The following is a 142,392-nucleotide window of genomic DNA, read 5'->3' as shown; positions in this document are numbered from 1 at the left end:
CGCCCCGGCCCCGCTCTCCCTGCTGGAGCTGCCCCCCGAGCTCCTGGTGCAGATCTTCGGCTCCCTGCCCGGCACCGACCTGCCCAGCCTGGCCCGGGTCTGCAGCACCTTCCGCCGCATCCTCCGCACCGACACCATCTGGCGGCGGCGCTGCCGGGAAGGTACCGCTGGGGCGCTGGGGGCGAGGGGTCCCCATGGGGGCACTAGACGTGGGGATGTGGGATCTCCAGAGGGGCCAGGCCCGGGGAGGGGGCGCTGGGGGCGAGGGGTCCCCATGGGGGCACTAGACGTGGGGATGTGGGATCTCCAGAGGGGCCAGGCCCGGGGAGGGGGCGCTGGGGGCGAGGGGTCCCCATGGGGGCACTAGACGTGGGGATGTGGGATCTCTAGGGGGGCCAGGCCCGGGGAACGGGCGCTGGGGGCGAGGGGTCCCCGTGGGCGCACTAGACGTGGGGATGTGGGATCCCCAGAGGGGCCAGGCCTGGAAAGGGGGCGCTGGGCACGAGGGGTCCCCATAGGTACACTGCACAGGGCTGACTCTGCAGGTGTGAGGCTCTGGAAAGGCCTCTGGGGGTGGACAGCTGAGAAGGGTAGTGGGCTGGGGGTAAAGTAGGGGCATCCTGGGATGAAGTGTGTAGGGGGGGGAGGGTGTTGACACGAGCTGCTGGGATTGGGCTGGGTTGGTTGCCAGCCCTGTAGCAAGGGGAATGGTACCGGCTTCTGGTTGGTGCTGGTGAGTGGGTCACAGCCTGGGTGAGAGCTCTCCCATCTTCCTAGGGCATCTCCGTACCACTTCCCCTGTAGAGACACCCTGCTGCATATTTAGTGACATGTCCATCTTCAGAGCCCCAGTCCTCTCTTACCAAAATGTAATGCATGCTTTTTACTCCTTGCCCTTTGCTTTGCAGGCACCCCACTGCCTGTCCCTTGTCTGCTAACCCAGCTGCCCTGATACCCTCCAAGTTGCCTAACTTGCTTCTGCTTCTCCCAGCATGGTACTCATCACATCTCTTGCTATGTGGTGCATTTGTGGCCAGCTATGATGTCATATACATATAAACATTTTGGACCTGCCAGCAAGCGCATCTAGTTGGAGTGTCTGAGCACGCTAGGCAGCTGCACTCTGTGCCATCAAACAGAAAGGCAGTGCTCAGATGCATTAAGGATAGGGGATGGATGGTTCCTTATCTGCACATGAGGGCAGCTTAGGGTGCTTGTCAGAACTGATGAGAACCCATGGATCTCACAAAGCAGTGAAGACTGTTCCCAAGAAGTTGCAGGCTGTTTTCTCAGCCCAGCATGATCCTTCTTGCCCAGGGATATCATTCTGGGGAGTAGAAGGTAAATTTCACACACAAATTGCTTCTAGGTCATAAGGGTTTAGTTTTTGTGAGTTGTGGCCTTGGCAAAGTTCTCACATATGAGTATAACTGGTGTTCCTTTTATACAATGCCATTTGCTCTTTCTTATAATACAAAGAGACACTCAATAATATTAAAAGAAACCAGATTTAAAACTGATACAAGGAAGTATATCTCTTTAGACAACTCATAAATGACTTGTGAATCTCATTGTCACTATGTATCATTGAGACCAAGAACTTAGTCTCATTTTCCTTTGAATGCGACTATGTATGATAAGAGCATCCACAGTTGCATTAGATAGGATTGAAAACTTTTGTATATAACAACACCTCCCTTCAGGGCATAAACCAAACAGTATCTGGCAAGGTGTAGAAAGAAACTACTTCTGCTGACACATTACGTAACTCTCCATTACATTTCCTTGTTTTCTCTTAAGCATCTGATTCCGGCCACTGTCAGAGAGAGGATGCTGAATTAGATCAACACCATGTCTGATCCACTGGAGCACTTCCTATACCAAAACCATAATCTTGAATTTTCAGACTGCACAAGTATAAAATCTCATTGATAACTTTGTGTTAGGGTAATTACTTCACCATCTCTTGGTCTCTTAGTAGTACCATTGCATATATTCAAATAATGCTCTCTTTGTATATGAGAATATACATTCAAATAAATACATGATCTGGGTTTAATTGAATTCCTGATCATAGGAATAAATCAACTGCTTGGAAATGTGTGGAGTTCCATGCAGTGTTGTAGCCATGTCAGACTCATGTTCATATATGTGTATATTTGGAGCTCTGTGTTCATATGCTGTCTCCATGTAGTAGTGAGTATAAGGTTGCATGACTTTCAAACATCTATAAGGGAAGACAGAGTTCTAGGTAGGTGTGATATATAAAAATAAGCATCAGTTTGGGCTGAGAGCTAGCATATGACAATTTAGGCAGAAAAGTATAATTTTTGTAAAATTATAAGGGCCTAGTAATAGAGCAAAGGGGTGAATTCAATTCAATAACATGCTCCTATTCCCAACAATAACATATTAACTCTGAGCGCATCACAGACCTGTACTTCCTGATGTCAGTTGTGCAAGTCTGCCTTCTTGGTTGCTTGTGTGGTTATCCACTTGTGCATGCACAAATGGCCAGTTAAACAAGGGACAGATGGTTATGCAAGTGCTTTAAACAACACCTCTGCTAAAAGAACAGGAGTATTTGTGGCACCTTAGAGACTAACACATTTATTTGAGCATAAGCTTTCTGTATTTTACTGTATTTTCCACTCCATGCATCCGATGAAGTGGGCAGTAGCCCACAAAAGCTTATGCTCAAATAAATTCCTTAGTCTCTAAGGTGCCACAAGTACTCCTGTTCTTTTTGAGGATAGAGACTAACACAGCTGCTACTCTGACATCTTTCTCTGCTAAGAATACAGTGCTACATAATTGTCTTGTTTTACCCTTGATTTTTGTGCATACCTGCTTTTGTCATGAGATCACTGCTGTGGATCAAGGGTTATAAACGGCCCTAACTTTGTAGCCATAGACTATAATTAAAAATGTAAATCAGCCCGCTCAACCAAATGAGTTTTGACACCTTGGTTTAGTGTGATTGCAGGCAGACTCAATTTTATTGCAGTCCCTGGAGCAGTATTTTGGGTAGGGGGGATCCCCCCTTCAGGCTACACACAGTTGCTTTTGGCTGTGGCTTTGAAACTGGAGAATGATGTGGGGAAACATTAGCTAGTTATGCAACATTTGTAGCCAGATACTTTTGGGATGATGCCCTTTTATCATTGTGACTGTTTGGGATAAACTGTTTTTCTGACCTGCTTGTTTGGCAAGAGGAGTGTTGCAATCACTTTTCTACACACTCTGGCTTTTGACTTGACTTTAACCCATGACCATGTATGCTTGTAGTTTAAGTGGTCACCAGTTTTATACTGAAATAACACACCACATCAGGGCACTTGTCTAGGAAATTTCACTGATAGTTCATAGTAACCAGATCTAGAATTCACAAATTAAAAACACCCTAATGTTTTGTTTTTGTTTAAACGGGGTTGGGGAGAAAATATAAGCTGTTAAATAGTCATCATGGGGCAGGCTTTGTGTTACATTTAGCGCCTGTAGATTAGTCTTTTGTAGATCTCAGAATAGTTTACAAAGGTGGGTGTCTGTTCTACAGATGTGGAAGCTGAGTCGCATGCGGGGAAGAGTGGGGGAGTGATCTAGAGCTGTGAATAGAAGCCAGGTCTCCCCATTCCCAGTGCAAATGTTGGGCTGCTAATGTTGTGCTTATGTAGGTATAGAATTAAAAGACTTAGTTGCCATTAACAGTTAGCCTTAGTGTGGCATAAAAGTGGAGAATGAAGTTTGCTGTCCTTGGTTCTTTAGGTTCACAAATATGTTTTTTTGTGTAAAGACATTACCTTACCTGCTCCAGTGTCTGTTTCCTTGCTCTCTACTAAAGATTTGCTTGAAAAGCACTTCCAAAGCCTTCATGACTTTTCAGGAGGGTAATGGCAGTACCCTCCTGTAGGAAAAAGTTACCGGTAGTTGTTGTGGGGAGGGTAGAGAACATAAGGTGCAGAAAGGAATATAATTGGGGGGGAGGAGAAGTGCAAACATAAAATTGCAGAATAAGATGTGCCATGATCTATTATAGAAGGAGAAGGAAGAGTAAAACCAGAAAGGGGCTAGAGCATTATATAAAAGCAAAAGATATAGTACACTGCACTTACAAATGTGCAAACTAGGAAGCTGACGATCTTACGCTTAAGTGCAGGCCATAATAAACAGTGTGCTGTTTAAATTCCACAGGGCATGGCAACGCTGGTGTATTTATCACGTGTTGAGTAAATCTTCTGAGTCCTGCCTGTTAACTAAGAGAACAACCTTCCCAGCTAGTAGAATGAGAATTTCATAACCAAGTTCTATCTTTCCTTTTGAAGTAGGATTATGAGCAACCACTCTCACTGTGGTTGTGAATTTTCATCCATATTAACGAGTTAGAACATTTTCAATATTTACCGGTAATTTCCTTGGTGAACTGGCGCATTGAGAATTTCCCTTAAAAGAGCCTTAATTGCAGTGAAGCAGGATTTACCGGAAACCTCCCATTTGATTGTCAGGGAAAGCAAAACAATATTTTTTTTCCTGTAGCTGAATTGCAGCATTACATAGCTCTTAACCTCCCCTTTATCCTTTCCAGCATCAAGAATAAATAGTGCTGTCCATGCATTGGTGAGCTTTCTTGCCTTTAATAATAGTTGGGATTTGGATCTGGGAGTGGTAGGGGAGTTCAGTCTTCACAATCTATAATTTTGTACCTTTCATCACCATGACAGCCCTTCAAGAAAAAACTGAAGTGTTCTATCCATCCACAGTTAAGCAAAGCCAGTATGGGCTTTTGGTTGTAGTTTAGATCACTGAGTAGACCAGGATTATGACTTGTAGGAATTTCACCAGCTAAGATTACATTCTTGCTAGCAAACAAGACGAGATTATTGCAGGACTTGCATGGCTAATGTCAGATGGCAATGAAAATCGCACTGGAATTGTTTTTAGGAAGTTGCTAATGTTTGAGCAGATGCTGACTCTTTTGGGGAAGATCCAATAAACCCAAACTGTGAAGCATGTAAAATACACCAGACCTAGTGATAGTTCTGCTTTTAGGTAGTCTCTCTGTCTCCTACTAGTTAATAAGGCCACTTGTTGGAAACCAGGATCTTTGTTCCATTGGATGATTTTTCCCAACTGACGTGATTTCTGTGTATGATCTGTGTTTCCACGAATTCAGACTGGATTGGCACCTCTTAGATACTACAATGAGGAACATTTGAGAATTTTGGGGCATCAGGAGCAGGTGACCTAGAGGAAGAGAGAATGTTATCCTACAAATGGTCAGAATTGTCTTGATGATTTGGGGAACCTATGTAGAACTTAGGCATTCTGATAGATTCTATGGAGTTATTACTGGGGTTCACGGAAATGGCGAGTTTAAGCTACAGGGATGGTCTGAGGGGTCAGCACTGGTTCTGAGGGCTGGGCAGCGGGCCATGTGATTACAGTTGTTGGGGGGAGGGTGCCAAAGAGAAGATCTGCACCTTAAGAGTGCACCTAGAGATCTTAAGACAGTGGTAGTACCTGGACTCTGTTCAGACTGTAGGGGCTTAAAACTGCAGGATTCGGTGGTGGCATCCCCACATAGCAGTCTGGTGAGTGGCCAAAAGAGGTGCTCAGCTGGACCTGTGACATCCCTTCGTGGTTTTTTTTCCCAATGCAGTCTCTGACTTCAGATGACAGTATCCAGTTTAATCTAGCTGCATTGCTTGCTGCAGAAAGTGTGCAGCCTGACATTAGCGGGCCCCTTGCTGGCTCTGTGGGCAGGTGAAGTTCTTTAGTATAAGAACCAGCTGTTCTCCAAACTACAGGCTGTGACAACATTGCTTCTCGCCTCTCCTGAAGACCTGTAATTTCCTGAATCACAGATCAGCTGCAAAAGCCTATTGCTTTTAACATGTCCCTGATATTATTATCAAACAAGACACAGGCTAGCATTAAAAGTGGTATAATGTCTGATAGACTTGCGGGAGGGACGTTGGATCATTTGTGAGGTGGGTCCAAATTTCCAGCTTTGAATACAGCTTTGATTTCACAAATCTGCAGAATTGCTGCGTACATTCGGTTGGCTCTAGCCCAGCACTAAATAGCTTGTTTTGTGCTAGGCTGGAAGTGCATTCCTGGAGGCTTTGCTGTCTGCTCACTAGCTAATTGTACTCCCTCATATCTCACATCCTAAACTAGGGCTTCATCCTGCTCTCACTGATGTCAGTGGCAAGCTTCCACTCACATCAATAGAAGTTTTTAGGGAGGGGAAACTGTGTTTTCCCTCTTGTCCCCTTCCTGTCTTTATTCAACTCGCTTCTCATAGCAAGAGACTGTTCGCATTCATTCCTGCGGTATGTCAACCTTACAAAACACATGTGGTCTTGTGTATGCTCTGTCAAGCTACATTGCATACCCGAGTAAAACATGTATGTACATAGAGCATATGTATAGTAAGAACATAACTGAGTTGAGCTAGGCAGGTGTCTGCTTTCTCTCATTTGGCCTATAATTGAAATCCGAGTACAGAGCAAGTTATTAGGAATAGATACCGGTAACAGGCAGCAATAGTTAATCATAAATTCAAGGAAGCTTGATCGACACCATCCCTTGTGTGAGGGTGGGTTTCAGATCAGATGGCTTCCCTGAGGTTCTTTAAGGACATACCCTGTATCAGATATCTAGCAGGTGCGGGGAGCTATCAGGTGCTTTAATCTTCTGCTAAAGGAATCTGGTGTCTGATTTTTAGCAGGTGCATTTGAGGTTTTCAGAGTGTGGATTTTCCCTGCTGAGGACTATAAGGGTCTCTGCAGCTGATTTGCTTTTGGCACTGAGCTCTATTTTTATTGCTGTTTGATATGTTTTTCCCTCTTCCCTTGGTGTTACAGGATTTCTTTCATTGAATTGTTTGTTAGTAATTGTGTGTATTTTTAGGAATTCAGGTTTAATGCCTTCTGAACCTGCACTGAAGTCTCTCATTTCCGGCTTTAAAGTTGCTTTTAAAATTTTGAAGACTTTTATGATCCCTGCATCACTAACAGAATGTATTGAAAACAAAACAGTCAAAGGCATCTGCAAAGAATGGACCAATTTCAGTCTGATTTGTTTGCAAGTATATTTGTACATGCAGATATGTTACATTCTCTTAACAATTTGGGGCTATGAAACATACTTATTCTTTTAAAATAATCTTAGCTGTAGATCTTTCAGGACTCTGAAATGTGGCCATTTTCTGTGAGTCTTAATAAACACTTTTGCTTGGACAAATTAGTGGGAGTAAATAACTCCTAGTTGCAATGATAGTTTGCTCTACTGACAAAGATTCCGAGTTTGGATGGGTCATTTTCCCCACTTCATGCCACCATCTATTCTATGTGCAAGTGTCTGTAATTTATCAGCAAGGAGTTGTCACAATATATTGCAAGCAGCCATCACTTGTAAAATGTACTAGGGAATCTGAGAATCTAGTCTGGAATGAAATACCATCCAGCTTTCCTCTAGTGCTTCTGGAGAACAGCAACAAGAATATTTGCTAACTAATACAGCAATTTGCAAGATTGTTCTTTAAATAAAATACATCAGATTGAATTTAAAGCTGCCTAAATTCTTGCTGCAGTTGTAGGTATCCTGGAGCTCTGTGGACAGGCCAAAACCTTTTCACACAGTCACTCATTTTATTACCTCTTAACCCTTTTCTGTCTGTCACTACAGAGTATGGTGTCTGCGAGAACTTACGGAAACTGGAGATCACAGGAGTGTCCTGTCGAGATGTCTATGCCAAACGTAAGTGATGAAGTCAGTGCAGGTCTGTATGCTCCTGTTCTTGTTTAATTCCATTTTTAAAAGTGAATTTGCACTGAATCTTTATCCTGGGCATTTGAAACACAGACTCTGTATTTCGTGGCAGAGATTTCATCTCTAAAGCTGTAACGAGTTTGACTACCACAGCATTTTAATGCCAGACAGATATCAAGAATCGCTGTTGCCTCTCAATACCCCTTTGATTGGAAGAAACCACAGAGTCTGAGGGTTTCTGGAAATAGCTATTAGTTTGTGGCTAGCAACTGGTAACCACTCACTCAAATCTGAGGACAGTTTTTAATCTGTCAGTAGGATTTAAAAAATACTTTCAACTGTTTGGCTCCCAATCACCACCTAGGTCCCGTTCAGTGAGAAGTTATTTAAAATAACTCTGCTCACATATACAAAATGTTCTTCTGACCCCAAAGGGTCAGCCATGTTACCAGGTCAGTATAGGTTTGGATCTTATCCAAAATACCACTCTGCCAGTCAGTCCTTTAGTGTCAAAAACTAAAGGTTTATCATAAAGAAAAAAGAGAGATGTTAAATGGTAAAACAGTCACATACATCCAAAGACTTCAAAGTCCATATATCAAGTTCCTACCAGTATTGGTGACTTTGCTGGCTTGCAAGTCCCTCTGGAACACATCCACAGCTTGGATGGGTCATTCAGTCCTTTGTTCGGAGCTTCAGTTTGTAGCAAAGTTCCTCTAGAGGTAAGAAACACAATTGAAGACATGGAGAAGATGCAGCTGCCAATTAGTTGTTTGTCATGTGGCCTGTGCTTTCTTTGTTTCAAACACAAGCTGCCCAGCACATGGCTTAAAAGCTTTAGAGTTCTGTCCATAGGCATGTCCCTGTGTGCCTTGCTGAGTCATAAGGTGTGTCTGCCTTCTCTCAATGGGTCAGTGGTATAGCTGATGGTCCTTAATGGGCCATCAAGCAGGCTAGGCAGTGCTGATGCCAAACTGACTGGGGGGTGTCACCCAAAGCGTAGCACAAATCTGAAATACAGACAGACATATTTATCTAATAACTCATAATACAAACACATAAATGAGATGATCATATCTGGCAAATTATAACATTTTTGCAGATACCTTACATGGCCTAACTCATTACACTTTTACAATATTGATATTCATAATATCCTCAAGTGTCCCCCAGATTCCATAGAGCGTCACAACTTATTTCCAGGACACATCTCCAAATAAGCAGCCACAGCCCATGTGTTATGATGAATGTTGCCACTTGCACGTGAGTGCTTTACAAACACAAACTCCTTGGTCAGCACAAGCCCCCTGGGAGGTAGGTGAGTTTCATCCCCATTTTACAGGGGGTGGGAGAGAAACAGGCAGATTAGGGACTTGACCCCAAACTGGCATTTGAACATAGGAGTCCCCTGCTTAGCCAGATCAAGCTGCCTCTCGTGCCAAGGGGTCAGAGGCTACATTGGCTGTTTATCACAGGAGCTGGTTCAGCCGCAGGTACCACCTGGGAGAGCGCTTGCGACAACCCCAGCAGCAGCCTGGATGACACAAGCCCCGCAGTAGTGAATTGATCTGTCCTTGCCACCAAAATCAAGGGACCCAGGCGTTTCGTGGGTCCCAAAGGCTGATGCTGAATTGGTCTAGCAGGGGATGGAACAACCCAGGATCTTTAGGAAATCAGCAATGACAAACCATTGGCTCCAGTAGTTAGTCTGCGGTTCCATGGCCCTTTACAAGAAGCAGGGCTCAGCTTGTTAAAAATGAAAGCATTTGTCTTTGTAGGTCACCAGAGTGAGAGTCCTTTGCTGGCCCCAGGATGTCTGGCTCCTTTCAAATGGACCTTGTGCTTTATCTGACTGTCAGAGGCGGTGGTGGCCTGGTGCATTGAACCTCGTGTTGGGAGCCAGGAATCTTGAATTCTGATCCCAGCTCTGAGACCATTGTTGTGTGGCCTTGACCCAAGTAACTTCACCTCCCCATGCCTTAGTTTCCCTATCTGTAAAATGGGAATGGTACCACTTACCTCCCTGGGAGACCATGCAGGGAACTCGAGTGTATGCAATGCTTTGAAAATGTGTAAGGAAACCTCAGTCACTTCAGACCCTTCTTTGCTGTGCAGTGTGACTTTCATCATAGCCAGAATGGTGGTATAGTTACAAATTATCTATTAATTATGTACCTGATATGGTCCTGTTTTTGCAACTTTTCCCACTGATTCTTTACACTTCAAAGTACCTCTTAATATGATTGACATCTTTAGTCTCTTTCCACTGCAATAGGTCCTTGGTGAGCATTTAGTACCGTAGAACATAGTGTTTTACCTGTAGAAAGCATGCCATACATTCTATTCCATTTGTAAATAAAGAATCTCTTACCACACATGTGAATCCTGACCTGTGCATATCTCCAGACTTCTGCAGAGTCAGAACACTTGTCAGCTCATTCCTCCTTTCCTGAACCGTACCCTGTTTTGCAGGGATATGAAATCCTTGGCTTGCGGTCAATTTAGATTCAACAAACATCTCTGTTTACAAACCTCCTGGTACTTTCCTGCTCAGCTTTCCTGAAAGCATTGCCTGGTGGTGTGTCCTCCGTCTCTAGTGTCATGTAGAACTCTTGGCAGAATTCAGGCTTGAAGGTGCAAACAATGAAAGTTTGTTCTATTCTACATGCTACACTAGGGGCTTGGCTACACTTACAAGTTGCAGCGCTGGTGGAGGCTTTCCAGCGCTGCAACAACACCCCGTCCACACTTGCAGGGCACAACCAGCGCTGCAACTCCCTGGTTGCAGCGCTGGCTGAAAACCCATCCCGGCAGGGGTATAAGGAGTGCAGCGCTGGTGATCCAGCGCTGCCCAGCAGGTGTGGACACTCACCAGCGCTTTACCTGTCCTCCAGGGAATAAGGAGGTATCCCAGAATTCCTGTTCAGCCACTCTGCACATCAGTTTGCACTCTACTGCTCTTGGCTCAGGTGACCCGCCCTGTAAATGCCCCGGGAAATTTAAAAATCTCCTTCCTGTTTGCTGCAGCCAGGTGTGGAGTGCAATCAGTTTTAATCAGTTACAGGTGACCATGCCTCCACGCGGCAAACGAGCCCCAGCATGGAGCACTGGTGAATTGCAGGACCTCATCAGTGTTTGGGGTGAGGCATCTGTTCAGGCACAGCTGCGCTCCGGCCGTAGGAATTACGATATCTTTGAGCAGATATCAAGGGCCATGCTGGATCGGGGCCATGATCGGGACGCAGTACAATGCAGGGTGAAAATTAAAGAGCTGCGGAGTGCCTATTACAAAGCCCGAGAGGGGAATCGACGATCCGGAGCTGCTCCCACGAGTTTTTACAGGGAGATGGATGAGATACTTGGGGGTGACCCCACTGCCAACAGGATAACGATGGACACTTCTGAGCAGGCTGGGGGACAGGAGGAGGAGGCGGAGGAGGCGGCGGAGGCGGAGGCGTGTGGGGGGGAGGAAACCGCGAGTGAAGCTCCTGGCATGGGGGAAGAAACCGCAGATTCCCTGGAGGCATGCAGCCAGGAGCTCTTCTCAAGCCAGGAGGAAAGCACCCAATCGCAGCAGCCAGCAGTTGCAGAAGGACAAGCAGAGGAGCGTGTTACCGGTAAGCGGCTTTTATTTTCTGGGTGAAATGTTTCTGGAGAGGAAGGGGGGTTAAGGCTGCATGCATGCCAGCCTCTAGATGTGGAATAGCCCGTTGATGTGGTCTATCACGTCGCGGTAATCTGCCTCAGTTATCTCAGCAAAAGCTTCATCCAGAGCGTGGGCAATATGCCTGCGCAGGTTTATAGGCAGAGCCACTGTGTCCCTTGTCCCAGTGACGGTGACGCGTCCGCGCCACTCTTCTGCCAGTGGTGGGGGGACCATTTCTGAACACAGGCAAGCCGCATAGGGTCCCGGGCGGAATCCACATTGCTCTAAAAGAGCCCCCCGCTGTTCCCTAGTGACTCGCAGTAGGGAAACATCTTCCAGGATTAAGTCCTGTGAAAAATGTTGGGAGACTCTTTAGTGAAGAGATAGGGAGATAAGATCACCCCTGCATCTGCATTTCACTCAACCCCTCTAGCACTCCAGATTACCCGAAGCAACCAGCTCCCCTCTTACACCCAAGCCCAACTTCTCCCATTATAAGCACTGCTCACTCACCATGTCGTGGCTTCTGTAGTGTTATGCGTGTGGGTAAAAGAATGCTTAAATAAGAACTCACTCCCTCAGTGTAACAATTCATGTCTGGAGATAGTGGATACAATGCTGCCCGTGTTAAATGTTGTCATTTCTGTTTCTACAGTGACCTTGACTACTGGACTGCCCAGATGTTCAACATCACAGAGGCTTCAAAATTTGAGAAAAAATCCCCGAAAGAGCAAAGAAGACATGCTGAAAACTGTTCTTAATCAGTCTGCTCGAGAGAGTAAGGACTTGAAGGATTGGCGAGAGAAAGAAAGCAGGACACGCAAGAGAAATGCAGTGGCCAAGAGGAAAACCACGGAGCGGCTGCTAAGCATCCTGGAGCGCCAAGCGGAGTCTATAGAGTCACTCGTTGCCATGCAAGCAGAGCACTACCGTGCACCCTTACTCTGCATTCTGCAGGATTCATTAAACAGCAATCCAGACAGGGCATATGCAAACTTGTGACTGTACAGTTCACCAACCCACACCCCTGCCCTCTTGTGTTCATGAAATGTTGTGTGTCTGTCTGTCTGTCAAGGAAGTTTTTTTCTTTTCAATAAAACAATTCTTGGCTTTGAAAACAGTCTTTATTATAGCAGATAGTGAAAGATACCTTAGCCCAGTAAAGAAAGAGGCACTACAAATCATATTATTATTATGGATAATAGAATAACAGTGTAAGCAGTGCAATTCACTCCCATGCAAGGCAGCAAACATTATTGTTGGCTTTCAGCCTCAAATTCTTCCCTCAAGGCATCCCTAATCCTTGTAGCCCTGTGCTGGGCCTCTCTATTAGCCCTGCTCTCTGGCTGTGCATATTCAGCCTCCAGGACTTGAACCTCGGTGGTCCATGCCTCACTGAATGTTTCACCCTTCCCTTCACAAATATTATGGAGGGTACAGCAAGCGCATATAACCGCGGGGATGCTGCTTTCCCCCAAGTCTAGCTTCCCATACAAGCAACGCCAGCGGGCTTTTAAACGCCCAAAAGCACACTCCACAGTCATTCTGCACCGGCTCAGCCTGTAGTTGAACCGGTCCTTGCTCCTGTCAAGCTTCCCTGTATAGGGTTTCATGAGCCAAGGCAGTAACGGGTACGCGGGGTCTCCAAGGATCACAGTGGGCATTTCGACATCCCCTACTGTGATCTTCCTGTCTGGGAAAAAAGTCCCTGCCTGCATCTTCCTGAACAGGCCACTGTTCCGAAAGATGCGTGCATCATGCACCTTTCCAGGCCAGCCTGTGTAAATGTCAATGAAACGCCCGCGGTGATCCACAAGCGCCTGGAGAACCATAGAGAAATACCCCTTCCGATTAACGTACTCTGATGCCAGGTGGGGGGGGGCCAGAATAGGAATATGCGTCCCATCTATCGCCCCTCCACAGTTAGGGAAACCCATGTGTGCAAAGCCATCCACAATGTCCTGCACGCTCCCCAGAGTCACGGTCTTTCTTAGCAGGATGCGATTAATTGCCTTGCAAACTTGCATCAAAACGATTCCCACGGTCGACTTTCCCACACCAAACTGGTTCCCGACCGACCTGGAGTTGCCAGCTTCCAGATTGCAATAGCCACTCGCTTTTCCACCGTCAGGGCAGCTCTCAATCTTGTGTCCTTGCGCCGCAGAGTGGGGGCGAGCTCAGCACACAGTCCCATGAAAGTGGCTTTTCTCATACGAAAGTTCTGCAGCCACTCCGAGCCCAAACGCGGCGTTCAACGGTGCTGAGCATTTCCGTAAATGCCGCAAGCACTTTAGTGTCACACGCGGCAGGCAAATCCATATTGATATCATCGTCGGAATCCTCACTGTCACTTTGGAGCTGAAGGAATAGCTGGACTGCCAAACGTGTTGTGCTGGTGACACTCATCAGCAGAGTCCTCAGCAGATCGGGCTCCATTTGCCACAGAAATCGCGATTCACACAGAGAGTAACAGAAAGACACTCACAATGGCGCCAAACGCTGCTGGAAAGAGTGAATGCTGGGATGTGAAGCGATGCACCACGGGGCGCTGGCAAACAGGAAGCGGAATGACCCGCACACTTCCTTCCCCTTCCCACAATACTCAGCGCCAAAACGGCGCCAAAACGGGACGAGGTGCTCTGTGGGATAGCTGCCCACAATGCACCTCTCAATACAGCGCTGGAAAGTGCTGCAAGTGTGGCCACACTGCAGCGCTGGTAGCTGTCAGTGTGGCCACACTCCAGCGCTGGCCCTTCCACAGCTGCATGACCAGCGCTGTAACTCCCAGCGCTGCAACTTGTAAGTGTAGCCAAGCCCTAAGACAATAGGGAATAAAGCCAAACCCAAGATCTTAGAGGGAATAATGAAACAGATGCTTGATGGTGTTTTGAAAACAATTAGCTGGATTGAAGAATGAAAAGAGCAAAAAGCCTTTGGTTGCTCTTGTCCTGCGTAGACTGAGAAGCTCGGACTTCACTCGAATTTGTTTGGTGACATCAATAACTTATGAGGGAATCATAAAATGTGCCGAATTCTTCTGAGTGGCTGATCTGGGCTGGGGGCTGAAGAAGTGCGCCTTAAGTCAACAAGGGACTTGACCTTCCTGTCTGGTTCACATTAATGTTATGTCATGTTCAGAGGGGAATCAACTTCTCTGGTACTTACCCTGCTGTGTCTGTCCAGGTATAAATCCACGAGTGAAGTCGGGGCGTTTTATGAAAATCCTTCCCGACTACGAACACATGGAGTACAGAGATGTTTACACCTGCCGTACGTACCTCCCATTAGCAAACGCTTTCTGCACTGAGCACACATGTGGCACTGCATGGCGTGTGAAGTTACTGCAAGCAGCTACCTCGGGGGCAGAATAAGAGCTGTCACCCAGGCTTTCCCGTGACTTGGTTCTCATGCACTTTGTTCTGACCCTCTAAGGTGACACTTTAGGTAGTTGTAACATAGGGATAACAGTACTCACCCCTCTGGTGAAATGCTTGGTGTTAGAGAGCATCCTATCCAGGGTTGGCACTGGTGGAAACTAACTAGGCACAGGTAGCAGATGCTTTCCAGGTCAGTGGATATGAGTGTACTGTGGAGATAACACATTCCAGCTTGCCATTAGGGGAAGGAGGAGGGCTGCTTGCATTGCTCTTGGGACCAACTCCACCCAGCCCCAGAAATGACACTAATAGGCTCTAGATCTGTGGTTCTCAACCTATTTATCATTGTGGGCCACATCCAAAACTACCTATATGGCCCTGAGGATGTCACATGGGCCACAGCTGTGTGCTGACTAGTCTGCAAGCTGAAAACCACTTCCCTAGATAGACAAAACTAGGAATATGGGTGTTAATCAGCTTTTTCTTCGGTGTGGGCAGAGACATCCCCTTTATTTGTCCCTCTGGATGAGTCTAAGTGTTGTCAGTTCTGAAAGTTTCCCATAGATCTCTCTGAACTGTAGTCCCCCTCTCTCTCTCTGATATCTAGAGGGGAGATCACTGGACTTCAGCAGCCCAGGAATCATTGCTGGAGGCATGTCATTTACAGAGGGGAATTCCTTCTTGCGCCCTCCCCCCAATAAAATAAAAAGCACTCTGGACTTCAGGATTTTTATTTAATCCTAACAAAGGGAAGTTTCATAATAACGGCTATATTGGGTCATGCAGTGACACTATCTAGCCCAGTCTTTGGACAGTGCCCAGTGCCAAATGCTTCAGAGGGAATGAATGGAACAGAGCAATTACTGAGTGCTCCATCCTCTGTCATCCAGTCCCAGCGTCTGGCAGTCTGAGGTTTAGGGACTCAGAGCATGGATTTGCATCCCAGACCATCTTGGCTGATAGCCACTGCTAGACCTACCCTCCTTCTGTAGGGAGAGATCCTGAAATGTAACCTTGATAGAATGTGAACTCTGCTGGTGTCTGAATGAGCACTGGGGGTCTCCACTTATGTACACACTGAAAATCTGAACCTGTTTAGGAATCAAAATTATGCTAGAAAGCCCCATGGTTCCGCTGCTCATGGGACCTTTAAACTCGAGTTTCCTTGGGTGCATGTAGCTTAGTGAAAATATTGAAAAAACGAGGAGTTCTTGTGACACCTTGGAGACTAACAAATTTATTTGGGCATAAGCTTTTGTGGGCTAAAACCCACTTCATCAGATGCATGGAGTGGAAAATACAGTAGGCATTGGGAATGGATGGGTCACCATAGAAACTAAATACTAATTTCCCCCAACTGTTACTCTCGCTTTCTTGTCAACTATTTGAAATTAGCCACCCTGATTTCCACTATAAAAGTGATTTTTTCCTCCTGTTGATGATAGCCAACTTCCACTTTAGTTGAATTGTCTTGTTAGAACTGACCCCCCACTTGGTAAGGCAACTCCCATCTTTTCATGTACTGTGTATATATTTGTTCCTACTGTATTTTCCACTCCATGCATCTGATGAAGTGGGTTTTAGCCCACGAAAGCTTATGCCCAAATAAATGTGTTGGTCTCTAAGGTGCCACTCCTCGTTGTTTTTGCTGATACAGACTAACACGGCTACCACTCTGAAACCTGAAAATACTGAGTGATCCTGGAGTAATCAGCTGTGGTTGGCTCACAGGCACTATGTTAGAGATCACCTTTACCTTGGTGCCTTCTAGTGCAGCCTGCAGTCCAAACATAACCCCAAGTTCTGTGCTGTAGTTAGGCTTGGAAAGGTTAGTGTTTTATCGGTAAATGATCTACCATACGCATGCAAGCCAATGAAAAAATATTTCCAATGATGCTGATAGAAATTTACAGATAGGCAAAGTAAGAAAAAAGGCTTGAGAATTTCTTAGAGTTTGACTGAAGGATATTTACTCTGTATATTTTGATATGTGATGTTGACATTTTGTGTGTTAACTTGCAATGTAGCTTTTTGAATCTCAACATCTATTCAAGTATCAGAGGAGTAGCCATGTTAGTCTGGATCTGTAAAAAGCGACAGAGTCCTGTGGCACCTTATAGACTAATAGACATATTGGAGCATAAGCTTTCGTGGGTGAACACCCACTTCATCAGACCCACGAAAGCTTATGCTTCAATATGTCTGTTAGTCTATAAGGTGCCACAGGACTCTTTGTTGCCTTAAACATCTATTGTCATCTATTGTTGTTAAATAAAGATTGTCCGACCCTCCCCATAAATTTTCACTGTCACAGGAAATTAACTCGATTGAAAAATGCTTAAAACCCAAAACTTTGCACGGTTGTGAAATTTTAAACGGATACAAATCAAAAGAAGCTTTAAAAATATTAACAGTCAAAATTGTAAAAAAGACAAACAAAAAAAGAAAACTAACCCCACCCTCCGGTATTTTGCTAAGCCTAGTTAGTCCATGGCCATCTTTGCTTTTAATGGAGAGAGTGTTCCGATACCATGGTGAGGGATGCAGTATAAGAACCTGAATAGATGTACAGAGATTGTAGGCTCCTGCTTGCCATACTCAGACTTGATCTGAATGATCTGATCTATGTCACTTTATCCAAATCAAGTGCCATCCGTGTGCTATTGGAAAACTACAAATTCAGCCTTTATTGTTGCAAAATTTGAGTCCCAGTACCATCATCTGCTCTTTTAGCACACGTCCCAGTATGCCAGAATACCTTTCCGTGCCATGTGCTGCAAACAGCTCCAAAGAAAGCAGGTCTCCGTAGTAGTTCAGAGCCTGTGATGTACATCTCCCATGGAGCAGCTACGCCCAACAAACAGTCCTTTCTCCATGAGTGTACATAACTCTCACCATTGTTAATGTATCAAGGGAAGAATAGCAAGGCCCAAGGGTCTAATGGTCTGGAACATGGTGGGACTTGGATCTAATGCAGGGGTAGGCAACCTATGGCACACATGCTGAAGGCGGCACACGAGCTGATTTTCAGTGGCACTCACACCGCCCTGGTCCTGGCCACCAGGCCGTGGGGCTCTGCATTTTAATTTAATTTTAAATGAAGCTTCTTAAACATTTTAAAAACCTTATTTACTTTACGTACAACAATAGTTTAGTTCAGGGGTTGGCAACCTTTCAGAAGTGCTGTGCCAAGTCTTCATTTATTCACTCTAATTTAAGGTTTCGTGTGCCAGTAATACATTTTAATGTTTTTAGAAGGTCTCTTTCTAAAAGTCTATAATATATAACTAAACTATTGTTGTATGTAAAGTGTATACGGTTTTTGAAATGTTTAAGAAGCTTCATTTAAAATTAAACTAAAATGCAGAGGCCCCTGGACCGGAGGCCAGGACCTGGGCAGTGAGAGTGCCACTGAAAATCAGCTTGTGTGCCGACTTCGGCACGTGTGCCATAGGTTGCCTACCCTTGTTATATTATAGACTTATAGAAAGAGATCTTCTCAAAACATTAAAATGTATTACTGGCACACAAAACCTTAAATTAGAGTGAATAAATGAAGACTCAGCACACCACTTCTGAAAGGTTGCCGACCCCCGATCTAATGAATGAAATCGAGTGAGAAAAACCAGTTTTGCTTTGTCCTTGGGAGTATGTATAAAGCCACCTCTGCTATCAGTGGGATGATAGCATGGTTATTTTGTAGAGGAGGGTAAAGCAGGATGGAGTTACTAACTCACTGGCGCTTGGGAGTGCGGTTTCATGGCATGTGCTAACATGTGGTGTGGATGCTATGGACTCACCTGCACTAAAGCTTTAAAGGCAGCCATTGGGTTTCAGCCTACGAGGGTTTGAAGCAGCCCTGGAGCTGGTGACTTCACCATGAGCTAGGATGAGTGAAGTAGCTTGGCAAAGCAGTGACTGTTTCATAACAGGAACCGGTGGCCATCATGTCTGAGTTGGACCCTCTGATGCACCCACCAGCCCAGTTCTCCACCTGGAATGAAATGAAACGGGGTTGCCACGCTGCACAGCAGGAATCAGAATTGCTTTACTGATTTAGTGAATAACTGATATAGCGAGTTTGTTGTTTTCAGCAGCTCTGAACTTGCATTTCAGGCTGTTTCCCTAATGGCGAACTTCTTGGTTGTTTCCCCATCCTCCCAAATTACTGACGTCTGATGCCTGTTTCCTCTGTAGGTGAGCCTCAAAGCAGTGGTTCTCAAAGCCGGTCCGCCGCTTGTTCAGGGAAAGCCACTGGCAGGCCGGGCCGGTTTGTTTACCTGCCGTGTCCGCAGGTTCGGCCGATCGTGGCTCCCGCTGGCTGCGGTTCGCCGCTCCAGGCCAATGGGGGCTGCAGGAAGCGGTGCGGGCCAAGGGATGTGCTGGCTGCCTCTTCCCGCAGCCCCCATTGGCCTGGAGCGGTGAACTGCAGCCACTAGGAGCCGCGATTGGCCAAACCTGCAGATGCAGCAGGTAAACAAACCGGCCCGGCCCGCCAGGGGCTTTCCCTAAACAAGCGGCAGACTGTCTTTGAGAACCACTGCTTTAAAGAATTGCAGACACAGCTGTGACGGGTCATTGATTTAGCTTTCTTTCATTCATTCCCAACTCCCCTTGCTCTGGAGATTGCAGATTTCACAGAAAACTCAAGTACCTAGTATTTGTGTTTTAAAGTCACCAGGTGGTAGAAGCCAGATGCTGGTGATAAGAGAATATTTACTTAACATTCATGGCGTTTGAAGTGGTCCCCATCCCGTTCTGAAGAATATCTCTAGGGCTATAACAGCATCGCTGTGCTGTTCTCTGTGGCGTGTCCCAGCTGCGTAGATCTCGCTTGGTTGAATTGCATGGGATGGACTCGGTAGCGTTCTCTATATTTCTCTTATCTCACCATAGCTGGATAACACTGATATTGGAACTTGCCAAAGCAAACTCCCTCCTAAGGGAGTTGGGGGAATGTGCCTCCTCCTGCCCCTTCCCTGACTGAATACAATCCCTTTTTCAAATGGCCTCCGATCTGATGGCTGCCTGGTGGCCCTGTGAATGGTGGGTCATAGTCAGTTTCCAGCAGATGCATCTTTGGGTTTGTCTACATGAGGGAATAGCTACCCTGCTTTAAACTCACTCCAGCTTACTTCACAATAGTGTCCCTGCGTAGACAAGCCCTCTGTTGCAGACATTGCCATAGTTGATGCTAATTGGCCATCCGTTGTTGTCTACCTGAATGATGCTGGACACATCAATCACACTACTGGAGGTAACCTCTCCTGACCAGGGGCAGCATGCATTGGAGCCAGAAAAGCTGACCCTGGGCCAGGACAACCAGAAGGAAATCCCTACACACATCCCCTTGATGGGGAGAGGGGCCTATATCCCAAAGGGACCACTTCTTAGGGACCATCTCTATCTCCCCCACCTCTTTGAAGGCACAAAGAGAGGAGGGGAGTCCATTGGAAAGGAGAGGTATGGTGCTTCCATCCAGAATTGGGAGAGAGCTGCCAGGCTTATCCCTAATCTCCCTCATTTTTCGGAGTCAGAACTGTAACTAACCAGGTCTTGATTGCAGGGAATGTACCTGCTGAGCTGACAGGCTCAGGCATTGCAGTGCTGCTCACAATCTGAAATGAAGCCCCAAGGTTACTATTTTCCTGGAGACTTCCTTTTAAAAAATACAAAGCCCCCTGCCCCAAGATGCACACCATCTGCTGTCCACCTGAGACACTTTGCCTGCCTCCGAAAGGGGTTGTTGGAAAGTTCCAGGGAGAGGGTGGGGAGACTGCAGTTAGTTTTCAATGCTGCTCAGGTTGCAGGTTCTGTCTGGGAACAGTCTATTCCCATTCAGCTGATTAGGGAGTTTTCTGGCTCTGAACAGCTGTTAAAAAGCCCTTCACATTACTGGCGAGAGAAGGGCATCTAAGCCTCTGACTGCTCGGTTAGATTCGCCTGCCATTGGAAGGCTGAACAGCTTTTAATCCAAGTTCAAGGGTGATTGTGTCAGACTCACTGATCTGGATGTTGCTATGACTCAGCCATTTTCCCTAAGAAAACATGGCCTTCCTTGAACTAATCTGTAGCTGGCTGATTACCCAGAAACTGAGTTTATGAACCCTGTTCAGTACAGTCTCTCCTCTTTTGAACAGGCACTTTCTTGTGTTTAAAAGTCTGGCATTAAGACAAGACTGTTATTTGTAGCATTAGCCCTGAAGATGGTTCTAATGGAAGAGCTTTTCTTCCTCCAGTTCAGTGCTGTCTGCGTTCAACAGCTGTCAGGTTTTCAATTCTAATCTTAAAAGCCACTGGCATTTATCAGCTGTGTACACAAACAGGGTGGAGGAGGCAGGTATCAGTGAGTGGGGTTTCTTGTGTATTAAATGGAATGTGCATAGTAACTGCACTTAGACTATTTTAAATCTGATCCACTTTGTATCCTTCATGCAGTTTGCTATTTGCGCTTGACTCCATGGGCTGAGTGACATTGGACCAATCATTCCTACTTCTCGTTTCTCCTGTGTTGCTTTCCAGTTCTTCCCTAGCATGGGGCTGTTTGGGATTTAAACAGCCCTCAGCAGTGTCCTTGATCCCAGATACGGCTCTTTGCTTTGGCATTTAAATAATGAAAATATTCCTGTTTAGTTCTGTACAATTACTTTTTAAGACGTCCACTTAGGGCTTAAACTCTTCCAGTAACAGGATTCACTCCAGCTCAGTCTGGCCTACTTAAATTAAAAACTTCCAGTCTGAATTTGTCTAGCTTCAGCTTCCAGCCATTGGATCGTGTTAGATCTTTCTCTGCTAGGCTGAAGAGCCCATTATAAAATATTTGTTTCCCGTGTAGATACTTACAGCTCAGGTCACCCCTTAACCTTCTCTTTGCTAAGCTACACAGGTTGAGCTCCTTGAGTTTATCACTATCAGGCAGGTTTTCTAATCCCTTAATCATTCTCATGGCTCTTCTCTGAACTGTCTCCAGTTTATCAACATCCTTCAATTGTGAACACCAGAACTTGATGCAAAGATTCCAGCTGTGGCCATTCCAGTGCCAAATAGAGGTAAAATAACCTCTCTACTCCTACGATGGCTCGGCTGCCTGTGATGGAGAGGGCTGGACGTGGTAACCCAGGAGGTCCCTTCCAGTCCTGTGTCCTTTGTTCACGTCAGGCCGTTAAATGTACTCATATTATGGGTCAGCTGATGCTTATCTTTAGAATCTGAGATGAACAGCCTCTGTATTTTTCATGGAAGGCAGGCATATGATGTAGTAGATACCTTCAGTTCCTTATGACTCCTGTCTGCAGCAGGCTGTATGTATCAGTGTTCAAAGAATCACTTGTGTTTGCAGTTTGTGGAAAACTTTCCTACTTCTGTCCCCTTTTTCGGTAGGCTTTAAATCTTAACTAGCTCCGAGAAGAGGATCCAAAGTACAAGATATGCTCCAGTCCACGATGCTTGGGAGTAGCTTTGAGGAAATGTTGAAATGCAGTAACCTATTTGAGATTTCTCCAAGGTCTTCTGTATGTGTTGAATCTGTAATGACACCCAGTCTTCTGGATGCTGTGCTCAGGAACTATGGGGCATGTGTGCTGCCATCTTAATGGCTGAATCCGATGAGGATCAGGTGCTTAAGTGGAGTCAGGGGGGTGCATCTGTCTGGTAAGACAAGAAGGGGATGATCTCTTAAAACAAACGCTGTTTGCTTTCCCTGCTCTCCCCTACTTGTAAGTTTCAAATCCCCCCGCATTCACACCTCTATGAAATCAGAGGTGTCTGGTGTCGAGAACATCTTACTTGTGGTCAGGAAGGTGGATAGCCTGCACTTGTAATCTCCAAGCAGAGCATGTGATGCCTATCGACAGATCTCAATGAGAGGATTTTCTGATGGAAAGTTACTTGCTAGTTGGGTCCTTGGATCTCTGCCTTCGTAAATCCTTGAAAAGCTAGCTCTTGCCACTGCTCCTGGCCGGGCGTGCAGCTGTGCAGGAGGATAGTGTGCGTTTGCTGTAGGCTTCATGTAACAGCTTTTTGAAAGTCTTCAGAATTAGCCCCTCTCTTTGGGTTTGGGAGAACTGGGATTCTCTCTCCCAGTCCCAGTAAGAACCCTGTTTGTTAACTGACACCCCCTCAATCTGTGCAATTTTATGGTAGCCTCCTCCTCTCCCCTCAAATCCCTCTTGCTGCGTTCATTGTGAAATGTCTTGCTTTGTCTCCTATTCCCTAGTGCTTCACCGATACCGACACATCTTGGGACTGTGGCAGCCAGACATTGGGCCATACGGGGGACTGCTGAACGTGGTGGTGAGTACAGAGATGTCCCAGAGGTTTGTTGCATCAGCTTCTGGCAAGAATTTCATACAAGCTCCTTTAAAACTTTTATGCTTCCGCCTTTGGCATAAGTTGGCATCCGCTGCGTTGCATTAGGAAGAGTTTGGTAAAGACGCTCCATATGCAGTTCACTTGGCTGCCTCATAGCCTCGTTGCCACAGTATGTGATATGTTTACTTGCATAGTGACTAGTCCCAGAAGAGCAGTACATCAGACATGATACTGACAGAGGGTCTGAGCCAAAGTCACTGAATTCAATGGGAATGTTTCCACTGACTTCAATGAGCTTTGAGTTAGGACCACAGTGAGACCAAGTCTAGAGAAGCAGAAGAGCTGCTGAATGTCATTTTGCCTCTCTGGATTTAGGATTATTGGGATTACTCTGAGAGGCTGAGGATAGAGGCTTGCCTGATGCCCTCTGATATCCTCTGGCACCTCTGCACCAAGGATCATGGCTTGGCTGGTTTAACATACTAAACTCATTGAGTTTGTTAATCTTTGAACCCAAGGCTGTCTTGTAGAAATGTGTGTTCCAGAGCCTGATATCAAGGGCATCTGGCTGCAGCAGTGTGACCGTACCAGAGCTCCATGGGGAGTGTACAGGGGGAGGGCAGTTACGGCGTGATCCACCCTGTCTCTCACTCATGGCTTCTGGCAGCCTGATGTTTAGGGTCACCCCAAACATGGGGTTGCATCCCTGGCCATCTTGGCTAATAGCCCTCAATGGACCTATCCCCCATGAACTTATCTAGTTCTTTTTTTTTTTTTTGAGCCCCTGGCAAGGAGTTCCACCGGTTTAGTTGTTCACTACTGTTAGCTTGTGAAGAGAGACCGCAGTGCCGATCTCTCCTTGTGTCTTCGGGAGAAATTTCCATTACAGAATACTTGCTCTTCAAAGCCGCTTTCCCTTTGTGGGGTGAGGATTCGATGAGGTTTTTGCAGGAAGAGAGGTGGGAAGAAAGGCCGGCTCTTTCACACATCTTAGCAAGTGAAGGGGATTGTTGCTTTCCTTACTGGCAGTGAGAAATAGTGCACAACAATTCATCATCCAAAAGCCAGACATAATTATGGAGACTAGAAGTCCTTCCTGTAAGAGGCTCACTGGCAGCATGATCTCGTCACAAACCAATTAGCACTTGACTAGCCTCAGCATAATCTCGCTCTCCAGAGCCCAATGCGTATCTGGCACCAAGCTGCTTGCAGTAATGATGTGAATGCTTATCCCGTGAAACAAAGCCCTATAAAGGGTGGTTCTTCCCCCTCACAGAGGCTGCACTGTGTCTATTTGGGCGGGGATCCTGGCACTGGAAAGCAGCTATCTAGCACTGGAAATGCATCTGATTGTTGAGAACAGCTCCTCAGTGCCTTGGGGGAGAGCCACCTTACTCCCTAACTGGAGAGGTTCTGGGGCTGAGGCAACAGCTGCTGCCCAATGAATGAAGGACCGGGGAGCATTAACTCCATTTGCTTCTCCCACCTCTTCACAGGTAGATGGCTTTTTTATCATTGGCTGGATGTACTTGCCCCCTCATGACCCTCACGTGGATGACCCAATGAGGTTCAAGCCCCTTTTCCGGATTCACTTAATGGAGAGGAAAAGTGCGACTGTTGAGTGTATGTACGGCCACAAGGGGCCCCACAATGGCCATATCCAGGTGAGCTCCAGCCTGTGCCTCCCTCCCCTCCCCTCACACAGGTGAGTCTGGCTGCTTAACCAGGGCACCAGGCGCTGAGGAAGAGTTTGTATTCCCCGGGCCTGTAAACAAAAGTACCCAGTGGTAGGGAATGTGACATCACTACTGTGTGGGTCACGCGCAAGGCTTTTCTCTGTCCATCTCTCAATCGGCTTTCCTTTAGTGACCACAAGGGATCGTTTAGGCCAGTGGTTCTCAACCAGGGGTACGTGTATCCCAGGGGATACTTCAACTCTTCTAGTCTTACAAAAAGCTACATAAAAAGCACTAGCAAAGTCAGCACAAACTAAAATTTCATACCGACAAGGACTTTTTTATACTGCTCTATATACTATACACTGAAATGTAACTACAATATGTACATTCCAATTGATTTCTGATTATATGGTAAAAATGAGCAGGTCAGCAATAGTGCGCTGGGAGACTTTTTTTGCACTTTTATGATTGCTTTTGTAAGCATGGAGTTTTTTAGTAAGGTGAAACTTGGGGGTACGCAAGACAAATCAGACTCCTGAACGGGGCCCAGTAGTCTGGAAAAGTTGAGAGCCGCTGATTTAGGCCATATCCTGGTCAGTTCTGATCTCTAGGCTGATCGCACATTGAGGCCTTGCTTTCGGTTGCTGCCCCTGCATTGGTGAGGATGGATCAGCCGGCTTGGGGGCACCAGTTATAAAGCAGGCTGGGGGAGTCAAGGGAAGGGGTGTATAAAAATGGTCCCATGCACTGACGTGTCCAAGTATGCACAGTGACCTGTCATCCCCTGGAGGGGCCTTGGGGAGGGTACGTGGGATAAGCCATGGGGTAGGTGGGATGTTTAAGGAACAAACTCCAGGGAGATCCTGCTCCTTGAAACAAGAGGCTCAATTGCAGAAGGCAGCTTGACATTGGGATTCTCCCTTGGAATGATGCCCACTCGCTCCCTTTCCTCAGAGCATGGAGCTGCTGCATTAAGAGGCTGAAGCACTTGGCCTCTGTTATCTCTAGCGGTCACCTGTTGAGTCCCGCTGCCTCGTCAGTGCAGCTAGGGGGGGCTGGCAAACTACGTAAATCTTGCCATCCAGCGTGTCGCATTAGGATTCCGTTTGAGGCAGTCTTTGTTACATTGCTACATCGGCCTGCTGCTAACTTGAGCTCACCGACTCTCCTCCCCAATAACTGCAGATCGTAAAGAAGGACGAATTCTCCACAAAGTGCAACCAGACAGATCACCATCGAATGTCAGGAGGAAGGCAGGAGGTAACAGCGTCCCTTCCAGCCTGGCTGGAAAGAGTCTGTCACTTGCATGTCCATCTAAATGCACTGGGGTTAACTGCGTTTGTGAGGCACAGCAGGGTGTGGCGTTACTGTCCAGTCCCAAATCTTTGTGATCTGTGTGGTCATGATGGGAGCTGGGATACGACCCCTAAGGTGCCCACTTGTGTATAATTTTACAGGTATTGGAAAAAAACAAAGCTGCTGATCAGTGGCAGTTTCTGTCCTTGGGGCTTTTCTAATGGATAGAAATAACTTGTGATTTGAATTTGCTGGTGGTAAAACTTGTAGCGGACCAAATTTATCCTCCTCCTGCTGATGCAGGGAGACCGTCAGGTACAGGCTGCACTTGGCCCTTGGGCTGCCCCTTGAAAATCATCACACGCAGATTTGTGTTGTGCATCGCACAATCCAAAGGAACCTCTTCTGCCACTGGGTAAGGCCTGGCTTCAGACTCCAGTTCACCGGACCGGCTCAGTAGTCAGACTATTCAACCACCTTGTTGAGAGACCTCTGTAATACTGGAGCACTATTGGTTGCTTTGCCGCACCATATGTGCAGCAAAGCCAAACACAACGGAGTGCGTGAAGAACCATTTCTGACTGTGTACCAAGGTTACGAGACAATGAACAACCCTCAGCTCCCCGCTCCTTAGCACGTGGCAAGATTTAAGCCACTATGTCCTTGTTCTTCCTATGCCATGTCTGACCCCTCAGGTTGCATTTCAACGGCCCAGTCTGGAATAAGACAAGCAGCCTTTGCGTTCTTCACAGCTCTCACAGGGTGCTGAGACCTGTGTGAAGTTGGGCCTGTCACAAACAGGCACGATATTAAATATCAGCCATGCTTGCGTGCCTCGTTTTCTTGTAATTATGGCAAGAGGGGCTCTTTTTACTGCCTGTCTGCCGAGATGAGGGATTAAAACCTTCGTTAGCAGTGCAGGAGTAATATAATTAAATACAGCAGCTCTGCCTGTCAAGAGGAAAAAGCAGATGTATCATGAGAGAGCTTCTCTGTTAACTACTGCACAGTGTAGGGATGCTCATTGCTGAGAAGTTCAGTTAGGAGTCCATCTAGTTAAAATCTGGCTCTCTGAGTTTTCATACTTCAAACTGTTCCATCTGTGAAGCTAAAAAATCAACCCTTTCCCCCAGTGGTTTCCCGGTAGAGGGCTAATGTATTGCAGAGGTAAGTTTTTGGTCAGTTCCGTAGCAGATGAATAATGTGTGCACAGTCCTTTGGAAACAGTGTGTTGGGTAAGAGTGAGAGCGTGGTAACTGGAGGTTCTGTATTTAGAAGGTAAAGAATGCAGGTTCAGAAGATCACTTGAGAGGCTGATATCTTTAGTGGGGATGCTGTTGTCATGAAATTGTAACTCACCACAGGGCTTGGCTACACTTGACAGTTGCAGCGCTGGGAGTTACAGCGCTGGTCGTGCAGCTGTGCAGGGCCAGCGCTGGTGTGTGGCCACACTCACAGCTACCAGCGCTGGTGTGTGGCCACATTTGCAGCATTTACAGCGCTGTTGGGAGTGCTGCATTATGGGCAGCTATCCCAGCATTCAAGTGGCAACAACGTGCTTTTCAAAAGAGGGGGGTGGAGGGTGGTGTACTGTGACAGGGAGCGGGGAAGATAGAGAGAGTGGATTTTTGGAGCCAACACTGTGTGTTAGCTTCCCTGGATTGAAAAATCACAAAATGTTCGCGAACCCTTAGTCTTAATTGCAAACAGCCTGCATCCAACGCTGTTTCTCTGTCAAGCAAACTGCTTGCCTCTCATTTGATCGTTCACAGCCAGGTACAGATAGCTCCTGTTTGCTGTGATCAGTGTTTGTTTTTTAGATAAGCAGTTCAACGGAGCTCCGATCGGAGTTCACAACAAAACAAAGAGAGGCTGCATAACAAAACAAAGAAAGTAATTTAGTTAAAAGCATTCTGGGATATCTCCTTATTCCCTGGAGGCCAATAAAAGCGCTGGTGTGTGTCCACACTTGATGAGCAGCGCTGGATCACCAGCGCTGCAATCGCTACACCCCAACCTGGCCAGGTGTACAGCCAGCGCTGCAGCCAGGGAGTTGCAGCGCTGGATGTGCCTTGCAGGTGTGGACGGTTACTAATTGCAGCGCTGGAAAGCCTCTACCAGCGCTGCAACTTGCAAGTGTAGCCAAGCCCTTAGAGTAGTAGCTTTTCAGAGATTGCTCAGAGCTGCTGTTGAGACACTTTGGGGAGGTTTCTCAGAGCTCATGAAGGATTTAGGAGCACAAATACTACAAGTAAATAGAATTTATTTTCCTCAATCTTTTAGTGTTTTTGCCTCTTTCTCCTTTCTGATGATCAATACGCCATGTAGCATGATCCAGGGGATGGGGTGCAGGACCAAGACAACAAGGACTTGGGTCCCATTCCCAGTCTGACAAGTCACTTCCACTCTGTGCCCTAGTTTCTTTGTCATTAACATGGGGTTAGTGGTCCTGCTCCCCTCTCATGAAGTGCCGTGAGGGCAGGGGATGGGAAGGGCTGTATAAAGTAATAGGTATTTTTGTTTCTGTAACCAGCTGGGCACTTGGGCTTTTTCCTCGCTGACTGTCTACGTGAATTCTGTTGCATGGCCAAGAGTGATGCTGTGCAGCTAAGGCACCATTATAATTATAAAGTGTCTGCGAGTGGCTCATTGGTTTTCCGTGTCTCTGTGTGCGCTGCAGGAATTCCGGACGTGGCTGAGGGAAGAATGGGGCCGGACTCTGGAGGATATCTTCCATGAGCATATGCAAGAGCTCATCCTGATGAAGTTCATCTACACCAGCCAATATGAGTAAGGGGAGCAGCTCTTTTCTAAACATTGGGGTTGGGGGCATCTGAACTTGGCCCAGGACACTGCTGTTTTGTTGGTTCAGTCTTCCTGGTTAACTGATAACGTTGCTGCAACACCTGTGAATGGATCTTTTTCCTTCCACAGACTCCTGTTTTAGGGGCCTCTGCTGTGTTTGTAGAGAGGGTGGTATTGTCTGCACAGAAAATGAACGTATGTAATAGTCCTCATCAGGTCCATTATCAGGATTACGATAGTGCCCCAGGACCTTAATTTGGATTGGGCCCTGTTTCACTGAGCAGTGTACAAACACGTGGTAAACCAGTCTCTTCCTGTAAGCGTAGTGAAAGGTAAGATGCAGCAGGGGGACACGGTGATAGGCCGTACGGTCACTCGGAATAGCTGTGTGCCCAGTAGATGGCTTTGGGTCATTTGATTTTGTGTAATCTTAAAATTGTACAAGCCTTCCCACCACAGCAAGGTGCAGTCCCCAGTGCAGGATTCTGTGAATGGCTTTGAAAGACATTCATTAAAACAGCAGACAGAGAGATCTCCCTTGTGATTGAGGACCTGGATGTGAAAGTTGGAGCTGTAAGCTCTCATAAAGAAGTAGTGAGAAACAATGGTCTGGGTTTACAAAAGGAGTGAGGAAGGGGTTTAGTTGAGTTCTGCTGCTGTAGTCAACTGGTCCTTACAAACACCATCTTCACCCAACGCACTAGACGCTTATGCACATGGATGTCGCCTGACGGTATAGCCAGGAACCAAATTGACTAGGTAACGATGCAGCAATGAAGGGGATTCAGTGTCTGTGTCAGGGAACTCTTGGTGCTGACTACCAGAGGACACTGGGTGCGTAAGGCTTCCAGAAATCCCCTGGGTCTGGGATCTATGTACTAGTTCATCACAGTGTTGTGTAAGGTCTCTACTGAAAGCCTGTGTCACACTGGTCATCACTGTCATTGTGAAATGTATGTACAGATAATATGTAAGGGGTGTGTGTACGCATAAGCTGGAAATCATCTTTATAAGGTCTGTGAGTTGGGGCCAGCCCCAGAAGTGGTAAACAAGTTTCTTTCAGGCAGAAGTGTATCTGTGTAGACAGACTATTGTATACTTCATTGTGAAGTATTTACAGGGGATATTTACACTCTGAGCAAAATGCTAATCAAGTGATCACAAAGTCTCCAGGGGAAATTACAAACAGGAAAACACAAGCAGGGTTATCCTGTTTGCAAGTGAAAACAATGGATTTTTTCGGACTATAACTGCAGCTAAAGAGACTCAATCTGAATCTTTCACCTAGGAGGTGAGTTGTTTCATTAAAAAAGGACCACAGCCAGGAGAAATGCTGGGAGAAGAATTTGGGTAAGATAGATTTCATTAGTGTGACATCCTGCTCAGGACATCCAGGACTGTGAACCACTTGTTACCCCTCTGCCTCAGCAAGTGAGAGCTTTGCTGCCACTAAGCTGTATCGGCTCCCTGACACACCAGCCTGTCTGCCTTGCCAGCAAACTCTTCAAGATGCTGCTTGCCTTGCAGGTAACAATCTGAGTTCCCCCTGAGATGTCTCTGCAGTGTCCAGACCCTCTCGCGGGACACATGGAAATTATTAGATTTGTTGCTTCCAAAGAGGGAGAGCACCCATCAGCCTGTTAGGTTAGCCTGGAGACTCAGACTTTGCTTTAATACACAGCACTGAGATGGTTTTGTAATAAAACAAGAATAAGTTTATTAACAAAGGACAGAGATTTAAGTGATACTAAGCAAGAGAAAAAGAGGTATGGTTACAGACAAAACAAAATAAAGCACGTTTTCTAGTGACTAAAGCTTAATCCTGGCAAGTTTTAGTCTTGGCCTAAGCAGTTTTCTCATTCACATCAAGTTACCAGCATAATAAATGGTGCTGTTCCCCAAGTGATAGAGAACTCAAATGTCTAATTGTTCCCTTTATATTACCCAAAATCCATTGTCTGTGCCTCAAGAGCCAGGAAGTTGCCCTGGGGTGCAGACTTTGTCCCCCGTTGTTCTTATTAAACTGCTGTTTGTTTGGCTTTGTTTACCGTATATGTAAAGAAACGTTCATTGTCCTTTGCCTCCAGTCAGACAGGAGAATCCACATTCCTTTGTCTAGATGAGCTCCATGTATGCACTGCCTCCCAAAGGCATTTTAAGAACCTATTTCCAGCTCTCTCATATTGCTCTTCGTGCACTACTCATACATACATCACACAATGATTTTTGTGACCAGCATGTCACCAGTGTATGTGTGGGTATCTTACATGACACCTTTTAGACACACTACGACTTCAATGTGTTGAGGGTAATGAGTGTGTCAGGCCTGATGTGAGTTGCAGTACAGTGGGCTCTCTACCAGTGGCTCTTAGGGTCACAGTTAGACAGCCGGGCATCTTGTGAGTTAAGTTTAGGCTCTAGGATGCAAGTTATGATTGTATTTTATATGTAACCTTTTGTTTCCAGTACATTTGAATCTCTGTTCTTTGTTAAACTTGCTTTCGCTACCAACAAATCGAAATGCTATGTGCTAGGCAGAGCTGAGTTCTGCAGTGTATCTGGTAAGCTGAGGTGTCCTGTTCCTCTTGGGAACAGAGGATCTGAGAATTCTGTAAGTGTCCAGTGCATCAAGGGTGGGGCACTGCAGGAGATGCCTGGAGGACTCGAGGGTTGGTGGATGCCTCTTGTTGACCTGTGAAGAGAAAGTAATGCCTATGGAGGTCTGGAGGGCAGGGCTTGTGTTGTCAGAGGCCGATGGTGTTGGAACTGACCCACAGCAGGCACAGACAAGGGCAGGTAGTAGCAAGGTGCCTCACAGCCCTGGAAACCCCTGGGAAGCGTCATGGTCTAATGGATAAAGACTTTCCCAAGTGCAGACCGTGTGGGTCAGGCAGTCACTTGTTAGCCTCAAACATAAAATGAAAACTTGAAAGATAAGACATTTGGCAGGTCCACTACGTTTGGATCTGTCCAAAATCAATGAAAACTACAGGACTTCTGTCCAGAACAGGTTTGAGGCATTGGCACAGGAGAAAGAGGAGGACACCCCGAACGCACTTTGGAATAAAATGAAAACTCATGCTCAAAGCTGCCAAAGCACATATTCTGAAAAATCAGCATTGGATCGCAGCATGGCTGACTGAGAAGATATTTGAGCTGGCAGAATAACAATGCAGAGTGAAAAAGTATGGCTTAGAGAGACTGAAAAATGAAGGTGTAAGGACGAAGAACTGAGCAGATGCCTCCAAAAGCAGATTAGATGAGACAAGAGCAAATACAGAAGGGCAAAATGCACAGAGGTTGAGAGTCACAAAGAGGAATACAAAAGAGATGTTTACAGTGGTTAGACTTCCCTGTCATCAAACCCAATAAGAGATCATGATGGCGGAACCCTCACTGAAAGTGATGTTATCAAATGCCAGTGGCGAGATTACTGTGCCAATCTGTATCCCTCCTCACAGCCACTCCTAATACAGGACAACAGAAAGGAGTATGGAGGTGGAGCCATTGATCCTGGGAGAACAAATCGTGCATGCTAATGTGAAAGTGAAGCCAGGGAAAGCACCAGGGGTAGATAGCATAGCAGCAGAACTGTTGGAAGTGATTGGAGACTGCGTGTTTTTTTTGTTTTTTTTAAGAAAGGTAAGACGCTTTATTGAGTTTGTTGATAAATTAAGAAAATCATTATGAACCAGACTTGTACAGATCACAGGGTGCTTGTAAACAGAGATACTGGATCCTTTCCATGGAAAGCCTGACAGTGCTCGGTATTGATCTCATGGTAAATTTGCAGTGCTGTGTGGATGACTAGAAATTGGCTGGACAACTGAACAAAGGGAATCAATCTTACCAAAGAGAGATTACATAACAGTGTAATAAGAATAGTATCATTTTGTTATCATACACAAGTCAAGTTTTGCTCTAGATAATCCAGGATTGCACAAAGCAAAGGATAAAAACAGAATGTCCATCACAACAGGATGGTTTCAGAGAGGGATGAGGCACCCATGATCAAATCGTGAACATCTGTTGCATCATTGAAAAGTGCAGGAAGTATAATCTCCCACTGAGGTGATGACACAGTGCTCTTTGCTACAACCACTGAGGGAATGCAAGGACTGTTGGAGTCTGTTTTTAATATAGACTATCCCTGAATGAGGTGAAAATGAAATGCATGCACATTGACATGATTGACAAAAATTGAATGCATGTGGACAGCACGATTAAGTCAAATTGTAGAGGCACTAGATGAATTAAACTATCTGGGATCATACATATCCAACCAAGAAGGCTGTTCCAAAGAAATCAGAAGACACGAGGAACAGCTCATCAGCAATGGCCTCTCTTACAAAAGTTTGGAAAAAACATGATGTTTCAATATACGAAGGTTTAACTGGAGAAAAGCTTAATTTTCTCAATAGCAACCTATGGATGTGAATCATGGGAAACTAATGTTGCTGACCAGAAGAAAATGGAAGCTTTTGAGATGTGGTGCTAGCAAAGACTTGCATATCTTCTGGATGGAGAAAACAAATGTTTATTATAGAAATACTCTTGGAGAGAAGCCGCCCCTCCTCTTGGAAATCAACAGGCGCAAACTTATGTATTTGGGTTACATCAGGCATGGAGATTAAAATAACCTTGAGAAAATGATCATGGAAGGAATGGTGATGGGTCATCATCGTAGGGGACAACCAGTTAGGAGATAAAAAGAGGATGTGCAGTAGCTGCTGAGTATTCAAAGCTAGCAATGGTTTGAGAAGGCTTCCAAAAGGTCTGCTCTAATGTCACCAATGTTCAGACATGAATAAATGTATCTTACTGAATTTTAAAATGGTGTGAATATCAACCATCCCTACAGGCCATCTGCTGGTTATATTTTTTAGCAGGAAATATGCTTTATACCGCACTAGACACAAATTACACAGTCCCAGCTTCTGGGAACGTAACAACTAGCAGTAAATGTCATTTTCAGAGCTATCAGAAGTTAATTGCTTTAACAGATATTTAACTAGGCTCCACTCACCTTGGGTTCTCCAGAAATAGGGGTGGGTTGACATGCTGTAGCTTAGGTACAAGTGGCGCAGCCTTTGCCTGTTCGACAGATCTCGTAGCCAAATGGACTTTTGGAGGTGGGAAAAGGGGGTTGGGAGGGGTGGCGTAGGGGGATGTGTGCTATTCCAAATCTGGAGTGCTTTTTAAAATGCCAGAAAGTGAAGATCTTGCCCCTTTTGTTAAAGAATCTCTTTAAAAGATCCAAGGCAGGCAAGGGGAGCGGAGGGGAGCTTAAGTTCTTGGCGAAGAATCAATATCTCGTTGTTCTCTTGTAAACTGCCTGACCAGCTTCTGTTCCACAGCAACTGCTTGACATACCGACGCATCTACCTCCCTCCTAGCAACGCTGATGACCTCTTAAAGCCAGGTCTCTTCAAGGGAACTTACGGGAGCCACGGCCTGGAGATTGTCATGCTGAGTTTTCATGGGAAGAAAGCCAAAGGGACTAAAATAACTGTGAGTGGTTTTTTCTCTCTCCCGAGCTCCCTGACAGGTTCCAACTGCTGTGGAATCAGGTAGTAAACTGCAGCCCTTCTCGCTCTCCCTTGTGTCAGGGGTCTGTGTGACAGAGGTGGTTGCCTGGGGTAGAGAAAGGATGATTCAGTGGTTAGGGCACAAGCCTAGGATCTGGGAGACCTGAGTTCCATTACCTGCTCGCCAGACTGCCTGTGTGACCTTGGACAAGTCACTAAGGCCCAGATTCTCAAAGGTATTTGGGCTCCTAGCTTCCATTGATTTTGCTGGGGTTTAGGGGTCTGGGAATTACACTGACTTGGTCCTCAGTTTCCTATCTGTAAAATGGGGATAATAGCACTGGGATGCTGTGAGAATAAGGCGCTCAGACACTATGGGGATTGGGGTCAGATAAGTAACTTAGAGAAGGGAATAATATCTTTGTCACAGCAGAACCAACTTACCTGGGGGATTGGTGGGAATAAATTCATTATGTAGGAGCACGTACAATTTCCTGGGGTGGGGACACTTGTTAGCCTGGCTGTTCTCAGCCTTGGGGGAAATGCCATCTAGGCAAATATTCCAATGCCAGGATTTTCCAGAATGCTGAGCTACTATCTGTCTTGACTTCTGTCTGCACAGCAGTAAAATCCTACCATGCGGAGCTTCTGCTGGCCTGCGAAATGCTTTTGAATCAGACTGCCTTCCCCCCCCCCCCCCCAGTCCATTCTGTGGGAATATCTGGTTATGAGCAGATTACCTGTATTGAGATTCTTCCGCCCCACCCCGCACCCGACACTAGCAGCCATGCACTGAGACCAGCTGATAACCTCTCTTCCTTCCCCCTGCAGGGAGTGGTCCTGATTGAAAGCAACTCTGAAATTGACTATCCCCTTCAACTTTGCAGGGCTACCCTGCCATGTCACCAGCCACTCAGTTTGTCCCATCTGTTCTGAACAAGTCTCCACATACAGGTTGGGCCTTGGTGCCGTATCCCAGGTGCAAGGGGGTGATGCAGGCAGCTCCAGGGGCATGTGCTGCTGGGATTTGAGTGGGACCTTTTAATTGACAAGCAGGGGGGGTGCTGCTGTGGAACTGGGCATTGCCAGGGTGGAGGAAACTTGTTAGCCAGCTGCAGCGGTACAGGTATCTGAGCTTTTGGCATCAGCTGTGTTCCGTAGTGTCCTGAAGCATGATTTCCGTTCCTTGCTGCAGGGAGATCCCAATATCCCAGCTGGCCAGCAGACAGTGGAGATCGACCTGGCGCACCCCATCCAGCTCCCTGACATCGAGAACCTGCGCAACTTCAATGAGCTGTCCCGCATTGTCCTGGAGGTGCAGGAGCAGGTGCGCCGGGAGCAGCAGGAGGAGGAGGAAGGGCAGGACGAAGAGGAGGGCCGCTCCCGACAGGGCGACTCACAGCAAGTGGAGCAGCCTGCGCAGAGGGACGATGCTGGGGCTGAGGGGACTGAGGCTGCGGGGGCGGCAGCAGTCCAGGAGTCGGCGCCGACCTCGCAGCCTTTTGTGCTGCCCGTGGGAGTCATATCAAGGAACGAGGATTATCCCCGGACCTGCCGGATGTGGTAAATGAATGTTGTTAATCAGCCTTTCCTACGCGCCCTGCCCCACGCAAGCAGCTGGGACCTGCAAAGGAAAGAGGCCCCATTATTAGCACTGCTCCCTCATTGCCCCTCCCCTGCCCAGACGGGACATCCAACCTGAACCCAAGGGGAAAATATAGGGGCAAAAACCCCCAGAGCCTTTCTGCACTGACGCCCGAAGCACGTGTTGTGATCTTCACCCCCCTGCCCCAGCACTCAGTCCGAGCTTACCATCTCTTATCAGTACTCCGTCCTCTGCGGTTCCATCCAGTGCAATCTCCTTTGCTCCTTTTACCTCCTGGCAGATAGCGAGCGGTGGGGGGGGTTGTGTCCCTATCTCACCTCCCCTGCAGATCCTGCCCCGATGGTGCCCTGGGGCATAATCCTTCCTGTATTTCACCTTTATTGCTCTGTTTCTCCATGAGCCACTTGCCCCTTTTCTCCCTGTGTCTCAGGATCCTCCCTAGCTGGGTCCTACCTGTGCATCACACTTGTCTCCCGAGACCATGGGAATGTGCTGCCCTTTCCCGCTGACTCTGCTTCAGGGCTTGTGCGCTTTGGGCCCAATCCTGCAAGGTGCTCAGCACCCTCAATGAATGGGAGCCGTGAGGATGCAGAGCACCTTGCAGCATGATTGAGCCCTTTATTTTCAGATAGTGGAGGTGCTGTCTTCAATGAGGCACCTTGCTAAATGAAGGGGTGGGGTGGAGGGAAGAGTCTGGATCTAAACAGAAATGACCCTCAGCCAAACATCTGTGCTAACTAACTCGCAGCGGGTCATTCCAGGAATCCACAAAGGCCCGATTCCAAGCTAGAAGCAACACGCTGTTCAGATGTGCCCTTCCCACTGCGTGCTAAGGGCTTTGCACTGAACTTTACCCATCTTTCCTCCACAGCCAGAATGTGGCCTGGTTACACACATCTCATGCCCCAGGCCTATCAGCCTTTGTATAGTCTGGTTTGATCCTTGAAACTGAAGTCAAATCCTTGTGTGCATAGCTGCAGGGATGTTAGGTTAGCTCCCATGTACCGTATCCTTAGCTTAGTCAGATATGTAGCTGCACTTAAAGGAGCAGGTGAGTGTTTGTAGCATTGTTCTCATGCTTGTGAAGATGGAGGCAATGGCACTTCATGCTGCAGGGCGTGAGCTGATTGCTTCAAAGTCAGCAGGTAAAACTCCCCCCTTTGTGCAGCATGGCATATCTACTCAGGTGCATTCTGGGGTCGTTTGATTTTCCTCTGAACCATCAGGTCCTAGCCGCCGGTGGCTTGTCTAGATGGACCTCAGGTTTGCTCTGGTACAGTAAATTCATCTTAAACTGCCACAGTGATGCAGTCAGAGGTTTTTTCATGTTGTTCTTTTCCCTGCTTTTCTCTCCCTCTCTGTAGTTTTTATGGCACGGGGCTCATTGCTGGACACGGCTTCACCAGCCCTGAGCGAACCCCGGGCATCTTCATTCTCTTCGATGACGATCGTTTCGGGTTCATCTGGCTGGAGCTGAAATCCTTCAGCCTCTACAGCCGGATCAAGGTCTCTTTCCAGAACGCCGAGGCGCCGTCCCGAGAGGCCTTCGATGAAATGCTCAAAAACATTCAGTCCATGACGACTTGACAGGCGGCCCCTGGTGGACAGAGGAGGGATTGCGAAGAACGCTTCTGCTCTCTCCTGCCAAGGACAGAACTCCTGCCTGTGGTACCTCTGAACAAAAGCATGCACTTTTCAATAAGGCCTTTTTGCCAAAATCTACACATCCCTGTTAGAATACAAACAGAATCCCCACACTGCTCCCTGGCAGTACTTTCTATATAGTCTGCGACACCACTCTGCATAGTGGGAGGGAACCTACACAGGAGGGAAATGAGCATGCTCACATTTTTAAAAAAAATGTATCAGAGCAAAATTCCTTAGAGGCCAACGTTGAGGAACATGTAAATAATCGATATAGCAGATATAATATATACGTGCTCTCTGCTCTAGCCATTGGCAGATCTCTGCAGAAGGCAAACCCTTCAGTGTCATGTTCAATCTTTCCTGCAGCCGGCCCAATCTAATAATTTGAAGACTTGATCACCCCCAAAAACCCAACACCCCCACCTGCCAATTTATTGCGTGGCTCAAAAGTGACTAATAATGTGTGTTTCGCCCCCCTCCAAAGCCTTGATGGAAAAACAGACCCGAGGTAGCTCTGCCCTTGGTTTGGAAATCAAAGTGGGATTCAACAGTAAGAGAGGGGATTTCCACTGCAAACAGCTCCACAGATACCCTCGTGCTGTCTCCCAAAGCTCGCTGCCCCCATGACCCTCTTGGACTCTAGTCCGAATCTGACTAGAAGCCAAGGGGGAATCATAGCTACCTTTATAGGGACCCAATATGGAACTCCAGACAAAACCAGTTCAGATTGGAGGAGAATCTTCTGCAGTTTTAGCTCATTTTAATTGGATCTTTTTAAAGACTTTTTTAAAGTTCTCGTTTTAAAGAACTAAAAATCCTCTAAATATGGTGAACTTATGACCTTCACCTCTTCACGCTTGCTGGATGGCAGCCGCTGTGAAATGTAATTTCTGACTAGGCCAGTGCCTGTGATGTGGTATTTCCCCCTGTGCAGCGTAAAGGAAGCTGTGGTTCATTCTGATGCCTTTCAGCGGCTTTTCTGACACTTCCCGGGGAACGTTTTGTTTATTTTTCAGTGGCCTCTGTAGATGTCTGTCTCTGATGGCTTCCCCATCACTGTACTGCAGGGTTCTTGTATTCTTTCCCCTGCCTAATACAGATTTCTCTTCTAGTGACATCATCTCAGAAAGCTTTTGCTCTTAATTTCCCTTAGCTACTCTTAACATAGCTATCTGAGCGCTACTGGAAGGTGCAGGTAGGTGGGAAGAAGTCAAGAATTCTAACCACCATCTTCTATCTGGCACTGTTCTGCTTCAAAAGCAATGGAGCTGCTTGCCTCAGAAGCCCGGTAGGTGACTGTAGGTCAGGCAGTAGGTAACTGTGCAGCAGAAGGATTATGGTTCGGGCTCTATATCCCTTATTCACAGCATCACAAGTTTTCCAGACACTTTTGTTCTCATTAGTCTTGAGTAGGAAGAAACGCAGGAATCCCCAACTGAACGAAGAAGAAGGAGTTGAGGTGTAACGTATCAAGGGAACTGCCTTCCTTTTCCAGTTTCCTCCATCTCTTTGACCTGAGTTTGGGATCAGGGGCTGGGAGAACCGCAGCTGTGAGGCAGCTGATGGATAACTCTGTGCCTTTCTAACATCTCTCCTGCTATTTATCACTTGTCAGCTATTATAGAAGCGATCTCCCCAACAGCTTCTTTTGGAGGCAGACTGGGGGGAGGGGGTGTAAGGAAAGGCTTGACTCCAAGTGAAATCTGCGTCCTTTGTCCCAATCCCTTTTGGAGAAGAGGAAGACTGTTAAAGATTGCATCTTTCAACCCCCATCAGGGCGCCTCCATTGGTGGGACGACTCCTTGTCTCGCAGGTTCTCCCCCTTTCCACCTTTGACAGTGGAGTGGGATGATTTTGTGCTGCTTTCGTGGGAAAGACTCACTTCTTGGCTGATTTCACTGATAACAGGAAACTTATTCCCTCCTGTTGCAGTTTTGTTGCTGCTGCTCCGACTTCAGCTTTCATGTCATTCCCTTCCTGAGCTGCAAGTGAACAGTGTCCCTCAGAGCAGCAGGTTGTGTCACTCACGGGACTAATCCCTATCATATCAAGTTGCATGAATCTATATGGATCAAAAAGCAATTCTGGGCACTTCTTCCCTTCCTACCCAATCATCTCTAGCATGAACCATACCAAGGTATACATCAGAGTGAGAGGGCCTCTGGAATGTTAGTAGTGTTCGTTTGAGCCTGCCTCGTTTGTGTAGCTTATCCAATGTAGCTCTTTACATGTGGGTGAGGGGCTATGCCTCTTTCTACCCCAGCAGAAGGGAGAATTCACTTTCTTCTCACACCATTGCTAAGGCTGTGGAATGCTGGCAGGGTGTTTATTTCTCTGGTCATTGGTCCATGGGCACAGGTTAAAACTAGCTTCTCAATCTTAGCTCTGAATTTCCTTTTTGCCTTTCACACCAGATGCTCAGAGCTGCACCTGTGCAAATGCACAAGCAAAAAGGAGCATTGGCTATTGCAGGTGCAATTGTGCAGGCTAATTAGGTGGCCTGCGGGTGTGAGTTGCCTGGTAGGCATTTGAGCAGCCAGTTTCAGGTCTAATTTCTAAGGCAAAAATGTGTCCATAACTGCCCTAATTTACATATGCAAATAAAAAATCTGGCCCTTAAAGTTTTGACCGACTCTCCTGAATTGTTTCTACAGTAGCACTTAAAAATGAACCTGCATTTAATACAATAGGGACACTTGACTTGAGAGACTCGTGACTCCTGTGGAGTTGTTCCATCGATCATGTAAATACAAACATAGACCCTTACATTGACTCAGTAGCTGATCTCGGAGTAGAACAAATCTCTCATGCATTTTTACCCAGGTGGGGGAATGTTTGAAGATAACGTGTACACTAAGATTTATTAAAATGATGTTATGGGTCGTGATTGCCACTTAGACTGCCCTGTATTTCTGAGTCTGGCTGCGGAGTGGAGTGGTGGGGTAACCCTGCGTTTGTTACCTGTGGCCCCCAGACATCATGCACTGGAAGACAGGGGGGCTTTTCACAAATATAGTCTCGATGCTTGTGTTTGAGTCCTTTTCTTAGGCTGTCAGCGCATGCTCAGCAGTGTCTGATCTCCAGACTGGTGCAATGCCCCCACTTGGAGCGTGTTTCTCCATAATATTTTAATGGCAGTTTTTGAGTTCTTCCGTGGATGCCCTTTGAACTCGAGATGTGCTTGGCAGGATGGCCAGCTCCTCACCCAGTGAGACGGCTGTGCAGAGATCTGCATGTGCTGCAGCTGCTTTTCAGAGACTTTCAGAAGCTCCTCTCATTTATAGGGTGCCCGACTAACTTCAGTGTCAGAACGTACCAGGCTGAACTGCTGGTACATCGTGGTTTTTATTCTCTTGCTAGAGAATAGACAGTGACTGGAATCTGGGCTAATGCCAAAAAAAGGCCTTCAAGCTTGTGACATTTCAGAAGCGAATTCCCTTTGATCTGGCCCTGTGTGAATGGAAAGTTGACAGAGGTCTGAAGCCATGGAAACTGGTACTTCACCTCTGGGGAGCAGTGGCCTTCCACGCTACGGTCTGTATAGGGGCCTTTGGATCAAGGTGTATCCATGTTTTGCAGGGAAAAGTAGAATAAAGAAAAGCTGCTGTGAAGAGTTTGACCCAACAGCTTTCAGAGTCAAGCTGCAGAAGGGCAGAGTGAGAGAGAGGAGTGGCACTTGGTAGGTGTGAGCTATACAAAAAAGAAAAAAAATCAGGTTCAGCGGTGCAGTGTCATTGGTGGAATGGTAATTTTAAGCAGTGTCATGACAGCGTGCACAAGTAATAGTGTCCGAGGTCTAGTCTGGCTGTACAAATTCATGCAGGCTGCGACATGCCCTGGAGGGTGAGATTTTATATCATGTGCCCTGCTAGCCTCCTGAGCCCTACTGGCAACGTAGCCAGTGACAAATGAAGATTTTTTTTTTTCCCCTGGAGAATGCCACTTACTGCAAAAGGGGCCCAGCAAGACCCTCTGCTTGTGCGAAAGCTGAGTGTGGGAAGCCAGCACAGAACAAGGCTGTTGCACCTGGCAGCCTAAGTTTCTCTAGTGAGAGCTTTATGCAGTGGGGTTCCCCTGCCAACTTTCAGCGGAGGCAGGTGACATCTGGGTTGGCAAAACTGACGTGTGACCGCTGGCATAGTCACGGGTAAATGGACTTTACCCACCTTCTCGTTTGGGGAATATGGAGTTTAGGTTCTTTACCCACTTTTTTTACCGTACGCCACTGTGTGTAACGATGCATCCAGCGCCAATGTACAGGAGTTTGTAGTGCTGATGCATTTGAGGATAGACATCAATACAGAGTTACTGTAGCGCTCTTCAGAATGAGCCCTCCCTTTTGTAATGTACACTTCCGGCCCGCCTGGAAGTGAATGCCACTGATGAAGCTGGGGTGGCTGAGCGATGGAGGTGTTTGTATCACTGTGAAATCTTAAAGCAGCGGATAGGGTTGATCCCTGACAAGTTTTTACAACAATAGGAAAACAGCATCACTCCTGGTGGGGGCAGCTTCTCGCTAGGGATCATCTCCCGAGTGTTACAGTGCCTGCGTCATAGCAAAGCAGCGGGACTGAAATGGTGACGCTTGCGCAGACCCATCACTTGCAGATGGAGTATGGTCCGTTGTGCCCCTGAAAACTGGGGTGTGAAACCCCTATTTAAAAGAAGTATTTAAATGATGGCATAACCTCTCTGTACTATAGATCAGCTTGAAAAACTTACTGGTCTCTCCACCTGACCTGATCACTGGGGGGTGGGGAAATAGATAGTCTTACTCCAAGCTCTCCTCCTGTTCAGTAGCCCCCTTGCTTTTAGTCCAGATCAAGGTGATATTTTTACCCACCATTAACAGGACGCTGCACCAGTCTAGTCCCTCCAAGCCAATGATCTCCAAGTATTTTACCAAAAGCTGTTGCAAACCCTCTCTGCTCATGGGGGACTGAGCCAAAGCCCTTTGGAGTTGATGGAAAGACTCCCATCGACTTCAGTGGGTTTTGGCTCATGCCCAGAATGCTTGCAGGATTGGGCCCTCTCTGAGTGGCTCCAAATGCCTCCGCCAACCCTCTGCTTCACCCGCGGGGAGGTTGTATAAAAGCAGGGTCGGCTGGTAGCACAGGAGACCTTCTCAGGGTTGTCTGAATCCATGGCGGGGGAAGTGAGCGTGTTCCGTGTTTGTACAGCGCCCAGCACGGTGGGGTCCTGCTCCGTGACTGGGGCTCCTAGATACTGTGATAATCCCAATAACCATCTGTGCTGCAGAGGCCTAGTGAAAGCTGGAGTGTGGAAGCGTGTGATTGTGGGAAAGGGTTTTCTCTAAATAGCAATGATGTGTAGCATAAGTCCATTTCAAGTGTGTGGAATCCTGTCTCTTGACATTGGGAGGTTGATGGGCCCCTTTTATGGGTTAGTTGAAGAATTGTCATTGGGCAGGGGGTGGTACCGTGTTTCCAGGCTCTGTGTTCCTGTGGGGTGAAGGCGCTTGTCTTTCGGAGGAGCAGTTACTTACCAGGGTGGGGTCTGCGTGTCTGAGCTGGCCCAAGATGAGGAGCCTTGTGGTGGAGTTTGCATCTTCTAGGGTGCGACAGAGTTCCCACCTTTGGGGGCATCTCTGTTTCCCATTGTTCGTGCACTGTCCTACGAGTGGTGCTTGCACGGAAACACCTGTTAGAGGAGGCTGAGCCCTGGTCTACACTAGGGGAGGGATCGATCTAAGTTACGCAGCTAAGCTACGTGAATAACGTAGCTGAAGTCGGCGTACTTAGATCGACTTACCGTGGTGTCTTCACCGTGGTGAGTCGACTGCTGCCACTCCCCTGTTGACTCTGTCTGTGCCTCTCACGGTGGTGGAGTACAGGAGTCGACAGGGAGAGCACTCGGGGGTTGATTTATCATGTCCGCGGACAGGAAATAGACTCCGGCTGGTCAGTCTGTTGGTCTAGGAATGCTCTGCTGGCAGTAGCGCCAGGGAATACATAAACCAAACCCCTGCAATCTGCACTGCAACCTAACCTAGCAGCTACCAGACAAACCATGGCTCAGCATCCTCTGACAGGTGTTTCCAGACAAGCACGCTTACGACAGTGCATGAACATTAGGAAACAGAGATGCCCATGAAGCAGCTGGAAACTCTGTCACATCCTTGGAGACTTTCCTGAATGTGGGTTTATTTCTAGCTCAATGTCACATCCAGCAAACTTCATAGAGCCTGTAACAACTAGTAGGATGTCCATGTGTTGGGCTGGATTTTTTTTTTAGCTGTAAACTGCTGTGACTTGACAGGACTTTCCACTGGTACAGAAGGTTTTTGGCAGTCCAGACAGACTTGTAAAGTTCTGTTTACTTAGGGAGAATGCAAATGTGTAGCTTTGGGTATCCACTTTCCCCTGTGGTTGCTGTATGTTTCTAACAGTGTGGCTGCAGCAATTCTGGCACAAGGTATTAAGGGAAGGGATGCAGCTCATTAAGAAACGATAACGGGGGAAGAAGGTAACTTTATAGAAGACTTGCTGTGGAGAAGCGAACAGCTGGAGAAAAATGAAACAGGCTCAATGTTTACTTGTACCAGATGACACTTTTAATTTAAGTAGCTTTTTTTATTTAAAACTAATCACTGAGCATAATGCAAGTGCTGGCTTCACATGTTGAAACAGAGCTGTTTGATCTCAGATTGCTAGCTTAGAAGATAATATATAATTTTGTGTGTATAGACGACTACTCACATGGCCAAACTTCTTTCGTTGTGTCCAGCTGCCACAGGACTGCATGTTGGTCTTTGTGGTTCAGGGCAGACAAACAGTGGAACGTACGAGATACTTGAGATCAATAGAAGAATGAGGTAACTTATGTAAATGTGAGTGCAACTGATTTGTGTGTGTGTATGCTAAATTAAAATTATGTAATTATGTGTGGGTTTTTTTATTTGGGTTGCACTCTAATTTTCAATCTTGATAAAGAAAAAAACACTTGTTAGTTGTGTTCATTTGCTTTATAAAGCAATATGCCCTTTGTTGGTTGCTTTTCCCCCTTCCTTCCCCTAAATAGTTTTTCTCCTATTCCTATGTGTATCCTTCATTAACAATTTCATATGGCACAGACTGCAGTCTCCACCTGGCCTTTCAGAGAGAGGTTTGTAGCTGGTGTCAATACCATTGTCGTCTTAAGTGTTTGTAAAGTGCCATGTGCATCCATGACACCATATAAATAACACGCCAGCTATCTGCCTTCTACAAATGGTAGCAGAGAGAGGAAAGATGAACTTTCTTTCTGAAATGCCACTTGATCCTCCATTTCTGGCACTTAAACCTCTTATGCTACAAACATTAACATGGAAAATCAGAACTGCAGTTTAAACAATGCACCTGTCCCAGTTTGTGTCCTTTTGCGGGGGCGGAGGGGGATTTTTTGCCTCTGCTTGTATTTGGTTTGGGGAGGAAAGGGGTGGTTCTGCAAAAAAACAGCATTGATTTTGCAGCACTTGCCCACTGCATCCCAGGTATCGGATAGCAAGCTGTGTGAACAAAGTGTGTGTGTGACTTTTACACCGATCATGATTACCCAAGGAGCCTTTTCCAATTTAAAATAATAAAAATGAAAGTTTTGTGAACTTAGTTGTCTGTTTTTTCCATAGAAATGTGGCTGTGAACTTTCAGACCTTTAAATGTGCAGAATGCGTGTTACCCCAATGTGTGCATTTCCCCTGGGCTCAGATGAGGGATGAAGGAGTTGATGCAAGGGGATCCGTAAAATTTGTCATTCAGTGCCTAAACTTTCAAGAGTGACTACTGATTTTTTTTGGGTACCTAGTTTGAGACACCTTTTTAAAGGCACCTAATTCTCAGAGGATAGGTTATCAGCACTTTGAATGGGGCCTGATTTTCAAAAGGTGCCATAAGCATCCAAAACTCTGGAAAATGTAAGTCTACAGTATGTATTTTGGTTTGGTATTAAAAGTTGCTCTTTAGAAAGAGCTTTAAAATGGCAAGACTTACAGGAGTAAACATGGACCTCTGCCTTGCCAAGGGAGTACAGTGGGGGCGGTAGCACTACTGTATAAAGCTTAGGACTAGCATATTATTTAACTGCTGACTTTTTCCCCCCAAGTGCTCTAATATCCACATGCATACTCCAATTATCTTGAAATTTGCTTTGCCTCATGGAGACTCATGGGATTTGAGATTCAAATTTGGGCGCATTTGAGCAGAGTGCCAAGTTACCATCCCCCTAAATTGCATGACATCAACATTTTACCATTCTTCTATCTTTCTGCACCTACTGGGGCAAAAACCAGGCTTCGGATCCTTGCCACACTGATATCATCCACTCAGGTTTGATCTCAGCTGATTTCCAGAACTTAATGCTATTTTGGGGAAGCAACATTTCAAAGTTATTCAGGACAAAATTGGACTCTCCAGTGAGGCTCAAGCTAAGCTGACGTATTAATCGTGTGCCCGTCTGCAGCGGGACAGGAGCTCCACCACAAGCCAGAATGTTGCTTGATGTCAGAGTAAGTGGGTGGCTTAAGGTGACAGGCTGTGGCCCTTGAACCTGAGTCATGCCCACATACGGTTCAAGTCCTGCCTGGGGCAGCTTTCTGAGAGCGTGTTGTGCACACAGGTTACATTCTGCAGGGCCGCCTTTGGTAGGGTGACCAGATAACCAGTGTAAAGAATTGGGACAGAGGGTGGGAGGTAATAGGTGCCTATATAAGAAAAAGCCCCCAAAATTGGGACTGTCCCTATAAAATCAGGACATCTGGTCACCCTGTTCTTTGGGGAGTTTTGCCGCAAGAGCAAAGCTTCTGGTTTAAGGGATGATAATTCAAAGCATATCTAGTAGTGATGCAAGTCTGCGGTCGTTTGATCCAGGGGTTCTTCAGATACAGGGGGCCCAATAAGGAACGGTGTTCAATTTTCAAATGGCTCTAAAATCCATATGCATAGGGAAAATTGTCTTGAAAACTGGTATTCAACAACAAGGGTAGGACAGAGTTTGTGGCAAAAATGTGGGGTCATTTGGTCAAGGGGTGACTTCAATACAGTCTCCCAACAACGAATTGCTCGTTACATTTTCTGATTCTTAAACTATTTTTGATGCAGAGCTATGGAAAATCTGATCCTCTGGCCCTCATGAAATTGTCATGAACTGCCCCTGCAATCACCTACTGATTGACTAGTCTGGAAGTATTTCAAGTTATGCCACTCTAAGAGGTTTAGCACCTCTGTTTAGACAGTTCTCCTCTGAAAGATCTTGTTTTCTCATAGTCCTTGGTGACTGCCTCACTGAGTAGTGTATTCACGTGGTATCTTAGTGGAGCAAGCACTGCCCTTGAATAGAAGGGCCATGAGGTCAGATTCTCTTCTCTAGAGTTGAGCCTTTCTCTTGGTGTTTGGGGCCACCATGGAAGTCCCTTGGAAATGGTGATTGGTGTGCACTCCCAATGCCATCCCCACATCCTGTCCTGGGCAGTACTGTCCTGGATATTTGGCCAGGATGAGTCCTGGCCATGATCAATCAGTTCTCTACCCCTGAAATGTTTTCTGAACGGTTGCAAAGTCTAGGCTGCAATGTGGCTTCTGCTCTCCCGGCCCCGAAAGTATGATAACCCTCAAGGTGGGGTGGGGAGGGAAGGCGGTGGGACTTGTCGAAGTTTGATCTATGTGAATTGCCAAAAGGAGACACTTCACACAGGGGCTAGTGCAGATATTCCAGATTCCATTGGGCGATTCTTTGAGCTTAATTGGTCTCCTTCTAGAGAGACCCCGTTCAGTAGGACCTGAACGTGCCTTGGGCCAGGCTGGACTCCACTGGCCTGCAGCCTTTCCAGTTGAGTAATAGAAGTAAGTGGTGGTATCTCCCAAACTCCAGCCACTTGTGACACCAAAATGAGCCATCCCTTGCTGTGCCCCTCCCTCCTTCCTTGCCACGAGGAATGGACTAGTGATGTCCACATTTAAATGATCCTCATTAGGCCTGATTTGCCACTTCTTTGAGACAATGGACCAGCTCACACTGCTCAGAGGTTGGGGATGATGCTGGGTGAGCTACAGACAGAGAAACGCATGCAGCCTGCCCCCTGAGCCAGCTGCCCAAGAATGGAGAATGTGGCTTCGGTCCAGACATGAACTTTCAGCACAGACAGGTTCCTTTGGTCAGACCTGGCAACCCCTCAAGGTCCCTTCCAGGCCTACATTTCTGTGACGTATTGTGTTTTTATTTTCTGCCTGTCAAAGGTATAAAAGCTCTTCGAGATGTGATTTATTACCAGCCATTGCCATGAAAGAGAGGCCCCCACGTGTACAGTTGTAAATGTAGTAACTATAGGGAGGGAGCCAAAGGGTTCCGGTTTTTCTGTGGGAAGGTGGTTGCTATCAACACAACAGCATTCCACATTGGCTCGGTGGCTCCCTAAGCATTAGACCTCGGTGTCTTATGGGCAGCCAGCTGCATTGTTTTGTTTGGGCTGGTTCTTTCTTTTGTCTCATCTCTGTCATGCAAATTCTTTGTTGCTTTCTGAAGCCCACAATTCAAGAAGGATGTTGATTGATTGGAGAGGGTTCAGAGAAGAGCCACTAGAATTAAAGGATTAGAAAACCTGCCTTCTAGTGATAACCTAAATTTGTTGATCTCTTTGAGCCTAACAAAGAGAAGAGTAAGGGGTGATTTGATCAGTCTTTAAGTATCAATATGGGGAACAAGTATTTAATAATGGGCTCTTCAATCTAGCAGAGAAAATCTAACACCATCCAATGGCTGGAAATTGAAGCGAGACAAATTCAGACTGGAAATAAAGTGTAATTTTTTTACCAGTGAGGATAATTAACCATTGGAACACTTTTATCAAGGGTTGTGGTGGATTCTCCATCACTGACCATTTTAAAATCAAGATGGGATGTTTTTTATTAAAAGATCTGCTCTGGGAATTGTTTTTGGGGAATTCTCTGGCCTGTGCTAAACAGGGGGTCAGGCTGGATGGTCCCTTCTAGCCTTGGAATCTATGAATTCTGAGCCTGAGCCTGAATTGCTTCTTCATGGAGCAGGCCCAGAGGCATCGGTTGGAGCATCTGAATAAGGCTGACAGAAGTGGGGCTCTTTGTCTTATGAATACACCATTTATAAGTCCCAGTGTGAGCTACCCAGAATTCTGGCCATGATGAGTGATGCAGGTACCTAGGGCAGATACAGGTGGCGTCGGCGTTTCCTCTCCCAGAGATTTTTACCAGAACAAGACTCAAAATGGGGAATTTGTTCTTGTTCTGAGACACAACTCATCCTCTCCGACCCGTTTTAAGGGCCGTGGGGAGGTTTTGTTCACATAGTGCAAAAAGCCCCCTAGGCTTTGCAGTGGATTGGTTCTGGATGTAAGCACAGCGGATATGGGTTGTGAAAGCGCCAGAATCCACTAGAGCAGGTTATAAAATGTAGGGAGCATTTAAAAAAAAAACCCTCAATGAAAATGGCAGTAAAGCCTGAGGATTCGCTGCCTCTCAGGGGATGGCGCACACTGAGCTGTTCCCCTCATGGGTTTCAATGACTTCCACAGGGGCTCGTGAAGAGCTTTAAAGACCAGGAATTGAGGTCAGTGAACTTCATGTTTTTTTTCTGCCCCAAGGGTTGTTAGCACCTTTCCTCTGCTTTAGTGATGGGCTACCTCAGGGGAAGAAAAGCCATGTGTAGCCGGAGGGATGCTTTCAACCCAGAGCCACGGAAGCCCAAGCAAAGCTCCTGAGACGGAGCGTTCCCTGGAAGCAAACTCTGTGTGGACCTAGTGGAAGAGGTGGAGAGGCTGGCAGAGTGGAGGCAGAAGAAGAAGGGGCCTCAGAAGGAGAACTGCCTTGGTTATGTGTCGTTATCCTCTTCGGTAGAATGCAACTTGCGCTCAACTTCTCCTTGGCGATACAGGTGGAAACAGGTCGCAGTTCCCAGGTTCAGCTGTGCCTTGAAAAGGGTCTAATTCCTTGAGGAATGAAAAGACAGTTGTGTGTGAACATGGTGGTTGTGAAAATAAGGCACGGCTAGCGCTCTCTGTAATCAAATACAGTGCAAACAGGTGTGGTACAAGTGCTCCCTTCACCGCTCAGTCCCAACTCTCAGAACCCTGCCATTCCAGCCCGGGGCTCCCCACACAGCTCTGCAGATGTCTCATTCCTGACCTACAGCAACCCCCGCTAATCCACTCGGGGCCCTTCCATACAGCTCTGCTGATGCACTGCCGTTCTAACCTGCAGGACCGTCCCCCTGCTACCGCAGTCCCTCCCCTACAGCTTTGTCAATGCACCGTAATCCTGACTGATGGCACCCCCTGATAGTGCAGTTCTGGGCTCCCCTGAACAGATGTGCTTTTGCATCTCAATCCTGACCGGCAGTATTGTGTTCTTTGGGAGTGTCCCTTTTCTGAGCATGACCAAGAGTCCCTCTCTATAACAGAATCAGGGCTTAGGGCTGGGTGTTCTCGCTGTTCAGAAAACCCCTATAAATCTGCTTCTATCTGTGTACAGCAGAACCCCCTTTATCTGGTCTAACTGGGACCCCGGGCCAGATTGGATAATCAAAAATTCCGTCTAGTAGCCACAGGAGAGATCGTTCCCTTCTGGCCCCATATGCTGCTTGTTCAGATAAATGGGGTTCTACCAGAGGTTCCAGAATGGGGGTGGGGAGAAGGGGCTATGGCCTCCCGCTTTTTATCAGCAGTAAGGGCAAGTGACAAGGGGGATGGGCGGAGAGGAGTGAGCTGGGGGGAGGGGAGAGGTGGCACGCGAGTGGGGCGGGAGCTCAGGGAGAAGGGGCAGTATGAGAGTGGGGCTTTGGGGGTGGTGCAGTGCAGGGGATATGGCCACGATTCGGGTGCCTGTGTACCCCCCTACTTTTAGGGTGCTTCCACTGCTCTTCGGTTCTACCAGGGGTGCTGGAACAATTTTTATAGTGGGGGTGCTGATGATGGAAACCATGTATTTGTTGTTTGTTATTAGTACTTCAAGCTGGGTGTGCAGCAGCGTCCCTAGTTTCAGCACCACTGGATTCTACTGTATTTGGTTTTCGTGGGCTTTTTGTTTTGTCTCAGGGAAAAAATATGAAATATGATCTTCCCAGGGTATTTCCACCATGCAGGGTCTAAAGTACAATGAGAAAATCAGATCTCATGCCATTTCAACCCAATAATTAACTCTCTTTTAGGCAGGGATAGTCCATTATTTTTTTGTCAAGGCCCAAATTTATTGGTCAAGGTACAGTCAAGGTCCAGACTTCAGAGAAAATAATAATAAAAAAACAAAAATAAGTAAATAAGATTTTGGGGTCCATTCAAAAGCATCTGCGTGGGCTAGATTTGTCCCTCAGGCCACCTATTGACCCTGGCATTAAAAAGCCAGTTGAAAAACATAAATGTCAATTACAATATAAAAAGCCCTTGTTCACTGGCCTGCCAATGGCGCTACTAGGGTGTGAGGACCAACTGCCTCTTTGTTACACTGGTGTAAATCCAGAGTGACTTCACTGATGTTAATGCAGTTAGTTCAAATTTAATCTGGTGTAACAGAATGAGAATTTGGCCTGGGAACACTTCCAGTGGCAGCTGTTGCAATAATTGAACAGATAAACCAGCAGGGGGCGCCCTGAGATCAGGACAGCCAGCTCCCTTCTGGCAGCAATAATCTTCAGGTTCTTTGTAGAGCAGGGTAGGCACGGATCTTGAGTTGGCTTCTGAGCCCAAGTTGACCCATGTGGCAGCCGTGCTGTTCCCCAGGCTAGTCCAGTCTGTCTCAAAGCCCTGACTTCAGACCCCCTTGCTGAACGTCATTCCAGAATCAACCCTGACAAAGGCACACATCCTCAAAAACTGGCTTTTCCAGACTGCCTGTGCTCTGGCTGCATCAACAGGCGCGCCAAGACTGAGACTCTCCGCACGAATTCATGCTTCTGGGAGCATAGCATGCTGGTCTTGTGCAGGAAGCCGTGCCACAGGGACCTAGAGCTTTCCACCTACGAGATAGCCCACATTACGGTCCCCGTCGGATGCACCTGCGTGGTGCCTTGAACCTGGCAACTTGTATTGACACACCTAGGGACAGGGGCGGCTCTAGACATTTCGCCGCCCCAAGCAGGGCAGCATGCCGCGGGGGGCGCTCTGCCAGTCGCCGGGAGGGCGGCAGGCGTGCCTACGGAGGGTCCACTGGTCCAGCGGCTTTGGTGGACCACCAGAGCCAGGGGACCAGCGGACCCTCCGCAGACGTGCCTGCGGGAGGTCCACCGGAGCCGCCTGCCGCCCTCCCGGCGACCGGTAGAGCGCCCCCTGCGGCATGCCGCCCCAAGCACACGCTTGGCATGCTGGGGCCTGGAGCCGCCCCTGCCTAGGGAGCTATTTGGCTGACATTTATTTCATCTTATGCTTCATGCCAATCAACGCTGATCTTGCAAAGAGACTATTTTTGAAGATTAACTGTTCTGAGACTATTTGGAGCCTGGTTCTAACAAATGGTAGCTTCTGAATCATGTGCTAAATCGAGCTGATGGGCTTTCTCAAGCTTCAAGTTAGCTTTGGCTAGGCAAGTGGGGAGCTGCGATTTCTGCTTCTCCGCTACGCTCTGATCCGTTTTTGTCCCAGTTCTTCCCTGACTGTTTTGTCCGCTTGTTCTATCAGTGCTTGTTGCCTCCTGCCTGATGTGGATTGTGAGCAATCTGGGGAAGGACCCCTGTGGTCGTTGTGTCTCTGTACAGTGCCACGTATGGCAAGGCCCCGATCCTTGACTGTGGTTCCTGGGTGCTACTGTGATACAAATAATAGTGTGAGGCGCTGCACTGTCACGACTTGTGATGAGGCTTATGAGACAATGCAATAAGGACTCTGCCAATCCCTAAGAATTGAGCGTGTTGCTTATTAGTTCATTAGCTAATGTGTTACAAAACCAGGGGCGGCTCCAGGCCCCAGCACGCCAAGCGTGTGCTTGGGGCGGCATGCCGCGGGGGGGCGCTCTGCCGGTCGCCGGGAGGGTGGCAGGCGGCTCCGGTAGACCTCCTGCAGGCATGCCTGCAGAGGGTCTGCTGGTCCCGCGGCACTGGTGGTCCACCAAAGCCACCGGACCAGCGGACCCTCCGCAGGCACGCCTGCATATGTGGACCATATGTGTTTTCTCCAAGGTTGCACAGAGGTTTTGGCAGGCTTGGGGCAAAATCTGGAACTGATCCTCCCCCCCCACCCCCAAAGTATTACTGTGGAGACGAGTTTAGGAATGCTCACAAATAGCATGCAACCAAGGGTGAAAACCACTGAGGGGAGGCCCTGGGGGTGGGTGGGGTTTGGAGAGCAAGCCCACCCCACACTCATCCCGCAGCGATGGCTTCTGTCCCGTGGGGCTGGGCCCAGCTCCCTGCTCTGGAGATTGTGACCTGGCTGGTGGGGTTGTACTCAGGCTTGGGGGCCTTCTCAAATGGGGGCTGTGTGGGGCAAACTGCCCCTTCCCCCCACCCCGTGGGAAGCCCTAGTCTTCTCTGTGCAGAGAGCTCCTGTTAACCTGGATCTATTGTATTTACATTATGTCAGTCATGGGGGAACCATCCATGCCCGTTTGGGGAAATCCTTTAATGAATGTTGCCATCTTCTGAGGGGAGGAAATCCTGCTGCGGAGACCTTAATGCACGATGATGGACAGGAGTCCTAGGGTCTTATAACAGTGCCTGCCATGGTCACTGTAGTCTCTGGGCTTCTCCCAGGAGGTAACCAAGATCACGCTAAGCCTGTGGTCCAATGTTCTTCCCTATTTCTCCCAAGCTAGGCAGGGCAATCTGATTTAGATTTTCTTTCTAAATTCATCTCCTCCTGATCTTTCGCTTCCTCTGGCCTTCCCCTCTTTTTCCTTTTCCTCCTCCTCCTCCTCCTCTCCATATAATTTTTCTTTGTGGCTTGCTTGGCCTCTCCTTCACCCCCCCCCCCATCTGTTCTGCATCACTTCCCTGCACCACCACCCATAGCCCAGGGAGTGCAGACGGTCGTGACCTCTCACGATTGGGTAAATTTGCACCTCTCCCCACTGCGTGCAAACACACCCTTTCCTAGTGACTCCACGTGACCTTTCACTCTGATCCTTTCCCCTTAATACCCTAGTTATGCACAAAACTTTCTCTTGCATCAGCCTGTTTACCTGCCTCAGGTGATTTACCCAACCCCAGTTCCTAAGGTATTAAGGCTACTTTGCAATGTCTTCCTCTTCTCTCTCTCTCTCTCTCATTTAATCCTTGATGTAGGAGCAAATCTCTGTTCTTTAGAGCTGTGCTGCTCAGCTCCCTTCCTGCTGGTGCGAATTTAAAACAAATTAGGGGGGGACGGAGGACAAGTGAAGCCCTAGAATGGTGGCGTGGTTGAGAGGTTTGATTTAAGGGCTCAGGAAACCACTTGCACGAATGACACTGAGATTTAATTTCCTGTGGTTATGGAGGGAGAGATCTTTGTCATTATTTCTCTAGATTTCTGAGGGTCCCTGTTTCCTTTGGGGTCAAGAACAGAAGCAACTAGTCTCCTAAGAGTCTAATTCCAAGGGCTCGAGCTTGGATAACACATTCATTCCCCACAGGCATCGTATCTTGGATCATATTTATTTTAGTTGTGGACAGAAGTGCCAAGTTGGTCCTGTTTCCTATCACACATCACATGGCAGCTGAATGTAAACATTAAATCCATAGTGCTGTTTTTTTTCCCCCACACTGGAAAATGCTGCAAGGTGTATGTGCCACGTAGATGGAAAAGATTTGTGCAATGCATTATTTGTTAGGAGCTGGTCCTGCACAGAATAAATGAAAGAGAGCACCTGCCCTGAAGAGCTTATGGTGTAAAAGACAGACACAGATGAGACGCAGAGAGACTCAGGGAAGGTGGTTGACTTACAATTTAGAAAGGCAGTGCAGTAATGGCTAGCTGTCTTGGGACTCTGGAGATGTGGATCCTATTCCTGTTCTCTCAATGACCTGCTGTAAAACCATGAGCAAGAAAGGTGCTTAATCTCGTGCCTCAGTTTCCCCTCACCCTTTGTCTCCTCTAGTTAGATTATAAACCCCTCTGGGCAGGGAGTGTTTCTTGCTACCATAAGAACCCCACTTTATGAACTAATTGCAGAGTGCAGAGTTCATACTATTGAATATCTCAGAATGACAGTAGTTGCAGTGCATATGTTGCACTGCATGACTTTCTTCTTGTCCTTCCTTCAACCCACTGCAAAGTCATTTCCAATGCAGTGCAAGCATTGGAATGTGAAGAGATGTCGACTTGTTCTTCATGTACATCACTTTTGTTAGGTGATTTCTCCTCCCCCTCTGGAAAAACGGTTCACTTACCTGTTTATGTGTAAAATTGAAGTTCTACTGTATATATTTGTAGAATCCATTGGTGTCAACTGGCAAAGAGCTTGAGGTTGTTTACAAACAATACCTGTCTCAGACCTGACAAACTCACTACACCTAATACACTGCTTTTGTGGTATTCATCCATGAAGGGTCACTACTGAAAACTTGTAACTTATCTGTACTCATAATCATTGTGAGGTGTGTATGGGTAATATTTAAGGAATAATGTAACTACAGTGAAAATTATGCCCTTATGGCTTGGAGTCATCAGGGAATTGTATGTCTCGATGGTGACCCATTGTATGTCTCTGTACCAGCCCCACCCTGGCTAGCCAATGATGTAATGTCGTGCTCAGTTGTCCACTTTTGCACCCATCCAAAACAGTCAGTGGAAAACCAGCAAAGACAAACTATAAATGTTGAAACCATTTGGAAGTGAAATGGAGAGACAGGACATCGTGAATAAAGACACGAGACTGATTCAGTCTATCACAGCATGGAAAAAGACACTCTGCATCCATTCACTGAGGAGGTACCTTGATGAGGCGGTTGCTTCATAGAAGACTGGTGTCCTGGCTCCTTGGGGTTACCAAGTGTGGCAAAAGACTAAATTTTGGAGGTGAGAATCTACTTTATTAGCTCAGAAAGGTAACTATTATTAAGTATAGGCCCTAATTTTCATGTAATTACTTTGTTTGGAATGTAACCATTTGTTTTCGTCACTCACCCTTGTTTTGATTTGAATCTCTGCTCTTTCTTAAATAAATTTCGTTTTGTTTTACTGTCATTGAACTCGGGCGCTGTGTGTGATACAGGGCTAAGGTAAAACTGGTAAACTGCGGGACACTGCTCCTTTGGGAACAAGAGGATGTGGGATTTCAGTGGGTATCCAGTGATCGGGAGTTGGACGCCACAGGGGGATTCTTTTTGAAGGGACTTGGGAGCTGGGGCACATCTGTTGTAAACCTGCAAGGCAGGGATGGCATAGCCCAGAGGCCAGTGTCTGGAGAGGTGGATGGGCTGGTTGAATTAGGGAACTAACACTCAGCTGGCACAGGCAGGTGGTAATAAGGTGACTCACACTTCTGGGTATTCCAAGAAGTGTCACACCTGGGTTAGCCTTTGGGTTGGTACACAGGCCAGTTACCGGGGTGGATGTTTTTTTTTAATGCCATGGGTGGAGTAGTAGTCACCAACTCTTGGGCAATTCCATTTTACAGCTTTCCATTTCACGGCCAGAAAATGAGTGTCAGACTCTGAGCAGCAGGATGGAATTACAGTATTATAGACACAGACTTAATCTAATCCTTCCTGCATACGCAATATATTTATTATTGCACTCCTACGATACAGAGAACGATGTGTGATGAATGTGCCTAGGGCTGTACGCTGAATTGCTTCATCACCATTTCTGTTGGCTTATAAGTGTCAAAACCCACATTCGTAAATCAAAACAGGAGGTGTGAGAAATCTGCCTTTAGCTCTCTCTACAAACTGCCAATGTAGAGGATTCAGAAAATGGGGCAGGTTGAGCACTGCTGTACATATCTTCTGCAGACTTGGCCTGAATGTTTACCAATTCCAAGGAGAAATGATATAATCAAATGTATCCAGCTGCATAGAGAGAAGCAAGCTGACTAAACCAGAATCGCTTTCACAGGAGTAAAATTGAACTAACATATCATGCTATTTTCAATACTTAAATGGACATTGGAAGATAATTTAGCTCTAAAATATAGCTGACATAAGAGCTCTTGCAAAATCTAATTACCAAAAAATGTTTCCATTAAATATTTTTTGATGGTTTGGATTTAAACATTCCTCAGGTGTGCCTGCAACCCAAGCATTACACTGAGCTATTAGTGCATGAAACCCAGAAGGTGAAACTGAACTAAAAAGAAGGGCTGAAACTGACATCTATTTTTAGCGTCCAAGATGAATGCAGTACAAAGAGTACTGCCCCACCCCCAGCATCAATGGTAAATTTGATATTTATTTATATAGTGCCCCATAGGCATGCATCCTGCTTTACAAACAAACAAACAAAGCACCAAGTTTGCAATCTACACAAAAAATTATTTAAATAAAAATCGAATCATCTCAGGTATTATTGATGGGTAAGGAACTAGTTCTATGCTCTTTAATCAGCCAACGATCCCTTAATTACAAGAGTGCACATTTAGAAAAAAGTTCAGTACAGTGGGAAGAAGAAATTCTAGGGACTGCATCTGAGATCCACTAATGAACAAGTTGTCAGGCTGAACTCTCAGAATGCTCTCTCTAAGTACAGGGACCAACTAGAAAAGCCTGGTTGTGTTTGGAAAAGCAAGAAGCACTTTTCTGAACAGAATCAGCTAATGGAATCCTTAATAAATTAAATAAAGCTCAGAACAACCTGTTCCTAGTTCTCCAGTGCTAATAGTCTTTGCTTATTTCGCTTTAAAAGCTACACTGAGGTGTACTGAATGACAGAAAAGAGGTAGCGCTGACATGCTGAATCTAGATTTTCAACAAACCAGTGAAGCTAAACTCCATAACTGAGCAGGGTAAGGCCTGTAACATTGCAGCACAGGCCCAAACCAGTGACACGGGAAGGGGGTGTGGATAAAGCTGCAGCAGAGCGCAGGGTGGGGTGCAGCATTTGTAATCAGTGTGGGTCTGATGTGGGGGCAGCCAGGGAGAGAGGGAGGAAGCAGGGAACTCCTGTAGTGCCACAGAGCAGGGCAGTAGGGGAGCCCCTGGGGCCCTACAGGGCTGAGATGGGGATGGGGGGAGTCCCTGGGGTACTGCAGGGCTGACATAGGGGTATATGGGGAGACTTGGGATGTAGCAGGGCTGAGATTAGGATGACCAGATGTCCCAATTTTATAGGGACAGTCCTGATATTCGGGGCTTTTTCCTATATAGGCTCCTATTACCCCCCCACCCCGTCCCAATTTTTCACACTTGCTGTCTGGTCACCTTAGCTGAGACAGGGACCTTAGCTGGGACAGGGACAGCCTGTGGGGCGCTATGGGCTGAGATAAGCAGGGGAGGAGCTCCTGCAGTGGGGCAGGGTAGGGCTGAGATGGGGGTGAACCCGTGGGGTGCTGTGGGGCTGAGATGGGGGTGAACCTGTGGGGCTGAGATGAGGATGGGGGGGAGCTCCTGGGGTGGGGCAGGATAGGGCTGAGATGGGGGGACCCCTGGGGCAGAGCTGGGGGGGGGCCCTGAGCGAGCGGCTGCTGCCGAGCTCGGCGGGGGGCAGGAGAGGGACGCCGAAGCCCCGCCCCCTGGCGGAGCCCCGCCCCCAATCCAAGCGCAGCTCCCTGACCCCCGCCCCGCCCCGCCCCTCTCACGTGGCGGCCGGTTCGCTGCCTTCGGCCCCAGGCTCGGAGTCTGCGCGGTGCTGGCGCTGCGAGCCGGGCGCGGAGGCCGGGCCCAGGCAGCTGCACGGGTGAGCGGGGGGCGGCAGGGACCTCGGGGGTGCGGTGCGGTGCGCGGCGGGGGGGAGCCCGGGGGTGCGGTGCGCGGCGGGGGGCCGCTGTGCACGGCGGGGGGCAGTCTGGAGGCGCTGTTGGCGGGGGGGGTGCTGTGAGTGGGGGGAGCACGGCGGGGGTGCTGTGCACGGCGGGGGGGAGCCTGGGTGCTGTGCACGGGGGGGGGGCGCTGTGCACGGGGGGGGGCGCTGTGTGTGTGAGAGCCTGGGGGCGCTGTGCACCGAGGGGCCGGGGGCGCTGTGCACGGGGGGGGGCGCTGTGTGTGTGAGAGCCGGGGGGTGCTGTGCACCGAGGGGCCGGGGGCGCTGTGCACGGGGGGGGGCGCTGTGTGTGTGAGAGCCGGGGGGTGCTGTGCACCGAGGGGCCGGGGGCGCTGTGCACCGGGGGGGGGGTGTACGGGTGATCGCCGTGTGTGTGGGGAGCCCGTGGGCGGGGGGGGGCGGGAGGATTTTCAGGGGCGCCCCGGGCAGGTGCCTTGGACGCAGGTGTGGGTGCGTGTGCCGGGCCCCTGGGGTGGGAGCTCTCGGCACGGTGCCGGTGGCTGTGCGGTGGGCTCTGCGGTGACTGTGTCCTGCGGGAAGGCGGTGATGGGCAGCGGACCCCGTGGGGCTGAGCAGAGTGAGTGCGGGGTGGTTGAGCGCGTGTGCAGCCTCTCGTCCCCGTGGGCTCGGAGCGTGGGGCAGACGGGAGCTGTAGGGGGGAGGCATGTTCCGGGGGAGGTGGGCGTGTGGCCCCCGGGTCCCCGCTCTGGAGCGGCTTGCAGGGAGGAAGGACGGGTTAGGGCAGGGCCAGCTTGCAGTTGGAACCAGCAGCCTGTGTAGAATCATAGAATCTCAGGGTTGGAAGGGACCTCAGGAGGTATCTAGTCCAACCCCCTGCTCAAAGCAGAACCAACCCCAACTAAATCATCCCAGCCAGGGCTTTGTCAAGCCTGACCTTAAAAACCTCTAAGGAAGGAGATTCCACCACCTCCCTAGGGAACCCATTCCAGTGCTTCACCACCCTACTAGTGAAAAAGTTTTTCCTAATGTCCAACCTAAACCTCCCCCTCTGCAACTTGAGACCATTACTCCTTGTTCTGTCATCTTCTACCACTGAGAACAGTCTAGATCCATCCTCTTTGGAACCCCCTTTCAGGTAGTTGAAAGCAGCTATCAAATCCCCCCTCATTCTTCTCTTCTGCAGGCTAAACAATCTCAGTTCCCTCAGCCTCTCCTCATAAGTCATGTGCTCCAGCCCCCTAATCATTTTTGTTGCCCTCCGCTGGACTCTCTCCAATTTATCCACATCCTTCTTGTAGTGTGGGGCCCAAAACTGGGCACAGTACTCCAGATGAGGCCTCACCAGTGCTGAGTAGAGGGGAATGATCACATCCCTCGATCTGCTGGAAATGCCCCTACTTATACAACCCAAAATGCCATTAGCCTTCTTGGCAACAAGGGCACACTGTTGACTCATATTCAGCTTGTAGTCTCCAGGCCCTTGCAGCTGGGGCGGAGAGGGGGGGAGGCACTGGGTGCAGGTGACAAGCCCAGTAGTTGTCTAGGCAAACTGAACCTCGCGGATCTGTGTGTTTCTTTACACTTCTCCACCCTCTTAGCTGCGATGGAGATGATTTTCCCCTGGAACAGAGGTGTGGCGGGGGGTCTAACATGGCATAGAATATTACAGAGCCCAGTGGGAACTGGTGCTGGTCATAGCTAGACACTTCAATTACAGAGAGAGGTTTCTTCCTGGGTAGCAAGCCACAGGAAGTGGGTTTCCCCAGTGACTACCAGCGCTACAGCAATTTAATGGTGGGTACAAGTGCTGAATCTAAACAGGGTTTGAATGCAAACTGGATGTACCCTTAGGGGATGTTTGCATGGCAGCTGGGCGTGAACAGACTTGCACTAGTGGGGCTTGAGCCAGTGTGCTAAAAATAGTGTGCATCTGGTGGTGCCCCTGGCTAGCTCACCTGAGCTCAGATCCTGGCAGTCGGGTGGGCTTGAGAACCCATGCTGCCACGTCCACATTGCTATTTTTAGCATGTTCGCTTGAGCCTCAGTTGGGTTCTGTCTCCCCATCCTGAGAGGCACAATCCCAGTTGCAATGTAGACACACTTTTACCTGTGTGCCCTCTTCTTTAGGGGACTTGTATGTGGTTTCCTCATATGAATCAGTGCTTGATTTGATACAGTAAAGTCCACTGTGCCACTGGATCCTCATGTAATAGACCCAGACTGGAGGCAGATTCATATTTAAGAGTTTCCAGGTTTTTTTAGAAAGCTAAGAAGCTTTCTAAAAAAAAAAAAATTGGCTGTAACGAGCCTTTTGGCACCACACAACTGTGGCTTTGTTTTCACAAAAACCTTTCGTTCCTAATTACTCTTAATTCTTACAAAGTGCCTCTGACTGTCCAGATGATCGGATCTTCTCTCTGTTAGTTCCATGCTCTGGCAACTTTCTGTAGGAGGCGGTAAAGGGAGGATTCCAGACACTACCGCTTGTAGTTTTTAGGTATTTAGTAGGGCTGTCAAGCAATTAAAAAAAATAATTGCATGATTAAATAATAATAGAATACCATTTAAATATTTTTGGATGTTTTCTACATTTTCAAATATTTATTTCAATTACAACACAGAATACAAAGTGTACAGTGCTCACTTTATCTTTGCTTTTTATTACAAATATTTGCACTGTAAAAAAACAAAAGTAATTTTCAGTTCACCTAATACAAGTACTGTAGTGCAATCTCTTTATAATAAAAGTTGAACTTACAAATGCAGAATTATGTACAAAAAATAACTGCATTCGAAACTAAAACAATATAAAACTTTAGAACCTAAAAGTCCACTCAGTCCTACTTCAGCCAATCACTCAGACAAACAAACGTAGTTACAATTTGCAGGAGATAATGCTGCCTGCTTCATGTTTACAATGTCACCTGAAAGTGAGAACAGATGTTCTCATGGCATTGTTGTAGCTGGTGTTGCAAGATATTTATGTGCCAGATGTGCTAAAGATTCATATGTCCCTTTATGCTTCAACCACCACTCCAGAATACATGCTGATGACAGGTTCTGCTCGATAACGATCCAAAGCAGAGTCGACCGGTTCATGTTCATCATCTGAGTCAGATGCCACCAAGAGAAGGTTGATTTTCTTTTTTTGTGGTTCAGGTTCTGTAGTTTCTGCATCGGAGTGCTGCTCTTTTAAGACTTTTGAAAGCATGTTCCACACCTTGTCCCTCTCAGATTTTGGAAGGCATTTCAGATTCTTAAACCTTGGGTCGAATGCTGTATCTGTCCTTAGAAATCTCACATTGGTACCTTCTTTGTGTTTTGTCAAATCTGCTGTGAAAGTGTTCTTAAAACAAACATGCTGGGTCATCATCCGAGACTGCTATAATATGAAATATATAGCAGAATGTGGGTAAAACAGAACAGGAGACATGCAATTCTCCCCCAAGGAGTTCAGTCACAAATTTAATTAACGCATTTTTTTAACAAGCATCATCAGCATGGAAGCATGTCCTCTGGAATGGTGGCCGAAGCATGAAGGGACCTATGAATGTTTAGCATATCTGGCATGTCAATACCTTGCAATGCTGGCTACAAAAGTGCCATGTGAACGGTTGTTCTCACTTTCAGGTGACGTAAATAAGAAGCAGTCAGCAGTATCTCCTGTAAATGTAAACAAACTTGTTTGCCTTGACAATTGGCTGGACAACAAGTAGGACTGAGTGGACTTGTAGGCTCTAAAGTTTTACGTTGTTTTGTTTTTGAGTGCAGTTATGTAACAAAATAAATCTTCATTTGTAAGTTACACTTTCACGATAAAGAGTTTGCACTACAATACTTGTATGAGGTGAATTGAAAAATACTATTTCTTTATTTTTACAGTGCAAATATTTGTAATAAAAATACAAAGTGAGCGCTGTACACTTTGATTTCTATTACAACACAGAATGCAATATATTTGAAGATGCCAAAAAAATCCAAAAATATTTAATTTCAGTTGGTATTCTGTTGTTTAACAGTGCGATTAATCATGATTAATTGTGTGAGTTAACGGCGATTAATCTGCAGCCTTAATATTTAGCAGTAATCTGGGGCTGAGTGCTTTTTTGTGTGTGACACTTTTATATTGGCAGAATTCCTAGTGTAGATGCAAATATATTGGCAAAACTGCACTTTTGCTGGTATGGTGTTTTTCACTTGGAGAGGGGTGTGTGTGTGTAATCTGAAATAAGTGATACCAGCAAAAATGCAAAAAAATCCACACTAGGTATGCTTTGCTGATACAATATGCCAGATTCCTGTGCTGGCAAAGCATTCCTAGTGTAGACATAGTTCCAGTTTTCTTGGGGAATTGGTATAAGCTATACCAGGAAGAGCACTATTTGTGGTGGTGTTTTCCAGGTATAGGCTACATCTACACTAAGAGGGGCTTTCTGGTTGGCTAAAGTGGCAAAACTGAAGTGTAGACTAGGCCTGAATTTTGGAGAAATGACTTCAGGAGAAGCAGTTATGTTAAAGTCTAGTAACTTGTATTTGTTTAAAATAGTGTGATACTTGCCAACGATGCTGCTGTTGAGCTGATGGGTGGTCCTGCAGCTGCTGTGAGTGTGGACTGGAAACGGGGAGGGAGTGTTGGTTGGAAAGTTTGCCTGCTGTTGAGCGTTGAGTTTTGTGGAAGTGTTCTGGAGGGGCTGGAAGTTTGTGCTGGGTGGGATAGAGAGAAGGGGTGGATTTGGGCTCTACAGCTGTTAGGGACTGATGCATGATGGTTCTTTTATTTTACGGTTCACCCAGGAGCTCAGATTAGAATTGGGGACCCATTCTGCTAGGTGTTGTCTGCAGAGAGAAGCCGGGCTCCTGCTCTAGAGAATATAATATCTTACGCCTTGATGCTGCAATCTCAGATATCCCTGAATGCCTGTACTGAGTTCTGTTGACTCCACTGGGACTCAGTGCAGGTGTAAGGGTTTCCCCCGGAGATCAGCTTGCAGGATCAAGCCCTAGGAGGCGTGATGTACAGAGACAATAACAAATACTTCTCTCTCAGCTTGGTTAAGCCTTTACTTGGAAGTGGCTAAGGGAGGCTCAGATGGGTAAATTGCTTGATTAGTTGAATGTTCCTAAGCTCTGGAATGCTGACATGAAAGTGCCTTGCCCTGCAGTGGTGTCACAAGACAGTTCCATTGTGACTTGGCCAGGGGGAATGTCTCTGAAATAGACCTGTCATATGGATTTTAGATACATATACATACGGGTTACAGCTGTGCAGACGTGCTGTTTGCACACACTGTGCTGTATAATTAGAATAACAGTAGTTATCTGAAAAAATGAAATGCTTCATTAATGTTTCTGATGTCAGGATATTGCTGTTTATTTTAATGTCCCATGACTTCATTTCACAACTGTTTATGGTCAGAATAATTTAGACAGACTGACTGATACTGTTAAAAGTGTATTGAAGTTATTTTATAAAACATCTCTCATGACGAGTGCTTATGGAAACGAGGTCCCTGTTATGTTGGCTTCGGACAAGTATAAGATGGGCAGGAGCTATGCAAGTCTTCATCTCTCTCTGCGGATGCACCTCAGTTCCCACTTGCAGTAGCTCTGCACTTCTGGTCTTTGATTCCCACAATGGCTAATCCTTATGGAAGCTGGGTGCCTCCTCTCAGATGATCGTCACTCTCAACTCCTACTGAATCTATATGAGAGCAAAGGGGGCTTAGCACCTTGCAGCATGGGACCCCACAGCTCTGCTAATGCACCTCAGTCCTGCCCTGCAGCTCTCTTGTCATTCTAGTCACGGGCGGTCTCTTTTGAACACTTAGTTGTGTGGGTGAATTTCACCTTTTTCCAAGTGATGGGAACATAGAAACACCTTGTTCTGAAGTGTTCTCAACACCAAAAAGTCACTTTCCCAAATCATTTAGAAAACTGTTGCCTGTGTGAAATCGTGATGATAAAACAGTTCTTCCTGCCGAGTTTGTTTATGAGAGTTTGACAAATCTGGAAGGAAATGCTCTTTGGAGAGATCGCTCCCCTTGCTGCTGGGCCAAGTGGTTTTCAAATATTAAATCTGAGTGCCGCAGCATGGTTCATTATAGACAAGTGCATTAATAACAGATTGCTAAGCCGAGTAAAGCAGGAGCACAGATAAGGTTTGTTTGTTTTTTAAAGAGAAGTGTAATAGCTTCGGAGCTACTAATATGAAGAAGAGCAATTCCTTTTGGCTTCTGTTGTAGTTGTTTATACACATTGCTGCGTCCTTTCTCTTATTTCCCTCTACTGAAAGGTCCTTTGCTTCATGCTGAACCCAGTAGCTTTGCAGTTCTTTCCTGCTAGCCCACTGGTTGGCCCCAACAGTGATTGGGGCACCCTAGTGCCAGCTGAGGTGAAATGACACAATAGAGCAAGGTGGCCAAACTTATAGACCCTCTGAGCCGCATGCGACGATCTTCAGAAGTTGTAGAGCCTGCCGGGACTCGGGGCTTCAGCCGTGTAGGGTGCGCTTGCCGGGCTGAAGCCCCGAGACCGCCCTCCCTGCTGGGCAGAAGCCAGGGGCGACGTGTGTGTGTGGGGTCAGGTACCCCTCCCCCAGCTTTTCCAGGATTTGCTGGCCCTGCTCAGTCACATGGTGCCGCAGGGCCGCTTCCCTCCATGGCAGCTGCTGGAGCTGGCAAGCTGGGGGCTGCGGGCCTGTTCTTCCCACGCAAACAGCTGGGAGCTGCAGGGAGAGCCACTACCCCTTCCATCAGCTCCCAGCTGTTTGCCTCTGGAGCTAACATCTGGGAGTTGCAGGGAGGGGCCACTGAGGAGGAGAAGAGGGGACACGACTCAAACTGTTGCCCCCCCCCCACACACACTCTCAGCAGGCCCCAGTCATCTCTGGCAGAAGCTCCTAGCCTCACCACCCCGCTGCAGGATAGAAGCAGTCTGGCAGGTGGAGAATGGAGGGAGGAGTCGCCACGAGCTGCACTTCAACTGCAAAAGAGTCGCAGGCAGCTCCCGAGCAGCGGTTTGGCCACCCCTGTAATAGAGGAGGGCTGTCCCGAAGAGCCCACCCTCTAAATAGGTGGGACAGGCAAAGCCTGTCAGGGCATAGGGGAGGCAGAAAGTGGTGAAGTGGCTTGTCCATTGCCTTGCGGTAGGTGGCTGGCAGCTGGGAATATAACACAGGTCTCTAGAATCCCAGCCTTGTGCCCTAGCCACTGGGCAATATGCTCCTCATCTTTTTAATTTGTAACAAACCTATTTGATGGTGTGCTTGGCATGCTGGTAGAGATGCATTTGGTCCACTGTCTGGTTTAAACTCCCTTGCAGCCAATGGAGCTTACCCTAGGAATGAATCTGGCCTTGTTAATTTGGAAATGTTATTTAATTGGGCATATGAAGCTTTAAAGCAAGATCCCGAGTCTTGTTTTTGAAAGCCAATTGTCGTGCAGGGAAAGGGAAGCTTTAAATCATGCAGGGTGCAGTGTATCAGCAAGAGGCGAACAATGCCTATTGCGTATCTCTCCCAAAAGAAGGAAGTGACAGGAATGCCAGCACCAGATCTTGTTGAAGAGAAGTGAGATATTTGCTGAAGGAAAAACTGGTTTGTTCTTGTAGTGGTATAGTGGTTTGGCCACTCAAGTTTCACGCTGTGCAAAATCTTGCATGACATGGTTTCTTTTTTCTTGTCTGAAATCAACAGAGAGAACTGTCAGAGTAATTCTGCTGGGCTGACATCTCTACAGATGCCAAGGGACAGGCAGATTAAATTGTTTACCAAGATTTGTTTTCTTTCCCCCAAAGCAAATACTGTAAAACCAAGTGACATTATTGCTAGCCTGTTTGGCAGCTCTGGAATCTGAATTCCTTTCCTCCTGCACAGAACAGGTGCAGCATGAACAGTGCAAACCTCCCTTATGCTGCCCCATCAACCTGACCTTGAATAATTCACTTTTCATGCCATGAATGGTGTTGATTGCAATATTGGCGTCTGCCTGGAATCCCACCAATTTATATCTCCCAGGCCAGCAAATAGCCATCAGATGGTAAGGACTTTTTAACTGATAAGAACAGATACAACTTTAGATATCTAATCTAGCTTGTATTTGAACTTGTGATGTATAGTTGAAAGATTACCAGACCCCTCAATATAAGACAAATAAAAGCCTCGGATGTTGAAGGATGTGCGTGTTAAGATGTTTTGCTATTCAAATACATATAGTCTATGACTGTAAGCATGTAACGCAGTTTAACTGTCTGTTACCTTGGCCTGTAATTTGCAGGGTTGCTATTACTGTGAAGGTAATAATTGGAGATATACCTATCTCCTAGAACTGGAAGGGACCTTGAAAGGTCATTGAGTCCAGCCCCCTGCCTTCACTAGCAGGACCAGTTTTTGCCCCAGATCCCTAAGTGGCAACCTCAAGGTTTGAACTCACAACCCTGGGTTTAGCAGGCCAACGCTCAAACCACTGAGCTATCCCTCCCCCTGATCCTGGAGTTTTTTGTTCAGTATAGAAACAGCATCAAATTGTATTCTTTGGATTAGTTTTGTGTGCCCTGAGGCAGTGCTGACAAAGAGAGAGGTTTTCATCAGGTTAATTCCCACCCCCTTATTGTAGGGAAACAGATTTATATCAAACTGTTATAAAATATGTTTAAAAATACATTATACATGAAAGCTGTGATGGTTGAATTAAAAAAAAAAGTGTAGGCGTTTGGAGTAGCAGCTCCATTAATTTTTTCCCCCTAGTGTGAGTTGTCACTGGATCAGATCCTAGCCTAGTAACTAGACTATCCAATGGTTGGAATGCATTGCTGCAGCCTGTCACCCTTTGAGATCAGCTCTCATAGCAGGACTGAAAAATAACTGGGGCAAATCCATCTAGTGCTGCAGGGCAAATTTAAGAACAGAGGAGGCGGGTATGTAAGTAAGATGCAGTAGCAAGCTCTGCCGAGCGACCCTCATCCAACTCTTCACCAGCTAATGGTGGTTATAGTGTTTCCTTCTCTTCTGTGCCTTTGAACCTTCGGACGTTTCTTGCTGTTTGCGCTGCAGGGGAAAAAAACCTCCATTTGTTAAAACAAAACCTTTCCAGACCAAGACCACGTGGGTCCCTGGCTCCTGGTCGTGAATCCGCAGCTTGTCTTGTGTTGACAGCATTAAAGATCAGTAACTGTCAGAGAAATAAAGTTCCCATTGTTTCACTGGATAATTTCTTTTGAAAGCCCTGGGCTGGAGGCTGCACGGGGATTAGCCGATAGACCTTGTGTCTGCTGTATTGTTCCTTAATGCTCTGCCTAAAGATGCAGGTTTACCACAACATAGTCAAGCTAGTTGAATTCTGAGCTATCCGGGAGCATCGCAAATTGGCTGATTCTGTTAGTGTTTGTTTAGTGCTAGCAATGTACTGGATGGGCCACTCACAAATATTGTTAGTCCCTGTCCTGGCATTGGCCACTGTCGGTAGACAGATACTGGGCTAGATGGACCTCTGGTCTGACCCGGTACGGCCTTTCTTATGTTCTTATGTCCCCAAAGAGCTTATAAAACCTGGACCCATTCTGCCATCACACGGGGGTCATGGGCAGAGCAGGGACTCGAACCCAGGTCTTCTGAGTCCTAAGCTGGTAGCCTAGCCACTGGTCCATAATGGGATTGGCTCTGGCTGCAGTTCTGCAGGGGGGCTACTCGTACAACAGGAGTGACTTGTCTGTAATAGCTGGGACTTTCATTGCAAGTTAACTGCAATTTGCAATGTGTCACTGAACAAGCAGTAAAAAAAGCAGACAACGCATCATACATTCACTTTGTTCATCGGTTATGTTGACAGTTGTATTTTGAATTATTAATGGTGCTCTGTTATTCAAGGTTAGCTGGGAAGCAAGAGTGATCCTTGTAAACTGTTTGTGTGATGGGGACGTTGGTGTGTAGATTTTTAAAAGCACGCAGATGAATGGCAGATGACACAATGCGCTGGACATAATCTGCTGGCTGTCCTCTAAGATGGGCAGTTCAGTAGATGGGACAAGTAACCCTTGTGAACTGCTGAAAGAGGGTAAAGGTTCAGAGAACGCTGTACAAAGCGGTGTTTCATGCTTAAGGGAGTTGGGATACCTGCAATGAAAACTCCAGTGGAAATCTCTTGCTGAGGATATTTCAGTAGGTTCCAATCCTGCAGGCCACTCCACAGGTTTCTGCCCACGTACAAAGCAGCTTGCCAGGATCAGACCTTAGCATGGAACAATGCGTATGGGGGAAGAGGGACTATAGAGGTTCCAGTGAAGAGTTGATTATAGTATAGAAGTACCTTCACTGAAAGAAGATACCAGGTACTAAAGGGATGTTTAATCTAGTGGAGAAGGGCAGAACAAGTTGCTGTGTGATGGCTGCACATTGAAAGAGGTTTGCAGTATTCTTACCTGGAGGTCATGAGACTGTGGATCATGGTGCCTCGGTCCCCTCATCAGAGACCGTCTCCCGCCAGTTGGAGATGCAGGAAAGCCTGCAACAGTTTGCATGTACACGTGTAGGGAGGAGTTCATCGTGACCTCGACAGTCATTGATCCAGTGCCTGCCGTCAGTATAGTTAAAGCACTGGCAAGTTCCCCTTCTTTCTAACATAGACTCCAGGCAGCAAAGGCAGGAGCAAAGCCGGCTGATCGGGATTCATGTGAACTTTACACTTACAGAAGGTGTCAGAGTGGTGAGAAAAAGTGAACAGAATTAGCAAAGATGTAACCCTGTGCATGTAGAGAGAGCAGCCCTTCTACCCCTAATGCACCACTGGAATCTTGCTGCGTTCTTGCAGCAGCTCAGGCAGATGCTAAATTCTGTGGAGTTGTCAGCTGTTCTCTCCTGTTAATGAGCTGAGCAGTATCCGTTAATAGGCATCCCTCTCCTGTGGCATTTGCTCTTTTCTCTTTGTTGAGTGAGTTGCCTCTTCATAGCTGATCGTAAAAGTAACAGCCTATAAACTCTGGCGAATGTTAGATGTTTCCCATTGTATGGAGGTTATTAGTTTCAGAGACGTGTGTTTGACCAGTGTATTATTAAATCATTCTGTAACATTTATGTTGCAGTAGCATCCACTGACCTCGGTTGGGATGGAGGACTCTGGGCTAGGTGCTGTGTGAACCAGTAGATATGGACTCTGACCCAGACGGCTTGCAAGTCAAAGTCATGTGTGTAGGGAGGGAACACTTGAAGGAAGGAGAAAGAGAACTGTTTTCACTTGCATGGCAGGAAGTGACCTATTTCCTCCTGGAGCACAAGTGATAACTCCACCAAAGCCAAACATTCCTTGCAGCATGTCATAATGCTTTAGAAATGAGGCATTTGTCTGTGTGATCCTGCATGCATCGCCGACAAAAGGTATGTGAATTTTTGTGGTGAAGAGCTGTTAAAAGATGGAACTATTTGGCTTCATCACAACAGAATTAATACAGAGGATATTAACTTCAGGCCAACAAAATTACTGTAAATAAATGTATTAGTCTCTAAGGTCCACAAGTACTCACCTTCTTTTATACAAAAAAAACGAGAACTTTTCCTGTCTTGTCACTGTGAACTGATTCCCTCCCCCCCCCCTTTTTTTTTTTTAAATCTAGGGCATTTGTACCATGCTCCTCATTGTGGGCTTGCAGTTACAAAAGCTACGTTAATGAGGATCTCTGTGTCTTCTCTCCCTTCAGTCCCTCCATCGTGGGACTGTTTGTCTTGTGGTGGGAAGGCTAGAAAGGGAGTTTTTGCCTTTTGCTTGAGAGCGGTGAGATTCATGGTTGTTCCGATCCCCCATGAAAGAGAATTCTGCGCTCGTTAGGCTAGCTCTCTCATCAGTCTCACCCTGGAGGTTGACGGTTTCTTAGGAACTGAGTGAGTGCTTTGGGTGGGGACTGCATGGAACGCACTGTGATGGGCCTCTGAGTGCTTCCATAAGACACACGTGGAGGGAGATGGTGCTTGTGGGGGTGCTGAGAGGCTGTCATGTTTAGACAGCTCAAGCCAGAGTGCTTTGAAGATGACTGAACCCAATGTTCAGCAGGGAGCCAAAGTAATGAGCAAAGGACTGGGATGTGCATTTGCCAGCTTGTGTTGATAGCAGGGTGGCTGCTCCGTTTTGAATCAAGCGTCGAGCTATTTCTGGGTCAGTTTTCTGTTCCTAGGTACAGCGTACTGCTGCCATTGAGCCTAAAGATCACAGATGCTCATCACACTGTGGCCAAGTGTGAATTTGACAGTACAGGGCACAATCTGATTGTCATCTGAATTGCGCTGCTGTTAAATTACCCCTGGCACGTCTCCCAAGGAGAAATCGCCCTTCTGGGATTCTCTTTGTTCCAATAAAGCCTGTCTCTTCTGTCCTTTGCCCACGGCCATGATTAGGTGGGTTCTGCAGCTGCTGCTCAGTGTGTGGCATTTACTCATGGTCTATCCTGGCCTGCAGCTCTTCTTTGCATCTCAACCTGCTGAGATTTGACCGGGGAATGCTCTTCTTAGAAATTGCAAATGCTTTCCAATCTAGGAGGCCCTTCCGCCTGTAATGGGCAAGGAACGAGCATCGTTTTATACTGATCCTTTGTCAGTTATTGCCTGGTTTAACCTACATGGACAGGATTCCACCCAAGGTATGTATAAATGGTGCAAACTTATCCTGATTTTCATAGAAGATTGATCTTCTCAGTCTCTATCAGGTCCTATCTAGTCCATCCCCTGGCCAAGGCAGGGTGGTTCCCCATAGGACTTTTTCTAATCCTTTGTCCAGCCCAATTTTAAGTTTCCATCATTTCCCTTAGGAGACTGTTCAGTAGCCGGGTAGACGTCACTGTTAGGAAGCTTCACCTGCTATGTTTATGCACATGCTGTGCTGCTGTTTGCCTAGCTCTTAATTCTAACACATGGTTCTAGTGATACTGATTTAAGGAATATATTTTAAAAATCTTTTCTTTGGCTGTTAACCCTCCTCGTGATGCAGCTTTATAAAGCCATGGAAATGGTTGCTCTTGCTGTCCGGTATAATTGGAAAGTAGATACATAGCTGATGAGAGCATTGTACTGTGTGCTGGGCAATTATACCATGTGCTGACCTGAGAGTAACACCATCCTATGGCTGTTTGATAGTTTACCTAGTTCCCAGTGGGCTGGTGGCCACTCCCTCCTCTGTTTGTACCTCGCCTCTGTCCTGTGCTCACAGAGACCCTGCTGTGCACAGTCTTGGCTCAGGAGAGAGGTGAGCGTAGCTGCTTCCAGAGCCGGCCATTCACCCAAGCGGTGGGTTGCAGGAATGATCCATTTTCTCTTTCCCTTTCCAGCTGCTACCTCCACAGCATTCCCAGCCCCCTGCCGGTCCTAGGGCAATAAGGGATTTGAATTCAGATCCCACTGAGTTAGACTCTTAGGGTACATCTCCACTACAATAAAAGAGCCATGGCATAGCATAGTAAAGTTTGTATCATTGCCCGTAGCTCCAGGGTGGGTCTTTTAAAAGCATATCCTCAGGAAAAGCTCAGCCCTGTGAAGTGCTGAGCACTCTCCCCTCCCATTGACGTTTGGAGGAGCGGTGCTCAGTGTTCTGTAGCACCAGACCCTGTCTTCTGGGCTTGCTTACTTACCCCAGATTAAATGGGGTTTTTTTTGCCTTGAATCCTGCGAGCAAAGACTGTTCAGTCCCATTGTTATTAAACATGAAATTGCCCTGGCTTCATTGTTAATCTGATAAAATGTTCCTTGACGATTCCCATCCCTCAGGCTAGGCAGCTGATAGACAGTAAAGCTAGGTTTCAGAGTAGCAGCCGTGTTAGTCTGTATCCGCAAAAAAAAAAACAGGAGTACTTGTGGCACCTTAAAGACTAACAAATTTATTGTAGCATGAGCTTTCGTGAGCTAAAGCTCACTTCTTCGGATGCATAGAATGGATCCGAAGAAGTGAGCTTTAGCTCACGAAAGCTCATGCTACAATAAATGTGTTAGTCTTTAAGGTGCCACAAGTACTCCTGTTTTTTTTACAGTAAAGCTACTCGCTTTCAGCTTTCCTGCCTTCCTTTGTCTGGCATGTAAAACAAGACGGACAATGTTTAGGAGGAATCCCGAAACAGAAGCCCCATTACCCAGCTTGCTTACATTCAAAACTGGACTTTAGTGGGAAAAATATTAGATGCTGCTTTTCTTCTAGGTCAACGCTTTAAAAATTAGGCTCTGAGGCCCATATTTAGGGCGGTAAGTAAATGGCCTGATTTTCAAAAGGTTGAGCTCTTGGCCTAGCACCTCTGAAAATTTCAGTTTATAAAAATGTGCAATGCAATCTTCCGAAAACACCATCAGATTTTTTATCCAGTGATTCAAGTTGTTAAGGGAGGCAATTTTAAAAGCGCAGAGGCAAAGCATTGCCGTGCCTTTGCTAGTCAGAGTTTAGCTTATCAGTATGGAAAGAATCTTACAAACCCCTAACCTTTTACTTCAGGCTGGGTGGTTCAAAAATAAACAGCCCCATCTATTTACCCGTCAGTTTCACTTTCTGATTGTCCTGTGCACAGTGCCACAGGGTCTGGGTTTCAGAGTCTGCAGGAAGAAGTTCAAATTAAAACCGCAAACTTCAGTTTTAGGAACTGAAGGACATCATTTTAATAATGCTAGGTTTTGTAAAATCCTTCCGAGGTTCAAACCCTTTATCTTCGTGAATGACCATCGTGCCCAGAAAAATGAAGGAATAATTGCACTGATTCTGGGTTGGGTGGGTATTGTGTATACTTAGCTGCTGGCCGTTACGGAGATACATTTGGGGCTGTCTGAAGGCAGAGGTGCATGGCCTAGATCAGGGGTTCTCAACCTTTGTCTTTCCGAGGCCCCCCCAACATGCTATAAAAACTCCACAGCCCACCTGTGCCACAATAATTGGTTTTTTCCATATAACTTCTACAGTTGGCATTAAGGGGTAGGAAGCAGGGCAATTGCCCGGGGCCCACGCCACGGGGGGCACCGTGAAGCCAAGTTGCTCAGGCTTCGTCGCCAGGTGTTGGAGCTCAGGGTCCCGGGCTGCCTGCATGGTGGGGCTTCAGCTTTCTGCCCTGGGTCTTGCGAGCCTGATGCCAGCCATGCTTGGCGGACCCCCTCAAACCAGCTTGCAGCCCTCCAGGGAGCCTTGAACCCCTGGTTGAGAACCACTGGCCTAGATGGATTGTTGGTCTCATCCAGTGTGGCAGTTACCTGCTCCTTCCAGTCGTCCTAGCCTACTGGTGCTCTTCAGTCCCGTCCCTCAGCATCTCCTTCTGCTTTGGGTACTGGGCCAACTCTTCCCATGACCTTCAGTCTTAACTTGCATCCCCTTCTATGACCTGGACTACTTCTGAGCATGTTCCCTACTTGCCTCGGATTGTATGGTGCTTCTGTAGTTTGGCTGAGCAGAGACCGGGGTTAGTGCCAACTGTCTCACTTTTGCTTTTGTACGTGTCGTCGTTGTGACCTAAGCAGGAGTTGAGTCCAGGGTGTAATACGCTACAGAGGCAGTATGGTCTTGTGGTCGGAGAGATAAGACCTGGGTCCCAGTCCAAGCTCTGCCACTGACTCATCATGTGACCTTGGGAAAGTCATTTCAACTCTTTGCTTCACTTTCCACCTTTATAAAATAGAGGTAATTCCAAGCCACTTTTGTAAAGCATTTTAAGAATGTCCAAGTGCAGCATTACATTATTGATCCATTGCCTGTGCCTAATAAGTAGTGTGTAGCTTTTTGGTATTAAGTCCGACTTTCTTGTTTTGCTTTGTGTTTTGGCCAAAAAAGCCCAAAACAAAAAAAACTCAAACCCCTTACTGAATAAAAATAGAATGAAATGAGCAAAAATAACTTGCTTAATAATTTTCAGAAATGTCTTCATATCTATGGAAGGAAAAGGGTTTTTTTCCTTGCAGTCTGTGCACAGAGATTGCTTAAGGCAATTGCAAATTAAATTTCCTTGTCTACATATTTATATGCCACGTCCTGTAACTCATGCAGAAGAGCTTAATTTTGTGTGTTTTAGCTTTACAGATGTAGAAGTTTTCTACCCCAAGGAGCCCAGCATACTAACACACTTATAGATTCTGCTCCTACCACCTGCTTCTGTCATGTAGCATTTAGGTAATGATGGAAGGCCTGATATTTTTCATAGCACTCACAACCCCCATTGAAACTATAGATGCTCAGCACTTCTGAAAATCAGGTCCTTGACACCACTGGTATATACTGCTTAGCCTGTCTCTCTCCATTTGAATGTGCCTGTTGTCAGAGAGTTTAGCCCCCAGCACTACAGTATTGGGAAGAATAGCATCAGTGCCATAGGGTAGATGACTGTTTCTCAGCCTTTTCAGGTGGCAACTCTGTATGTAAGTAAAATGTTTGTCATCTTCTTACATTTACTATAAGAGTAAAAACTGTTATCAATACTAACAGTGACATGCCCGTATAATTTATTTGCATGTGTGTTTGGAGAGGTTGACTGAGAATACTTGACTTTGAAAGGTCAGGGTGTGTAGGAAGTGAGTCTGTTTGCTTTAGCATGTGATAAAATCCTTGCAAACCTCCCCCCCCCAATTCTTATGTGACCCTTCACCCCCGGGTGTTGCGTCCCTCTGGTTGAGAAATAGTGGGTTAAACCAGTGGCTCTCAATCTGTCCAGACGACTGTGCCCCTTTCAGGAGTCTGATTTGTCTTGCATACCTCCAAGTTTCACCTCACTTAACAACGCCTTGCTTACAAAATCAGATATAAAAATATAAAAGTGCCACAGCATATTAGTAATGAAAAATGGCTGACTTTCTCACTTTTCCATATAATGATAAAATAAAACAATTGGAATCTAAGTATCGTACTTACAGTTCAGTGTATAGTATATAAAGCAGTATGAACAAGTCATCGTCTGTATGAAATTTTAGTTTGTACTGACTCTAGTGCTTTTTAGGTAGCCTGTTGTAAAAACTAGGCAAATATGTCATTAAGTTGATGTGCCCCCTGGAAGACCTCTGCGTACTCCTGGTTGAGAGCCACTGGGTTAGACAATCTGAGGATATTTCCCCTTGCTGTGGCCACGTTTTCCTGACTCTATAATATTAAGTGACAAAGGGTGATTAATAATACTTTATATAGCACCCTTCGTTCGAGAAACTCGGAGGATCTTTACAAGCCGTACTTAAACCTCAGACTCACCTACCCCTCTGGAGAGTTATGCTTAAGTGAGGCCTTTTTTGACAGTTGAAAGGCTCAGATACAGCATCTAGAGACATCATTTAATGTCTCCGTAACCAATGGAGTGAGACCTGTCTGTGTGACAGCAGCACTAAGATAATGACAAGTTGTCACTTGCCAGGGCAACGCATACGCTTTAGCACACGCTACTCCATGCATTTAATTACGCAGTTAGCTGCTTGCTTTTTGTAGGTATCTCTTTGACAGGCAGGGCCGTCTCAGCTGTCAAAGTTTTATATGGACCAAAGTTGGCTTAATTTCTTTCCCTGAATTTTCGGTTGGTGCCCAGTAACTAAATCTCATTGCACATTTGCTGCATGGTTTGCTGCCTAGCAGAGACACAAGGTGGGTGAAGTATTCTCTTTTATTGGACCAGCTTCTGTTGGTGAGAGAGAGAGAGCGAGAGCTCTGCTCTGTGCGCCTCGAAAACTGGTCTCTCTCACCAACAGTAGCTGGTCCAATAAAAGATATGACCTCGCTGACATGGCTACGACTGCACTGCATATCCCTGGCTAAAGCTGTCAGAGGGAAGCTCCTTATTGCTAAGGAGCTATTGATACTTCTTAGATTGCTTTAAAGAAAGCTTTGCTGAGAAACAACCCTGCTAATGTTTCCTAGTTCCTGCATTTCTCTGCTGTTGTGGTATCACTGAGACCCCACACATGGAAACTGGGTTTGTTGCTACATACCTGTGCCCCGCTTGCTGCTTTTGCCTCCTGAAGCCATAATTTTGATTGTGGCATCATTTGTTTCCACAGCAAAAGAGAATTAATTACACCCTCATGCTCTCCTAGAATAGAAACACCCAACTGCCCTGCTTTTATTATTTGTTCTGTATTGTGGTGGCGCTGCAAGTATCAAGTGTGAACTCCTCAAGCCTTAACGTGGAGTCACAGACAGTCCGCTTGGGCACTCTGGGCTATCTTGCCACCCAGGCAAGCCTACCTTGGTGATAGATTGTCCCTTGCACCAAAAATCACAGCAAGATTCAGGTCACTCCCAGTCCCAAAGGACCAGTCACTTTCCCCAGGACAGTTGTACCTTAGATCTCTCACGGAAGACAAGGCTTGTAGCCAATCTTGTAATAAACTAACTAAAGATTTATTAAGTAGGAAAAAGAAGTGAGTTATTTACAAGGTTAAAGCAGGTAAACATGTCCGCACAAATTAACTACAGGCTTCGGTTCCAAAAATGTAATAGCTGCTATGATACGCGAGCTCTGTATGCCCCTTAGAGCTAACCCAAGCCAAGCAGCTTGGGGATCCCTTGCTTATGCTTAAAATTTTGCCCTCTCCAAATTCCAAGCAGCACAGTAATAACAATTTCTCCTTGACAGGAATTTTTATTCCCTTCCTTTTGAGTTCAGGCTGTGATGGGACGAGCTTTTGTGCACGTCCTCTCTTCATGGTGTGGGGAAAACAATCAGTCTTCTGCCCACTGATGTTCCACGGTGGCTTGTCTGATGCGTATAGGCCTTGTTTTGTTGGGCGGAAGATGACATCTCTTGTCGTGAACTAGTATTTCACACTTGGTAATGCTTCTCTCCTGACTGGGGGGGGGGGGTAGAGGGATGAGGGGGGGAAGGGTTCCAGTTTCATAGCAAACTTTTATAGTTTCAAAGCAAACATTGAAAACTCTTATAGGATACAGGTATTGTAAGTGAGGTAATGCGTGCAGCAGTTTACAAGCATTTCATAAAGTCTAAACATTAAACACATTCTTATAAACCTAACATTTATTTTAACAATGCTAACTCACGGGGAGCCAGACTGCTTTCTACCTGAGCATTTGTCAGTGTTCAGTGAGGCCAAAGGGCCTTGGCGTAAGCTAACGCCTGGTCTGCCAGCGTCACGATCCTGTCCCAAGCTTTCTCGTTGGTTACATTCTCTTCTCCCTTCCCTGTTATGTCTTTCATTCAAGTTGAAGCATCTGATTTCCATGAGCAAATGGAACAGCTTCTGGGAGAGGTAACTGATGTGTTAGTGCAAGGAAGAGAAAGAAGAGCAGCTTTCATGTTTCTTCTGTCTTTAATGATTACCACAGACTTCCAAGGTGCGCTTAATTCTTAGCACTAAGATGCATCTTTCCAGCTCAGTTAGCCTGGTCATTTGTTTTTGTGCTGTGGGAATGGCTGCTGTTGACTTGGATAAAGGCAGTCTACACATTCTGCTTGTTGCAAATAGAGAGGAAGGTAATGTTGATATGCAAAAAAGCAACCTAGATAAAGGAATTGGTGTGATCTGATTTACAATGTAAATGCAACATGTGATGTGTCTAAAGTTTGGCAGCTGATTAAAATCCATGAGTACATTATTGTGTTAGATGACATCTAAGCAAGTTTGCGTATGTTTACCAAAATGTGTTATGAATGGGATTAGCCATTTTCCACTTGTTTAGTATAACTTTTGCACTCTGCAGATTGTGTGGAGGCTGATGGTAAATGTAACGCTTTCATCCTAACTTGATTAAGGCGGATGAGTCACTTGCTGATATTTTCATGCATGCTGTAGAACAGCTGTTCATAATAGAGAAAAACCTTTGGGAATGGGGAAAGTTCTCCTTTGTAAGGCAGTTAATATTACAAGAATACAAGCGCTTGAATAAATATGCGCACTCTCTAGCCTTCTATGTGTCATTCCTTGTGTCTGTAACTTTTCTTTGCAAAGGCTGGAGGTGGTTTTGCATGGTTGACTATCTAGCATGAGCCCAGGGATGCTGGAATAACTTGTATAGTGGGGGTGCTGAGAGCCATTGAACCAAACTGTAAGCCCTGTATATGATGGAAACCACTTCAAGCTTGGGGATGCGGCAGCACCCCTAGTTCCAGCACTGATCCACGAGCCTGATTTTCAAACAGTTAAGGTGCATTCAATGCATACTCAATACCTAACTATTGTGTGCAGTTACACATCAATCTGGTAGTTGTGTGCACAAGTGACAGCAATCTGGGAGCAGAGGTCCCAGGGTGGTAGAAAGAAAATCTTGAAAGGTTTGTGAATCCCAGGGCAAGAGGAATTTGCCATGATAAAAGGAAGAACAACTAGGAGTACATTTAAGAAAAGGGAAACTTACAGATTATCAAGAAAAGCTTCCTTGGTGGCGAGGTTTAATAGTTTGTGGGCTAACCTCCCATGAGAAGTGATGGAAGCTCCATTGCTTGGCACATTTTAAAATTATTCCAGACTCTGGTCAAAACATACAGTAGAGAAGAATGTTGCACTGACAGAACGATGCACTAGGTGGGATCTAATCTATTATTTCGTTCTGCGTATCCTAATTCAAAAATAAACTCCATGTGCCACGCATACGGGCATAATGTGGGTGAGGAGCATGGTAGTGGCAGAACGTTGCTAGCCATTTCCCCAAGCGCCGTGCTTACAATATGACTGTGTTCGCAAATGCTAGTAGAGTACTATCAGCAGTTTGCTGCTTGCAGTCTTCACTACTTCCCTACCACCCAGATAGAGAGTCTGTCCAGGAACAGCAGGTACCAAAACACCTTTTGTATTACTCTTGCTGTTCACATATCACATCATTCTCATTTCAAACCCCATGAACCCGCGGTGCAATACACTGTAGTAGGCTGGCTAGAGGATGCAATTGACTGTCGTGCGTGGCAACGTTTCTGTAACACCTTCTTCCAGGAATCTGAGGCCTTTAGTGATTTTAATTAATGCCTCCACAAATCCTTGTGGTATGGGGAAGTGCTGTTACCCCATGTAAAGGATGTCAAAACAGCGATAGAAGGAATCTAAGCTAAGGGACTTCCCTAAGGCCTCACAGTGAGCCTGTAAACAGGGACATTTGGTGAGGGAGATGCCAGCTTAATTCCATGGACATACTTTGGATTAGAAGAGTTTTCTGAAGGGATGTGGTGGAACAATGGCATATCTTGGTGGTTGTTTTTTTTCAAGAGTGCCCCTCCTGCAGGGGCGGCTCTAGACATTTCGCCGCCCCAAGCACGGCAGGCAGGCTGCGTGCGGCGGCTTGCCTGCAGGAGGTCCGCTGGTCCCGCGGCTTCGGCGGACCTCCCGCAGCCGTGCCTGCGGGAGGTCCAGAAGCCATGGGACCAGCGGACCCTCCGCAGGCAAGCCGCCGAAGGCACCCTGCCTGCCACCCTCGTGGCGCCGGCAGAGTGCCCCCCGCGGCTTGCTGCCCCAAGCACGCGCTTAGCGTGCTGGGACCTGGAGCCGCCCTTGCCCTCCTGACTGGCAATGGAATCACATCATAACACACTATTGCAATGGGTGTTTATGTATATTTGCATATAGCCTGGGAGATGATAAATTGGCATCAGGAATACCACAGGGATTGGCACATTAGTGACAAATGGATCTGATGATTGCTTTCCAATGTAGAGTCAGGGCTTGTCTCCAGTTGGTTTTACTCCATAAATGTAGTGTTTCCTTTAAAACTCCCCATGAAGTGGAATGCGTAGAAAGATTAACACATGCCTTTCTCTTTTACTTCTAAAAAAGTCTCCTGGACTTTAGGGTGAGTATAATTTGGTGCTTAACTGGATGCTGTCACTTTTCAAAATTAGGTATTGAGCAGTCAGTTAATGAACCCAAGTTCAGAGCCAAGGGCCCTGCAGTGATGCAGCAGCCAACCCGTGCAGGTTCTCAGCATGTTTGGATGCCACTGGTGTGTTCAGCCCTGTGCAGATTTGGAGCTGCCCAGGGCCCTTGCCACTGAAGGGTTAAGAACTCTGTGCTAAAAACAAACCACACCTGCAAACAACTGGTTTCAGAACTCCGAGCAGCTCCACTTTGATCTAAATATACACACAAATCTGTTTGAGTGCTAAGGACTCTATTGTTCTGCTGTCAAAAGCATAGTTGTAGCAGAGGGGGATTTTCCTGTCTTCTGCTCCTTATGTATTAATTGCGAACACACAGAAAAACAAACTAAATTATCCACTGTATTGTTGGCCCTGGAAACTGGAGCCTTCCGTGAGCCCCCAAAAATGTGCACGCAGCCGACAGCAGCAGTGCAAGCTTCCTCCTGCAGTGTACTATGATGTGCCTCAGCCTTGTGCATGGGATAACCAGCTCTGCTCTAACAAGGAGGAGTCTCCAGGCCCAGTGCCCGCTGGTGGTGGTGAGGTGTGAGTTTTGCCCATTGGGAAATGAATTTAAATCACTAACTCATTTCACAAAGTCCTCCGGCCGGCCATTGAACGGCAAACAATGTCTAGTTATTACTAGCACAGGCTGTATTTGAATGAGTCACCTAGAGTGATCAGCTCCATCACTTAGCTCATTACCAATCCCATTTGGAGGGCCCTTCAGCTCCTAGATGATTGAGTTGGAAGGGCCTTCTATGGTCATCCACTTGTGCCCCATTCCATGGAGTAGGCTCAAATGCTGCTCTAATCCCACCAGGACTCATTAGGACAGTGCCATAATTGCTTGAGTTTAGGAAAGGCTGGTCTTTCTCTGCTCATTGGGCCTTGCTGTGACGTCTTCATGGATTGTCTTGCACCTAATTGAAAAGGACTTTCACTGCCGAATTGCACCTTGCTCCTGGTGACCTCATCAGATCTCCTACACTAAGCCTGATCAGGCTGGGCTGGTATTTGGATGGGAGACTTGGGAAGTGGAGCTGGTTCATTCTCTGGGTGTTACTTTTCTCACGGAGCTCTGATGGCCTGGGCTACTGCTGCTGTTTTGGAGGAGTCCTCAAAGGCAAAGTCCTATACGCTTATGGAAGCTGAAGTCCCCGCGGTCCTTTTTGGCAAGAACTGGCCCTTGACCAGATTCCAGTGTGGGTAACTACTGCCAATCTACATTCTCCCTATGGTTTCAGCCAAAGTACCCTTCATTTCCAGCCTGAAATACTCCTGTAGTGTTACTGTGCGCTGTGAAACTGCTGTAATGTGTTACCGCAGAAGTGGCTGCAAGGGATTCCTATGTGTATAGTTTGTTCAGTAACTGTGGACTGACAGGCTGTCATAGGTCTCACCCCCACTTAGAGCTGTTGGGTTCTAAAATGGGGACCTGCACTGGTTTCCCTCTAAACTAAAAATCCTAGTTTAGATCTGGTAAAAGCTGCCACCACCCAATCAGGTACGTGGATTGGGACACAGTCCTTCCCCAAAATCCTTGGGGATCCCAAGAGCCCCAAATCTATGGAGTTCTTACACCCAGGAGGAATAAACCATTCCCCCCTGCTTCCTCCCCCCTCCCTTTTCCTAGGAGAGATACCGGGATCTAACTACAGAGGGATGCCTCCCCCTCCCCTTTCCCTGAGAATCCACCCAAAGAAAGATTAACCAAGTCCTTTACAGAAAAGATTTATTAAAAAATAAAAGAAAGTCACTGTCTCTGTAACCAAGATGGAACAATATACAGGGTCTAAACTTATCAATCTCTGGAGAGAATTCCCCCTCCTTTCTTTCTCAGTAAAAGCAATAACAGTACAGACTTAAAGAAATTCTATAGCAAAACACAGAATTGCAAATACAGAAATAAAAGTATAAGAATACTAGTTCCTTGCTAATACTCACTAGCTTGAATAGAAGAATTTATTGCAGAAACCTGGGAGGACTTGATTAAGATGTCTGGACTCTCTTAATTCCCAAGAGAGACTCTCTAAAAAACAAAGAACAGGAAAAAAAACTTCCCTCCACAGGGATTTGAAAATATCTTGTCCCTCATTGGTCCTCTGGTCAGGTGTCCACAGGTACTGCTTGTTAACCCTTTACAGGTAGACAAAAACCTTAACCCTTAACTATCTGTTTATGACACAGGCACTGTGACCCTTGAATTTTCTTTGCATGGTGCAGCCTATTTAATAGCAGAAAAGTAGCTGATCCTCTTATTGAAATAAGACAACAAAGATGACGCATCTCTGCAAGATGCTGCAAAGGGCCTGAGGGGCACTCTTCCTGCGACATTTTTTAGCAGGAAGGGTGTACAAATTGTAACAAGCCTGGAATAAAAAATACATCTTGTTTTTATCTGAAGATATCATAGGCCCATGTTGTTCCTTCCAAGAACTTCTATTATGAAATTAGTGTTCCTTCCATTGTCTAGTTCCTTCTGGCACGTCCAGCAGTGCAGTAGGATTGAAATGTTAGCTGTGCTGTCTAACAGAATCACATCTTAGTTTCTGCGATCTGGCCTGGTTTGGGATTTTTCTCTTTTGCTGCCTGCCCCGATCCTGAGTCTACTTCAGAGTTTGGGGAGGAGGCGGGGGAAGAAAAGAACCAGAAATAATCTCCCACATGCCCCAGTGAGTTTAAAGCTGCCGGGGCTGTCAAATGTTGAGTAATCTTCTGGATTCAGATACACCATGGGTTAGCGAATGGCGGGTAAATCTGTTTTGTTTTCAAGGTAAGGCTTAACGTGAGAGAGAATTGGAAGGGGAACTTCTGGCTGCAAATATATTTCTGTAACTCACCATGGAATCTCTTCTATCTCTGTACTAATAACAAAGCTCGATACACAGTAGAGATGGACAGCTCAGGTTCCTTACCTGTTCTTGCAGGTGTGCATGGGACATTAGGATGACTGGGCTGTTGGCTCTTTATTTCCTTTTTGGAAGAAACTAATGATTTTAGAGATGAAATGTCAAAGTTGGGGGGCAGGCCGGGGTGGAAACGATTGAAATACTCTTTGTTGAAATAAATACCATTGTTCCTTCTGCTCCTATCTGCTGGCTCTTCAGTGTAATGGAGAGAGAACAGAGATGGATTGATGTGTGCACTGATATAGTGCCATGAACGTGAATAGCAGTTCACAGAACAAATAAGACATGGGGCCAGACTCTGATCTGTGAGACTCTGGTGCAAATCTGGAGTCACTCGATTGAAGTTGCTGTGGATTTACAACAGCAGAACTGAGATTAAACTGGGATCTGCTATTTGTGCATCAGAGATCTTGCAATGAAAGTTAAGACCTGAAAACAAGTGATAACAGACAAAAGTGGGATGTAGGAAGGTGGTGCAAAGGGATGTAACTAAGCCAAGGTATGGTTGCATAGCTTGTATAAAAGCTTTGGGTCTGGATAATTTTTTAAAATGTTCTTTGCAATGGACATGTTAATGATGATGATTTTAATCAGTGGAAAGTAGTAAATTACTGACACATTTGGTTTTCTGCTCAGAACCACTGGCCACGTTCACATGCATGATATTTTTTTTAAAAAATGCAACTTAAGATGAAAAAATATGCATCTCTGGATCAGTAACTTCAAGCCTCATGCCGCACCATGCGCAGCAGCGAGGTGCCTTTTAAAAGCATGAATTAGAGGGGTGTCTGAGCTCTCAGAACAGAGGTTCCGTGTCTCTGGAGTTGGATGCACAGGATTACTGAAAAAGTACTGTAAAACCTTATAGAGGATTGTGTTTGCTGTGATGTGGGGTTGAGTGACAGAGGCCGTCCATCATGAGAGTGATGTTAATTGGAGTGCTGAATGCCCTCTGCATCAAGGATGAGGCTTTGGCGAAAGGTGTATTAAACAGGGGCTGTGGCCTTCTCAAGTGCTTCCATGACAGCTGTCGTCCTGTTTGACACCGGGAGCCACCACAGCTGAAAGCAGGAGTGTCTTCCGCTTGAGCGGAGGAGCCCGGGGGCTATACCAGACTGGCATCCTCCGTGGGTCAGATACAGAGAGGGGGAAGTGTAAGGTGCCCTAACAAGTGGCTTACATACATCAGCGTGTGTGTGTAAGATCCCGGGCTTGATACTGAGTCATCTCTCCCTCCTCGAGGCTAAGCTCTGGGACAGGGGGTCTCAAACTGGGGGTCGGGACTCCCTCAGGGGGTTGCAAGGTTATTACGTGGGGAGTCGCGAGCTGTCAGTCTCCACCCCAAACCCCGCTTTGCCACCAGCATTTATAATGGTGTTAAATATATTATATAAATATATGATAAGGCCGTATTGGCCTTATCAGCCACCTGCGGACGCACTGTGGACAGCTCACAACCTGCTAGATGTCAAGGTCTTCTTCGAAAACGATGGACGAACATCAAATATATTAGTGTTTTTAATGTATATGGGGGGGGGTCGCACTCAGAGACTTGCTATGTGAAAGGGGTCACCAGTACAAAAGTTTGAGAACCACTGCTCTGGGATAACTGAGAGCAGCCAAGCTGAGCAGGTTGCTAAGGGAGCAATGTGCTTTGAAGCACAGCTGGTTGCTGAGGATCTGTAGGAAATTTTTCTTTTTAAGGAAATCTAACGTGACCAATGGGGCCTAGGCATGTCTTCCCCGGTGATTTTGATCAAATGTATTTACAGCTCATGAGTAATTCTCCCACCAGATCCCTTGTTTGAGTGGACAGTCAGATGGCCTTTCGATCTGGCATTCAGCATAGTGTCCTGACCGGTGCCTGTAAGATGGGGGTTGGGAGTTGTGCCACCTTCTCTCCCGACCTCTTGGGAGACTTCAAGAATTTTACCCTAGAAGGAAGAGTTGCAAATGTCCCAGCTGCTCCCGTGTTGGGACTCACCTGGCAGTGCTGGGGTGGAGGAGCACGTGCTGTTATCAGTCTCTATCTGCTCTGGGAGAAGAATGGTACCACTTTACACACAGTCACAGCTAGCATGATTTTACTCCCAATGAGGACAGGGCTCGAGACGGCTCTCGAAGTGCGAGGGCGGAACTCGTTAGTGCTACATGATTCGCTGCCCTTGATTGGACAGTGTTTGTGTCGCCCTCTAGTGGCTGCAGCTCTAATTAGTACAATTAGTAATTAGCCTAATCCTGGGGCGAGAAAAGAGGTTCTCCCTTGTAACAGGAGCAGGTGGTAGAGTGGGGCTTTTGCTGAGAAGTCAGTTCAGTAGCCATGTTTATTGCTTGCTAGTGACCACAAAACTCTGAGTAGCTGCTGTACTGTTTTGTGGGAATGGAGAGCAAAGAATACCGAGAGAGAGAGAAGGAAGATGCTAGAATAAAAAAATGGAAGTGAAGGGGCTAGCTGTTGTATTGGAGCAAACTGGTGCTTCATCAATGAAGCCTCCCTGATATCGTGCTCCTTTATAAATACAGCACAACAGCCTCCTCAATGCTACAGTATCGCTGCTGTCAGATGCAGGGTTTGCCCCGTTGCAGAGATTCTCAGCCTTCTCCTTTCTAGAACCCTTTTCCCACTGAGTGGGGTAGGAAGGGCAGAGTGGCCGTACATACCCCTGCTGTGGAGCTTCTCTGCACCGGTTGTTTCTAGAGCGGGCTGGGAAGAGTGGTGATTTTTCAAAGCAAAAACTGTCAACATTCCAAACTTTGGATGAACGGTTCTGCCTGTTTCAAGGCTCCCGCCCCCTCACTTGCTCTTTTGAATCCACATTTCCACCTCCACCCCCCACAGGGAGGTGCAAGTGCCGTAGAGTGAACAATAAAACTCTCCATCCGTTAACCTCTCATTTTAGTGCTTTGCGGAGGATGGTGGGATGTGTTCCCGGCTTGTCAGTGATGCACAATTCACATAGCCCCTTGCTGCGTCATGGGGGGAGAATGCTTTCAGACCCCTTGACGTCTCACCATTTACTGCTCTGATGCTCTGTGGAATTAAAATGTCAAAGCCTTTTGGTAGCTCTGGGACGTGCTCCTCGCTATCAGCTCAGAAAATGGCATTATAAAAAAAAAAATCCCTCGGCATTTGACCTTTCAGTGAAAGAGAGAAATTATTAGCTGAGTCAGTGAATATGTTGTGTGCCAATTGCTAATTGGAGCTCAGGGGGTGGGGAAACTGACGAGCCTATCGTGATCAATGGGGTGCGTGTGGGTGTGCACGCGTGTGGCTGATTTGGAGACGGATGCACGAGGATTCACACACGCAGCTCTGGTGGCTGCTGGATGTTGCGTGCTGAATTGCTTTGCGCACTGCGCTGAGCATGTACCCCTTGCTGTTGGATTGTTCTCTCCTCCCCTCTCAACAGCTGCCTAGAGTTGGACGTTTTCCCCCCTCTCGTCTTCATTTTCCTGGCACAGATCACCAGGCAAGTGGCAAAGCAGGTAATTTATGACCCGCGGTAGTTACAGTAATTGCTTTGCTTTCGAACGAGATCACCAGAGAGACGGAGATATTTATTTTAACTCTGCTAAACTTAAAGATGCATGAAATGCTTTATTCATAGTGGAACTATGTGTCTGGTTTATGGGTTGGCACGCTGGCTGTCAGTACAGCATCTAAGCCCAGCATGCGAGACGATGCCCTAGAAGTATATCGCTTCAGTTCTCAGACTCCTGAGTGGAAGAGGTAAACCGCTGCCAATTCTGACCAGTGTAGCTTGGTTAGTTTTGCAGTGAGGCAATGCCCTTGCTTTGTGTTTTGTTCTCTTTGAGGTTTGCTGTTGGGGAGTTGAGTTGCATTGTTGTCTGGGGTGTGCTGTGCTTGGGAACAAAAACCCACTGATGTGAACACTGTCAAAATTACACCACACACACACCTTCCTTCCTCTTTGAGCTGACATGCAATGAGTGCTGGGCAGGCATGGGGAGAGGGGTGTGCGTGGATTAGGTGCATATGAGCTCCTGAGAGAGGAATTGTGGCTTCTTCAAGATTATCCATGGTGTTCCACTGCTTGTTCCCCACTCCCGTTGCTCCTGTGAAGTCAGATAAGAGCCCTTCTGAGCACTGATAACCTGCCACTGAATAAGCAGAACAGCACAGGGAACAAAGGCACTTTGAGACTTATTCACCACAGGTAAAATCTAGGCGAGGTGAAAAGGAAGGGAAATGACTGAGTGCCAAAGCAGAGGCAGCCGCTGCCTTAGAGCCTGGCGCATGGGGGACAGCCTGGAACTGGAGAGATCTCGGCTTTTGCAGAGTGGTCTGAATTATTTGGTTCAGTGTGTGTGTGTGTGTGTGTGTGTGTGAGAGATATTTTTCTCTGTTCTCTTTCCAATGGGGATCCCCCTTGCAAAACATTCTTGTCCCTTTAAAATCTTCTCATTGCACTAATGCAGTGGGTTGCAGATGGCTGGATTGCATTCCCTTCAGAGCCCATTGGTGTAGTGTGGAGCAATCCGTTAGAGCTTCTCTCTCTGTCCTCTCCCTAGCTGAGAGGTACCTTTGTGCATGGTCGGACAGACTGCCCGCTGGCGTGGGACACTCATGATCTGAAATCTTATCCCGAGGCGTTGGCAGTATTGTGCTTCAGTGACAGGCTTCCAGCTTTGCTGATCAGCTTCTTGGAGTAATATCCCAGTAACTCAATAAAAGGCTGGAGGCAGCAGTTCAAATTAGTCAATGCCTGAGCTTACTTCTGAGAGCTCTAGTGCGTGAAAAGCTTGTTAAAAATATTTTCATTTAAGGGGTTGCAGCTATGAAAGTAGCTGGGGAGACTCTCAAATATCTGGCTTAGTCTAATATCTCCTCTGGATGCTGAAAAATATGTCCTGCTGGATGGAATTAAAGGGAAAAATTTCAGTGCAGTTGAAAAGGTGGTCTAAATGGTGCTCTTGAAGAGCCTGTCCCTTTAAGAGATGTTTAATTTGTTTTTTTTTAAATATAATAAAATAAGAAGCTGGCATCTGATATCTGGTGTTGACATAATGGAAATGATGCGGTTGGGATGCACAAGAAAAGCAAGAGACTTCCAGAATTTCAGGATAGCTCTCTTCTTTACAAAATACAATTAGCTTTAATATTCAAGGTTGAATTAGCCATCTCTTTAAAAGAAAAGAAGTGGACTGGGTCACCCTTAAAAAGAAAATGAGTAGAACTTAGTTTGTGGAGAAAGGAATTCAGTTTAATGTCTCTTGGATTTATTCTCAGGTGGTGCTAATGAGAGCAACAGTGAAAGGAAAGGTTGGGTCTCCTGGAGATGATCTACCCATTTGGGGAAGCCGCACAGGGGACCTTTTAGGCCATGTCTACACTACAGTGGCACGTTTCTGGCTGCCACAGCGTGGATGCTGCTGTGTCGATGGAAGGGGTTGTTCCGTTAATCCGTCTCTCCGAGAGGCAGTAGCTAGGTTGACAGAATGGTGCTTCCGTTGACCTAGCCGTGTCTAAACCAGGGGGTTAATGGACCTAACTATGGTGCTCAGAGGGAGCTAGGTCTAATCTGATTTTTAAATATAGGCCAGGGTTTAAATGGATTGTGGAGCTTTGATGTCCCTCTCTCCTGGCTTTGCCTGCATGTCAGCATCACGCATAGACTGGCTTTTCCCCACAGAGTTAGACGATGTTGTTACTAGAGGGTCGCACGCTTCGTTGCTTCCTTTGGCTGGGCCTCTTGCACACACCTGGGGCTCCTTCCATCCCTCCCTTCCTCACCCTCCCCTGAAGCTCCCTGGGCACCACCCTCCTATCCCCCTCTGTCAGGGACTCCCAGCAACCCCCTACCTTCTTCCTCTTGTGGGGGGCTCAGTGGGCCTCCTCCCCGTATAGCAGGATCTCTGGGTACCCCCATCCGGCTCTTTCCCACCATGGAGCGAGCTCTGTGTCCCCCATGTCCTTCTCCCTCAATACCGTTGTCTCCCACTGAACCTCCATGCCAAGAGCTCTGTGTGTCCCCTTATTCTGCCTTCTCACTCCCAGGCCTCCTGTTCCCTTCTTCCCTACCATGGCAAGGATTCTGCATCCCCCTCCCCCAGACCTTTGTCCCCCATTTCCCCACTGTATCAGGGCTCTGTGCCTCCCTTCCTCCACCATTCTTCTTTCTTTTCTCTGTCTGGCAGGGAAGTCATCCAGGGTGTCAACATGTTAAACTGTGCCCTGGGCAGAGCTGAGATGGGAGGTGTGCCAGGCTGGAATGGCGCCATCAACCGGTTCTTTGATCTGTAGACGGTTACAGACCTGGTTGAAACTACTGAGCCTGCTAACCGGATGCCAGGAGCTCCATGTGTCCCTCATTTTCCCCCTTGCCAGTTTTCTGATTTTTATCAATTTTTCCCCGTGGACGCCTAGAACGTTCCCTGGAATTTTGGAACGGATCGGGTGCAGCGTTCCATTCAAAAGTTGTCTCGTTACAGGCAGAGAAATGCCGCCAGGCGTAAGCCCTCCATTTGTTCGGCCCTTTATTCTATGGGTGCGTCTATGCTGCAGCGCTGCCGCTACAGGGCGGACACTTCCTACAATGACAGGAAGGATTTTTCCGTCGTTGTAGGTAATCCCATTTTCCAAGAAGCGGTAACTAGGTCGACAGAAGGAGTCCATTGACCCAGCCATTTCTATGCCAGGGGTTAGGTCGATCTAACTGTGGTGTTCAGAGTGTGAAATTTTTCACACCCCCTAGCGACTTAGCTAGATCAACCTCAGTTTTTAGGTACAGAATCAGGTCTTAAAGTGTTCGTGTTCTCTCTCACCTGATCCGGCAGCGGGTCCTGTGACATCGTGATCCCTTCCAGAGAGACTTGCTCTGATTCTAGGATTCGGACATTGCTGCTGGGTCCAGTAGGAGGGGAAGGTATGTCGCAAGGGAGAAAGCTGGCCCGAGCCGATCTTTGTAATGGGCAACAAGAGTACGGAAAATCAGTGGCACAGCGTAGAGGGGATTTTGTTCAACTGGGTGGGTTTTTCTGTCCCTTCTGTGGTGATCTCTCTACTTGCCAGAGTGCCTGGGTTGCAGGATAATATTTAACAAGTATATTGCATTCTCATCCCCACCCTCCCATGAAGCAAGTAAATGTCACCATTTTACAATTTGGAAACTGAGGCACGGGGAGGTGAAGCATCAGTGGCAGAGCTGGTGGTAGAATCTAGGAGGACCCGGCTGCTAGTCTCATGCTTTTAGGCTACTTAGACCATGTTTTTTAATATCAGGGACCGACTTACCACCTTCCTAATCTGTGTCAGGGAGATTTCAGGGACCGGTGCCGAGGCGTTGAGAAACACTGCACTAGACCACGCTGCCCCTGCCTGTGCTTGGACACCTCTCTCCGGCCAGTGCTGAAAACTCTGGCAACAGAATGATTCAAAATCCTGCCAGGGGCTGAATAGGCTTGGCCTGGTGATGCACTGTTTTTTGTTTGCACATCTATCACAATTGTTTGCACAGTTGCAGGAATTGCCATCATGAGGGCATGCACATTTTTGCATGCGCCCGATGCTGAAAATATTGGTATCCCTGCGTATTGAGCATCGGCTTGTTATCCACTGTAAACTGGAGAAACTAACGTTTCTCTTCTCGTAGACGCAAAGTGAGGGCGGTGCAGATACCTGAAGGAATATTTGCTCACCAGGAGATTACCAGCTGACTGCGTCAGTGGTTGGGGAGAGCATGGGTGCAAGCTGCTATTGTGCCTGTTTTGTACTGCAAAGAAAGCAGTGAAAGGTTGCTTCATTTTAATTACAGCTTTTAATAGCCTCTGACTTCAGGGCTAGAACTTGGTCTCCATGGAGCTCGCAGATGTGAGTATGGGTTCCAATGTCATAATTATGCAAATTGCACCGGCACAGAAGCGATGACTCAAGTTTATAATTCCAGTGATAAGAAGTGACACCGGTGGGCGGGGTCGAGTGGCCTTTTAAACAAACTGCAGCTGCTTAAATCACAGATGCTAACTGGGATGAGATGGGAGTAGTTTTCTCTCTTGTCTGATGCTGAGGCCTCGCTGTAGTGGGGCTTGAAAATTCTGCAGCTGGGCTGCGTTAATCTGCCCGCTAATTTTTCACAGGCTCCCTGTGTCGCACCTACCTGTAGCGCAGTGTGTGTTTCATGTTCCAGGGCAATGAAGCATCCAGTGCCCTGCTCTGCTCTTTGTATTTCCATTGTAGTGCTAGAGCTCTTCAGAATAATATACTCCAAGCTCCTGCAGCGTCTTTATGTGAGGATCGCAAAATGCTGTGCTGAGCTATACTGACTCCACTGCGAGGTACATAGGTGATGTCTTGCATCTTCAAACGCAATCCGTGAAGCAGAGAGTTAGGGTTAGTGCACACCAGCCTTGACTTGGGCACATGGGCCAAGGCTGTGCACGGACCATAATTTCTCTTGAACATTTGGGGCTTTATCCCCATTTTACAGACAGCTAAAATGCAGCACAGAGATTAAGGGAATTATCCCAAAGTTGCAGAACGAGTTGTTGGCAGAGTTGGGAACGGAATCCAGGAGTCCTGACTCTCTCCACCTTAGACAGCATTGCATACAGTAGTGGGCTTTCCAAAATTCAGGGCTTCACAAAGGGACTTCCGCTGTCACTGGTGCATATTAACAAGGGTCTGCTCTTCGCTTTGACTCAGTATCCAACAGGGACCTGAAGAAATGCATAGTGGGGAGAAACGTCCAGAGATGAATTGCTAAGAAAGCACCACCTGCAAGTTGCGGAGAGGTGCAGACTGCTGTCTGTGGGCCCACTGGCTGTGAGGAGGGTCTTACACCCGATGTTATCTTCTGCTTTCAGATGCCTGGGTTGGCTGTGTGTGCTGCTAGGCCTAAAGCCTCTGACCCAGTTCCAGAGAGGCTTAATCCATTTACCTGAGGGTTGCAGGGGAAAAACCTCCTCAATTTCATTTGTTCTTAAATCTGCCTTGCGCAAAGGGCCAGCATGAGGCCTGTTCACCATTTAAGACTGTGGCTGTCAGTGATAAGTGGTGCATAGGCCTGGTGCTGACCTTCCGTGAGCAAGCCAAGTACGAAGGCTCTTGCTGAGCGTGAAGGTCATGTCGGTAATTGTTTTATTTCCTTACTCTCAGAACCTTCCAGCGGGTGTTGGTTTTCCCAGGAGACCCACTTCTCTGCTGCCGACACATGTTATGCAGGATTTCCTTTGGCTTTCTCCTGTGTTACCTGATGTCTGTGATCTGTGGGACCTTGGCAGGGTGACTCGGTTTCCTCTCTGTGCAGTCTAAACAGTTCAGCCATGGATGCTAAGTCCAGTTGTCTCTAGTTGGGCTAAAGCACATCCTTTTTTAAGGTTGTGTGTCCTGTTCTACGCGGATCAGACCAAGCTGCTGTAACCCAGTCGAGCTGTAACTATGTTGAACACGCCTGTTAAACTCCTTTTTCTAATGTAAGGAGACTGAGCCTTGTGTTCCCTTTTAGAATTGATTTATTGGCCGAGAAGCCTTGTCCTTTCACTTTTTAAAAATGGATTGTGCTGTTTTTGTAAATGAGTTTTTATAAGCTGCACTGTCTTCCACGGGGGGGGAAAAGGATCATTAAAAGTAACTTAATCACCCGATTGCTAGCATTACCTTGGCATCTGCATCACTTTCCCCTCTAATCCTGCTCCTCTGATGGTTTTCCAGCCAGTGGTTTTCAGGGCCGCCCAGAGGATTCAGGAGGCCTGGGGGCCCCCCGCCGCCGAATTGCCGCTGAAGACCTGGCACTTCAGCGACGGGTCCCGGGGCGGAAGGACCCCCCCGTCACGGGTCTTCGGGGCACTTTGGCGACGGGTCCCGGGGCGGAAGGACCCCCCCCGCCGCGTGTCTTTGGGGCACTTTGGCGGCAGGTCCCAGGACGGAAGGACCCCCCTGCCGCGGGTCTTTGGGGCACTTCGGCGGCGAGTCCTGGGGCGGAAGGACCCCCCGCTGCCGAAGACCCGGCACTTTGGCGTCGGGTCCCGGGGTGGAAGGACCCCCCGCTGCCGAAGACCCGGCACTTTGGCGTCGGGTCCCGGGGTGGAAGGACCCCCCGCTGCCGAATTGCTGCCAAAGGCCCGGAGCGGAAGAAGCTCCAAGGGCCCGGGCCCCACGAGAGTTTTCTGGGGCCCCCGGAGTGAGTGAAAGCCCCCGTTCCAGGGCCCCAAAAAACTCTAATGGGGGGGCCCTGCAGGGCCTGGGGCAAGTTGCCCCATTTGCCCCCCCCCTTGGGCGGCCCTGATGGTTTTAAATCTTGGTTTCTTTGTCTTCCTACTGGGCTAGTGAATGAGCTTGTCTGTAAGTTCCCTTTTCTCTTTAGTTATAACATTAAAGTTGGTTCTGTACTTCCCGAATGTCTTCATTTGGGGTACCGGGCTGTGCCCTGCTCATTTGCATGTCCAGGCCCAGAATTCTCCTCCCGCTCAGTTACAATCCATAAGGTTTCGGGGTGGGTAATTCCTTCTGGGTTAGCTGCGGGAGTGGAAGTGTCTGACTGCAAAGGCCATGTCAGAAAAGGCCCTGTCTACGTTGGAAAAGTGTGTGCTGAGCACAGAACTGGGAGCCTGGAAATCCCAAGTCACTGTCATCCTCTAGCCCATCCAAAATGAAACTTGCAAAATGACCTCCTGGCCTGTTGCTGTGATTTAAGCGCTATGCTCTTTGAACCCATCCTCTGGCTTACTCCCTTTGCCTGCCACTCCGTAGTGCCGTGACTTGCTGCCTTCAAGGATCTGCACAGCTCTGCCTGGGCTGCGTCTCAGATCTGCTTTCCCATCGCATCCCCTCCCGCCTCCCCCAATGATACCAGCCTCAAGGCCTCCTTTGTTTCCTTCCCCGCTGCCTCCTCTGTGCATCCCTGCATTGAACCACTAGCCACGGGAAGTCATTCCAACTCCAGCGTGCCTGCCTCCACCCTGTCCTCTGTCAAATCCTCCTAGACCGGACTCCCCTCTCTGATGTGGCCCACGCTGCCCTAACCCTTCGTCAGTCAAATATAATGTTCTGTCTCAGGGGTAGGCAACCTGTGGGTGCCGAAGGCGGCACACGAGCTGATTTTCAGTGGCACTCACACTGCCCGGGTCCTGGCCACCGGTCCAGGGGGCTCTGCATTTTAATTTAATTTTAAATGAAGCGTCTTAAACATTTTAAAAACCTTATTTACTTTATATACAACAATAGTTTAGTTCTATATTATAGACTTATAGAAAGAGGCCTTCTAAAAATGTTAACATGTATTACTGGCACGCGAAACCTTAGAGTGAATAAATGAAGACTTGGCACAGCACGTCTGAAAGGTTGCCAACCCCTGCTCTGTCTTAACCCCTTCTTCTGGGTCACCCAGTGCATCCGTCCTTCTCCATGTCTGTTAGACTCTACGTCGCCGGGGGCAAAGCCTGTTGCTGTTTGTCTAGCAGGGCCCCCAGTTGTGGAGCAAGACCCCATTGTGGTAGGTGCTGTACAAATAAACTCTTTGTATCTCTTGGTACCAACTCCAGCATCAGGCACTTGGCAAACATTGTGCATTTGAGAGCTGGTGATACTTGAATCTCAGGAAATGCACAGGGTTATTGCAACACCGATATTTATTCTATCACTGCCACGCATGACACTGTACTGCACCCCCCTGAGCCGCGGTGTTGGATCAGCAAAAGTCTTATTACGAGCTGCTGCTGAGAGAGCTGGAGTATATTTCATGTCATGCTTGATTAGGAAATCCACAGATGGCGGCAGCTTTTTTTCATTCTTAGATGCAATTTCCTCTCCAGCAGCTTATCAGTAGATAAATGGATGCAGTCAGATCTAGCATTGGCCTTTCGGAAATTTCATCATCGCTAAAGAGCTGTCAGGCATTCTTCTGGCTTTCTGTGCTCTCAGTGACCAAGGTTTATTCGGTAAACTCTGATCTTAATGTTCTTATGCTGGCAAAGCAATTGATTAGTAGCATAGGCCTTGTTAAAACAGATATAAAAGCTCCCACCCGTATCCAATTCTGGATGATACGTTTGAATAAAACACAAGTTTTACAGGGGTACTGGGTGAAATTCTATGGCCTGTGATATAGAGGAGGTCAGACTAGATGATTTTATGGTGCTTTCTGGTTTTAAACTCTACAAATCTATGAAATCAGAGTCGCCTTCCTGGTCTGTCTGCACTTGGATTCTTTTCAAGTGCTCTCTGCTCCCAAAGCCTGCCTTCAGGGTAACTCAAAACTTTTCTTCTCAGGTAGCTTTATTGCAATATCCCCTCTCTAGATTTTACTAGCTTCTAAAGGGAGCAGATTCTCCTCTGGCCATTTTGTTTTCTGCCTGCAGATGGGAGGCAGCCAGAAGTTTTAAATGCATGGTGCTTCAGAGCAGCAGAGGTTTTAATGTTAGTTCTCGTTAGGGAGGGGAATGGTACCACCTGAATTAAACAGCCTTGATGCCCTTTTAGATGGAGACGGATCCCTGGTATCAGATGTTGGGATGAAATTTGGTTCACGTCCCAGGTGTTCATGTGCTGTTCTTTGTCTCGGCTGTTTTTGCCTTTAAAATCAGTGGTGGGGGGGAATTGTATAGTACACTGGAATTAGCACCGCTTGTGCAGTCTTGGCAGAGGGGTCACTGGTGGGTGGGGACTGAACTACCCACTTACCTTAGCAATGGTCCTTCCCAGGAATGGGAGAGGCCCACTGTCCCGTGGGGAAGATGGCCTGCATCTGCCTGCCCAGTAGCTGTGCTGGGAAAAGTAGAATCTACAGAAGAAGACCCTGCACCTTCTCCTCTCCCATACACCTTCTGCTGGCCTTGCAGCTAGTGTGCCCCATTAGCCCTGTTGGGGGAGGCAGGTGTGATCTCGCTCCCCAGGTGTGTTCAGCTCTAGAGAATACGAGGGCCTGGTTGCTAGTCACTGATTCACATGTGGACTGGAACCTGAACTGGGGCTCATTGGGGAGGCAGCGGAGAAACAGCACACTGGACAGCTCCAGTGGCTTGCTTTTCACTGGCACCCTGGATGTGGTGCTGTGTGAGATGACCCTTAGAGACGGGCAGGGTACATCTGTGGTTAGCTGGGCACGTAAAGGTTGAGCTAACTTATCCCACTTGGTTTAAAAGGCCACCAGCTGGTCAGTCTGAGCCTGATTGATGCAAATAGGCCATTCCCTACCTTAAGGCTGGCATCAGTGTGTTTAAAAATACATTGTTCCCCTTGGAATGTTTTTAAGCAGTCTGGCATTCCCTTGGAGCGTTGCGCCAGGGCAGGAGTACCCGGGAGTTATCTAGTGAGGGGTTAAGATGTATCTTCCATTAGCCCACTCAGAACAGCGGTTAGGTCAGGCCCATCATGTACTACTGCATTGCAAAGTCATCAACCTGAACCTGAAAGCACTTGGAAAAGATTCCCATTTCCTTTCCCCTTCAGGGTACTCTAATAATAAAGCAGACTCTGTTTGAGTGTCAGCTGGGATTAGAAAAATCCTCTTATGTGGTGAAACTCACAGGCCCAAGGCAGCTGAATTTACAGTCGGCTCCAGCCAGCTTTTTCTCTGCTGCTGCTATTTCACTCTTGGGTTTTCAGTGGGAAGAAGCTGGTTAGCATATGTATTCCAACTTTTCTCTGCCTCTGAGGAGGCAGATGTACTCCTGTACTTGCTACCCAAGCAGGTTTGCAGCCAGCTCTATGTACCACTGACCTTGTTCGGCTAGTTGAACGGTGTCATTTTTTTGTTTACAAAGTGGCCCTGAAATTGCGGAACCTAACACATGTGATAAACAACCAGAATCTATTTCATAATCCTGTAAATGAATCAATTGGGAAGTCCCTTTCCATTTCAGTTCACTACTGAACTCAGAATGGGAATCATAATCCAGTTGAAAAGAACCATGTGCCTCTGTATCCACAGGCTTTGGTGTTCCCAGCTGTATTTTATATGTTTTGGAACATGTCTGAGTTGATCTAAATTTGCCCATGGAATTATTGATGAGGGAGGGAGGGAAATATACCCTAAAGTTAGGAGCAGGGAAATGGAAGACGAGACTCTTGACTTCGATTCCTGGCTCTGCCACTGACTTTCTGTGCTTCATAGAAGCAAGTTCCTTCACTTCTCTTTGCCTGTGTTTTCATTTGTGGAGCTGGTGTGCTTTCCCGCTTTATGCGGGTGCTAAGGTTTAATTCATGTTTGTAAAGTCCTTCAAGATCCTACAACGAAAGTGCTGAGCAGTGCTAGGAAGGGACCTTTCCCAAGTGTTTGGGATAGTCTGTTTTTTCAAAACATGATCTAGGTTCAAACTTTGAGCTGCTAGAAATGTAGAAAAACTCCTTTTGTTGCTCAATGACATTTTATTAAAGAACAGTATAGTTAGATACCCAGTGAGCGATTAAAAGTCTTTATTGGCTTTCTGAGGTCCCTTTCTGAGCCTGCTCGCAGAGACTGCAAGCCGTTTGGAATAGAAATTCACCCCCTCCTCCAAAAGTTTGTTTTTCTTAATGCACAGTTTTAACAATGTTCAGCTCAAACCTTCTTTCCTGGCTTGAGTGCTCAGACCACACACTTCTATGTCCAGGCAGGGGAACAAGCCACCTGCCTCAGTGAATCAGCAGATTCCAACATAGCCCATTCACTAGAGATAGCATCAACGCCATCTGACCGTAGGTGTGTGGAAATATCTTCTAGACCGGGGTGGGCAATAATTTTTGCAGCGGGGCCACTCCACGAATTTTGGTAAGTCGTCACCGGCCGCACATTTCTATTATATTAATGGAGGAAGTGCGGGTTCTGGGAGGGAGTTTGGTGCAGGAGGGGGCTCCGGGCTGGGACAGGGGTGCAGGACGGGGTGCGGGGTCTGAGTGCAAGAGGGGGTTCTGACCTGGGGCAGGGGATTTAGGGTACAGGAGAGGGTGCGAGGTGCAGGCTCTGGCCAGGAGGCGCTTACCACATGCTGTTCCCGGCCAGTGGCGCAGCAGGGCTCAGGCAGGCTGCCTGTATGCCATGGCCCCACGTTGCTACTGGAAGTGGCTGCGGCCGGTTGCTACTGGCACATCTGTGCATCCCTTAGGGGGAGAGGGGCAGTGGGTCTCTGTGCGCTGCTGGTGCCCACAGGCACCACCCCCACAGCTGTGAGGATGAGGGTGGGCGGTGGCAGTGTGTGGAGCTACTCCCCCCCCAGGGGCGCGCCGAGACATGCCAGCAGCAGCCAGCCACTTCTGGGAGTGGCGTGGGGCCACAGTAGGCAGGCAGCCTGCCTGAGCACCCCATTGCGCTGTGGGACTTTTAGTGGCCTGGAGATCGTGAGGAGGCAGCCAAAGAGCCTGGCGGGCCAGCCAGAAATGTTAGATGGGCAGGATCCGGCCTGCGGACCGTATTTTGTCCACCCTTGTTCTAGACAAACGTTTGTTAGCCTGTTACAGTGCTTTGCAGGAAAACTTGAATTAGATGTACTGTGTTGTGCTAGATTATCCATTAGGTTCTTTATAGGCCTGACTTCTCCCAGGCAGAAGCCTGGCACTGCCCTGGGTACCTGTCATAGGACCTTTATCCTGCTGAGAAGCAGATGATGATGTCTAATGTGGTGAGCAGCAAAGAATCCTGTGGCACCTTATAGACTAATAGACGTTTAGTCTATAAGGTGCCACAGGATTCTTTGCTGCTTCTACAGAACCAGACTAACACGGCTACCCCTCTGATACTTAATGTGGTGAGATTTGTATTAACCAGTTCTGAGGAAAGTGTTCTTCCTAGTTGTGGGTTACAGGGAGATGTTTGAGAGGAGGGATGCGTGTGTGTGCGTGTGATATGAATGGCACACGGATCGTGCTAGGCTGCTGGCTGTGCATTTCCAGCCATGCAGTATGAACCTTTTCAGTGGTTTAAAGCGGAACAGTGTCAAACTAAGGGATCTTTGCTCTTTGTTTTCTTAATGCTCAGCTTCCCAAACCTTGATTATCTTTTGTCCCTAAGCTGTACTTGCTCAGTGCTAGGAATCTTTGCTTGCCCTTCTGATCTGCCTTGTACAGGATTGACAGGACTCCGAGTGCAGGCTGGTGCAGAAGACCCTATTGATTAGTCTGTCTGAGAATAATTGTGCTGAGATTGAAAAGTGCTCTTAATGTGTAGCTGTCATGTTCCAGGAAGTGCAGCTAAATGGGAGCAAAACAGAGTGGGTAGGATGTGTTTTAAAAACCTAAATAAATACCCGCAATCTTCCTTTTCTAACCTCATCCTTATTAAGCAGCTGCCCTTCTAAGAGGCCGTGTCTCAGTCTTGCAGGTATACTGAATAAAACTTGGTTCCATCTTTGGCTCTGCGTTCTGCAATGCATTTTTGTTGATCCTTTGCATGGAGGTTTCCTACATATTAAATTGAATTAGTGAGTTACTGGCTTTCATTGAGTGGCCAGATGCCCGTCTGTTTTTACTGGGGGAGAGATGCTGTTGCTCTCAAGAGATTTTATTTCATTAAAGATTGAAATAAAAAGCATTTTTTTAAAAAGAGCCGAGTATCCTGGCTCAGTGGCTGAATATGGTTACTCTGGGGACACACACTTGCAAATCTGTTTCCAAGTCTTGTTTTCAGAATTCAGTCTTTCGCCAGAGCAGTTGATGCTGCTAACATCCTACTGCAGAACTTCTACCTGGGTTCCGCATTGGATTGTAGGTCTTTTCAGTCATTACCTCTTGAAGGGGGTGGGGGGGACGACACTGACCCTTGAACTCTGCTTTTGGTGGGTATCTAGCAATTTTGGCTGCGCTCCTGCTCATTGAATGTCAGGCCCCTTTCAGGGGTCTCAAGCTGGGCATCCAAAGTCAGTATTGCTTCTGAAACTCTTGACCCAGTGTCTTTGGAAATTGGCAGACGAGGTCTGGAAAGCCTCTGGAATATGTGACGGGCGAGCGGAGTTAACCTGTGACTAGGGTATATTTGCTTCTCCCAGTACAGGAAGGTGGTTCTCCAAAGTAAAACAACCTTTTGTGGGGTGGGGGATGTCTCTCAACCGAAGGCGGCCCTTGCGTGTGGTATGAGATGCTGTGCGTGTTGGAGGGAAAGAAGCCTGGCTTTATTCCTGGCAGGTTTGCCGTGTCAGTTTAATTCCTAGCGTGCCATTCTGGGGAATAGAAATCCAATAAAGCAAAGCAAATCGCAGCCTTTAGATTGTCCTTTGTGTTACGCTGGGCTGCCTCCTGTGTCCTTTTCGGTGGGAACGTTTGCATGCGACTTGGGGGGGGGGGGCAATGAAAAACAGCTAGTTTTGATCACGTGACCTGAGCATGTAAAAATATGGCACATCCCCGTGGGGAGAGACGGGCATAAGTCACAGAACTCGGGTGCGAAGCTTGGGGCTGTTGAGAGTTTGTATCCTGGCCTGTCTCTAGTTAATGTGTTACATGCTCCGAGGCTGTTAAAATACAGTGTGGGATTGTGTGGAATAGCCTACAGTAAACAAAGTGCTGGTGGCGCAACTAGAACTCGGGCTCTGCACTGCTATGCAGAAAGGCCAGGTCTGAGTCCGCGACTCACTCCCGGCATCTCTGAGGCTGGAGGAGAGACCTTGTGCGTGTCGGATGGTAATCCGTGTCAAAGTTAGACTCAGGACTCACAGTTTGTCAGACCACTCTGTTTTATTAGCACAGCGCTCTGCTAATAACACCCAGATAATGTGAGCCCCCATGCGAGACCCAAACAGTCTTATTTATACAGATAAAAGAGCGTGAACTAAACAAAGAGAGCAAAATTGTAAAATGTACCTGGGGCACAGCATGCATATCCTACTTCCTTACTAACTCTTATTGATCTAAGGCTAATGCTTCACCAGTCACCCTTAAGTGGAGCAATTGTTCTACCTTAATGTCTGCTTTCCTGACACCTGGATCGCAGCATTCATTTCATTTCTACTTAAAGGCACATCCAGCATTCTTTAATTCATTCTATTTCTTTAATATAATTCATTCCACTTTCACATCCGCCTGTTGAAGCAGCGCTGTTCTCGCTCAGAGGAGAGCCTGCTGTAGCTGCCTTCAGCGAAGCAGGTGGGGAGCTGTCCTGGGTTTGGGGCAGGCTGTTAAAGCAGAGGGATGGGGTGAAGAGGGGACCATCTTGGTGGCTCCCGCAGCTGCTGTCTGATGCCCCCTGAAACAGCCGCACTCTGAAGGTGCTTATTATTGGTGATTGCAGTTGGCCATACAATTAGCAGATTACTGGGTGTAGCTGCTGAGCAGCTGGTGAAGCTGCGTGGGTGGGACTAAAGGCTCTCTGTGTACAGAATGGTGTTCGTAATGGGCAGGTAGCCAGACTCACCCCCCATACCTCGTCCCTTGTGCTTTCGGCTGGAGCTTCTTGGATGGGTCTGTGCTCCCAAAAAACAGAAATTCTCTCCTCCCCAGTGGTTATTCGTTGCTCCTGATTGAATAGCTGCAGTGTGTACGCAGATGGTTCCCTGCGGGGGCGGGGTGTCAAATTGAAAACTTAAACCAAAAGGGATGGAGGACTCCAGGGCTATGTCCACACTGTAAAAAAGGTGCGTTTCTTCACTAGGGTTAGCTAGCATGGACTAAAATAACAGTGAAGACGTGGCAACTCGGCTTTTAACTCAGGTTAGCAACTCAAATTCAGCCCCAGGCTAGTCTATCGGGTCGAGCTCGAACTGCTAACCCGCCGTGTCTGCACTGCTTCTATGTTAACCCGAGGTCAGAACGCCCCCGCCTTGCAGTGTAGACGTGCCAGGTATGTCGAGGGCAGGGCTGGGGATTGGATCAGGGAAGTGTTTGGGTTTGTAGAATGGGGCAGGCAGGAGGAGGGAATGCAACATGGTGGGGGGGGGGCAGAGAGGAATCCCCTTCTGTGTGGGGAGCCTTTTGGAGGAACCTAACCAATGTGGACGGGAGTGTCTGTCCGCGCTGGAGGTGACTGGAGTTAGTTGGGGGCTTCGCTGACGAGAGCCCATTAAGAATGGAGGGCAGGAGATGGCGCCATCTGCCCTTGGTACTGCTCTCGCTGATGGCGACATCCTGCACCCCGCAAGAGAACCCCACGTCTGGACGCTTTCTCCGCGGCCGACGGGATGAGACGAGTGGCCGAGGCGGTGGCCTGCTGTTTGGGTTAGTGACAGAGAGGGAGAGGCAGCCATCTTTGAGCCAGGAATTGATCACAATGATCAGCTTGACGTTACTCCCTGGCAAAGAGGTGTGAGAATCTTTCCCCCACCCCCTGGAGCTTTAAAAGAGCAGGTCCCTGTTCTTCCCAGCGAAGGAATGGGATGGGCCAGGGGCCAATCAGCAGCAAAAGGGATTCAGCTAAAGGCCATCTCTCCCCGGACCTGGAGACTGACACACTCAAGATGGGACACCAGCAAATGGTTTTCCCTTTCCTCTGCAGCAGAAGGCAGATCAGAGAAGGACCCAAGCCCAGCCAGTAGTCAGGAGTCTGCACTCCATACTCCTGCCAGCAATCAGCTAAAACGAATCACAGCAGTTCAATAAAAAATTGCTCTGCCGGTCGGGAGGCAACAACATTTAATGGTGCCGTTTTTCCTGTGTAACTCCGGGTGACTGGGTGGGCAGACCTGGCCCTGTGCAATGACTGCAAACTAATCGCAGATGCTAAAGCTGCTTACTGTAATTTGTTTTATTTAGATGGGCTAGACCCACCTTTAGAGACAGTTAAAAGGGTAGATCCCTGCCCATTGGGCCCGATGTGGGGGGGGAACGGTGCAGGTGTACCCCCCAAGCTCCACCCATTCATGGGATGCTGCTTGCAATAGACATCACATGTCCCCATAATATGATCCTCCTTTTCTTTTCTTCCGTGCTTTGTTAAGCAGTGAAATAGTTGCATGTTGTTGTAGCTGTGTTGGTCCCAGGATATTAGATAGTCGGTTCCATGAAAGCGTTCAAGCTCCACAGAGCTCTTCTTCAGGTCTGGGATCTTTCAGCAGCTGATGTTGGTCCAGTAAAAGATGTTACTCACCCACCTTGTCTCTCCCGTAGTTACATGTTGGCGTTTAAATGGCGACTGTTAGGTTTCTCACGGGTTTGAGCTAGAGCTGGGGCCTTCAGTACACGATGCCTGGCGAGACACCATCAGTGTGGTCCCGCTGGCTGGAGCAATGGTCCTTAAGAGACTGTGCGTGTTGATTTGAAATCAGGTTTCTGAGCTGATACCCCACCCCCTTGTTTCAGGCTTGCTGCAGGCTCCGGCAGACATTGCTGTATCGATTCATTCTTGCATGTTATCTTGCCAGCCACGTGTAACCTAGGCTACCATAGTGCAGCATGCTCCCTTCATCCCCTTAGGGTCCCTCTACGCCTTACTCGAGAGGGTGCTTCACAGCACGGGAAGACAGACACGCTAGCTCTGCTCGAGCAAGCATGCTAAAAAATAGCAGCGTGTCCGCGGGTGGTTTGGGCTAGCCGCCCGAGGACGTGCCCAGAGGGTTGGGTGGGATTGCTGCCCACGCTGCCATGGCCACACCACGATTTTCAGAGCAAGCAGAGCTAGCACATGTCTGGGCTGGGCTGGGCTGGGCAGCACACTCCCAGCCGCTGTGCAGACATACCTGGGCCAGTTCGGGACCAGCTGTTCACATCTGCTCCAGCCTTTGAACTGAGGAGCCTGGTTCTTTAGCTCTGGCAGAAGCGGAACTGGTGTTTAGATCCTGAGATCCAAGGTTGGATCCTCATTGCCAGTGACCTATCCAAGAGCATCGCGTTACCGATCTGTGCTAGAGACTTAGGTTGAGATTTTCAGACAACCATTTATTTTAACAGGGGTTGTGTGGCTAAATCCTCTAGTTACTTTTGGAAAAATCTCTCAATATGATATATATTGTAATTATGATGAAAGCTGAGATTCTGGCATACAAAACTCATCTCCCTGGGGAAAGTATCGGCTTGTTCAACCAGCCCAGTCCAACTCTGGATTTACTAATCTAAATTAAATATTGATGCAGCAAGTAATACTGGTACACACAGGTGGGGAAAAGCACAGTGTGGTAAGGCAAGGGTTAAAACGGTGAAAGAGTATGATGTGTGCTCCTGGGTTCACTAATTCCTACCCCAAGGAGAACAATTGTGACACCAACATGCCATTTGCCATCACGTTCACTCTGCTTGTGTGTTATACCCCAGTCCCCTAGCTGCTTCTGTCTTGTCTATTTCAGTTGTAAACTGTTCGGGGCAGGGATTGGGATTCTCGTATTTTGTGTCTCTACAGCACCTACCACAATGGGAACCCATTCTTGGTTGGTCCTTAGATGCTACCCATAATACACCGGATTAGTAACAACAATACTTTGAAAAATAAATGCTTTTACTCTCTCAGGGTTTGCAGGCATTGGGGAGGCGGAGGTGGACTGAGGGCCTGAATGCAGGGATTTCTGTGATTGCCCTTTCTAGCTCTGCACGTGGCGTTGCACATGCTGTATGTCACGTTGGGTGGGTGCGTACTTGCTCCTGTTGATCTCGGTTGCGGGGCCTGTCTCGCTGCTGCAGCTTTTCTGTTCGTACTTGGTTTGCTTGTCAGAACGCATTCGCTGCTGTCTGTTGCTCCCTTTGGGTCAAACTAGCTCCTTGGGAATTAAGCTGCTGCTTCGTCTCTGATGCGGAGGGTCTTTCTGCAGGGCAATCCTTCACTCGGTGCATTGCTGGGAACAAGCTCTGCTCAGTTCATTCAGCATCCGCTGTCTGCGATGGGGTTTTAGAGAGCGTATGTGCGTTGCATGCCCTGTTTAGGAGGGGAGTGAGAGCCTGAGGCCAACACTTTGAAGAGGGGAGATGTAAAGCTTTTCAGATCTCAGTCCCTAGTAAAGCTTCGTCTTCCTCATTTTGCAGGGGGGCTTCCTTGCATCTCTGCAATCGAGGGGTGATGGCAGATTGGCTGTGTGATTCATCCATCTCTAGGAAAGAATAATGTAGCCCTTTCTCCTCGCCTCTCCAGGGAAGGGCTGAGGCCTCTGCATCACTTCTGCCATCAGGAGGGATTCTTGCCTCACCCTGTCATCTTTCTAAGGGGCCATTACTCCTTACTGCTCCTTAAGGGTCTGCTCCAATGCCTGTTGCAGTCAGTGGAAAGACACCCACAAGAGTTGGATTGACAAGAAGTTTCAGGGAGAAACGTAGAGAGGTGCCACGCACCCATATCCCAAAACATATGCTCCAGGAGGCTCAGGCCTTGTCTACATAAGAAGGTTGCACCAGTTTAACCTAAGGTGTGAATTTACACTGATTCAGTTAAATGGGTTCAAACCCCTGTATAGATGCACTCTCATTTGGGTTTGAAAGTGATTTTTTTCCAGTTCAGTGTAAATCAATTCGGAACAGGTGAAGCTAAACTGAAATAAGCCACTCATAAACCAAAACAGGAATGCCCATACCAGACTGCACCAGTTTAACTAAATTGGTTTAAAAACTGATTTAAGTTGAACCAGTGCCACATTGCTGTGTAGACAAGACCTCAGTCTCGAATGGTTCAATGGTAAAATTTGTGTAGTTTAATTTAGGATTATTCCTTCCCTTCCTCCCCCCGCAGTGACACCTGCTAGTAGAAAGTGGAACTGCCTGAACTGTCCCCCAAAGCCCCTTGCCCATCAGAATTAGCTGTAACCCCTTGGGTCTAAGAATTAAGAGGAGAGGACAGGTAAGTCAGCAAGGATGGTAATTAGAAGCATGTCCATCCCCCCGGGTCCTGTGACAGAAATTGATGGCAGATGGACAGGTGTGCAGGCCAGACGCAGGACTGGGAATGGGCACCTACTGAATTCAGTTCTGACAGTGACTCACTGTCCAGCCTCGGGCATGTCACACCACCTCTCTGTACTTTGGTTTTACTGGCTAGAAAACAGGGATTAGAATACCTGCTGCGGAGCTGAGAACTGGTTAAATGTCTGCGAAACACTATGAAGATCAAAGGCAACCCGGCGTATATCAGTCAGTGCTAAAAATTAACTTTACGTTGCTAAATTTGTATGTGAAGCTGATCATTCAGACCCTGTTCCTGTGTGTCTGAAACAGGCACAGATTCTGTTGTTGACCCGAATTCACCAGTAAAACCCTGTGTCCCAGTCAAGGACTTGTTTTCCTTTTCCCAACACTGTGTATCTGTGCTGCCCCCTGGGACGTGAGTTACTCATTATTCCTTCCTGATCCCCGTGTACCGCCACAGAGGTCAGTGTGTCCTTCCCTGGCTCCCTTCTGGCACTTGTGCCATGCACCGTTTCGCTCAGCTGCACTGCAAATCAAAGTTAGTGACTTGTTTCCTGAGCTCTTCAAAAGAAGGTCTGGTCTTGTATGGTGCTGAGCTCTCCTGGCTCTCAGCCGAGTCAATAGGAACCATTGGTGCTGAGCACCTCCCAGGATCAGACCCCACCCTGCCCCAAATACGGTTCTGAGAAAGCTAATTGAGAGTAAAATCTGCCTACTTTGCTATTATGCAGTGTAGTTATTATCCTAGATTATCAGGGTTGGAAGGGACCTCAGGAGGTCATCTAGTCCAACCCCCTGCTCAAAGCAGGACCAATCTCTACACAGATTCTTACCCCAGTTCCCTAAATGGCCCTTTCAAGGGTTGAACTCACAACCCTGGGTTTAGCAGGCCAATGCTCAAACCACTGAGCTATCCTTTGTCGGTCCCAGGATATTAGAGAGACAAGGTGGGAGGGGTAATATGTTTTATTGCAGTGGTTCTCAACCTTGTTGTGCTCAGGACCCCTTTGTAAATGTTTTTGGCCTGTCGCGACCCAGTAAATAGTCTGGGGGTGGAGGCTCTGGTGAGGCCACACCTGGAGTATTGCAGCCAGTTTTGGTCCCCCCACTACAGAAAAGATGTGGACAAATTGGAGAGAGTCCAGCAGACGGCCACGAAAATGATCAGGGTTCTGGGGCACATGACTTACGAGGAGAGGCTGAGGGAACTGGGGTTATTTAGTCTGCAGAAGAGAAGAGTGAGAAGGGATTGATAGCAGCCTTCAACTACCTGAAGGGGGGTTCCAGAGAGGATGGAGCTCGGCTGTTCTCAGTGGTGGCAGATGACAGAACAAGGAGCAATGGTCTCAAGTTGCAGTGGGGGAGGTTTAGGTTGGATATTAGGAAAAACTTTTTCACTAGGAGGGTGGTGAAGCACTGGAATGGGTTACCTAGGGAGGTGGTGGAATCTCCATCTGAAGAGGTTTTTAAGGTCAGGCTTGACAAAGCCCTGGCTGGGATGATTTAGTTGGTGTTGGTCCTGCTTTTGAGCAGGGGGTTGGACTAGATGAGCTCCTGAGGTCTCTTCCAACCCACATCTTCTATGATTCAATGCCGTGTACAGCAACAAGCCAGCAGAGCTTGAGCTAATTAAATTAACAGGCGAAATGGGTGAATTAGGGGAAAAGCTGCAACTGCCCGATGAGTGGGTTGGTTGGTTTGTTTGTTTAGATGGCATTAATAAATGCTGCAAAGCCAGCACTGGCCCATCACTGTCTCCCTGTCCTGCTAGCAACCACTGTTGGTGGCGAAGGAGTGGGAATTGGCTGAATAAGTGTCAGTCACTGGGAGGGATGGAAGGTTCTGGGCCCGCTGCTGCTCTGGTTGGGGCTGTCGTGACCTGACCGAGTGGCTCCATGATGCCAATTCCCTGGACTGTCCTTTCAGTGGTGATTGTGTCTTGCCTTTCAGATGCCGTCTGATAGCCTGGATCCTCGGGGGGACTTGCCAGCTCAAGCCAGCTTATCCTAGGAGCGTCTTTGACACACTGAGCTGCAGATGGCCTTGAAATCTCACTGACGGGGGAAATCGAGTCACACCAAAGCAGCCTCCTGCCCCTGCACGCTCGCTCTACGAGCCATGGAGGCCACCGACGTGCCGGTGGGGAACCTCATTGACTTTGATTCCGAGCCCCCTGCCTCCGTCCCCGCTGAGTCCCCTCCCTCACCCCCTCAACCCTCCAGCGGCAATGGGTTACTGGGGGACCCGGCGTCTGTAGGAGAGGAGAGCGACACCACGGAGTCGGCCGACAGTGAGAACGACATGGGGGATTCGCCCAGCCATCACAGCTGGAACAACTACCGCCGCTCCTCCTCCAATGAGTCCTTCTCGTCCAACCAGAGCACAGAGTCAGCCAAGGACGAGGTGATGGTGGAGCGCCGGGAGTTCATGAGGCAGTATGTGGAGAAGATCTTCAGTGGGGGGTGAGTGAGCCAGGCACAGTGGGGGTTGCTCTGTGCGGAGGTGCATGCTGGGAAGGAGTGGGGAATAATGAAGCTGCCCCCTCCTCCAGAGCACGCTGCTGAGTAACTTCCACTGGCATGACTTTTCGCTGTTCGCCCTTTTTCTAAGCTTAAATTCTCCCCCCCTTCTGCATTTGGCAAATGTAGATTTCCCCCTCCACACAGTGTTAGAGGAACTAGAGACTGGGATTCAAGAGGTCAGGATCAACTCTTGCTTCTGCCACTGACTGGCTCTGTGACCTTGGGCAAGTCCCTTTCCTTCTCTGTACCTCAGTTTTGTCATTCTGTAAAATGGGATATTTCCTTATCTCATGAGTGGGGATGAGAGGTTGAGGCTAAATTCACTCATGCTTGTAAAGTGCCTGGAGATCCTCCCATGGAAAGGGTGGTTGCCACGTGGAGGGAGATCAGGTTCTGCAAGTTCCCCTCCTCCTTCCAACAGGACTGAAATTAACCAGACTTATAGTTTCCCCTCCTTGCCCTCATGTGCTGGGCTGCTCAGGGGCTCGGCGGCTGGCCTTTTTCTGTGCTGCATGCCCTCATGCATGCATCCCAGTGCTCCATTCCTCCCGTACAAAGCAGAGAATGGGTCATGAAGCGAGATAATGAATGAGTCGGGGGGATGACAGCGGGGGAGTGGTATGGGGCATCCGCTCTAGGAGCCTGTCCGAATTCGGGCACTGCCTGTGCATGTGGTCCCGCTCCAGCCCTATATGCATGTGGCTGTGTTGCATGTACCCAGGAAAGGAGGGGAGGAATTGACCTGTCTGATATAACCGCTGTCTAGGCCGCCCCTATACCTGCCACTGTAGCACAGAGCCGTCTAGCAGAGGAAAGCTCTTGGCCAGTGGAGCCGTGCTAAGTACCTGGATTTGGGTGGCTGCAGGGAAATGGCCTTTGACATCATGTCTTGCCATACGCTGGAGCTGCTGAGGCATCAAGCATGTCCCCTGCGTGCGGCTCTTCCTCAGACTGCGATGCCTGGAACGGCACGTCCCCTTCTGATTGCCTGCCCAGGCCCGGCTGCCAGATTCGATCACTCTGCTTAACCTGGTGTAGGATCCGGGAGTGAGGGGGGTTGGCAGAGAGGAGCAGGGAGAGCTTTCTGCATCTAGTCACAATGGAGCTGTGTCTGGAGGCGGAGGGACTGTGTCCCCCGCTCCATTCTCGCCCTGCTACACATCTCTGCGTTGCTCAGGCTTTGATGCAGACCTCCTCACTAATCTTAATGTCAGGGGATCCAATGCACATGGGGGTCTGTTTGCTGTTTGTCAGCGACGGATGCCTCGGCCCCTTTGATCCCGACAGCAAGGCTTACTTGTTTCGGTCTGTGAAATAATCCAGTTCAGTGCATCCAGTGTGATTGAGCAGATCGTCTGGTGGGAAGCAATAGGCAGAGCTGATAGTTTTGCTCGAGGTGATTCAGTTGTTGCTGGGGAATTTCTGCACTGGAAATCGGTGGCTCCTTCCTTCGTCTTGAGAACAAAAGAGCAGCACAAAGCAGGGAAAGGGAACAGGGCCACCTGTCAGCATGGCCATAAAGCAGCCCAACTGGGAGTTCCCGCACCTGGGGATTGTGCTGTATGGGGGGTGCACGGTAACATGAGACTCCCATGTTCTTTGCTGAACCGCGGAGCTGGATGCAGGCTGGAAGGGAGAGCTAGGGTGACCGGATGTCCCGATTTTATAGGGACGGTCCCGATTTTTGGGTCTTTTTCTTATATAGGCTCCTATTACACCCCCACCCTCCACCCCCTGTCCCAATTTTTCACACTTGCTGTCTGGTCACTCTAGGGAGAGCGACAAGGAGCAGTAGAGCCGGAAGGATTCAGAGCACAGCTAGGGGGCTGTCTGGGACAAAGTGCTCCTTGGACAGGGGATTGGAGCTGCCGGGAGGGGTCAGAGGGGTGGCAGATGGAGCCTCCTCCATCGTGTCAATTGTACAGGAGAAACTGGCCCACTTCCTGAGTCCGTCTGGGCTGGGGCGGCCATGTTCAGTGCAGATACATCTGAAAGGTAGATGGGACAGGGCACGTGGGGGTACAGACTGTAGGGGGTCACAGAGGCCTGTCCCTTCTACCTGAAGCTGCCAGAAGGTGATAGGTGATGAAGTGGCTGAAGGGAGCAGTTTATTATTTGTTTGCATTACTGTAGTTTCTAGCAGCCCCAATCCTGAACCAGGCCCCATTGTGCTAGGTGCTGTACAAACACAGGACAAAAAGGCACTGTCTACACTAGAGACCTTACAGCGGCATAGCTGTCCCGATGCGCCTGCACCGCTATAAGATCTCCCGTGTAGCTGCTCTTTGCCGACAGGGGAGAGCTCTCCCGTCGGCATCGTTAAACCACCCCCCCAACATAGCCCTGTCCACGCGGTGCTTCTTTCGGTCAGGGGGATGTTTTTTCACACTCGACATACATTGTACTGACAAAAGGGCTAGTGTAGATGTAGCTTAAGACAAGAGACAGCAGATGGATGCAACAGACAGACTGGGGGCAGATTCAAGGTGGCAGGAGGACAATACTGGTCAGCATTAGAAGCAGTGGTTGGAACACTTCAACTGCCAAAACGTTGTCAAGTTCTTGTGGCAAGAGCCAAATGTCCCGGAGTGATCTGAGTTAGTGGGGATTAGAGCTTTCGTCAGGCCCTCGGGTGCAGGAGATGCCAGCCAGACTCTCATCATAGAAACGTGGGGCTGGAAGGGATTTTGAGAGGCCTCATCCAGCCCCCTGCCCTGAGGCAGGACCTAGACCATCGCTGACAGGGTTTGTCCAACCTGTTCTTAAAAACCTCCAGTGACGGATTCCACAACCTCCCTTGTAAGCCCATTCCAGAGCTGAACTATCCAAACAGGGAAAACTTTCTACCTGTTTTCCAATTTTAGGTTCTAGCAAAGTTACTTAAGCTCCCAGGCTCGTCCTTTGAAGATGTTGTGCAGGTTTCCTTTTGGGGACGAGGACAGTGAGGTCAGACACGGAGCGCATGCCCGCCCACAAAACACCTTTCGAGATCCCTAGGTCCTGCGCATGCGTGTCACATGTAGGGGACCTCATCCAGTGGACTGAATGCCCCAATAACAATCATTACACACTTGCATGGCCTCTCACAACAACAGAAAATAAGACAAAAACACTCTATCACCTGTAGGTGAGCACTTTCCAGAAAGCGATCACTCCATGTCTGACCTCTCAGTCCTTGTCCTCAAAGGAAACCTGCTTTGCTAGACACTAAAAATCATGGTCCTAAAAAGACACTGGCTTTATGGCTTATTACAACAATCTATAACCCACTTACCTCCCACCCCACTCCCTTTTTTTTTTTAGTCCTGTGACTACAGAGCCGCTGCACTTTGAATGGTCTCTGACAATGTGTGAACTACTTATCCTAACCAATCTGTTCTACCTTGTATTAACTGTGATGCCAGGACTACCTTTCCCAGACCTGAAGAAGAGCTCTGTGGAGCTTGGAAGCTTGTGTCTTTCACCAACAGAAGTTGGTCAAATAAAAGACATGACCTCACTCTCCTTGTCTCTCCTTGCAGAGACATCCTAGATCCAAGCTGAGAACAGTCTGTGTCTGTGTCTGTGTCTGTGTCTGTGTCTGTGTCTGTGTCTGTGTCTGTGTCTGTGTCTGTGTCTGTGTCTGTGTCTGTGTCTGTGTCTGTGTCTGTGTCAAATGGAAACTGACCAGAATTATTAGTATTGCCGTCATGGAATCTTTTTTCATTTCCCCAATACCCAGGAGCTCCTGGGAGTGCATATGCCTGGGGAATATAAGCTCCAATTCGGGCCGGGTTAAATGTGATTGTCTTGCTGATGTTGAGGGGCTCAAGCCCATTGCAGCAAGCAGTGCCGTAACTGTGCCCTAGGAGCCGTCTAGCGGCGAGGGACATTGACCCCCTTGCCTGTTTAGCCAAAGCTTGAGGCTGCATCTGGCACGCCCAGCTCACTTCTGTAGTGTAGACAAAATTTAAGAGTGATGGGAGCTAGGGAAGGTTTGAGTCCTTGTGACCAGGTGTTGGACAAAGGGTTGCAGATTCAGCCCTTGGTCACACCCGTTCCTCGTTAGGCGAACAAATTAAAGTGGGCTGGAGATAACCTGGCCCTAATTGGGGAGGCGGAGACAGCTGCTACCTAATTAGCCTGGAGCTGCATAAAAGCCGGAGGGGAAGGAAGCCAGGGGAGAAGCAGGAGGAAAGGGAAAAGGCAGGGAATGGAAGCTGGGAGGTAGCTCTCCCCTCCCTCCTGCCTGCAGCTGTACGGTGGTGGGAACAAGCCTGAGAATAAAGTGCACCAGCGGTTACTAAACCCAGGGTCTCTGAGTGACTTTGTGAACCTAGCAGAGGCAGAAGCCGAGGGGGCCCTACTACAGTCCTGCTAGGACTCTCTAGGTAGGTAGCACGTGGCAATGGTGGTCGGGCTCATTGCCCTTCCTGAGGGCAGGAACTGTAAGTGTGCGGTCGCTCTGTGTCCAGCTAGCGGGGGGGTCTGTTCACACCTTGCGCTCTCTCACATCCGCGCTACCCTGAGGTTCTGTCCCACTTTCATCTTACAAACCAGTCGACTCTTGCAGTGCCGGGCACTGTGTGTGTGAAGAGCGCAGGCCAGGAGAGCAGATGTTCCTCGCCCCTGCCATGCAGGGAGAGCTCCCTTTCTATTTCCAATGAGGTTTTGCACTCGTTGAGTTGCTGAGTGAATAGCTCTTGAGAGTAGAGCTCTCGTTTCACTTTCAAAACGTTCCTGGCAAGTCTGAGCACTCGACAGAGGAGAAAACCCACTTGGCTGCCTCCGTGCTGGCAGTTCTTTTCACTAAGAAACACTTTCTTGGCATTAGAGAAGCCCCTGAGATGTGTAATGTTTCTATCTCGTTTACAAGTGCTATTGCCTGAGGACTGCAATGCTGCATCATCCCAACCCAGAGCAGAAACCTCGGCTCCTCACAGTCACAATGACTTGGTTTGCTTTGGGGTTTTTAAAACTAAATTAAAACCATGCGCCAAAAAGGCCCCAATTAAAATGCATCACACTCCCACTAAGCAGTGCAGCTTTGCCCACTCCCCGCTTCCGGGCAGCCATCTCGGCTCCAAACAGAGAGAATCTGTCATGCGTGACTGGTGTTGGTTGGCCTCTGCCTGATTTTCATCAACAGCTTCTTCCCTGTGCTGCAGCTGCTGTATTGGTGTCTCGCCTCTGACTTCCACCACAGAGCACTGTATACTCTGCTTATGGTGTGTAAAGAAATTCTGGTACCTCTCTCAGCCCTTCCCTGGCTAAGGAAGGTGGCATGCCCATTTGACATGGTTTAGGAGTTGTCCAAGACTATTGGATCATAAGCTTGTCTTGCTACTCCTGTAAAATGCCCCGTACCGCCTGTGATGCTATATTAATAGTCATGGTGTCTTTCAGCAGGTAGACCAATAAGTGTAATACTCACACAATCCCTCCCTTCCCTGCGTTGGCGAGAAATATTCATCCCCCGATCATGTCTTGTCATTAATCCGTATTGCCAGTGTAATCTCTTTGGAGCAGGGACTGTCTTTACCATGTATTGTACAGTGTTTAGCAAAAGTCAATAATTGGGACCTCTAGGGGTTACTGCAAGATGAATGTGTGACTCCGGGTATGTCTACAGTGCAATGTAAGCCCAGGGTTAGTGGGACTCGAGTCAGCTGGCCTGTTAGGGATCCCTGGGCTTGAACCTCAACGTATTTTAACCCTACATTAAGATTTTTTTCTAACCCGTGCTCGAACCTAGGGCTCTGATGTCCACACTGACGTGCGCAGACCTGAGTCAAAGTAACCATGTTTGAGACCCTAGCCACCCCTTGCCCCCGAATATGGTGCACTGTGGGAAAACTTTACTGTCCGTCCTGCATGTTTCCAGGAAGCAGCTCGCTTTGCTTGATCGATTCGCTCTCCATTGCAAACCCAGGCGGCTCTCTGGCATGCTTACAGATTGGTGATCAGAAGAATACGGGTCAACGCCGACCTGAGCTGCTGCCATTCGCAAAGCGGGGATGTCTTCCGTTTTCAATAGAGTGCATTGCAGATCGTTGGGATAGAGAGGACTAAGCAATCTGTCCCATGGAATTATGGGATACTTCCAGCTGACTCCTTAGCCCCCAAGTCAAGTGGGGCTGCATCTACACTGCAAAGCAATAGAGCTCGGATCCTGGGTTAACTCGACTTCGGACCCCCCAGCCCTGCAGGGTCCTGGGACTCTGTGTCGGAGCCCTGAGTTAGCGCAATCGCAGCATCGACTCAAGGGGGATTAGATGTAAGCTTGGGCTCATGTTGCTGTGTAGACATATCTTTGGTGATTTGTGATGCGCTGAACAAAAAAACTGCTCCCCCCCCCACCAAGACGTACTGCATCTATTAGTGAAGACCAGGAGCAGAATGGAGAGGCCAAGAAGCAGCCTGAGCAGCAGGTATGTGCATGACAATACAGACATGTCCTGTACATGTAGCCCTGCTGATACAGCTGCGTCCTTGATTGATTGTGCCCTTGATAGAACTCGTGGATTCTTTCCCCCCAGGGTCTGCTCCTGGCTCTCCGAATACCTCCGCTTGTTTCACAGGCTGCAGGGATTTTCTGAGCAGCTCAGTGCCGGAGGGGAATTTAAAGTGTTTGATTTCTTGTCTGTTCCAGGGAGGACCTGGACCAAGAGGAGAAGGCCAAGTTTGGGGAGCTGTGCAGCGGAGAGAATGGAAAAGGCAGGGAGTGGTTTGCAAGATACGTCAGTGCTCAGGTGAGCAGGGGATAGCAGCTGCCTGATGCTAACTACTCTGTGTCAAAGCAGTTGAGGGTGCCTGGCAGGAGGGTGGGTCACCTGGACGTCTGTTAGAACAGCAGAGTGATGTGTTTGGAGACCATGCCTCATCTCAGTGGGGAGAGCTGGGGGCAAAGGGATGCATGTATTGAATTGTATTAAAAATGCAACTGTATCAATCACCGGGCAGCGGAATGTTAGAGAGAAGCCGTCAGTTTCATTTAAAAAAAAATCAAAATAACTCATCAAAACTCCTCCCAGCTCCCAGGTCAAATTCCACAGTCAAACCAGCATCCAGTGGCCCAGCCCCACTGGCGAATTCTCTGGGAGCACTCACGTCAGGTCTTCGGGGCTTGCGTCTCAGTAGCAGTGGAGAGGAAGCGGTGCTAACGCTGGCATGTGTCGGCTTCGTTTGTCTTTGCAGCGCTGTAACTCCAAGTGCGTCTCGGAGCAGACTTTCTATCGGCTGGTGCAGTCCTTCGCGGTGGTGCTGTTTGAGTAAGTAATGGCAGATATCAAAGCAGGATTGATTTCCTTTTTCACAACTGAGCCCTCTTGTAATCTACCCACCAAGCCATCAGAGGGACGCTTTGCTTCCATGCCACCTAAGGAGACCAGCCTCAGCTAAGTAGAAAGTCAGCAACCGGTGCTAATAATAGCTACCTGTGCCCAGTTGAACAGCAGAGCAATGTCTCTGGAAGCACCTTTTGAGCCAGCTGCATTGCACCGAAATTGCTTTGAGGGCCACGTGTTAATTGGCAGCATCTCCAGTGTGAATGCACATGGCTGCTTGGAAGCGGAGTGTCTGGGTTAGTGTAAAGCAGTGGGGGGAGCCGGTCCTGGGTAGGTAGGTGGGTTTAGAGACAGTAATGCTGGGGTGGGGTGGGGCTCTGAGCAGTTGGGATGCGGGAAGTCTGACATTTCCCAAATGGGATTTACAGTAACCAGAGGGCGAGTCTAGTTAAGCTGACACTATGGTACCTGGTGGTACCTGGTACCAAAGTGGCCTGGTACCTGGTACCAAAGTGGACTGGTACCAAAACATCTGGTACCTCTGGGTATCTGCCAGTTCTGCTATGCTGCTGTAGATATAGCTGCTAATTCCTTGCGTCTCTCTCTCTCCCTGACCCATTTCAGGTGTCACCAGATGGATGACTTTGGTCCTGCCAAAAATCTAATGACCATGTGTTTCACTTACTATCATATTGGTAAGTGGCTTGTGCGCACGGGTGCCTTTCTCGTGTTGGCTGAAGGAGTGGGGGCGTTGAAACGATTCAGAATAAGTGTGAGGGTGGGTTGTTAGAACAGATGTGTGTTCACTCGGAGGGGCACAGCTGGCTCTAGGATGACGTCCCTAATCCCACACGGAAACATCCGCTTGATTTGAGATTGGGAGGCAGTCACTGAGAATGGTATCTGTGGAGGGCTCAATTTTCTAACCCAAGTTTAAAAAACTAAAGATCAAAGTTTTCAGAACTAACTAGTGATTTGTGGGGCGCAAACTTGAGATACTTCAGCGGCTTGATTTTTCAGAGCGGGGAGGGCTCAGGACCTCCTTAAAATCAGTCCTCCTTCCTGAGTCTCTGGATGCCCAGAAACTGAGGCACCCGCAATCACTAGTCACTTCTGAAAATCTTGTTCTAAATCCAACGCACTTTTAAACAGGGAAGTCTTCAGCCTTAGGAGCCATTTTCAACAGAAAATCGTGTCCATTTTAAAAAACAGGAGCTTCCTCGCTTCTCTCTCTCCTTGTCCACGTTCCTCTGGCTGCGGGTTCTGCTCCTGCACCAAATGCCCAGCACAGAGGTGGAATCGATATCGCAGTCACTGGAACTAAGATCAGGCATGAGCTGAGCTGTGTTTGGGAGCCCAGCGTTGTTATGGCATTGAGGGCTCTTCCCTCTTCCTGTGCATGATTGTCATTAATGCTACTGTGAGTTATGTATATGCAGAGAGTGAGGACCGTGTTTTTCAGTGTATCGCGTGTGCTCCAGATGTCGTCGTCCGGCAGCTCACGGCTGCTTTGAACCCCTTGGTGCTCAGTGTCTTACCACAAATGCCCAAGGGCGACAAACTCTGGTGTGTCCTTGTCCATTCAACAGAAGAGATGTCATCTGGCTATTACAGTAGTGCTTGGCTACTGGGACGACGGGAGCCATGGTAGATAAATATTGAAACCCGGGGCTGCGGCGCATGCTTTCTCCAGCTGCAGCAGAAGGGGAATCCGGCTGTTCTAAACATCTCTCCTTTATTATTAGAGGGTCCCTGTTCCTGTGTTCTCGGCCAGGGAACGCACCCATTCTAAGGCCTGTGTTATCAGCACAGCGTGATGGGGTCATGGCAGTGCTGCGTGATTGAGTTTACTTCATTTCAGAGTTTGTGAGCTCAGGTTAAAACGGACTCGTGAGGCTCAAAGATTCCCTGTTAGGCACCCAGGCTCCTCTGATTCTGCTGAGCTTGGAGCTTTTCAAATAAGAAATCAATGTCCAGTGACAGCTTTTTTTTTTTTTTTCTCCTCATGACTGGGGCCAGCTTCTTTTAATTGAGTTTCTCTGAATTGCCGTTCCTGTCCCGCTGCCAGCTAGAGAATACTATTAAACTCTCTTGGAGAGTTAGAGTGTGGAGCTGGGCTCATAGCACGGTGAAGTGGTGGATTAGTTAATCCCAAAAGACTAAAGGAAATAGATGGGGAGCCTAATGGGAGACCCTGAGCAGTGTGGGGGCTGGAGAGTGAGGGCCTTACCTCTGAGTGGTGAATGCGGAGGAGAGGGGAAATGACATTCATAAAATATCCAGTGGGTTGCTGGAAAGAGTGTTCCTCTAGAACAGTGGTTCTCAATCAGGGGTACGCAGAGGTCTTCCAGGGGACACATCAACCCATCTAGATATTTGCCTAGTTTTACAGCAGGCTACCTAAAAAGCACCCGTGAAGTCAACACAAACTGAAATTTCATACAATGACTTGTTTATACTGCTCTATGTACTGTGTCAGCAGTTCTCAGTCTGTGGGCGAGTTGGTTTTAATGGGGTCGCCAGGGCCAGTGTTAGACTCGCTGGAGCCCAGGGCACAAAGCCCCACCACTCAGGGCTGAAGCCCAAGTTTTTAAGTGAGGTGGAACTTGGGTTATGCAAGACAAATCAGACCCCTGAAAGGGGCACAGTCGTCTGGAATGGTTGAGAACCACTGCTCTAGATCTCAGACCAGTGACGTCCCGGCACCCCCACAGCCTCCGCTGCAAATCGAGTGGCTGTTCCCCCTCTGAACGTTCTTGCAGCAGCCAAGAGAATCTCTCTGCTCTCTAGCTATGAGGATGCCAAACCCCTCAGCAGTCTGCCTTGCACCAGCTGTTGGTTCAGGAGATGCTGGCCATCATGCACACGCTGTTGGCTTTAAAGCGAAGGATGCATCCCGGCGAGACGGAGATGCTGACACAGGGGATTTGCCTTCTGAAGCCTTGTGGTGTTGGTTTAGTCTCCATGTGGCTAAAACCTGGTGTCTTTGTAACCTTTCTAGGAGTGAGGACTTGAGGCGCTTGTAGCTAAAGCCGTGCAGCCGCCTTTGCAGTAGGGAGCCGCCTAGATTAAGTTATCCTGGGATCACTTAAAAGAGCCATTTCTAGGAACCTCCTGTTTCTCTTGTAGGTAAAGCCCAGGCGCTGCCCTCGGAGGCTAAGGAGAAGCCCATGGGGAGCATCGACTCGTACCTGAAGTCGGCGAACAGCTGGCTGGCTGAGAAGAAAGACATTGCCGAGCGACTCTTGAAGAACACGTCAGCGAAGACTGAGAATGTGAAGGGCTTCTTCGGGGGGCTGGAAACCAAGCTCAAGGGACCCACGGGCAAGAAAAGCGAGTGAGTATTGCTCCAGCAGTGCTCTGACGCCCTGTGTAGGGGACGTGTGCTGTGGGCTGGACAAACGGGCCGTGCAGACCGCATGGCTGTCAACCAGACATATGCGCGTGCTATCTGGGATAGAACAGGCAACCTCCTGCTCTGAAAGCAGGTGCCTCTACTCAGGTGGCTAAAGGAGGAGGATAAAGCAGGGCTTTATCTCCCCTGTAGCACGTTCACCCAGCTCCGCAGTCACTAGAGCGTGAGACAGACACATGGATAGGTATGATTCCATACAGCACAAGGTCGCTAGATCTGTGAGAGCTCCTAATTCAGGCTCTCCAGTTGCAGCTCTTAGCATTATGTGGGCTTCCTAGCGAGGCCTACATGTCTGTCCCTATCTGTGCTGAGACAGGTGGTCTCCGGAGATGGATTTCTTTGGGCATAGAGCCGTGGTTCCCAAACTGCTCTGTGGACCATCAACAGCCCAGAGAGAACGTGCTGGTGTGCGGAAGAGATTTGGCAAGCCACGTGCTGCTGGCTGCTGCACCTCATTTTCAGCCTGTAAAGCTCGTTAAACTACAAATGCATTAAACGCCAGGGAGGTGGTGTTTGACCACCAATGGGAGCGGAGGAAAGGTGGCCCGTGTGATCACAAATGGGCGTGGCCCGTGTGATCACAAATGGGCGTGGCCCGTGTGATCACAAATGGGCGTGGCCCGTGCGATCACAAATGGGCGTGGCCCGTGCAGGTGTCCCCGAGACACCCTCTCCATTTAGATGTGGCTCCCTCAGTGAGAAAGTGTGAGAGTGCCCAATGCAGAGAGAAGAGTAACAACCTTCCAGGGGCTTTCCGACTGATCGTCCCAACTCTGCAAGGGTGGGGATACCAGAGCTGGAGTGTTCTATAATGGTTAGTCATGGGACCAGAAGTCAGCAGAGCTGGATTGCATTCCTGGCTCTGCCACTGACTCCCTGGGTGACGATAGGAAATCAGCCAGCCTCCCCATGCCTCGGTTTCCCCATCTGCAGAATGGGGATAACATGCTTACCTACTTCTGAGAGGCAAGTGTGGCTGCAAAGCACTGGGAGACATTCTGGGGAAATAGCCTGCGTGGGCATGAAGTTATTGGGTGAAACTCTCCCAAGGGCTCCAGTGTATATTGGCCATGGCTAGCACCTCGGTCAGCCTCTTGTGTCTCGCCCCAGTGGCTGTGATGGGGGAGGTGGATGCCAGCAGGCTGAATGGGTTAGTCACGTGGGCTGATAGGAGGGGGAGCTGGCTGCTGTAGGGCATCGGTTTCTGAGAGGGAGGAGCTGACTGGCACGGTTTCTTTGCTGTAGGGAAGGGGAAGACAAACCGAAGGAGAAGCTGCAGAAGACAGGTAAGCAGCACAACCGCAAATCAATGGCTTTAGCAAGGGGATCCCTAGGACCTTAGGGTGGGGCTCAGGGGGCAGACCTGGTGTGAAATGCCCCGGCATTGCCAGCGTCATGTAAAGTGACCGGGAGAGTGAAATTGCCGTGGGGAATGACTGACAGCTTCTTAGTGTGGTTTGCAGGGGCACTCAAGGAAGCTGCAGTGAAACCAGAGGACGTTTTTCCAATCCATTGTTCAGAGCAGTAGCATCTCCCGTTCCACAGCAGCATCCCTTGGGTGCTGAATGTAACCTGCACACACGCAGTGTGGTGCTTTGTGGTGTTGTGTCGTCCCCCTTCCCCGTATAGAGGTTTGTGTCGGCTACTGCCTCTGAGCTAATGGACCAGCTCCTTGAGCTCCAGCAGCAGCCATGAGGAGGAGAAACGCAGCAGAGCTGCTTTTCTCTGCCCCCGCTAGGGATGGTTTGCGTTGCTTTTTTTTCCCCCGGTACCTCGGGGTGACTGCTTGGGGGGTGGGGTGAGTAGCTGAGTCGCGCTAAGTTTGTGTTCGTACAGATCAGCGTCCTCAAGCCTTGGTGTGCAACTCTGCTTCCCGACAGTTTCCTTGTACGGCCCCGAGGAGGAGGAAGAGGAGAAGAAGGGAGAGAAGATCTATTTATATATGCACCTGAAGCAGCAGCCTATCTGGTAAAGCCTGGTTATCCGCCTTGAGCTGCAGCCCCCGGGGACCAGCTGTGCCTGGTAGCTCTGAGTCAGCTGGCAGGAGCATCCACTTGCACAGCACCGGCAGTATGAGGGGGACCCCAGGCCCTGTGCTGCTCAGAGAACAGTGCCCAGAGCTGGTGCTGCCATGCAGGCCGAGTGACATGCTGCCGTTCCCCACAACTCAGCCGTGTGCCTGATCCAAGTATTCTACTCTTTGCATATGCAGAGTTGACTCTGCCTTCCCCCTGCCCACCCCCCACCTCCCCCCAAATGATGAGATCTGTCAACGCAGCCGCTGATCAAAAGCCCCCAAAACCAGGAATTAACAGCTCAGTAAAGCTGACTTCTCTTTGCTGCATGCTGTGTGCATAGAAGCCAAAGGCTGGATCTGTGGGGAGGGCACTTTGGCAGGACCCCGTGTACGTGCACAAGTGCCCCACGGTTGCTCGGAGGTGCTGCTGGGGTGGCGGCCGTGCTCTCCCGTGCAACGCGCCATCTCCAATGCCTTCTCCCTGTTTTGCAGGCACACCCTGAGATTTTGGAATGCAGCCTTTTTCGATGCTGTCCATTGCGAGAGGAGGAAGAGATCTCCCACCACCAGGTAGGGCGTGAACATTAAATTCTGGCTGCCCTTGGCAAGGGAGGGCTGGAAGGCAGGGGGAAAACGGCCCATGCTTCACTCTCAAACTCCCCAGCCCCCCCAACAGTGGAGATGACAGGTTAGGCCCTTCCTGCTGCAGCAGTTTGCTGAGAAGTCCACCCAGCTGACAGCTGTTTAAATCCTGCTGCACTGTGAAGGCAATTGCCATGGCTAATGCTAGAACTAACTGCATGGAGGTGCTTGGAATCGGGCCCAGGTGGAGCATTATGGGAGAAGAGTACGGTGAAAGGAGCCTGCCCCCTCCTCCAGGCGTTCTTTCTGAAAGCCTTTTCTCTGCACTGGGTACAGCGCATAGGGAGGCTGCCTATATTGCATAGTAGCTGTTGGAAAGTGCTGAGCCTCTTTCTGCCAGGGCTGGTCATTGCAGTGCAGCCCCGGCCATTAGAACTTGCAGGGGTGGGGATCAGCGCTTCTCAGAGGTTGCAATTTCATAGGAGAGCATCTAAGCCAGCTTCTATTCGATCACAGAAAGTTGCAATCGGATAACACTGAGGGGCTTGGTTACCATAGGCTTAGAGGAGTTCAGCTGTGCAGTTCCCATGGATGTTATAGAGGCCGTGTGCCTTTGGGACAGGAGAAATCCATTGAAGTCATCTCTCCAAAATAGCTACGTTTGTATAGCAAATAGATGATGATCAGTCCTGCCAAAACCTGGACTCAAGGTCCTGCTTTCGCTCTGCCATTATGGACCTGATCTATCGAAACAGAAGCAGATTGTAGGGAAATGCTCTGCTTTATGTGTTTGATTAAAAGGTTGCTATGGAAGTAGAACCCTGAGCTTGTGTCTAGGCAGCTAAGGAAAGAATACCTTTTCCAGTGTTCTTTTTGAATATAGATACTCATGTAATTTAAGTCTAGACATTTATCCTGTTGAGGATTTGGGATCTCAAAGGTTTTCTTGTTTTTAGCTGCTTTTAAAGGGACACAGTCGCAGAGCTTGGGTCCAAAATCCAGTATGGGTTTTTTGTCTGTTTTTTTTATTATTTTATTTTTTTTAAATGCAAGTCTTACGAGAGCTGTGTTACTAGAGACCTTTCAGGGAAATGATAAAATTATATGGGAGGTTTCATTGCTAGGATTGCAAAATCCTCTGTAGTGTTGTGAAAGGGCAGCAGCAGCATGGTACAGGCAGAGGAGAAGTAGAAATTAAATTGACTCAAAAGAGAAGTGAAATTGACCTTTCAAGTTACTGAATTAAATGTTGAAATAAGTTTCATAAGTGATGAGGAATCTATTTGTTTTTTAAAATTCTCTCTGACTTAGTATTCTGAAATGTTGCTTATAACAGGGTGGGTCACTTACTTTAAAAGAATTTTTTTTTAACCTGACAGTGTCCCTTTAAGGAGGATAGCATGGTGATGTGCATAAGGCACTGGATTGGGAGTCAGGAGACCTGGCCTCTGTCCCTGCTCTTCCACTGACCCAGTGTGTGTGACCTTGGGCGAATCAGCTCTCTTTGCCACAGTTTCCATACCTGTGAAACGGGGACAATGCTTCCTTACCTTTGTAGAGTGCTTTGAGATCTGTGGTTGAAAAATGCCAAGTGTTGCAATCTAGGACTCAGCTACTTACCAGATATGAAGTGCCCTGATGGACTGGAAAAGACTGGCACGTTTTCAGTATTTTTTAAACACAAACCAATGAAAGATCCTACTGAACATCAATACAACTTGCATTTATGAAGCATGAAATTAGCAGGAGCAAATGTCTCGCAAGGTCATGTGCCTTTGGCAGCTGCTCTGTGATGAGAATGCCTTTCTGAGCTAACCGGATGGCTGATTTTCCTTGTCTGCAAAAACAAAGCATATTTGTAATAAATACGTTTTCTGAGCTGTGGCCAGGATACTGCAAATATTGCCGAGGTTCTGAAAAGCTGCAACGCCTCATGTGGCACCTTTGGGAAGGTAGGAAAGGCCAGCTGCATAATGTGAGCCTGGGCACAGCTTGTTGAATGAAAATCTAAATCATAGCTGGGAGAGCAGATTTAAAACGAGTAGCGTCCTGCAACTCGCTTTGGGACACTGTAAAAATACCAGGTTCAGAGGCTCACCTTTTAGCTTTCATTAAAGGACAGTCCTAAATCCGCAGAAAGCGTCTCTGTGGTTTGTTTTAGCAGCTCCAAGGAAGGCCAAGGGGAAGCCCTCTAGACTCAGAGTAACATTCTGCACTGGTTTGAACCCTTCTGTATCAATATCCCTTCGTTCAAACCTGGTCCCCAGCGGGTGATTGGCCATGGTAGAGTCAGGTTCGTGCTGGCTGGGGGGTGGGGAGGAGGGAGGCGCTCGGGAATCTAAGCCTCAGGCTGGAAATGCCAAGATTCCCCCTGGAACTGCAGTTTCAAATCATGTTTCAGCTCCTCATCCTTCCATGGCACGTGTCCAGTGAGTGCTATGCTCATTGGGCGTGAAATCTTAACCCCCTGTGTCCACGCCCCACAGGCAGGACGCTAATTCATGGGAGAGGAATGGTTTGTCGTACTGTCTTAGCCCGAATGGCCCCTACTGGCACATCTCCCCGCCCTGTTATGCAGCATGCTGTGCCCACCCCACAGCTGCGGGCGTTTCCCCTTCCTGAGGGGCAAAGGGCCCAGTCTGCTGTAGAAGTCAAATGTTAAGAAGCGGACGCAGTATTTTAGTGACTGGCCTTAGTCAGAAGGCAACTGGGAGGTGGACCATAAACTCTGCTCCCAGTCGGTCAGTGCCTGGGTACTGTGGGGTGTTTCCATGTGTGCTGTCACTGGTACAGAGAGAGAGACACACACACACACACACACACACACACAGCTGCCCTGGCCTCCCTTCTGGTTTGGCTGTTGTGGGGAGGGATACAAGTTGCACTCTTGGTACGTATTGCACCAAGGCTTTTTGTGGCATCATTAAGCCTCAAACGGGGCCAATTCCCGCTACAGCTTTGTAGCGTCCGTTAACACTTCCGTCTCCCTCCCCATGCACGCAGCTCTGGCGAAGGGTCTGCAGGGTTTCAGCAGCTATGCAGGGATGGGTGCTCTCTAACACAGGCTAGGGCATCATTCAGAGACTCCTCCGGGGTATGTGAAAGCAGGGTAAAGTGCCGACTCGGGGTAAGGCAAGAATGACTTAGCCTGGTCTGTGGTATCAGTTACAGACTGTTCAAGACATACGTGGTAGCGTGAAGGCCCTTTTTCGAGTACTCAAGCCAAAATTGAGCCCTGAAGTGTGCAAGTGCGGTACTTGATGGGAATGCATCACACCTGCTTACACCAGAGGTGCATTTGACACTCATTCCTGTTTGTAGACAAGAATCCAGAGGTAATGGATTGAATCTTGAGTCTAAATCTCCTTGGAAACTCTTCTCTGCTGTGCTTGGTCATCCTAATTTGTCCCCATAGTTTTTTTTTTTAAAAGCGGTCACTTCTCAGCAGTCCTTGTTAATTTGCCCCCAGTAGAGAGATCATCCCCCTATTGGAATTAACTTAGTCACCATTTGGGAGACCCAGCTCTTCATTCTCACTGCTCTGCAAATGCTGTGCTAAACTCTGCTACCAAAACTTTGCTGTAAGGAACCTTCTAGTGTTACACACATCTCCTGAGGGCTGCAATTCCCCTGGTGAACGTGGTGTCTGAAACATACCCCATGGTTATAGTTATGAGCAGTAGTTTTGTCACTGAAAACTTCAAGATAAGTCCTAGGCAGATGACAGTAATCAAAAGAAAATTCCCAAATCAGACAGACAGCAGGATAAAGTTATTTCCTCTCCATTAGTGACTGAGGAGGATGCTAAACATCATCTACTAGGCATAAACATATTTCAATGAGCAGGTCCAGATAACTTCACCCAAGAGTCCTAAAAGAGTTGGCTGAGGAGATTTCTGGCCTGTTGATGACGATAGATTTTTAATAAACACTGTAATATCAGGGAAATTCCAAAAGATGGAGGGAATGCTAATGTTGTGTCAGTATTCAAAAAGGGCAAGCACGAAGACCCAGGTCAGGCCAATTAACCTGGTATCAGTCCCGGACAAAATAATGTAAAAGTTGACACGGAATTGAATTAAAAGATAGGAATATAATTAATGTCAGTCAGCATGATTTCATGGGAAATAGATCTTGTTAAACAAACCTGATTTCATTCTTTGAGATTACAAGTTTGGTTGATAAAGATAACCGCATAGATAATAATACATTTAGGCTTTTGTAAGGCGTTTGATGTAGTACTACATGATATTCTGATTAATAAATTAGCACTATGCAATATCAATGGAGCGCATATTAAATAGATTAAGAACTGCCTGACAGATCTCATAAACCAGCTGTCGGTGAGGAATTATAGAGCAGGTGTGTTTCTAGTGGGGTTCCTCAGGCAGCGGTACTAGGCTTGACACTAGTCAATATTTTTATCAGTGATCTAGCAGTAAATATCAAATCACTGCTGATAAAATTTGCAGATGACAGAAAGATTGGCAGAGCGATAAATATAGAGGAGGAGAGGGCAGTTATACAGAGAGATCTGGATCAGTCAGTAAACTGGGCCCATTCAAACAAAATGTGTGTTAATACAGCCAAATGCGAAGTCTAGGAAGAAGGGATACAGGCCAGACCTGCGGAATGGGGAAATGTATCCCGGAAAGCAGGGACTCAGAAGGGGATTTCTGGGTCAGAGTGGCTAAGCAACTGAACGTGAGTTCCAAGTGCTCTGAGGAAAAGAGCTGCTGCTATCCATGGGTGTATAAACAGGAGTAGAGAGTAGCTGTGGGGATGTGATTTTTGTCTCTGTATCTGGCACTGATGAGACCGATACTGGAATGCTGCACACAATTATGATTGCATTTTAAAAAGGACGTTGAAAACATTGGAGACGGTGCAGAAACCAGTATCAAAAAAGAATCAACGGCTGAAGAAAATGCCTTGCAGTAAGAGACTTAGAGATCAGTCTGTCTAGCTGATCACAAAGAAGATTGAGAAATGACTTGATTACAGTGTATAAATGCCTTTCTGGGTGCCAGAGGGCTCTTTAATCCAGTAGAGAAAGGCCAAATGGCTGGACGCTGCAGCCTGACAAATTCAAAATGGAAATTAGGCACAAATTTTTAACAGTGAGGGCGATTTATCATGGGAACAAACTACCAAGGGAAGTGACGATTACTGCATCCTGGGTGTCTTCCAGTGAAAGTGGATACCTTTCCAGAGGGTAAACTTTAGCCAAATGCAAGTTGTTTGGTTGAACGTCAGTGTAACTGGGTGAAATTGAATAGCCTGCAATATGAGCAGATCAGGCTAGATGATCAAATGGTCCTGTCTGGCCTTAAAATCTATGAATCAGTGAATATAGTTAAAATATAAAAGCCAACAAGCTGGGTTTTCTTCTTTTCGAAAAGAAAATAATCCATTTTATGTCCAATACCCCCAACAGGTGAACTCTGCAGACATGCAGCAGTCTGAGCATTGCACGTGAGTTTCTTGTCTTGGAAAAGAATATTGTGTGTTCCTAAATTGGATGCCATTCTCTATCCAGGCACTTCTGTAGTTGACCGTGAACATGCTGCAGATGTGCAGTTGGCTGATAAACGCCTTGCAAAAACAAGTGCTTGCCAGGATCACATTGCACATGGGCACAGTTTCCAAAATGTAGCATGCAAACTGCTGAGCCACCTTGGTCCTGGCAGAGCTCTGAGACAGCCAGGTCTGCTGATCGCAGCCCTTCAGACAGGGACGGCACAGTCTCTGCAAATAAAATAAAACCACTGCAAGTCCTTTAAAGTTAGAAATCAGGGGACGAAGCAACAGGCTTGGTTCTAGCTCTGCCTGCTCCATGTGGGTGCAAGGTAAGGTGGCATGCAGACATGGCGCTCACTGCTTCATAGAGAGGAATGAGATGAAAATAGGGGTTCATACGTGCAAACGGCACAAGAAGAGATTCACCAGCAGCTTCTTATCATAGCAACCAGTGATTAATACCATCTGAATACCAGTTCTAGGAACCTGCAATGTCTTCCAGCCGTGATCATTAATGCAGGAGCATGTACCTATTTAAGGGTTTCTCCTACAGGATTGAATGCCTCCAGCATCTCTCATGTGCAATGGATTGCAAAGGGGATTGTGACACTGATATTGCAGCTTCCTTTCATATAATGGTGATGGAGTATTGAATCTGAGCAATCAAAGCTGGCCTTCTATCCTTTTCCCCAGAGCTACAGAGGGGCTGCATGCAAAAGTCACATGCAGATGTAAAACCCCTTCCGGATTTACAGCCCTTCTGGCCTGGCCTGTGGTGTGGGGGTCTATTTCTAAAGATCTCTGTGCTTTAAAGATCATAGCTGCATTTCTGTCGGCACCACGAGGTTCATTTTATAACACCTTGGGCTCTTCATTCTCAAAGCATTTTACAAACATTCATCTTTGCAGCTCCCTAGGAGGCAGGCAAGCATTCTCATCCCCGTGGTACAGATCGGGAGACTGAGGTGGAGGGAAGTGAGTGTGTCGGGGACAGGAGTTAGAACCTGCAAGCTCCTGGCTCCCAATCCAGTGCTCAGACCAAGTCTCTCACCACATTGTATAGCTCCTTGTATGGTTTCCAGTGCATAGCATGAAAAGGGGTTTAAACTAGTCCATTGCATTCCTTGGTAGTGACAGTTTCAGTGCCTCGGTTAGGGTTTGGCTCGGCAAAGAAAAGCCGCTATCCTGATGTGATTCATTTTCTCAGCATTGGTTTAGAAGGGGTTCTGGTCTCCTGGTTACTCGCTAGGGTTTGATCTACACTGAAGCCCTGACAGAGGGCTGGGGTTGCAATTCTCAGCTTGAGGAGATAAACACACACTAGCTCTCACCAAGCTACCATGCTAAAAACAAGGTAGCCAGGGCAGTGTGAGCAGCGGGACGGGTTAACCACCGCAAGTACATGCCCGTCAGAGACCCTAGGTACATACTCAAGCCAACTAGCTCATCCCGCAGCTCGTGCTGCTGCAGCTTCCTTCATCCGGGTAGCATGAGTATGTCTCCTCGAGCTGGGAATCACGCCTCCAGCTCCAAGTGTAGACGTACCGTGCGGCAGACTCTTGTTGAAGCTGATGGGAGTTTGTCTGAGTTAAGGGCCTTGGCGTTTGGCCCTCGGAGATTAAAGGGGAAGAGAAACTCATCTTCTGGCCAGAGACTGGTTCCTTTCGGTGTTCGACTCCAACCCTGCTTTATAGATGGGAGCTTACCCTTGAACTGTTCATCTGCTCCTGAGACGCGGTCTTGGAGGTGGGAGATCAGTGAGCGTGCCCAGCAGTCGCTGACCCCCTCTGACCTGGCTAGAAAGACACACTAGGTCCCTGCAGTGGGACCCCTTCCCCTGTCCTTCCTTTTCTTAAAGGCCTCCAGGAGAGAGTCTGCTTTTGTGAATGTTTTTCCTCACTGAGCTGGGTTTGTATCGCTCACTTCGCAGCCCTCTGAGGGAGGAAAATCCCTAAAGCAACAACTGCTTAAAGTCCTTCCCAGGGTGGCTGGGGGCATGTGGTAGAAATGTTTGGTTTCATACTTGGTAATTGCTTTGGAAGAACAGGAGAAGAGTTGAGATCACTGGGAAGGCGATTTTCCTGCAAGGGGGAAAGAAAAATAACAAAAATCCTTTTTCTTCTCTCTGCCTATAATGACTTTCTTTCTTTCATCTGTTCTTCTCTTTTTCTCCATCCATATATCTTGCATGATCTTTAACATGTAACCTTTGTTGACCCTGTTTCTGCTGCCACTCCAGAGGGAACGCTGGAGAGGAAGAGGAAAAGAGGTGTGTCTGTCCGCATTACTTTGTTGCATTTTTTACAGTTGCATTGACTCACTTCAGGTCCAAACTTTGCCACCATGGTAAAATGTCTCGGATGCAGGTTGGGCTCAGAAATGCCACCTGCTCAAGTGAGAAATGGACACACATTCAAATCTGGCTCCACCTGCAGGAAATGGGGACAGTGCTATCAGTGAGACTAAAAGAAAACTGGAAGCAATTATATCCATAATCCTGAGATCTGCTGGTTTTTAAAACAAAACGTAATCACAGGCCGCTGCATTGAGGTCTCTCGGTAATGAACTAGCTCCGTGGTGGATAGAGCAGTTGATGGTTTGTACTTCTGTTCTCTTCTGCCACTTCACACACTGGCAGCTGAACGAGGCTCCAGTTTCATGGGCAGTTTTTGGACACGAACTGAGTCTCCTGGCATACGGGGGGGAATGTCATTCTATCCTCTCTTCCTTACTTTTTTTCCTTTGCTACTGACTCTGTGAAATGGTGTGGTCTGGTGAGCATTGCTTTTCTCGTGTTCAGTTCCTGATGCCTGGGCGGTGCTGAATCAAGGTATATTCAATCCCCTGCCTTAGTGCGTTTCCAACGCTGCTGTTGCTTTGAGGTTGTGAAGATGTTTTGCTGGTTTGAAATCGTGCCTTTTTATTTATTTATTTGTCTTTAAATCGTGGCTTATGTTTTAAAAAAAAAAAAGTGCCCATGGGGGGAAGCTAGAAAGTTGCATTGAGAGTTATGTTCTTGAGCTTTACAAGTTCAGGAAATGATCTACTGGGGATCAGAGTGAGAACAGACTGGAATTTGGGGCTGGGGAAAGATTCTTGGATTTAAAAAAATTGTTTAGATCTTGATGTCTGATCCAGGAATAAATCATTTTAAGTGACAACAAAAAAAAGCCTCCCTGAAAAAAAGACTGTTTGGAGCTTACAGATAAGTTCTTGAAAGCGCAGCTAACGTCTGTTAGGGGAAGGAAATCAACTCAATTTGTGTAAGCAGAGCACTGCTCAGATTAGTTGCCTGGTGTGAAATTTACCCATGCACGGGGCCTAGACTAAATGGGACTTCATTGATGCAAGGTCTTTTACATCTCCTCTGCATGCAGAGGGGGATGAACGTCAACCCTCATGCATCACAAATCACACTGCTGACCAGAATTGGACGTGCACCTGCTCAAACCTGGAGTTCTCTGTAGTCCAACATCCTGAGCTTGCTGGTGCATTGCCCTGCTGAGGAGCTAGAATTTTAGAAGCTCATTTTGCAGAAATATCCTTTCCCTAGTACATTGTAAATAATAGTCAAAGCTTTAATCCACATGCCCTTCTAATAGGGATTAAGTGAAGAAACAAATCAATCTCTACAGTTCCCTTTTGTGCCAGTATAAAAATCCAAGTATTTAAGTAGACATATTTTTTTTCCTTTGCAAACACGATTTCTGAATAACAGACCTAGAAGCATCATAAATCTCCCTTGGTCACTTTGCTCTTGTTTTCTCTCAGCAAGAATATACAAAGAGGGCAGAAAAACCGAAATACGCTTCCTCTGTAACTGGGACAGTGAGATCTGTATAGTTTTGCTTCCAGCATTCAAAGCACCTTGCTGATTTTCTATCTCTGCCTTGGCAGCCTTCAGATTTAGTGCATATATTGGTTGCTATAGTGAACCTGATCCTGACAGACTTTGTGTTTTTAAACATACGCCTAAACTTTCTAGTATGGCACAGAATTTGGCCCCACAAACTCCACTGAAGCAGCTAAATCCCTTGCAGTTTCTAGGCCCAATCTTGCAAAGCTGTCTAACAAGAACTGAACACATGAGGAAGGGCTTGCTGGATTGGGCCCTACATGGGAGAAGTCTGAGATAACTATGGCTAGTCACCAGTCCCAGCAGGAATTGACACTTGTTCTAGTTATGGTTACACTATGGAATTTGCTGAAAAGATACCCTAGTGCCACCATCTATTTCCAGTTGAAGCAGCACCTCCAACGCCAGTTAGGGTGCAGGCGAGTTAAACATGCAGTGGAAGTTTGTGTGCTGTTCCTTTTATTCTCCTTTTGCCACTCCTCTGTCGTTTCTTCTTCCTGTTTCTTTTTCCTTCCCTTTTCTTTATCCTCTTCTGAACCTTGCACATAACCCCCCACCGGATTTCTGTTCAGTAGAGGGCTGCCTGAAACCCTGGCCTCCAGTCTTCCCCATGTGCGTGTATTAAATGAGTGTAATGAACATATTAGAATGACTTGTGTCCTGGCAGGATAGTGGCTTTGTGAAAGACCCCCTAGTAAAACATCTGTATGGGGAGCCCCACAATCTCCTCCTGTTTTAGTTTTGAATGCACACAGTAACCTCTCATGGGCAATATGTGAGAGGGAGCGTACAAAAAAAGGTGCTGGCTATGACCGAAATACAACAGGCTGATTTAGTTTCATGGTCAAATATGTCTCAATGTACTTGCATCTAGCTCCTGGGACTAATGTAATGTTCACTGATAATGAAATGCTCGGCAAGAACACAAATGCTGTGTGTAGTCTAGGTGATTGCGTCTGGCAATCCGCTCGGTTTTATCTCCACGCTCCTCACTAATGAGAGGAGGGAGTGGATGCAGATTTGTTGGGTAAAGAGCTCAAAATACAGTCCAAAAGGTGCTGATCCGCCGGTGCTGTTGGGTATCATCTGCCATGGCACTTGCGCTTCAAAGTATTAATTATTTCAAGGCTTTGTCAGTTCCCCCAAATGGGAATTCAACAAAACTAGATCCTGTTTTCAAGGTTTACTATTTTGAAAGTGAAGTTGCAGTGGCAATAAACTTCAGTGACCTTGCTAGACCTCCGGAGGCAAGTTGAGACCATATCATCTAGCTCAAAATATTCCTCGGAGAATGCAGGCTACATGGCTAGCGTTGCGTACTGAGCCCTCAGTAATCCTCACGGGGAGGACTGTTGTGTCTCATTTCAAACTCCCTCGAATCAAACTCCATTGATTCGTCAGCTCCCTTCTATTTGATGATTGCCAGCCCACAAAGCCTGTCGGACCTCGCTCACAGTGGCCCAGTGTGACGTGCCATGCAGCCTAATCTGGAGCGCAGCATAGTAATTAAGGTAGTTGCCTGAGTCATGTGACTGCAGCTCATGGAAAAGGAGGCATAACAGACGCCTTTTCCCTTGTTTTTTTGTTATCCAGGAGTTCAGATCTCGCTGCATCTTATTTTTTAGGGGGTGGGGTGAACCTTGACTGAATCCTGGTCTAAGCCACAGCAGCACAGCCATGGCACTGGAGCTGTGCCGCTAGGGTGTAGACACTTCCTACGTCCACGGAAGGGGTATTTCCCCTCCGCGAGAGGTGGTAGCTACATCGACCCAGCTGCGTCAGCAGCGGGGGTTAAGGCGAACTATCTTTGATGCACAGGGCGTGAAATTTTTCACAGCCCCGAGCGATGTAGCTGGGTAGATCTAATTTTTAGAAGCCGACCGGGCCTAAACACGTTACACCCATTTAAATAAATCCATTAAGCCCCCCATCCCCTTTAGTTAAACTAGCGCAGGCTGGTATGTAGACTGGGCCTGAGACGTGGGTGAATACTTTACCTTCATGCTACTGCTTTCAGGGACTGCTGCTCCCAGACGGTGAACCCCCAACATCCACCCCCAGTAACAGTGGCATTAAAGGCAGATTTCAGAGCTGCGTGTGGCAGGCACATGCTAATGTGTCCGTGCTCCCAAACTCACCCTTTTGTCATCGGCGTAGGAACTCGTTTTCGTGAACAATAAAGCAAGGCACTGCAGATTTCCCTCACAACTGCAGTAAATACCTACAGTGTCTGCCAGCTCCAGCCTAGGGAGGGCTCAGCCGTTTGCCCAGAAGAGAGAGAGCAGGGCACAGAGGCAGGTGTTCTGCACCTGTGATCTCCTCCAGGCTGCCTTGATATAATTCTTCATCAGCTCCACAGTTCCTACAAGCCTGCTGCTGGGTCTCGGCAGCCAGCAGGGTTTGGATGGATGTGAGGGTAGGGAGGGGAGGCTGCACGGGGACTTCCCGCTACAAGATCTGTTCCTGTGGTTGCAGGGAGAAGTGGTGTCACATGACCCAGGAGGAGCGTGATGACAGCCTACGGTTTAACGAGAACATCACTTTTGGGCAGCTTGGGTAAGGCACACGCTAATTGACTAACGCCTGCGTCTGGGTGGCCAGAAGGAGCCTGTCCGTTGTCGTCATGGACAAAATCTCAATAAAAAGAGATGGGGACAGAGCTGCGAAGCTTGGAGCGGGGCCCAAGCATTCAGATTTAGGGCTTTGGGTCGGGTCTCTCTCTGATAACGAAGAACAGAAATTGTCTGTCTGAGGGGATGAACAGACTGACGCCAAAGCGAAGGGGTTATTGGGCCGTTGGCGTTTCCTTCCTTGATTAAACAGCTTCGGTGGTGGAGCCGAATGCTGTCACGGAAATGCTGTCACTCCTGTACTGGAAAACACTAGTGGTTTTTTAAAACTATATAAAGATTCTCAGAACCAGCATTCTAGTGTCCAGGGTTTTCCAGCCCCTCTTCCTCATTCCTACCCCCTCCTAAGAGCGCAAACAAGGATTCTCCCACCTTGATAGGAAGAAATCCACTAAGTTCCTCTCGCCCATGGCTCGGACTGGGATTGGAAGACCCCTCCCCTTTGCCCTTGTCACTCTTGTCAGGTGGGGGCTGAAATGGGGTTACCTTGATGGCTGCTGCGGGTGGGGGAAAGAGGGAGAGTTCAACAGACACCCCCAGATTGGTGGGGAAGGTGAGAGGCGCTTTGCAGCCATCAGGGGGTGTACGTTGAACTCTAGAGCAGGGGGCTTCACCTGTTCCAGACCAGGACCCCTGCCCCATGTAGCAATACAGGAAGGGCGGGGTATGCCCAACCCCCCCCCCCCCCCGACGCCTGTTCCAACCCCCGGACTGTAAGGGAGGCCCGATCCCAACACCCGCCGCCTTTTAGGGCGTCCCAGAGCCCAGCTCTGCGGTTAGGCCCAGCCCTACTGGCCAGTTAGTGAAGTGGGAGGCGGCAGTGGTGCAGTCCAGCCTGGGTTTCATGTGAGAGCAGGGCCGGGGGCTCCATGGTGACTCTCGGCAGTGCCCGTGCCATGTCCATCTCCTCTTCCCCAGCACCTTCACTCACAACATGTTGGCGTTCGGCCTGAGCAAGAAGCTCTGCAACGACTTCCTGAAGAAGCAGGCCGTGATCGGCAACCTGGATGAAGGTAGGGCAGGCGCGGGGGCTGTGCGCTGGAGCCCAGCACCACCTCCCAGCGGGAGGGGAATGTGGCTGGTGGGGAAGTAATTGATTTCCAAGATGGCTTCCATTCCTACCGACAGACGCATGCCAGGAGAACCCAATTGCAATGGTGGAAGAGAGGGTGTATCTGTCAAATACTGTGGGTATCCTGGGCAAAGAGCACTGGCTCCTCCTAATCTATGGCAAGCTCAGAATATTTCACCGTATTCTCACTGACACTGTCTGAAATGCTTGGCATGTTTCTTAACGTACAGGATGGGTCAGGTTCAGAGTGCAGCGCTGCTGGAATCAATGGGGCCAGACCCCCAGATGGGGTGCCAGATTCCCTGCTGGTGTGAACTACTGCAGCATCATTGGAGTAAATAGGGCCAGATCCCCAGCTGGGGCAAATAGGCACCATGCCATTGATTTCAATGGGGTTGGATCCCCAGCGGGGATCAGTTAAGGTAGCTCAGGGCGATTACGGTGGCGAGGTGCCACTTCACACCAGTTCCCAATCTAGCCGTGTGTATCGTTGGTTTGTTTACAGTTCAAGACTCACGTGGGGAAACTCACCATCCAGTAGTTTCTAAACCAAATAAAAAACAAAAATGCTGGTACCTTGTTAGTTGTGTCACTGCCTTGATTTATTTAAAAAGCCCCCAGAACCCTTAGGACAGGGTACCACCATCCCTCTCCTTTCATGGTATCAGAATGATGAACCGTGGCCTCCCAATCTCATTTTCTCTTTGCATTGCAGAGCAAAACAAGCTGCTTAGTGATCACATCGAGCAAATGGCTGCCGAATAGCCGTCTGGCCTGTGTCCGGCGTTTGGAGAGAGGCGCGGCAGTGGGTGTGGGTGCGGACTGGGAGGACTCCTCCTCCTCCAAGACCACCCACAACTGAAGATGGGCTGCGTAAAACCACCGCAATAAACCTGCATGATTGTCAGCAAACCTTAGAGCTGCGCTGTGCAGCCCGTAGAAATAGGAGCTCAAACAAAACCAACCCTTTTCAGATGCTCCTTCATCCCTGAGCCCCGTCACATTGTCCGAGTCGAATATTCCAAGAGGTGTTTTTGTCTGTAAAATGGAGTAACTGCTCAAGATCCCTGTGTGTTTATGTGGGCTCGGGGGAGGGGCAGGATTGCTGTATCCCAGGCACCAAGGAGGTGCCTTGCACTGGCCATGCTGCTGAAAACTTTGTTTCCTGATGTGACTGCTTCAGTAGCCAACAGCTGATGAGGTCAAGAGATACTGTAGGCAGGGTGGGGGGTTGGATGTAAAGGGTGGGAATTAAATGGTAGCACTAGGTGCTTGTTACTTTAGAAGGTTGGTACCCAGCGGCTAATCCAGGTGAAAACAGGACTCTAAGCCCCCCAGCTCAGAGATCAAGAGCTGTACCCTCCTTGTAGTGCGTTGTGCACTGAAAGCTTATCCACGACAGCTGCACCCTGCGTTTTGCTCTGACAGATTAGCAGCTGCTGCGATAAGAACCAGCTTTTAGATCAGAGCGATCTGTCCCATCATCTGGTTTGACCTGCTGTTCTGCAGTGAGATGGGCTGCCGCCCTTGCAGTTTGCACAGAAAGGAAATGTTGATTACTTCCATTATTGGGGCTAGAGAGGGAGAGAATTCTTTAGTGACAAAATCTGGGCAGATGGGACCGCTCTGGGAGAGGGTAGGAGACTGATCGTGGCGCCGCAGGTAGTCTGATTTTGTGTCAAAATGCATTTCATTTCTATCTGAAAACGTCCCTCTTGGTCTGGGCGATAGGCAGGCGTAGAGAAACTCATGCAGATCTTTCTGCTGCAGTCAGAGAAACGCAGTATCTGGCTAACCAGCCCCCCCTTCAATACAAAGATTCTTCCACGGTGACCCTTGGAGAACATGATTGTATTTGCTTCAAGGGAAGCGGGTGAAGTTTGTACATCTCAGTGTGAGGGCAAATAAAGGACCTTCCTTAGTACGCGCGATAGACTGGTGGCAGCCTTGTTGCGGGGAATCTGCAGAGGTCCACAGACATCAGCTGGAGAGAGGAGGAGAGGGGTTGCTTTGCTTGGGTTCTGCTGGTAGAGATGGTAAAGCAGCAGTAAGCAGTAAATCCCTTCTTCATTTCCTCTTGCAGATTCTAAATTGCTCTGAAAATCCTCCAGGTGGCGCCTTCCCACCTGGTCCCCTCCCCTAGAGTTTCACCCCATTTCAGTTCGCTTGGTGGAGCAATGGAGTGGAGTTCAAGGCTTGGGCGTGGAACTATATGGAATGAGAGTCTGGCCCCCAGGTGGGGGAGGAACTCTGGGGCAGGAGGCGCCCCAAAAATGATTGGAGCATGACGCGTCCTTGTGACTTGCGCCAATACATAATAAACCCAGGATAATTTTCCTGTTAACCACCGCTTCCAGCCACCAGTTTTTCAGATGGACCAGGCCAGACTGATGCATGTCTGTCTGTCTACTTCCAGAGCAGGTGCAGCCTGCTCACCTCCAGGGTGCTAGTGAGTCACTCAGCCTCTGGGCTTTCTCCGAGCCAGGCTACAGATCGTGCTGTTCTTGTTCCAAGTGGAAACAAAATATTAATCTTATTATTTTCCCACAAATGTAATCATCCTCCGTTCTCCTTCCTGACCCCTCCCATACCAATCAGCTTCATGAGCCATCCTGAAATGGCCTTTTGTAAATACTCATTTTATTCCTGGCCTTGAGTGACTCCAGCCTCCTGGATATATTGTAATCAGTAGAGCAGAGTACACAGACTTTCATTTCTGTCTGGGTCCCTTGTTACCAGTGTGGCATGCAGCGTGCGTCAGTGAATCGTGGGTGTCAAGTGTTTAGAGAGGGATGGAGTGATTAGAATTATCCAGGTATAATACCAGTGACTTTAAAAGAGGCCACAGGCTTTACTATGTAAACTTTTTTTTTTTGGTAGGTGCAGATGGCTAGATAAAAATGGGAACTTTGTAGCAAAACTCAGGGACCTTAGAGATCAGTGCTGGAATGTCTTCTAGAAAAGCCTTATGCAAGGGAAATGGGATTGCTTCTCCCGTGGGAACATAAGGCGTGTCGGAAGCCCACGTTAAAGGCTGTGGCCCACAGAGACATGCAAAAGACAGGCAAGCTTTGAGCCCCTTCACGTGCTCGGTGGCTGTCAAACAAGGATTTACAGCCTAGCACACGCTAATTTACAATAGAAATCGTGCAGTTGTCTGCTTCAGAAAATGAAGTGCTTTTGTGTTGTGATGTTCAGGTGACCATTTTGCTGTGTGTGTTCAGTGCTTTGTCTCTCTTCACAAGTATTACCGTGGCTGAACTCTGTGTTTACATGAGCCTGCGTTTCAAGGGATGTTTGTCCAGGGCTGCTCTGTGCTCTCGGTTACGTCCTGTAAGATTAATTCATAGTGTCGCAGGTTTGTTTTAATGCAGCCTCTTGACTTGTTGGCCCTGCAGTGTAACTTCCTAAATCTATTGAATGGTATTTAACATCGTGAGTAACCTCTCTGCGAATATTCCCAGTCACGTTGAGATTTTGAAGTGCTCTGTGATTCTTCCTAGCCCCCAAAGCAAGCCAGTAACCGTAGACTGATGCTCAGGAAATGAAAAAATGTCCTACATAGATGTTTGTAAAAGTGCTAAAGTCTCCTTGGAGTGTCAGAAGCAGCGGCATTTGGTGTTGGGTATGCGACCAAATATTGTGGTGTTCATGAGCTCCGGGGTGGGTGATCCTTTTCCTGCAGATTGCAAATGCAGTAGATCTGCTGCTTCTGATCCATGCCAGTTTTGGTGTGTCCATGTTGTCGTCAGTTACTTACTACTAAGACTTGTTGTTCATCATGCGTTAATAGGAAAAGTCCGTGCTTCCGTCCTGGGTTAAAAGGCAGAAGCCACGACTAAGTGCAAATGGGAGAGATCCCAGAGCAGTCTAAGGAGAAGGTGCTTTAGGGTTTGTTTGTTTTTTCCAATATTATTAAGTGGGAACAGCTGAGTAGCACAAGGCAGTAAAGTCCTCTGTTCCCCACACCTCCCAGAGTTGCCTCTCTCTGCCCATGCTATCTAGCAAACAGCCCAGTTGCCAAGTGTCGCCCACTGTCACAGTCCCCTGCCTCAGCCCTTTCAGGTCAGAGCTGCTTTGTGCCAAGTACACCTCTGGGGAATACCCTGGTCACTGCTCTCTTGCGAGGCTCCCGAGACTCCCCTCCTCTGTGGAATGCGGGAGAGCTGAGGCACTCAGGCTCCCGGAAAGCTTGACAGATGGCGGATGCTTCCCAATAACCTCTCCCCCCCAGCCCCCTCTCCGAGACACCCAAGGAGGGAGTAAGAGGGGAGTCGTGCCAGCCTTGCAGGGTCCTTGTCCCCACTTGGAAAAGAGGCAGACATCTAGGATCCAGTGGCCGTCCATGACAGGTGACCAGCCTGACTCATAGGGCTGTATCTCCTCTCCTGGGCCTGTCCGGCATGTGGACGCAAAGGTCAGCTCCTTGCTTGCTCTTGGATTGGGAGCAGCCACAGAGACACACACACACACCCCGCTCAGGGTCTCCAGAGTGCTCTGCTGGGAGAGAGGCTTGGTTCCCTGCGGAAGCTAAGTTAGGAGACCACTGTCTGTGGAGCAGCCAGCTGGATTGGAGGGAGATCTTGACTCCATTAGCCAGGGCCAGCGAAGCACTCAAGCCATATGCAAAACTTTAAGCATGTGACTAGACCTACTGACATCACGTGATCAAAGTTGCACACGTAGGTATGTAAGCACTAGGCTGGCTCAGGGCCCCCAGACCAGATGACCTTTACCATTAGTTGTTTTAGTTTATTAACTTTACCCCCTTTCTTCTCCCAAGCTGTGTCTTCGGGGGTAACCTCCTGCCCCTCAGCACCATGCAAGGTCATGTTGGCGCGATGAGGATTTTAATGTCGTGAGATTCATCTCCATAGCAAGGAGCTGCTGAGTCAAACCCTCCCTGTAATTATCGGCCTTGGGAGCTGCAGCACCTGTTTAAACAAACAAACTGTGACAGCCTTAAGGCTTCAGAAATGAGCTTTGCTATGTAGTTTTTCCTTCCCCAGGCACCCCAGCGCCACCCTCCAGATCCAGGTAGAAATGCGTTGACTTTGGTGTGTGTCAGTGTCTCTGGCATAGGCTGAGCCTTGCGTTTCTGAGCCAGAGTAAATACAGTGATGAGTGGGGGGTTGGGGCAGCGGTGAGACCCATTTTAAAATCCCCTCTGTGCCGCATGGAGAAAAGGCTTTGGCAAAGTCAGTTTCAGGTTTGTGCTGCTCAAGCTGTGGAGGCTGGTTTTAGATTTCACCTTGGAGATGCAGTAGAAGTGATGAAGGCCCTCGTCTTCACTAGCCTGTCAGGAAAAGTAACCCCCAGCCGAGATGACCAGCACCCCAAGACAGCGCTCAGCCTGGGAGAGAGAGTTTGACAAATTGGCCTGTTTTTCCCCTTTGAGATCTCTCGAGACACACGAGGAATGATTGCAAACCTCCAAGGTGAATGAGAAGGGTTCGATCTGTACAAATACACGGGGCTTGAGCCCCTCGCTCTGAAGTGTGCAGCATTGCCAAGCATCTCAATTGTACACATTACTTTTGGTACCTAACCCCCAGGCGGACTCCTGTGGGACGTACTTATCCATAATTGTGCAAATGTGGCACTGATCTTGGGGGAAAGCCAGACCCAAGAGAACTGGGAGCACACACTCTGCTCTGTCCTAATTCCCAAAGGGGGGATGAATTTGAATGTTGCATCACCTAACTAAAATTCAGTGGTTGTCGCTTTCCTAAGGATTGCTGGTATGGGATGTATTAGCCTAGAATTGTGTTGTTTGGGGAGAAATTGCTCCTCTAGGAATGTAGCCTGCACTTAGAATTTTATTCTGCTTATTGATGGGTTGATGGACATAGGGGCAGCTGCAGCAGTGAACTCTCCACCCTTGGCTGGTAGCTGATGATCGTCAAAGTGTAGCGTACAGTATGTCTGATCTCAATCTCTCTCTGTCATTTTTTCTTTCCTGAATTCTGCTGTTTTCTTCCAACACTAGAAAAGTTTAGCAGTGAAAACATGTTATTTGCACGTGTATTTTTTCTAAAAAATATAAAAATTAAAAAAAACCTAACGCAAATGCAAAGAAAATGTTTAAATGTATTGCCCCACGTTACAGAATGTTTGCTTCCATTGGGGTTTCAAATGCTGTATTTTACTCTTTGTATAAATATAATTATATATATATATATTTGGTCTGAGTTTGACTTTGACATTGTATTTAACACTTACTGCCATATCATGTGCGGAGGGTGATTGTTAGACAATTGATGTGTTGTACTGGGGTTATGTGACTTGATTTCCCAAGAGATCTTGGTTTAAGGATTTTGTTTGAGAATATTTTAAACCTGAAGACTGAGAGGGCTAAATAATGCATTCCTGTTTTGGACTGTGGTGAGGAATTGGAATAAATTATCTTTAACCCCCCCTTTCTCCCCACTCCCAATCAACTTCCTTACATTTAGCACATCACTGTATATTAAGCGTGAGAAGTGTTTTGGTTTTTGTAGCAATATCAGTGCATGAAGAAGCAATGTTCCCATTCTCTCCCCCTTTCCCCATCTGATTATTTGCAGTGTTTCCCCATGTCTCATTCCATTCAGTCCCCCTTCTCACTGTGCTAACCTACTTTTTACAAACGATAACATTGTTGCACCTTTTTAAAGCATGAGCATTTGCCCTGGAGCTGAGGAGGCAACAAAGCCTGATTTATTTTTTCCCTACACTGAATCTTTTTGAGAATGGCCTGAAGATCCCACAGCGGAGACGGGATTCTGTAGAAGCCCCAGGACGTTTCACTTTATTTTAAAAAGCAATTATTCAGTGTTAAGTTATAAAAGGAATTTCCTTTGAACAATGGGCTTTGGCTTCCATACTCCCCCTGCTGTTTAGCAAATCTAACCCAGGAAGCTTATTTAAAACTCCTGTATCCACGTGGGGAATAATCCTGCAAAACTAGCCTTGCAAACCTATTTCCATACATCTGCCACCTCTCCCCCCGCCTGTGTAAATGGTGATTATCCTCGCCAGTAAAATCGGTTCCCAGATGATGCTTTGCATATACAATAGAACAAAACCAAGCATAAGATTTCCTTTGCAAGACATCTCTGTCCCCAGCCACCACTGTGTGCACATGGGCCCAGACACCTGATGCAACTTGTCTTTTCTCTTAATGGTGGGGCTATAAAATATTTCCTGGGGGAGAGGGTGGGAGGAAAACAGTTTCCAGTGGGAACAGGAGTTCTGCACTTCTAGGTGTCTGGTTCAAATCTAGCCTGACTGGTGGGTAGTGGCCAAGTCTCCTCCCTTTTTGTCAGCTGTTCAGTGACTAGTGTGAAACAAATTTGGTATAGATCCCAGATCTCCTGCATTTCAGTCCAGTGCTCTACCCACTAAACCAGCCTGCCTCCTTATAGATTGTTTTGTTCAGGGAACTAGTAATAAGCCATAAAGGCAAAATAACTTTTGCTAGTGTAAGCTGTGCCTCCACAATGAGGTTTTACTGGACTAGCCACACGGCCAAACCCTTTCTAGGGTACGTCCACACTGCATATGATTGCTGTGCAGGCAGTACACCCACATTAACTAGCAACGAGTAACAATAGCAGTGTAGGTGCAGCGGCACAGACCCAGCATGGCCTAGCAACTCGAGTATTTAGCCAGGGTCCCGGGCAGGCTTGTATGGGGGCAGCTAG

General features: G+C 47.8%; 2 protein-coding genes across 4 annotated transcripts in view; both read left to right on the top strand.

Moving 5' to 3' along the window:
- The window catches only part of FBXO31 (F-box protein 31), a 45,472-nt gene extending 202 nt beyond the window's left edge, over positions 1 to 45,270 (top strand). The window contains exons 1-10 of one of the 2 annotated variants that reach the window (XM_044986915.1): positions 1 to 161; positions 7,690 to 7,761; positions 14,603 to 14,689; positions 23,012 to 23,088; positions 24,603 to 24,770; positions 25,971 to 26,045; positions 28,762 to 28,871; positions 34,244 to 34,397; positions 35,610 to 35,977; positions 37,385 to 45,270. The exon at positions 1 to 161 is cut by the window's left edge and continues 202 nt beyond it. In XM_044986915.1, coding sequence (XP_044842850.1) covers positions 1 to 161; positions 7,690 to 7,761; positions 14,603 to 14,689; positions 23,012 to 23,088; positions 24,603 to 24,770; positions 25,971 to 26,045; positions 28,762 to 28,871; positions 34,244 to 34,397; positions 35,610 to 35,977; positions 37,385 to 37,607 — 1,495 coding nt within the window. In that variant the 3' untranslated portion in view covers positions 37,608 to 45,270. The remainder of the gene's footprint in view (positions 162 to 7,689; positions 7,762 to 14,602; positions 14,690 to 23,011; positions 23,089 to 24,602; positions 24,771 to 25,970; positions 26,046 to 28,761; positions 28,872 to 34,243; positions 34,398 to 35,609; positions 35,978 to 37,384) is intronic. The other variant, XM_044986916.1, reaches the window with a different exon arrangement.
- A 13,053-nt stretch (positions 45,271 to 58,323) lies between these two features.
- KIAA0513 (KIAA0513 ortholog) lies at positions 58,324 to 140,886 on the top strand. 2 transcript variants are annotated; one of them, XM_044987062.1, is made up of 12 exons: positions 58,324 to 58,428; positions 107,779 to 108,290; positions 114,982 to 115,081; positions 115,527 to 115,600; positions 116,240 to 116,310; positions 118,745 to 118,952; positions 120,276 to 120,316; positions 120,911 to 120,998; positions 121,540 to 121,617; positions 133,481 to 133,561; positions 134,554 to 134,648; positions 135,423 to 140,886. In XM_044987062.1, exons 2-12 carry the CDS (start codon positions 107,947 to 107,949, stop codon positions 135,470 to 135,472), a joined length of 1,230 nt encoding a protein of 409 aa, XP_044842997.1. In that variant the 5' UTR covers positions 58,324 to 58,428; positions 107,779 to 107,946; the 3' UTR covers positions 135,473 to 140,886. The 2 variants fall into 2 exon arrangements, with proteins under 2 accessions (XP_044842997.1, XP_044842996.1); XM_044987061.1 differs by lacking the exon at positions 58,324 to 58,428 and adding an exon at positions 86,448 to 86,639.
- Positions 140,887 to 142,392: the final 1,506 nt, after the last annotated feature.

Source organism: Mauremys mutica, chromosome 14, assembly GCF_020497125.1.
Source record: "Mauremys mutica isolate MM-2020 ecotype Southern chromosome 14, ASM2049712v1, whole genome shotgun sequence".
Taxonomy (NCBI): domain Eukaryota; kingdom Metazoa; phylum Chordata; order Testudines; family Geoemydidae; genus Mauremys; species Mauremys mutica.
The sequence above is the reverse complement of the archived record's forward strand: the minus strand, read 5'-3'. Positions and strand labels throughout refer to the sequence as shown.

Coding starts and splice junctions, on each gene's coding strand:
- KIAA0513 (XM_044987062.1), top strand. CDS start 107,947: ATGGAGGCCACCGACGTGCCGGTGGGGAACCTCATTGACTTTGATTCC. Junction 115,082..115,526: donor CAAGATACGTCAGTGCTCAG/GTGAGCAGGGGA, acceptor TTGTCTTTGCAG/CGCTGTAACTCCAAGTGCGT. Junction 118,953..120,275: donor CCCACGGGCAAGAAAAGCGA/GTGAGTATTGCT, acceptor TCTTTGCTGTAG/GGAAGGGGAAGACAAACCGA.